Source organism: Durio zibethinus, chromosome 7 (genome assembly GCF_047325235.1).
Source record: "Durio zibethinus cultivar Kanyao isolate XHJ-2024 chromosome 7, ASM4732523v1, whole genome shotgun sequence".
NCBI lineage: Eukaryota > Viridiplantae > Streptophyta > Magnoliopsida > Malvales > Malvaceae > Durio > Durio zibethinus.
The window spans coordinates 2,457,059-2,601,237 of record NC_143168.1 but is presented as its reverse complement, the minus strand read 5'-3'; positions in this window follow the sequence as shown (position 1 = coordinate 2,601,237).

Sequence of the window (144,179 nt, the reverse complement as noted above, 5' to 3'; positions counted from 1 at the left end):
AGCCTAACTGGCGGCATTGGGGGTTCCGACGATTGGGGGGGCCGGGGGGGGTGTGTGCACATGACGTGCGATGGGTGCTGGTACTTGGCCCTTATATTGGCCCCCTATCCCTCATCAAACCTCGAGAACTCACACCCCCTTAAAGAGCATTTGAGATTTTATAGGTTTGCTGCCAGTAGCCATTAAAGTGTCTGAAATTGGGACACTTTTTTCAAACGGTCACAAAATCTTCTCCACTTCGAGTTTTTAGCTGAATTTTTTTGTGCATACCAAAAAAAAATAAAAGGATCACCTCTACCAAATTTGGGGACAAAACTATTTCTAAAAAAATTTTAAAAATCTCGAACCGTAAAAAGTTTTAAAAATCATGAAAAATAGAAAACGGGTCGTCTTGCCACGAAACTTCACATGAAGGCTTAGGGGACCATTGTATGAATTTAATAGCCATAAAAATGGCATTGGCATATAAAAAATATGAAGATGTGCTTGAACCAACCTACCACCCGTTCGATCCCCGGCTTGCGCATCTTGCCTCTCTGGTCGGTTGAGCGCCCGTACACTCGTTTCATGGGTTGACTTAGGCATATGGAGTTCATCCCCAGTCTAAGCATACGGAGTTCATTCCTAGTCACAGATCTGACCGGACCAAGGGTTGCGGCAGTAGGATCGACAGCACACAGGGGGGACCGGGTCGATCCCCGGCTTGAGCATTCTGCCTCTCCAGTCGGTTGACCGCCCGCATGCCCATTTCATGGGTTGGCTTAGGCATAGGGAGTTCATTCCATGTCTAAGCCCTAGTTGGACTGAGGGTTGTGGCAGTGAGACTGAAAGCACGTAGTGGGGGATCGGGTCGATCCTCGGCTTGCGCATTATGCCTCTCTGGTTAGCTCAGTGCCCGCACGCTAATTTTGTGGGTTGACTTTGGCATACGAAGTTCATTCCCAATCTAAGATCAGATTGAACCGAGGGTTACAACAGCAGGATCGACAGCACGCAGCCCGCACGTTCCTTTCGTGGGTTGGCTTAGGCATATGGAGTTCATTCCATTTCTAAGCCCCAGTCGAATCGAGGGTTGTGGCAGCAGGACCGACAGTGGGATCGGTAGCACGCAAAGGGGGATCTGGCCGATCCCCGGCTTGTGCATTATGTCTTTCCGACCGGCCTCTTCAACCTGCTGAGTGCCCGCACGCTCGTTTCATGGGTTGACTTAGGCATACGGAGGTCATCCCCAGTCTAAGCATACGAAGTTCATTCCCTGTCTAAGATCAGATCAGATCGAGGGTTGCGGCAGCAGGATCGATAGATGCAGGGGGACCGGACCGATCCCTAGCTTGCACATTCTGCTTCTCTGGCCGGCTGAGTGCCCGTACACCCGTTTCATCGGTTGGCTTAGGCATAGGGAGTTCATTCCATGTCTAAGCCCCAGTGGAACTAAGGGTTGTGGCAGTGGGATCGACAGCACGCAGAGGGGGACCGGGTCGATCCCCAGCTTGCGCATTATGCCTCTCCGACCGACTCAGTGCCCGCACGCTCATTTTGTGGGTTGGCTTAGGCATACGGAGTTCATTCCATGTCTAAGCATATGGAGTTCATTCCCAGTCTAAGATCGAACCGAACCAAGGGTTGCGGTAGCAGGACCAGCAGCAGGATCGACAGCACGTAGGGGGGACCAGGTCGATCCCCGGCTTGCACATTCTGCCTCTCCAACCGGCTGAGCGCTCGCACGCTCATTTCGTGGGTTGGCTCAAGCATACGGAGCTCATTCAATGTCTAAGCCCCAGTACGACCGAGGGTTGTGGTAGCAGGACCGGCAGTGGGATCGGCAACACGCAGAGGGGGACCGAGCTAATCCCCAGCTTGGGCATTATGCCTCTCCGGCCGGCTCAACGCCCAAACGCTCGTTTCGTGGGTTGACTTAGGCATACGAACTTCATTCCCAGTCTAAGATCGGATCGGACCGAGGGTTGTGACAGCAGTATCGATAGCATGTAGGGGGGACTGGGTCGATCCCTGACTTACGCATTCTACCTCTCCAGTCGGCTGAGCGCTCACACGTTCATTTTGTGGGTTGGCTTAGGCATACAGAGTTCATTCCATGTCTAAGCATACGGAGTTCATTCCCAGTCAAAGATCAGACCAGACCGAGGGTTGCGACAATAGGACCAACAGCAGGATCGACAGCACATAGGGGGGACTGAGTGGATCCCCGGCTTGTGCATTCTACCTGTCTGGCCGACCTAGCGCCCACACACTCATTTTGTGGGTTGACTTAGGCATACGGAGTTCATCCCTAGTCTAAGCATACGGAGTTCATTCCCAGTCTAAGATCGAATCGGATCGAGGGTTGCGGCAGCAGGATCGACAGTATGTAGTAGGGATCGGGCCGATCTTCGACTTGCATATTCTGCCTCTCTGACCGACTGAGTGCTTGCACGCACGTTTCATGGGTTGGCTTAGGCATACGGCGTTCATTCCATGTCTAAGCCCCAATCGAACCGAGGGTTACGGTAGCAAGACCGACAGCGAGATCGACAGCACGCAGAGGGGGATCAGGCTGATCCCCGGCTTGTGCATTATGTCTCTCTAACCGGCCTCTCCGATCGACTGAGTGCCCGTACGCTGGCTTCATGGGTTGACTTAGGCATACGGAGGTCATCCCCAGTCTAAGCATACGAAGTTCATTCCCAGTCTAAGATCAGATCGAATCGAGGGTTACGGTAGCAGGATCGACAGCATACAGGGGGGATCGAACCGATCCCTGGCTTACGCATTCTGCCACTCCGACCGACTGAGCGACTGTACGCCCATTTCGTGGGTTGGCTTAGGCATAGGGAGTTCATTCCATGTCTAAGCCCCACCGGAACTAAGGGTTGTGGCAGCAGGACCGGCAGCATGCAGAGAGGGACTGGGTCGATCCCCAGCTTGCGCATTATGCTTCTCCGGTCAGCTTAACGCCTGAACGCTCATTTCATGGTTTGACTTAGGTATACGGAGTTCATTTTCAGCCTAAGATTGGATCGGATCAAGGGTTGCGGTAGCAGGATCGATAGCATGTAGGAGGGACCGGGCCGATCCCCAGCTTGCGCATTCTGCCTCTTCGGCCGACTGAGCACCCGTACACTCGTTTCGTGGGTTGGCTTACACATACGAAGTTCATTCCTAGACTAAGATCGGACCAGACCGAGGCTGGCGGTAGTAGGACCAGTAGCAAGATCGACAGTACGTAGGGGGGACCGGGTCGATCCCCGACTTACGCATTTTACCTCTCCAGTCGGCTGAGCGCCCGCACACTCGTATCATGGGTTGACTTAGGCATACGAAGTCCATACCCAGTCTAAGCATAAAGAGTTCATTCCCAGTCTAAGATCAAACCGGATCGAGGGTTGCGACAGCAGGATCGACAGCACGTAGGGGGGATCGGGCCAATCCCCGGCTTGCGCATTCTGCCTCTCTGGTTGGTTGAGTGCCCACACGCCCGTTTCGTGATTTAGCTTACGCATAGGGAGTTCATTCCATGTCTAAGCCCCAATCAGACCGAGGGTTGTGGCAGTAGGATCGACAGCATGCGGAGGGGGACCGGGCCGATCCTCGGCTTACGCATTCTGCCTTTCCGACCGGCTGAGCCCCCGCACGCTCGTTTCGTTGGTTGGCTTAGGCATACGAAGTTCATTCCATCTCTAAGCATACGGAGTTCATTCCCTGTCTAAGAGTTTGAGCCACGGTGCACATGCTGGGCTCGGGCATGTGTTGGAGCCGTATTTTTTTCGCCTGGGGCACCATCTTCGGAGCATCGGTGGAGAGCCTAACTGACAGTATTAGGTGTTTCGGCGATTAGGGGGCCGGGGGGTATGCGCACATGATGTACAATGGGTGCTGGTACTTGGCCATTATATTGTCCCCTATCCCTCATCAAACCTCGAGAACTCACACCCCCTTAAAGAGCATTTGAGATTTTATAGGTTTGCTGCCAGTAGCCATTAAAGTGTCTGAAATGGGGACACTTTTTTCAAACGGTCACAAAATCATCTCCACATCGAGTTTTTAGCTGAATTTTTTTTCACATACCAAAAAAAATACAAGGATCACCTCTACCAAATTTGGGGACAAAACACTTTCTCAAAAAATTTTAAAAAATCTTGAACCATAAAAAGTTTCAAAAATCGTGAAAAATAGAAAACGGGTCATCTTGCCACGAAACTTCACATGAAGGCTTAGGGGACCATTGTATGAATTTACAAGCCATAAAAATGGCATTGGCATGGCAGAAATGTGAAGATGTGCTTGAACCCAACTACCACCCGTTCGATCCCCGGCTTGCGCATCCTGACTCTCTCGTTGGCTGAGCGTCCGCACGCTCGTTCAATGGGTTGACTTAGGCATGCAGAGTTTATCCCCAGTCTAAGCATACGGAGTTCATTCCCAGTCTAAGATCAGACCAGACCGAGGGTTGTGGCAGCAGGATCGGCAGCACGCAGGGTGGACCGAACCGATCCCCGGCTTGCGCATTCTGCCTCTCCGGTCGGCTGAGCGCCCGCACGCCTGTTTCTTGGGTTGGCTTAGGCATAGGGAGTTCAGTCCATGTCTAAGCCCCAGTCGGATCGAGGGTTGTGGTAGTGGGACTGACAGTACGCAAAGAGTGACCGGACTGATCCCCGGCTTGTGCATTCTGCCTCTCCGATCGACTCAGTGCCCGCACGATCGTTTCATGGGTTGACTTAGGCATACGGAGTTCATTACCAGTCTAAGATCGGATCGGATCGAGGGTTGCGACCGCAGGATCGATAGCATGCAGGGGGGATCGGGCCGGTCCCTGACTTGCGCATTCTACCTCTCCGGTCGGCTGAGCACCCGGACTCTTGCTCGTTTCGTGGGTTGGCTTAGGCATACATAGTTCATTCCATATTGAAGCATACAGAGTTCATTTCTAATCTAAGATCAGACCGGATCGAGGGTTGCGGCAGCAGGATCGGCAACATGCAGGAGGGGACCGAGCTGATCCTTGGCTTGCACATTCTGCCTCTCCGATCGATTGAGCACCTGTACGCTCGATTCTTGGGTTGGCTTAGGCATACGGAGTTCATTCGATGTTTAAGCCCCAGTCTGACCGAGGGTTGTGGTAGTAGGATCGGTAGCGGGATTGGTAGCACTTAGAGGGGGACCAGGCTGATCCCTAGCTTGCGTATTATGCCTCTCCGGCCGGTTGAGCACCCGCACACTCGTTTCATGGGTTGACTTAGGCATACAGAGTTCATCCCCAGTCTAAGCATACGGGTTCATTGCCAGTCTAAGATCAGACCGAACTGAGGGTTGCGATAGCAGGATTGACAGCACGTATTCTGCCTTTTCGACCGGTCGAGCACCCGTACGCCCGTTTCGTGGGTTGGCTTAGGCATAGCGAGTTAATTCCATGTCTAAGCCCCAATCGGATCGAGGGTTGTGGCAGCGGGATCGGTAGCACACAGAGAGGGACCAGGCCGATCCACGGCTTGCGCATTATGCCTCTCCAACCGGTTCAGCACCCGCACGATCATTTTGTGGGTTGACTTATGCATACGAAGTTCATTCCTAGTCTAAGATCAGATCGGACCAAGGGTTGTGGCAGCAAGATCGACAGCACGCAGGGGGGGACCAGGCCGATCCCCAGCTTGTGCATTATGCCTCTCCAGCCGGCTGAGCACCCGCACACTCATTTCGTAGGTTGGCTTGGGCATACTGAGTTCATTCCCAATCTAAGATTTTGAGTGACAGTGCACATGCTGGGCTCGAGCATGTGCTGGTGCCGCATTTTTTTTGCTCGGGGCAGCATCGTCGGAGAGCCTAACTGACGGCATTGGGGGTTCCAGTGATTGGGGGGGTCGGGGGGGTTTGCGCACATGATGTGCAATGCGTGCTGGTACTTGACCCTTATATTGTCCCCCTATCCCTCATCAAACCTTGAGAACTCACACCCCCTTAAAGAGCATTGAAATTTTATAGGTTTGCGGCTAGTAGCCATTAAAGTGTCTGAAATGGGGACACTTTTTTCAAATGGTCACAAAATCTTCTCCACTTTGAGTTTTTAGCTGAATTTTTTTATGCATGCCAAAAAAAATACAAGGATCACCTCTACCAAATTTGGGGGCAAAACTTTTTCTAAAAACATTTTAAAAAATCCCGAACCGTAAAAAGTTTTGAAAATCATGAAAAATAGAAAACGGGTCGTCTTGCCATGAAACTTCACATGAAGGCTTAGGGGAACATTGTATGAATTTACAAGCCATAAAAATGGCATTGGCATGGCAGAAATATGAAGATGTGCTTGAACCCACCTACCACCCGTTCGATCCCCGGCTTGCGCATCCTGCCTCTCTGGTCGGCTGAGAGCCCGCACGCTCGTTTCATGAGTTGATTTAGGCATATGGAGTTCATCCCTAGTCTAAGCATATGGTGTTCATTCCCAGTCTAAGATCGGACCGAACTGAAGGTTGCGAAAGCAGGATCGACAGCACGCAGGGGGGACCAGACCAATCCCTAACTTGCGCATTCTGCCTTTACGACCGGCTGAGCGCCCGCATGCCTGTTTCATGGGTTGGCTTAGGCATAGGGAGTTCATTCCATGTCTATGCGCCAGTCGGACCGAGGGTTGTGGTAGCGGGACCGGCAGCACGTAGAGGGGGATCGGGTCGATCCCCGGCTTGCACATTATGCCTCTCCAGCTGGCTCAATGCCTGAACGCTCATTTCATGGGTTGACTTAGGCATACAGAGTTCATTCCCAATCTAAGATCGGATCAGACCGAGGGTTGTAGCAGTAGGATCGACAGCATGCAAGGGGGATCGGGCCGATCCCCGACTTGCACATTCTGCCTCTCCAATCGACTGAGCACCCGCACGCTCGTTTCGTGGGTTGGCTTAGGCATACAGAGTTCATTCCATGTCTAAGCCCCAGCCGTACCAAGGGTTATGGCAATAGGACCGGCAGCGGGATCGGCAGCATGCAGAGGGCGATCAGGTTGATCCCCAGCTTGTGCATTATGCCTCTCCAACCGACCTCTCCGGCCTGTTGAGCGCCTGCACGCTCGTTTCGTGGGTTGACTTAGGCATACAAAGTTCATCTCCAGTCTAAGCATATGTAGTTCATCCCCAGTCTAAACATACGAAGTTCATTCTCAGTCTAAGATTAGATCAGACCGAGGGTTGCGGTAGTAGGATCGACAGCACGCAGGGGGGACCGGGCTAATCCCTGGCTTACGTATTCTGTCTCTTCGATTGGCTGAATGCCTGCACGCCCGTTTCGTCGGTTGGCTTAGGCATAGGCAATTGATTTCATGTCAAGCCCTAGCCAGACTGAGGGTTGTGGCAGTGGGGCCAACAGCATGCAGAGGGGGATCGAGTCGATCCTCGGCTTGTGCATTATGCCTCATCGATCGGCTCAACGCCCGTACGCTCGTTCCGTGGGTTCACTTATGCATACGGAGTTCATTCCCAGTCTAAGATCAAATTGGATCGAGGGTTGTGGCAGCAGGATCGGTAGCACGCAGGGGGGACCGGGCTGATCCACGGTTTACGTATTCTGCCTCTTCGACCAGCTGAGCACCCGCACGTTCATTTCGTGAGTTGGCTTAGGCATACGTAGTTCATTCCATTAGTAAGCATATGGAGATCATTCCCAGTCTAAGATCAGACTGGATCGAGGGTTACGACAAGAGCACCAGCAACAAGATCGACAGCACGCAGGGGGGATCGAGTTAATCCCCGGCTTGTGCATTCTGCCTCTTCGGTCGGCCTCTCCGATAGGTTGAGTGCCCGCATGCTCATTTCGTGGGTTGACTTAGGCATACGGAGTTCATCCCCAGTCTAAGCATATGGAGTTCATTCCCAGTCTAAGATCAGATCGGACCGAGGGTTGCGGTAGCAGGATTGGTAGCATGCAGAAGGGACCAGGCCGATCCCCGGCTTGCACATTCTGCCTCTCTAGCCGGCTGAGTGCCCGCATGCCCATTTCATGGGTTGGTTTAGGAATAGGGAGTTCGTTCCATGCCCCAGTCAGACTGAGGGTTGTGGCAGTGGGACTGGTAGCACGCAGAAGGGGACTGGGCTGATCCTCGATTTGTGCATTACACCTCTCCGGTCGACTCAGTGCCCATACACTCGTTTTGTGGGTTGACTTAGGCATACGGAGTTCGTTCCCAATCTAAGATCAGACTGGACCGAGGGTTATGGCAGCAGGATCGACAGCACGCAGGGGGGTCCGAGTCGGTCCCTGGCTTACGCATTCTGCCTCTCCGATCGGTTGAGCACCCACACGCTCGTTTCGTGGGTTGGCTTAGGCATATGGAGTTCATTCCATGTCTAAGGGTACGGAGTTCATTCCCATTCTAAGATCGGACAAGACCAAGGGTTGCGGTAGCAGGACCAGCAGCAGGATGGACAGCACGCAGAGGGGGATCGAGCCGATCCACGGCTTGCGTATTTTGCCTCTCCAACCGACTGAGCGCACGCGCGCTCATTTCGTGGGTTAACTTAGGCATACGGAGTTCATTCCATGTCTAAACCCCAGTCGGACCGAGTGTTGTGGCAGCAGGACTGACAGCAGGATCGACAGCATGTAAAGGGGGATCGGGCCGATCCCCGGCTTGCGCATTATGCCTCTCCGGCTGGCTGAGCTCCCGCATGCTTGTTTCTTGGGTTGACTTAGGCATACGGACTTCATCCCTTGTCTAAGCATACAGAGTTCATTCCCAGTCTAAGATCGAACTGGACCGAGCGTTACGGTAGCGAGACCGACAACACACAGAAGAGGACTGGGCCGATCCTCGGCTTGCGCATTATGCCTCTCCGGCCGGCTCAACGCCCGAACGCTCATTTCGTGGGTTGAATTAGGCATACGGAGTTCATTCCCAGTCTAAGATCGAATCGAACTGAGGGTTGTGGTAGCAAGATCGATAGCACATAGGGGGGACCAAGTCGGTCCTCGGCTTGCGCATTCTGCCTCTCCGGTCGGCTAAGCGCTCGCATGCTCATTTCATGGGTTGGCTTAGGCATACGGAGTTCATTCCATGTCTAAGCATATGGAGTTCATTCTATGTCTAAGCATATTTGGATCGAACTGAGGGTTGTGGTAGCAAGATCGACAGCACACAGGGGGGACCGGGCCGATCCCTGACTTGCGCATTCTACCTCTCCGACCGGCTAAGCGCTCGTACGCTCATTTCGTGGGTTGGCTTAGGCATATAGAGTTTATTCCATGTCTAAGCATATGGAGTTCATTCCTAGTCTAAGATCAGACTGGATTGAGGGTTGCGGCAGCAGGACCAGCAACAGGATCAACAGCACGTAGGGGGGACCAAGTCGATCCCAGGCTTGTGCATTTTGCCTCTCTGACCGACCTCTCACCCGGACGCTCGTTTCACGGGTTGGCTTAGGCATACGAAGTTCATTCCATGTCTAAGCCTTAGCCGGACCAAGGGTTGTGGCAACAGGACTGGTAACAGGATTGACAACACACAGAGGGGGACCGACTGATCCCCGTCTTGCACATTATGCCTCTTCAGTCGGCCTCTCTGGCCGACTGAGCGCCCGCATGCTCGTTTCGTGGGTTGACTTAGGCATACGGAGTTCATCCCCAGTCTAAGCATATAGAGTTCATTCCCAGTCTAAGATCAGACCAGATCGAAGGTTACGACAGTAGGATCGACAGCATGTAGGGGGGATCGGGTGGATCCCCGGCTTGCGCATTATCCTTCTCCAACTGGCTGAGCGCTCGCATGTCCGTTTCATGGGTTGGCTTAGTTTTAGGGAGTTCATTCCATGTCTAATTCCCAGTCAGACCGAGGGTTGTGGCAGCGGGACCGGTAGCACGCAGAGAGGGATCGAGTCGATCCCCGGCTTGTGCATTATGCCTCTCCGACCCGCTCAACTCCCAAACACTCGTTTCGTGGGTTGACTTAGGCATACGAAGTTCATTCCCAGTCTAAGATCAGACCGGACCGAGGGTTTTGGTAGTAGGATCGATGGCACGTAGGGGGGATCGGGCCGTTCCCCGACTTACGCATTCTGCCTCTCCGGTCGGTTGAGCGCCCGCACGCTCGTTTCGTGGGTTGGCTGAGGCATACGAAGTTCATTGCATGTCTAAGCATATGGAGTTCATTTCCAGTCTAAGATCGGATCGGGATCGAGGGTTGCGGTAGCAGGACCAGTAGCAAGATCGACAGCACGTAGGGGGGACCGAGCTGATCCCCAGCTTGCGCATTTTACGTCTCCGACCGGCTGAGTGCTTGCCCGATCATTTCATCAGTTGGCTTAGGCATATGGAGTTCATTCAATGTCTAAGCCCCAGCAGGATCGAGGGTTGTGGCAGCAGGATCGGTAGCACATGGAAAGGGACCGAGCTGATCCTCGGCTTACGTATTATGCCTCTCCGATCGACCTCTCCGACCGGTTGAGCGCCCGCATGCTCGTTTCATGGGTTGACTTAGGCAAATAGAGTTCATCCCCAATCTAAGCATACAGAGTTCATTTCCAGTCTAAGATCAGACTAGATCGAGGGTTGCAGCCGCAGGATCGACAGCATGCAGGGGGGACCAGGCCCATCCCCAGCTTGGACATTCTGCCTCTTCAACCGGTTGAGCACCCGCACACCCATTTCGTGGGTTGGCTTAGGCATAGGGAGTTCATTCCATGTCTAAACCCCAGCCGAACAGAGGGTTATGGCAGCGGGACCGGTAACACGCAGAGGGGGATTGGGCCAATCCTCGGCTTGCGCATTATGCCTCTTTGGCTGGCTCAACGCCCGCACGCTCGTTTCGTGGGTTAACTTATGCATACGGAGTTCGTTCCCAGTCTAAGATTAGATCAGATCAGATCGAGGGTTGCGACAGCAGGATCGACAGCACATAGGGGGGACTGAGCCAATCCCCAACTTGCGTATTCTGCCTCTCCGACCGGCTAAGCACCCGCATGCTCGTTTCGTGGGTTGGCTTAGGCATACGGAGTTCATTCGATTACTAAGCATACGGAGTTCATTCCCAGTCTAAGATTTTGAGCCACGGTGCACATACTAGGCTCAGGCATGTGCTGGTGCTATATTTTTTTTACCCGGGGCACCATCGCCGGAGCATCGTCGGAGAGCCTAACCGGTGGCATTGGGGGTTTCGGCGATTGGGGGGCTAGGGTGGTGTGCACACATGATGTGCGATGGGTGCTGGTATTTGTGTCACGGGCTCTAACCTTAGACTCAGAAACTGTGCGACCTTAGGCTTGGAATCTCTTCCTTTATGCCTAAGTCAGCCTAAAACACAAGCGTACGGGCACTAGAACAACGGGAAGGGCTGATTATGCAAGTTAAAGAGAAACAGGATAAGAAGGTAGAATTCTGGAAATGCTATTGTATTCACTGAAACAAAAGTGTTTGATGGTGTACAAATGAGGGAAAAGCAGCCCTCTATTTATAGTTGAGGCTCCAGCTTACACTTAATGGCAATATCCCTAGAATAAAGGCTAAAATCATGGGATTATATAGATTACAATCAATCAGGATGCTAACTCCTGATTTTCAGGGTCAACCCAATATGCCAGGATACTGCTGCTAATCCTGCCTGCTTCCAGAAGCTTCCCTTGCGTGTCCAGCACCTTAGGCCCTTCTGGATGTGGTGCGGGCAGCTTGTATGCCAGGCCTTGGTCTGACGGGCTAGCCTGCAAGTTGGGCGGGCATTCTGAACTCGTTTACTAAGCTTTACATGTAGATACCCGCCAGCACACCTGGTCTGCAGTCCTCAACCTCTGGCTCGCCTGCTGGTGCACCTGATGTGCCTGGCGTACCCACCCAGGGCGTGACATTCTCCCCCACTTGATTGTGCAACACCCTTGTTGTGTCTTCTGCATGGTACTACCTGATCTGGTCCCCGAACTGCCATAAGTCATCTGTTGGTTCCCAGCTCGCCTCACTGTCTGGAAGTCCCTTCCAGCGCGCCAAGTACTCTTGTCTTGGCTGATAGTTCTTCTGTCTCACCTCTCAGTCAGCTATGATGCTGTGGACCTCCTTCTCATATGAGGCCCTTGCTCCCAATGGCGCACGCTTTGACTCTGCCCGCCTTGGATCTCCGTCATCCTCATGGAACGGCTTGAGCAAGCTCACATGGAACACCGGGTGCACCTCGGCTTGGGTGGCATATCCAGCTTGTAGGCAACCTTGCCTACCCTCTTCACTACTCGAAAAGGTCCTTCATAGCTCCGGACTAGGCCTTTGTACAGCCCCCTATGGTGCACAATTGGATGCAGCTTCACTAACACCAAGTCTCCAACCTGGAACAGCACATCCCGCTTATTCTGGTCTGCCCACTTCTTCGACCTCTTGGCCGCCTTGTGTAGACAAACTCTGGCCAAGTCAGTTTGCTTCTGCCATGCCTTGGCAAACTTTTATGCTGCTGGATTTGACCCTGTATAACCTGTAGCAATCGAACCGGGTGTTAGTGGTTGTTGCCCTGTCACAACCTCAAATGGGCTCTGGTTCATTGCCTTGCTCCTTTGCAAGTTGTAGGAAAACTGTGCAATATCTAGCAGCTTTGGCCAGTCCCTTTGTGTGGCACTCACATAGTTCCTGACGTAGACCTCCAATAGTCTATTCACTCGTTCTATCTACCCATCGGTCTGCAGATGCATGCTGGTGGAAAAGTTCAAGTCTGACCCCAATAGCTTGAACAACTCAGTCCAGAACCTGCCCGTGAAACGCCCATCCCGATCACTAACAATGGTCCTCGGCAATCCCCAGTACTTAACCATGTTCTTCAGGAACAATCGAGCTGCCTCATCGGCTGGGCACTCCTTGGTTGTTGGAATGAAGATTCCATACTTGGAAAACCTGTCCATCACTACCATGATGCTTCCAAACCCTTCTGCTTTGGGTAGACCAACTATAAAGTCCAGAGAAACACTCTCCCATGGTCGCTCTGGCACTGGCAATGGCTCCAAGAGATCGCCTGGTTTCTTGAGCTCCACCTTGTCCTATTGGCACACAAGACAAGTCTTTACATAGGCCTCCACATCATCCCTCATGTGCGGCCAGTAGTATCAATCCTCGATTAGCGCCAAGGTACGACTCACTCTGGGGTGTCCAGCCCACCTTGAATCATGGCATTCTTGTAAAACTTCCTTGCGAAGCTTCCCGTGCTATGACACAAACAATCTACTGCCCCTAGTGTACAGCAAGCCATCCTGTAACCAAAACCGCCTAGTCTTACCTTGCTGGGCGTACTCCATCAAAGCCTTGGCTGTAGGATCATGTGTAAGTCCCTCCTTGATGCACAGCACCAGTGACCCCTCTGGTTGGCTAATGGCAGCAAGGTTAGCCTTCTTGCTCAGTGTGTCTGCCACTAGGTTCGCCCACCCCGGCTTGTACTCCATCTGGAAATCAAATTCCGTAAGAAAATCTTGCCATCTCGCCTACTTGGGGGACAGCTTCTTCTGCGTCTGGAAGTAGCTGGTCACCACATTGTCTGTCCTAACCATCAACCTTGACCCCAATAGGTAATGGTGCCAAGTGCGCAAGCGGTGCACCACTATAGTCATCTCCTTCTCTTGGACCATGTATTTACGCTCAGTCTCGTTCGGTTTCCTGCTCTCGAACGCGATTGGACGTCCCTTCTGCATCAACATTCCCCCATGGCAAAGTCTGATGCATCCATATGCACCTCATACGGCTTGGCATGGTCTGGCAAGGCCAAGACTGGCTCCTCGGTCACAGCCCGCTTCAACCTGTCAAAGGCTTCCCGGCACCCTGCGCTCCACTCCCATGCTTTCTCTTTCTTGAGCAAGTCAGTCAATGGCGTGGCTATTGCTAAGTGACCTTTGATGAAGCGCCTGTAGCAGTTGACTAGCCCAAGGAATGATCTCAACTCAGTGACCTTGGCTGGCGGTTGCCACTCCAGGATGACGTGTATCTTGCCTTCATCCATGCGTATCCTGCCACCTCCTACTCTGTGGCCAAGGAACGAGATCTCCTGCTAGGCAAATGAGCACTTCTCCCTCTTGACAAACAGCTTGTACACCCGCAACACCTCGAACACCTGTCTCAAATGGTCTACATGCTCTCCCAAAGTTTGGCTGTAGATCACAATGTCATCCAAATAAACCACAACAAACCGATCAAGGAATGACTGAAGTACCTTGTTCATAAGGGTGCAGAATGTTGCTGAGGCATTCGTGAGTCCAAAAGGCATAACCAAGAACTCATACAAACCATACCGAGTGACACATGCTGTCTTTGGCTCATCTCCCTCCGTGATCCTGACTTGATAGTAGCCTAACCTCAAATCCAGCTTGGTGAACCACCTTGCACTCCCAAGTTGATCGAACAAGTCCGCAATGAGTGGGATGGGGTACTTGTTCTTGATGGTTAGCTTGTTCAAAGCTCGGTAGTCAATGCACAGCCGTAACGACCCGTCATGCTTGCCCTGAAATAGAACCGATGCACCATAGGGTGCCTTCGAAGGCTTGATGAAGCTAGCATCAACTAACTCTTTGAGCTACTTCCTCAACTCCTTCAACTCTGGTGGAGGCATTTGGTAAGGGGCTCTAACTGGTGGCTTGGCCTCGGACACCAGCTCGATCTTGTGGTCCACCTCCCTCTTAGGTGGTAGCTTTGCGGGCATCACATCACTAAAGGTCTTCAACACCTTTAGCACCTCCAAGGGTGACTCGATCTCCTTCTCCCTTGGCTCATCATATTTCAGGGTCTTCTTGTCTGCTTACCACCTTGGCAAATTGGATGGCTGACACCACCCGCGACCCAACTCCAGACCCTCTCCTCAATGGCACTAGGCATTGGCACCGTGCATCCAAGATGCAAACACAATCGGCAAAAGGCATAAGGAGGGCGTTAATCCGAACAAGGAAATCCAACCCAATCACAAACTCATAGTCGTCAAGGGGTATTACCTCAATGGTCTCCTTGCCTTTCTAGTCTCCAAGCTGTAACTCCACTCCCCGCGCTACTCCAATGGCTGGAACTTCATTAGAGTTCACCATTTTGATGGTTTCAGTCCCTTTCTGCACCTTTAGTCCAAGTGTTCGGGCTCTATCACCTGAAATAAAAAGATGTGAGGCACCTGTGTCCACCAGTGCACTCATTTTCTGACCTGCAACCATCAGATCCGTAAACATCAAGCCCTTTGGCTTGCGGCTCCTCTTACTCTGAATAGCGTTGAGCACCAACGACCCAAGCTTTGCTACCCCTGACTCTAGCTCCTCGTCAGACTCCTTGTCTACAGCAGCCAGCTTGCCCTTCTGTGGGCAATTGCATGCTATGTGGCTCCCTTCACATAGGTAGCATGCTAGTGGCTCTCGATCCCCCTTTGCTTTCCACTTGCCTGCTGGTGGCTTCCTCTCGCCATCCTTGGTTGAACGGTCTCGGTCTCCATCCTTGGACTCCCGATCACGGTCTTTCCCCTTGGACTACTTCTTTCAGTCCCTATTGTCCTTGCCCTTACCCTTGGGCTTGGTAGACTCGAACTTGTTCAGAGGCTTGAACTCTATCAAGGCCTCGATAGTAGTTATGGCTTTAGCCAAGTCATGAACTCCTCTCCTTTGTAGCTCATGCTTCACCCACGGCTTCAGCCCATCCATGAAAGTAAATAAGGTGTCCTTTTCACCTAGATCCAAGATCTATAGCATCAGTTTAAAGAATTTTTAGACATATTCCCTTATGTCCCCTTGCTGGCTCAGCCTGTGCAACTTTGCCCACGCCTCATCATTAGCATACTTCGGGTAAAATTGTTCTCTGAACTCCTTTTCGAACTCTATTCAGGTTTCAATCTTGGTGCTCCTACACCTGACATCATCACACTTGTGCCTCTACCATAACAAGGCTACATCAGTGAGATACATAGTAGCGGTGCTTACCTTTATCACATCGTCTTGCTTGCCCATGGCCTGGAAGTACTGCTCCATACCCCAAAGGTAGTTATCTAGTTCCTTGGCTGCCCTAGTCCCCTTGAACTCCTTAGGCTTAGGGATATCCAATCTGGACTTGGACACTCTAGCAAACATGCCATTCCCAATGGCAGTCTTGCAAGCAACGAGCTCACTGGTAAGCTCTTCCATCCACTGGCACATGGCCTCCATGCTATCGCGCAAGGTTAGCATGCCCGTTTCATGGGTTGGCTTAGGCATAGGGAGTTCATTCCATGTCTAAGCCCCAGCTGGATAAAGGGTTGTGGCAGCGGGATCGGCAGCACGTAGAGGGGGACCGGGCCAATCCCTGGCTTGCGCATTATGCCTCTCCAGTCGGCTCAGCGCCCACACGCTCATTTCGTGGGTTGACTTAGGCATACAAAGTTCATTCCTAGTCTAAGATCAGACCGGACCGAGGGTTGCCACAGCACGCAAGGGGGGATTGGGCTAATCCCTGGGTTGTGCATTCTGCCTCTTCGGTCGACTGAGCGCCCGCACGCTCATTTCGTGTGTTGGCTTAGGCTTACGAAGTTCATTCCATGTCTAAGAATAGCAGTTCATTCCCAGTCTAAGATCGAACTGGACTGAGGGTTATGATAGCAGGACCAGCAGCAGGATCGATAGCACGCAGGAGGGACCGAGCCGATCCTTGGCTTGCACATTCTGCCTCTTCGATCGACTGAGCGCCCGCATGCGCATTTCATGGGTTGGCTTAGGCATACGGAGTTCATTCCATGTATAAGCCCCGGCCGGATCAAGGGTTGTAGCAGTAGGACCGACAGCGAGATCGATAGCACACAGAAGGGGATCGGGCTGATCCCCAGCGTGCGTATTATGCCTCTCCAGTCGACCTCTCTAGCCAGCTGAGCGCCCGCATGCTCGTTTCGTAGGTTGACTTAGGCATTCGAACTTCATCTCCAATCTAAGCATACGGAGTTCATTCCCAATCTAAGATCGGATCAAATCGAGGGTTGTGGCAGCAGGATTGGTAGCATGCTAGGCTTTGCGTGCAGATACCCGCCAGCATGCCTGGTCTGCGAGCCTCAACCTCTGGCTTGCCTGCTGGTGTGCCTGATGTGCCTGGTGCACCCACCTAGGGCTTGACACTTGGCCCTTATATTGGCCCCCTATCCCTCATCAAACCTCAAGAACTCACACCCCTTAAAGAGCATTTGAGAGTTTATAGGTTTGCTGCAAGTAGCCATTAAAGTGTCTGAAATGAGGACACTTTTTTCAAACGGTCACAAAATCTTCTCCACTTTGAGTTTTTAGCTGAATTTTTTTGTGCATGCCAAAAAAAATACAAGGATCACCTATACCAAATTTGGGGACAAAACTCTTTCTAAAAAATTATGAAAAATCCCGAACCGTAAAAAGTTTCAAAAATCATGAAAAATAGAAAATGGGTCGTCTTCCACAAAACTTCACATGAAGGCTTAGGGGACCATTATTTGAATTCACAAGCCATAAAAATGGCATTGGCATAGTAGAAATATGAAGATGTGCTTGAACCCGCCTACCACCCGTTCGATCCTCGGCTTGCGTATCCTGCCTCTCTGGTCGGCTAAGCGCCCGCATGCTCGTTTTCGTGGGTTGACTTAGACATACAGAGTTCATCCCCAGTCTAAGATCGGATCAGACCGAGGGTTGCTGAGCAGGATCGATAGCAGACAAGGGGGATCGGGTCGATACCCGACTTACGCATTCTGCCTCTTCGACTGGCTGAGCGCCCGTACGCTTGTTTTATAGGTTGGCTTAGGCATACGGAGTTCATTCCATGTCTAAGCATATAGAGTTCATTCCCAATCTAAGATTAGACCAGACCGAGGGTTGCGGTAGTAGGACCAGCAGCAAGATCGACAGCACGTAGGGGGACTAGGCTGATCCTCGGCTTGCACTTTCTGCCTCTCCGATCGACCTCTCCGACCGGCTGAGTGCCCGTATGCTCATTTAATGGGTTGACTTAGGCATACGGAGTTCATCCCCAGTCTAAGCATACGGATTCATTCCCAGTCTAAGATCGGATCGGATCGAAGGTTGCGACAGTAGGATCGACAGCACGCAGGGGGGACTGGGCCGATCCCCGGCTTGCACATTCTACCTCTCCGGTCGGCTGAGTGCCCGCATGCCCATTTCATGGGTTGGCTTAGGCATAGGGAGTTCATTCCATGACTAAACCCCAGTCGGACTGAGGGCTGTGGTAACGGGACCGGTAGCACGCAGAGGGTGACCGAGCCAATCCTCGACTTGTGCATTATGCCTCTCTAGCCGACTCAGCGCGTGCACGCTCATTTCATGGGTTGACTTAGGCATACGGTGTTCATTCCCAGTCTAAGATCGGACCAGACTGAGGGTTGCGGCAGCAGGATCGACAGCACGCAGGGGGGATCGGGCCGGTCCCCGGCTTATGCATTCTACCTCTCCGACCGACTGAGCACCCACACGCTCGTTTCATGGGTTGCCTTAGGCATACGGAGTTCATTCCGTGTCTAAGCATACGGAGTTCATTCCCAGTCTAAGATTGGACCGGATCAAGGGTTGCGACAGCAGGACCAGTAGCAGGATCGATAGCACGCAGGGGGGACCGAACCGATCCCCGACTTGCGCATTCTGCCTTTTCGGTCGGTTGAGTGCTCGCACGCTCGTTTCATGGGTTGGCTTAGGCATACAGAGTTCATTCCATGTCTAAGCATACGGAGTTCATTCCCAATCTAAGATCAGACTGGACTGAAGGTTGCGACAGTAGGACGAGCAGCAGGAGCGACAGCACGCAGGGGGGACTGGGCCAATCCCCGACTTGTGCATTCTGCCTCTCCGGCCGACTGAGTGCCCGCACGCCCGTTCCATGGGTTGGCTTAGGCATAAGGTGTTCATTCCATGTCTAAGCTCCAGCCGGACCGAGGGTTGTGGCAGCGGGACCGGTAGCATGCAGAGGGGGACTGGGCCGATCCCCGACTTGCACATTATGCCTTTTCGGTCGACTCAGTGTCCACACACGCGTTTCATGGGTTGACTTATGCATACAGAGTTCATTCCCAGTCTAACATCACACCGGACCGAGGGTTGTGAAAGTAGGATCGGTAGGACGTAGGGGGGATCGGGCTGATCCCCGGTTTGCGCATTCTGCCTCTCCGGCCGACTTAGCGCCCGCACGCTCGTTTCGTGGGTTGTCTTAGGCATACGAAATTCATTCCATGTTTACGCATACTGAGTTCATTTCCAGTCTAAAATTTTGAGCCACGGTGCACATGCTGGGCTCGAGCATTTGCTGTTGTAGCATTTTTTTCGCCCGAGGCACCATCGTCGGAGCATCATCGGAGAGCCTGACCGACGGCATTGGGGGTTTCGACGATTGGGGGGGCCGGGGGGTGTGCGCACATGATGTGCGATAGGTGCTGGTACATGGCCCTTATATTGGGCCCCTATCCCTTATCAAACCTCGAGAACTCACACCCCCTTAAAGAGCAGTTTAGATTTTATAGGTTTGCTGCCAGTAGCCATTAAAGTGTCTGTAATGGGGTCACTTTTTCCAAATGGTCACAAAATCTTCTCCACTTCAAGTTTTTAGCTGAAGTTTTTTGGGCATGCCAACAAAAATACAAGGTTGACCTCAAACAAATTTGGGGACAAAACTCTTTCTAAAAAAGTTTTAAAAAATCCCGAACCATAAAAAGTTTCAAAAATCATGAAAAATAGAAACGGGTCGTCTTGCCACGAAACTTCACATGAAGGCTTAGGGGACCAATGTATGAATTTACACGCCATAAAAATGGCATTGGCATTGCAAAAATATGAAGGTGTGCTTGAACCCACCAACCATCTGTTCGATCCCCAGCTTGCGCATCCTGCCTCTTTGGTCAGCTGAGCGCCCGCACGCTCGTTTTGTTGGTTGACTTTGGCATACGGAGTTCATCCCCAGTCTAAGCATACGAAGTTCATTCCCAGTCTAAGATCAGACCAGACCGAGGGTTGCGACAGCAGGATCGGCAGCACGCAGGGGGGACCGAGACAATCCTTGGCTTGCGCATTCTGCCTCTCCGAGCGGCTGAGCGCCTGTACGCTCGTTTCGTGGGTTGGTTTAGGCATAGGGAGTTCATTCCATGTCTAAACCCCAGTCAGTCTGAGGGTTGTGGCAGCGAGACCGACAGCACGCAGAGGGGGATCGGGCCGATCCCCGGCTTGCGCATTCTGCCGCTCTGGTTGGCTCAGCGCCCGCACGCTTGTTTTATGGGTTGAATTAGGCATATGGAGTTCATTCCCAGTCTACAATCAAACCAGACAGAGGGTTGCTGCAGCAGGATCAACAGCACGCAGGGGGGGCCGAGTCAATCCCCGACTTATGCATTCTACCTCTCTGATCGGCTGAGCGCCCGCACGCTTGTTTCGTTGGTTGGCTTAGGCATACGGAGTTCATTCCATGTCTAAGCATACGGAGTTCATTCCCAATCTAAGATCGGACCGGATCGAGGGTTACGGTAGTAGGATCAACAGCACGCAGGGGGGATCAGGTCGATCTCGGCTTACGCATTCTGCCTTTCCAATCAGTTGAGCGCCCGCACGCTTGTTTCGTGGGTTGGCTTAGGCATACGGTGTTCATTCCATGTCTAAGCCCCAGCCGAACCGAGGGTTCTGGTAGTAGGACCGACAGCGAGATCAGCAGCATGTAGAGGGGGATCGGGCTGATCCCCAGCTTGCTCATTATGCCTCTCCGGCCAGCCTCTCCGACCAGTTGAGCGCCCGCACGCTCATTTCGTGGGTTGGCTTAGGCATGCGGAGTTCATTCCATGTCTAAGCATACGGAGTTCATTCCTAGTATAAGATCAGACCAGACTGAGGGTTGCGGCAGCAGGATTAACAGCACGTAAGGTAGACTGGGTCAATCCCCGACTTATGCATTATGCCTCTCCGACCGGTTGAGCGCCCACACGCTCGTTTCATGGGTTGGCTTAGGCATACGGAGTTTATTCCATGTCTAAGCATTCAGAGTTTGTTCCCAGTCTAAGATTGAACAGGACTGAGGGTTACGATAGCAGGACCAGCAGCAGGATCGACAGCATGCAGGGGGGACCGGGCCGATCCTCGGCTTGCACATTCTACCTCTCCGACCGGCTGAGCGCCTGCACGTCTGTTTCGTGGGTTGGCTTAGGCATAGGGAGTTCATTCCATGTCTAAGCCCCAGTCGGACTGAGGTTGTGGCAGTGGGACCGGTAGCACGCATAGGGGGACCGGGCCGATCCTTGGCTTGCACATTATGCCTCTTTGGCCAGCTCAGTGCCCGCACGCTCATTTCATGGGTTGACTTAAGCATACGGAGTTCATTCCCAGTCTAAGATCGGACCGGACCAAGGGTTGCGATAGCAGGACCAGCAGCAAGATCATCGGCACGTAAGGGGGACCGGGTCGATCCTCGGCTTACGCATTTAGGCTCTTCGGTTGACTGAGCCCCCGCTGCTCATTTCGTGGGTTGGCTTAGCTATACGGAGTTCATTCCATGTCTAAGCCCCAGTCGGACCGAGGGTTGTGGCAGGAAGACCAACAACGGGATCGGCATCACGTAGAGGGGGACCGAGCTAATCCTCGACTTACGTATTATGCTACTCCAGTCGGCCTCTTGGACCGGCTGATTGCCCGTACGCTCATTTCGTGGGTTGACTTAGGCATACGGAGTTCATCCCTAGTCTAAGCATACGGAGTTCATTCCCAGTCTAAGATCGGACCGGATAGAGGGCTCCGACAGCAGGATCGATAGCATGTAGGGGGGATTAAGTCAATCCCCAACTTATGCATTCTGCCTCTCCGATCGGCTAAGCACCCGCACGCCTGTTTCGTGGGTTGGCTTAGGCATAGGGAGTTCATTTCATGTCTAAGCCCCAGTTGGACCGAGGGTTGTGGCAGCGGGATCGACAGCACGCAGAGGGGGATCGGGCCGATCCTCGACTTGCGTGTTATGCGTCTTCGACTGGCTCAGTGCCCGCACACTCATTTTATGGGTTAACTTAAGCATACGAAGTTCATTCACAGTCTAAGATCAGACCGGACCAAGGGTTGCGACAGCAGGATCCACAGCACGTAGGGAGGACCGAGCCGATCCCTGGCTTGCACTTTCTGCCTCTCCGGTTGGCTGAGCGCCCGCATGCTCATTTCATGGGTTGGCTTAGGCATATGGAGTTCATTCCCAGTCTAATATTTTGAGCCACGATGCACATGTTGGGCTCGGGCATGTGTTGGGGCCGTATCTTTTTCGCCCGAGGCACTATTGTCGGAGCATCGTCGGAAAGCCTAATCGGCGGCATTGAGGGTTTCGATGATTAGGGGGGTTAGGGGGTGTGCGCACATGATGTGTGATGTGTGTTGGTACTTAGCCCTTATATTGGCCCCCTATCCCTCATCAAACCTCGAGAACTCACACCCCCTTAAAGAGCATTTGAGATTTTATAGGTTTGTTGCCAGTAGCCATTAAAGTGTCTGAAATGCGGACACTTTTTTCAAACGGTCACAAATTCTTCTCCACTTCGAGTCTTTAGCTGAATGTTTTTGTGCATGCCAACAAAAAATCAAGGATCACCTCTACCAAATTTGGTTACAAAACTCTTTCTAAAAAAATTTTAAAAAATCTTGAATCGTAAAAAGTTTCCAAAATCATGAAAGATAGAAAATGGGTCGTCTTGCCATGAAACTTCACATGAAGGCTTAGGGGACCATTGTTTGAATTTACAAGCCATAAAAATGGCATTGGCATGGTAGAAATATGAAGATGTGCATGAACCCACCTACCACCCGTTCGATCCCCGACTTGCGCATCCTGCCTCTCTGTTCGGTTGAGCGCCCGCACGCTCGTTTCATGGGTTGGCTTAGGCATACGGAGTTCATTCCATGTCTAAGCCCTAGCCGGACCGAGGGTTGTGGTAGTGGGACCGACAGCACACTGACGGGGATCGGGTTGCTCCCCGACTTGTGCATTATGCCTCTCAGGTCGACTCAGCGCCCGCACGCTCATTTTGTGAGTTGATTTAGGCATACGAAGTTCATTCCTAGTCTAAGATCGGACCAAACCGAGGGTTACGATAGCAAGATCGACAGCACGTAGGGGGGGATCGAGTCAGTCCTCGACTTGCGCATTCTGCCTCTCCGATCGGTTGAGCACCTGCGCCCTCGTTTCATGGGTTGGCTTAGGTATACGGAGTTCATTCCCAGTCTAAGATCGGATCGGACTGAGGGTTACGGCAGCAGGACCAGCAGTAGGACCGACAGCACGCAGGGGGGAGCGGGCTGGTCCTTGGCTTGCGCATTTTGCCTCTTCGGTCGGCTGAGCGCCCGTATGCTCATTTCATGGATTGGCTTAGGCATACGGAGTTCATTCCATCTCTAAGCCCCAGCTGGACCGAGGGTTGTGGCAGCAGGACTAGCAGTAGGATCGACAGCACGCAGAGGGGGATCGATCTAATCCCCGGCTTATGCATTATGCCTTTCCGACCGGCTAAGCCCCTGTACACTCGTTTCATGGGTTGACTTAGGCATACGGAGTTCATCCCCAGTCTAGGCATACGAAGTTCATTCCCAGTCTAAGATTACACCAGACCGGGGGTTGCGACAGTAAGATCAGAGGCACGCAGAGGGGACCAGGCCGATCCCCGGCTTGCGCAGTCTACCTCTCCAGTCGGCTGAGTGCCCGCACACCCGTTTCATGGGTTGGCTTAGGCATAGGGAGTTCATTCCATGTCTAAGCCCCAATCGGACCGAGGATTGTGGTAGCAGGACCAGCAGCACGTAGAGGAGGACTGGGTTGATCCCTGTCTTGCGCATTATACCTCTCCGGCCGGCTCAATGCCCGCACGCTCATTTCGTGGGTTGACTTATGTATACCGAGTTCTTTCCTAGTCTAAGATTGGACCGGATCGAGGGTTGTGGCAGCAGGATCGATAACACATACGGGGGACCGGGTTGATCCCCGGCTTGTGCATTCTGCCTCTCTGACCGACTGAGTGCCCGCACACTCGTTTCGTTTGTTAGCTTAGGCATACGGAGTTCATTCCATGTCTAAGCATATGAAGTTAATTCCCAGTCTAAGATTTTGAGTCACGATGCACATGCTAGGCTCCGGCATGTGCTCGTGCACATTTTTTTCACCCGGGGCACCATCGTCGGAGCATCACCGGAGAGCCTAACCGGCGGCAATGGGGTTCCGATGATTGGGGGCCAGGGGGTGTGCGTACATGATGTGTGATGGGTGCTAGTACATGGCCCTTATATTGGCCCCCTATCCCTAATCAAACCTCGAGAACTCACACCCCCTTAAAGAGCATTTGAGATTTTATAGGTTTGCTGCCAGTAGCCATTAAAGTGTCTGAAATTGGGACACTCTTTTCAAATGGTCACAAAATCTTCTCCACTTCGAGTTTTTAGCTGAATTTTTTTGTACATGCCAAAAAAAATACAAGGATCACCTCTACCAAATTTGGGGACAAAATTCTTTCTAAAAAAATTTTAAAAAATCTTAAGCCGTAAAAAGTTTCGAAAATTATGAAAAATAGAAAACGGGTCGTCTTGCCAAGAAACTTCACATGAAGGCTTATGGGGCCATTGTACGAATTTACAAGCCATAAAAATGGTGTTGGCATGGCAGAAATATGAAGATGTGCTTGAACCCACCTATCACCCATTGGATCCTCGGCTTGCGCATCCTGCCTCTCTGGTCGACTGAGCGCCCGATGCTCGTTTTGTGGGTTGACTTAGGCATACGGAGTTCATCCCCGGTCTAAGCATACAGAGCTCATTCCCAGTCCAAGATCGGATCAGACCGAGGGTTGCGGTAGTAGGATCGACAGCACGTAAGAGGGATCGGGCCGATCCCCGGCTTGCGCATTATGCCTCTCCGACCGTGCTCAGCGCCCGCACGCTCATTTTGTGGGTTGACTTAGGCATACGAAGTTCATTCCCAGTCTAAGATCGGATCAGACCGAGGGTTGTGACACTAGGACCGACAGCACGCAGGGGGACCAGGCCGATCCCCTAATTTCTCATTCTGCCTCTCCGATCGGCTGAGCACCTGCACGCTCGTTTCGTGGGTTGGCTTAGGCATACGAAGTTCATTCCATGTCTAAGCATATGGAGTTCATTCCCAGTCTAAGATCGAACCGGACCGAGGGTTACGGCAGTAGGACCAGCAGCAGGATCGGTAGCATGTAGGGGGGATCGGGCCAGTCCTCGGCTTACGCATTCTGCTTCTCCCACCGGTTGAGCGCCCACATGCTTGTTTCGTGGGTTGGCTTAGGAATACGGAGTTCATTCCATGTCTAAGCCCCAGTCGGACCAAGGGTTATGGCAGTAGGACTGGTAGCGGGATTGGCAGCACGTAGAGGGGGATCGGGCTGATCCCCGGCTTGCGCATTATGCCTCTACGGCTGGCCTCTCTGACCGGCTGTGCCCCCGCACGCTCATTTCATGGGTTGACTTAGGCATACGAAGTTCATCCCTAGTCTAAGTATATAGAGTTCATTCCCAGTCTAAGATCAAACCAAACCGAGGGCTGCGACAGCTGGATCGGTAGCACACAGGGGCGACCGAGCCGATCCCCAGCTTGCGCATTCTGCCTTTCCGATCGGTTGAGTGCCCGCACGCCTGTTTCATGGGTTTGCTTAGGTATAGGGAGTTCATTCCATGTCTAAGCCCCAGTTGGACCAAAGGTTGTGGCAGCGGGACTGACAGCATGCAGAGGGGGACCGGGCCGTCCTTGGCTTGCGCATTCTGCCTCTCCGGTAGGCTGAGCGCCCGCACGCTCGTTTCGTGGGTTGGCTTAGGCATACGGAGTTCATTCCATGCCTAAGCATACAGAGTTCATTCCCAATCTAAGATTTTGAGCCACGGTGCACATGCTGGTCTCGGGCAGGTGCTGGTACCACATTTTTTTCACCCGGGCACCATCGCCAGAGAGCCTAACCGGCGACATTGGGGGTTCCAACGATTGGAGGGGCCGGGGGTGTGCACACATGATGTGCGATTGGTGCTGGTACTTGGCCTTTATATTGGCCCCCTATCCCTCATCAAACCTCGAGAACTCACACCCCCTTAAAGAGCATTTTAGATTTTATAGGTTTGCTGCCAGTAGCTATTAAAGTGTCTGAAATGGGGACACTTTTTTTAAATGGTCACAAAATCTTCTCCACTTCGAGTTTTTAGCTGAATTTTTTTGTACATGCCAAAAAAAATACAAGGATCACCTCTACCAAATTTGGGGACAAAATTCTTTCTAAAAAAATTTTAAAAAATCTTGAGCCGTAAAAAGTTTCGAAAATTATGAAAAATAGAAAACGGGTCGTCTTGCCAAGAAACTTCACATGAAGGCTTATGGGGCCATTGTACGAATTTACAAGCCATAAAAATGGTGTTGGCATGGCAGAAATATGAAGATGTGCTTGAACCCACCTATCACCCATTGGATCCTCGGCTTGCGCATCCTGCCTCTCTGGTCGACTGAGCGCCCGATGCTCGTTTTGTGGGTTGACTTAGGCATACGGAGTTCATCCCCGGTCTAAGCATACAGAGCTCATTCCCAGTCCAAGATCGGATCAGACCGAGGGTTGCGGTAGTAGGATCGACAGCACGTAAGAGGGATCGGGCCGATCCCCGGCTTGCGCATTATGCCTCTCCGACCGTGCTCAGCGCCCGCACGCTCATTTTGTGGGTTGACTTAGGCATACGAAGTTCATTCCCAGTCTAAGATCGGATCAGACCGAGGGTTGTGACACTAGGACCGACAGCACGCAGGGGGACCAGGCCGATCCCCTAATTTCTCATTCTGCCTTTCCGATCGGCTGAGCACCTGCACGCTCGTTTCGTGGGTTGGCTTAGGCATACGAAGTTCATTCCATGTCTAAGCATATGGAGTTCATTCCCAGTCTAAGATCGAACCGGACCGAGGGTTACGGCAGTAGGACCAGCAGCAGGATCGGTAGCATGTAGGGGGGATCGGGCCAGTCCTCGGCTTACGCATTCTGCTTCTCCCACCGGTTGAGCGCCCACATGCTTGTTTCGTGGGTTGGCTTAGGAATACGGAGTTCATTCCATGTCTAAGCCCCAGTCGGACCAAGGGTTATGGCAGTAGGACTGGTAGCGGGATTGGCAGCACGTAGAGGGGGATCGGGCTGATCCCCGGCTTGCGCATTATGCCTCTACGGCTGGCCTCTTCGACCGGCTGTGCGCCCGCACGCTCATTTCGTGGGTTGACTTAGGCATACGGAGTTCATCCCTAGTCTAAGTATACAGAGTTCATTCCCAGTCTAAGATCAAACCAAACTGAGGGTTGCGACAGCTGGATCGGTAGCACGCACAGGTGACCGAGCCGATCCCCAGCTTGCGTATTCTGCCTTTCCAATCGGTTGAGTGCCCGCACGCCTATTTCATGGGTTTGCTTAGGTATAGGGAGTTCATTCCATGCTAAGCCCTAGCTGGACCGAAGGTTGTGGCAGCGGGACTGACAGCATGCAGAGGGGGATCGGGCCGATCCTCAGCTTGCGCATTCTGCCTCTCCGGTAGGCTGAGCGCCCGCACGCTCGTTTCGTGGGTTGGCTTAGGCATACGGAGTTCATTCCATGCCTAAGCATACAGAGTTCATTCCCAATCTAAGATTTTTAGCCACGGTGCACATGCTGGTCTCGGGCAGGTGCTGGTGCCGCATTTTTTTCACCCGGGGCACCATCGCCAGAGCATCACCAGAAAGCCTAACCGACGGCATTGGGGGTTCCAACGATTGGAGGGGCCGGGGGTGTGCACACATGATGTGCGATTGGTGCTGGTACTTGGCCCTTATATTGGCCCCCTATCCCTCACCAAACCTTGAGAACTCACACCCCCTTAAAGAGCATTTTAGATTTTATAGGTTTGCTGCCAGTAGCTATTAAAGTGTCTGAAATGGGGACACTTTTTTGAAATGGTCACAAAATCTTCTCCACTTCGAGTTTTTAGCTGAATTTTTTTGGGCATGGCAACAAAAATACAAGGATCACCTCTACCAAATTTGGGGACAAAACGCTTTCTAAAAAATTTTTAAAAAATCCCAAATTGCAAAAAGTTTCAAAAATCATGAAAAACAGAAAATGGGTCGTCTTGCCACGAAACTTCACATGAAGGCTTAGGGGTCTATTGTATGAATTTACAAGCCATAAAAATTCCATTGGCATGGCAGAAATATGAAGATGTGCTTGAACCCACCTGCCACCTGTTCGATCCCCGACTTGCGCATCCTGCCTCTTTGGTCGGCTTGAGCGCCCGCACGCTCGTTTAATGGGTTGACTTAGGCATATGGAGTTCATCCCCAGTCTAAGCATACAAAGTTCATTCCCAATCTAAGATTGGATCGGACCGAGGGTTACGGTAGCAAGATTGGTAGCATGCAGGTGGGACTGAGTCGATCCTCGGCTTGCGCATTCTGCCTCTCCGATCGGCTGAGCACCTGCACGCCCATTTTGTGGGTTGCCTTAGGCATAGGGAGTTCATTCCATGTCGAAGCCCCAGCCAGACCGAGGGTTGTGGCAGTGGGATCAGCAGAACGCAGAGGGGGATCGGGCCAATCCTTGACTTGCGCATTATGCCTCTCCGGTCGGCTCAGTGCCCGTACGCTTGTTTCGTGGGTTGGGTTAAGCATACGGAGTTCATTCCCAGTCTAAGATCAGATCAAATCGAGGGTTGCGGTAGCAGGATTGACAACACGCAGGGGGGACTGGGCCGATCCCCGGCTTGCGCAATCTACCTCTCCGGCCTGCTGAGCGCCTGCACGCTCGTTTCGTGGGTTGGCTTAGGCATACGGAGTGCTTTCCTTGTCTAAGCATACCGAGTTCATTCCCAGTCTAAGATCATACTGGACCGAGGGTTGCGACAGCAGGACCAGCAGTAGGATCGACAGCATGCAGGGGGGGACCGAGTCGATCCGTAGCTTGTGCATTCTGCCTCTCCGGTCGGCTGAGCACCCACACATTCGTTTCGTGGGTTGGCTTAGGCATACGGAGTTCATTCCATGTCTAAGCCCCAGTCGAACAAAGGGTTGTGGCAGCAGGACCGGCAGCAAGATCAGCAGCACGCAGAGGGGGATCGGGCTGATCCTCAGCTTGCGCATTATGCCTTTCTGACTGGTCTCTGCAGCCGACTGAGTGCTCGTGTGCTCATTTCATGGGTTGACTTAGGCATACAGAGTTCATCCCCAGTCTAAGCATACGGAGTTCATTCCCAATCTAAGATTGGATGAGACCAAGGGTTGCAACAGCAGGATTGATAGCACACTAGGGGGATCGAGCCGATCCCCGGCTTGCACATTCTGCCTCTTCGGTCGGCTGAGCACCTGCACGCCCGTTTCATGGGCTGGCTTAGGCATAGCGAGTTCATTCCATGTCTAAGCATACGGAGTTCATTTCCAGTCTAAGATTTTGAGCCATGGTGCATATGCTGAGCTTGGGCATGTGCTGGTGCCACATTTTTTTTGCCCGGGTTACCATCGTCGGAGCATCACCGGAGCATCATCGGAGAGCCTAACTGGCGGTATTAGGGGTTTCGACTGTTGGGGGGGCCGGTGGGTGTACGCACATGATGTGCGATGGGTGCTAGTACTTGGCCCTTATATTGGCCCCCTATCCCTCATCAAACCTTGAGAACTCACACCCCCTTAAAGAGCATTTGAGATGTTATAGGTTTGCTGCCAGTAGCCATTAAAGTGTTTGAAATGGGGACACTTTGTTCAAACGATCACAAAATCTTCTCCACTTCGAGTTTTTAGATGAATGCTTTTGTGCATGCCAACAAAAATACAAGGATCACCTCTACTAAATTTGGGGACAAAACTCTTTCTAAAAAAATTTTAAAAAATCTCAAACCGTAAAAAGTTTAAAAAATATGAAAAATAAAAAACGGGACCTCTTGCCAAGAAACTTCACATGAAGGCTTAGGGGACCATTTATGAATTTACAAGCCATAAAAATGGCATTGGCATGGCAGAAATATGAAGATGTGCTTGAACCCACCTACCACCCGTTCCATCCCCGGCTTGCGCATCCTGCCTCTCAGGTCATTTCGTGGGTTGGCTTAGGCATAGGGTGTTCATTCCATGTCTAAGCCCCAGCCGGATCGAGGGTAGTGGCAGCGGGACCGACAGCACACAGAGGGGACCTGGCCAATCCCTGGCTTATGCATTATGCCTCTTCGGCCGACTCAGCGCCCGTACGCTCGTTTCGAGGGTTGACTTATCCATACGGAGTTCATTCCCAGTCTAACATCAGACCGGACCGAGGGTTGCGACAGCAGGATCGACAGCACGCAGGGGGGATCGAGCCGATCCCTAGCTTGCGTATTCTATCTCTCCGGTCGGCTGAGCACCCGCATGCTCGTTTCGTGGGTTAGCTTAGGCATACAGAGTTCATTCCATGTCTAAGCATACGGAGTTCATTCCCAGTCTAAGATTTTGAGCCACGGTGCACATGCTGGGCTCGGGTATGTGCTGGTGCCGCATTTTTTTTGCCTGAGGCACCATTGCCGGAGCATCGCCAGAGAGCCTAACCGGTGGCATTGGGGGTTCCGGTGATTGGGGGGGCCAAGGGGTGTGCGCACATGATGTGCAATGGGTGCTGGTACTTGTGTAACGGGCTCCGACATTAAACTCAGAAACCGTGCGGCCTTAGGCTTGGAATCTCCTCCTTTATGCCTAAGTTAGCCTAAAACACAAGTGTACGGGCACTAGAACAACGGAAAGGGCTGATTACGCAAGTTAAAGAGAAATAGGATAAGAAGACAGAATTCTGGAAATGCTCTTGTATTCACTGAAACGGAAGTGTTTGATGGTGTGCAAATGAGGGAGGAGTAGCCCTTTATTTATAGTTGAGGCTCCAGCTTACACTTAATGGCAATATCCCTAGAATAAAGGCTAAAATCATGGGATTATATAGATTACAATCAATCAGGATGCTAACTCATGATTTTTAGGGTCAACCAAACTGCCAGGATGCTACTGCTGATCTGGCCTACTTCCAGAAGCTTTCCTTGTGAGTCCAGCACCTTGGGCCCTTCTGGATGTGGTGTGGGCTGCTTGTATGCCAGGCCTTGGTCTCACGGGCTGGCCTGCAAGTTGGGAGGGTGTTCTAAACTCGTTTGCTAGGCTTTGCGCACAGATACCTACCAGCACGCCTGGTCTGCAGGCCTCAACCTCTAGCTTACCTGTTGGTGCGCCTGATGTGCCTGGCGTGCCCACCCAGGGTGTGACATTCTCCCTCACCTAATTGTGCAATGCCCTGTTGTGTCTTCTGCATGGTACTACCTGATCTGGTCCCCAAACTACCATAAGTCATCTGCTGGTTCCCAGCTCACCTCACTGTTGGAAGTCCCTTCTAGCGTACCAAGTACTCTTGTCTTGGCTGATAGTTCTTCCGTCTCACCTTTCAATCAGCTATGATGCTATGGACCTCCTTCTCATATGAGGCCCTTGCTCCCAATGGCGCACACTTTGACTCTGCCCGTCCTGGATCTCCCTCACCCTCATGGAACGGCTTGAGCATGCTCACTTGAAACACCGGGTTTACCCTCGGCTTGGGTGGCATATCCAGCTTGTAGGCAACCTTACCTACCCTCTTGACTACTCGAAAAAGTCCCTAATACCTTCAGACTAGGCCTTTGTCCAGCCCCCTATGGTGCGCAATGGGATGCAGCTTCACCAACACCAAGTCTCCAACCTGGAACTGCACGTCCCACCTATTCTTGTCTGCCCACTTCTTTGACCTCTTGGCCGCCTTGTGTAGACAAACTCTGGCCAAGTCAGTTTGCTCTTGCCATGCCTTGGCAAACTTGTATGCTGCTGGATTCGGCCCTGTATAACCTGCAGCAATCGAACTAGGTGTTAGTGGTTGTTGCCCTGTCACAACCTCAAATGGGCTCTGGTTCGTTGCCTCGCTCCTTTACAAGTTGTAGGAAAACTATGCAATATCTAGCAGCTTTGGCCAATCCCTTTGTGTGGTACTCACATAGTGCCTGAGGTAGACCTCTAATAGTCCATTCACTCGATCTGTCTGCCCATCGGTCTGCGGATGCATGCTGGTGGAAAAGTTCAAGTCTGACCCCAACAACTTGAACAACTCAGTCCAGAACCTGCCCATGAAATGCCCGTCCCAATCACTAACAATGGTCCTCAACACTCCCCAGTACTTAACCATGTTCTTCAGGAACAATTGAGCTACCTCTTCGGCTAGGCACTCCTTGGTTGCTGGAATGAAGATTCCATACTTGGAAAACCTGTCCACCACTACCATGATGTTTCCAAACCCTTCTACTTTGGGTAGACCGACTATAAAGTCCAGAGAAACACTCTTCCATGGTCACTCTGGCACTGGCAATGGCTCCAATAGACCGCCTGGTTTCTTGAGCTCCACCTTGTCCTGTTGGCACACAAGACAAGTCTTCACATAGGCCTCCACATCGTCCCTCATGTGCAGCCAATAGTACCAATCCTTGATCAGCTCTAAGGTACGGCTCACTCCGGGGTGTCCAGCCCACCTTGAATCATGGCATTCTTGCAAAACTTCCTTGCGGAGCTTCCCGTGCTGTGGCATAAATAGTCTACTACCCCTGGTGTACAGCAAGCCATCTTGCAACCAGAATCTCCTAGTCTTACCTTACTGGGCGTACTCCATCAAAGCCTTGGCTGTAGGATCATGCGTAAGTCCTTCCTTGATGCGTGGCACCAATGACCCGTCTAGCTGGCTAATGGCAGCAAGGTTAGCCTTTCGCTCAGGGTGTCTGCCACTAGGTTCGCCCGCCCCGACTTGTACTCCATTTGGAAATCAAATTTCGTAAGAAAATCTTGCCATCTCACCTTCTTGAGGGATAGCTTCTTCTGCGTCTGGAAGTAGCTGGTTGCCACATTGTCCGTCCTAACCATGAACCTCGACCCCAACAGGTAATGGTGCCAAGTGCGCAAGTAGTGCACCACTGTAGTCATCTCTTTCTCTTGGACCGTGTACTTGCGCTCAGTCTCGTTCAGCTTTCTGCTCTCGAACGTGACTGGATGTCCCTCCTACATCAACATGCCCCTTATGGCAAAGTCTGATGCATCTGTATGCACCTCATATGGCTTGGCATGGTCTGGCAAGGCCAAGACTGGCTCTTCGATCACAGCCCACTTCAACCTGTCAAAGGCTTCCTGGCACCCTGTGCTCCACTCCCATGCTTTCCCTTTCTTGAGCAAGTCAGTCAATGGCGTGGCTATTGCTGAATGACCTTTGATGAAATGCCTGTAGTAGTTGACCAGCCCAAGGAACGATCTCAACTCAGTGACCTTGGCTGGCGGTTGCCACTCCAAGATGGCATGTATCTTGCCTTCATCCATGCATATCTTGCCACCTCCCACTATGTGGCCAAGGAACGGGATCTCCTGCTAGGCGAATGAGCACTTCTCCCTCTTGACAAATAGCTTGTGCGCCCACAACACCTCGAACACCTATCTCAAGTGGTCTACATGCTCTCCCAAAGTCTGGTTGTAGATCACAATGTCATCCAAATAAACCATAACAAATCGATCAAGGAATGACTGAAGTACCTTGTTCATAAGGGTGCAGAATGTTGCTGGGGCATTTGTGAGTCTGAAAGGCATCACCAAGAACTCATACGAACCACAATGAGTGACACATGCTGTCTTTGGCTCATCTCCCTCTACGATCCTGACTTGATAGTAGCTTGACTTCAAATCCAGCTTGGTGAACCACCTTGCGCACCCAAGTTGATCGAACAAGTCCATAATGAGTGGGATGGGGTACTTGTTCTTGATGGTCAGCTTGTTCAAAGCCCGGTAGTCTATGCACAGCTGCAACGACCCATCATGCTTGCGCTGAAATAGAACTGGCGCACTATAGGCTGCCTTCGATGGCCTGCTGAAGCCAGCATCAACTAACTCTTTGAGCTACTTCCTCAACTCCTCCAACTCTGGTGGAGACATTCGGTAAGGGGCTCTAGCTGGTGGCTTGGCCTCAGACACTTGCTCAATCTTGTGGTCCACCTCCCTCTTAGGTGGTAGCTTGCTAGATAGCTTTGCGGGCATCACATCACTAAAGGTCTTCAGCACCTTTAGCACCTCCAAGGGTGACTCGATCTCTTTCTCCCTTGGCTTATCATATTTCAGGGTTGCCAAGAAGGTGTTTTCTTGTCTGCTTACCACCTTGGCAAATTGGATGGCTGACACCACCCGCGACCCAACTCCAGACCCTCTCCTCAATGGCACTAGGCATTGGCACTGTGCATCCAAGATGCAAACACAATCGACAAAACGCACAAGGAGGGCGTTAATTCGAACAAGGAAATCCAACCCAATCACAAACTCATAGTCGTCAAGGGGTATTACCTCAATGGTCTCCTTACCTTTCTAGTCTCCAAGCTATAACTCCACTCCCCGCGCTACTCCAATGGCTGGAACTTCATTGGAGTTCATCATTTTGATGGTACCAGTCCCTTTCTGCCCCTTTAGTCCGAGCTTCTGGGCTCTATCACCTGAAATAAAAAGATGTGAGGCACCTGTGTCCACCAGTGCGCTCACCTTCTGACCCGCAACCATCAGATCCGTAAACATCAAGCCCTTTAGCTTACGACTCCCCTTACTCTAGACAGCATTGAGCACTAACGACCCAAGCTTTGCTGCTCCAGACCCAAGCTCCTCATCAGAATCTTTGTCTACAGCAACCAACTTGCCCTTCTATGGGCAATTACACGTTATGTGGCTCCCTCCACATAGGTAGCAAGCTAGTGGCTCTTGGTCCCCCTTTGCTTTCCACTTGCCTGCTGGTGGCTTTCTCTCACCATCCTTGGTTGAACGGTCTTGATCTCTATCCTTGGACTTCTGATCACGGTCTTTCCCTTTGGACTGCTTCTTTCGGTCTCTATCATCCTTGCCCTTACCCTTGGGCTTGGTAGACTCAAACTTGTTTAGAGGCTTGAACTCTATCAAGGCCTTGACAGTAGTCATGGCTTTAGCCAAGTCATGAACTCTCTCCTTTGTAGCTCATGCTTCACCCACGGCTTCAGCCCATCCATGAAAGCAAAAAAGGCATCCTTCTCACCTAGATTCGAGATCTGTAGCATCAGTTCAAAGAATTTTTTGACATACTCCCTTATGTCCCCTTGTTGGTTCAGCTTGTGTAACTTTGCCCGCGCCTCATTATCAGCATACTCCAGGTAAAATTATTCTCTGAACTCTTTTTAGAACTCTGCCCAGGTTCCAATCTTGGCGCTCCCACGCCTGACATCATCACACTGCGCCTCTACCACAATAAGGCTACATCAGTGAGATACATAGCAGCGGTGCTTACCTTTATCGCCTCGTCTTGCATGCCCATGGCCTGGAAGTACTGCTCCATACCCCAAAGGTAGTTATCAACTTCCTTGGTCGCCCTAGTCCCCTTGAACTCTTTAGGCTTGGGGACATCCAATCTGCACTTGGACACTCCAGCAAACATGCCATTCCCAATGGCAGTCTTACAAGCAACGAGCTCACTGGTAAGCTCTTCCATCCGCTGGCGCATGGCCTCCATGCCATCGTGCAAGGTCAGCACTTCAACCTCCAAGGTCTGATTCTTTGGGTGAACACGTCCAAGCCTTTGTTGAGAGCAGCTTGTAGCTCACTTTGGATCTCCTCCCTCATGGAGTCTAGCGATGCAATGTGAGTCTCTACCCCCTCAAGCTTCTCCCCCATGTCACCCATGGTCACCTCCACCTTGGCCAGCCTTCCGTCCATGGCAGACTAGATATCTCTAGAACTGGCTTTCCTCCCTCTTCCACGCCCATGCTTCTGGGCCTTTGGTTGTTGGTTAGCAACGTCACTTTGGGATGCCATCTCCTCTAACTTGCACACACAAACACGCAGAATCAAACTTGCTCTGATACCAACTGTCACGGGCTCTGACCTTAGACTCAGAAACCATGCGGCCTTAGGCTTGGAATCTCCTCCTTTATGCCTAAGTTAGCCTAAAACACAAGCGTACAGGCACTAGAACAACAAGAAGGGCTGATTACGCAAGTTAAAGAGAAAAAGGATAAGAAGGCCGAATTCTAGAAATGCTCTCATATTCACTAAAACAAAAGTGTTTGATGGTGTACAAATGAGGAAGGAGCAACCCTCTATTTATAGTTGAGGCTCCAGCTTACACTTAATGGCAATATCCCTAGAATAAAGCCTAAAATCATGGGATTATACAGATTACAATCAATTAGGATGCTAACTCCAGATTTTCAAGGTCAACCAAATCTGCCAGGATGCTGCTACTGATCCTGCCTGCTTCCAGAAGCTTCCCTTGCATGTCCAGCACCTTGGGCCCTTCTGGATGTGGTGCGGGTAGCTTGTATGCCAGGACTTGGTCTCACGGGCTAGCCTGCAAGTTGGGCGGGTGTTCTGAACACGTTTGCTAGGCTTTGCATGCAGATACCAGCTAGCACGCCTGGTCTGTGGGCCTCAACCTCTGGCTCACCTGTTGGTGTGCCTGATGTGCCTGGCGTGCCCCTCCTAGGGCGTGACACTGGCCGAAGCATTGTCGGAGAGCCTAACCGATGACATTGGGGGTTCTGACAATCGGGTGGGCCGGGGGCGTGTGCGCACATGATGTGCGATGGGTGCTGGTACTTGGCCCTCATATTGGCCCCCTATCCCTCATCAAACCTCAAGAACTCACACCCCCTTAAAGAGCATTTGAGATTTTATAGGTTTGCTGCCAGTAGCCATTAAAGTGTCTAAAATGGGGACACTTTTTTCAAACAGTCACAAAATCTTCTCCACTTCGAGTTTTTAGCTGAATTTTTTTGTGCAAGCCAAAAAAAATACAAGGATCACCTCTACCAAATTTGGGGACAAAACGCTTTCTAAAAAAATTTTAAAAAATCCCGAACCGCAAAAAGTTTCAAAAATCTTGAAAAATAGAAAACGGGTCATCTTGCCACAAAACTTCACATGAAGGCTTAGGGGATGAATGTATGAATTTACAAGCCATAAAAATGGCATTGGCATGATCGAAATATGAAGATGTGCTTGAACCCAGCTACCACCTGTTTGATCCCCAGCTTGCGCATCCTGCCTGTCTGGTCGGCTGAGCGCCCGCATGCTTGTTTCATGGGTTGACTTAGGTAGACAGAGTTCATCCCCAGTCTAAGCATACAGAGTTCATTCCCAGTCTAAGATCGAATCAGACCGAGGGTTGCGGTAGTAGGATCAACAGCACACAAGGGGGATTGGGCCAATCCCCGGCTTGTGCATTCTACCTCTTCAACCGGCTAAGCGCCTGTATGCCCATTTCATGGGTTGGCTTAGGCATAGGGAGTTCATTCCATGTGTAAGCCCCAACTGGACCGAGGGCTGTGGCAGCGGGATCGGCAGCACGCAGAGGGGGACCAGGCCGATCCCCGGCTTGTGCATTACGCCTCTCCGGTTGGCTCAGCGCCCGCACACTCATTTCATGGGTTGACTTAGGCATATGGAGTTCATTCCCAGTCTAAGATCAGATCAAACCAAGGATTGTAGTAGCAGGATCGACAGCACGCAGGGGGGACCGAACTGATCCCTGGCTTACGCATTCTGCCTCTCCGGTTGGCTGAGCGCCCGCATGCCCATTTCATGGGTTGTCTTAGGCATAGGGAGTTCATTCCATGTCTAAGCCCCAGCTGGACTGAGAGTTGTGGTAGTGGGACTGGTAGCACGCAGAGGGGGATCGGGCCAATCCTCGACTTGCGCATTCTGCCTCTCGGGTCGGTTGAGTGCCCGCACGCTCGTTTCAATGGTTGGCTTAGGCATACGGAGTTCATTCCATGTCTAAGCATGTAGAGTTCATTCCTAGTCTAAGATCAGATCAGACTGAGAGTTGCAACAGCAAGAACAACAGTAGGATCGATAGCACGTAGGGGGGATCGGACCGATCACCGACTTGCACATTCTACATCTTCGGCTGACTGAGCACCTGCACGCTCCTTTCGTGGGTTCACTTAGGCATACGAAGTTCATCCTCAGTCTAAGCATACGGAGTTCATTCCCAGTCTAAGCGTACAGAGTTCATTCCCAGTCTAAGATTAGACCAGATCGAGGGTTGCGGCAGTAGGACCAACAGCACGCAGGGGGGACTGGGCCGATCCCCAGCTTGTGCATTTTGCCTCTCCGGCCGTCATTTCTGACCGACTGAGGACCCGCAGGCTCGTTTCATGGGTTAACTTAGGCATACAGAGTTCATCCCCAGTCTAAGCATACGAAGTTCATTCCCAGTCTAATATCAGACCGAACCGAAGGTTACGGCAGCAAGATCGGTAGCACACAAGGGGGACCAGGTCGTTCCCTGGCTTGCACATTTTGCCTCTTCGAACGGTTGAGCGCCCGCACGTCCATTTTGCGGGTTAGCTTTGGCATAGGGAGTTCATTCCATGTCTAAGCCTAGCTGGACCAAGGGTTGTGGTAGCAGGACCGGCAGCACGCGAAGGGGGATCGAGCTGATCCTTGGCTTGTGCATTATGCCTCTCCGGTCGGCTCAACGCCCGCACGCTCATTTCATGGGTTGACTTAGGCATACGGAGTTAATTCTCAGTCTAAGATCGAATTGGATCGAGGGTTGCGGCAGTAGGATCAATAGCACGTAAGGGGGACCGGGTCGATCCCCGGCTTGCGCATTCTGCCTCTCCGGCCGGCTGAGCGCTTGCACGCTCATTTCATGGGTTGGCTTAGGCATACGGAGTTCATTCCATGTCTAAGCATTCAGAGTTCATTCCCAGTCTAAGATTGGATCGGACCGAGGGTTGCGACAGCAGGACCAGTAGTAGGATTGGTAGCACGCAGGGGTGGACCGGTCCGATCCCCGGCTTGCGCATTCTGCCTCTCGAAATGGCTGAGCGCCCGCATGCTCGTTTTGTGGGTTGACTTAGGCATATGGAGTTCATTACCATTCTAAGCATACGGAGTTCATTCCCAGTCTAAGATCAGACCGGACCGAGGGTTACGACAGTAGGATCGGCAGCACGCTGGGGGGATCGGGCCGATCCTCGGCTTACGCATTCTGCCTCTCCGACCGACTGACCGCCCGCACGCCCATTTCTTGGGTTGGCTTAGGCATAGGGACTTCATTCCATGTCTAAGCCCTAGCCAAACCGAGGGTTATGGTAGCGGGACTGGCCTCACGTAGAGGGGGATCGGGCTGATCCCCGACTTGAGCATTCTGCCTCTCCGACTGGCTGAGCGCCCGCACGCTCGTTTCGTGGGTTGGCTTAGGCATACGGAGTTCATTCAATGTCTAAGCATACAGAGTTCATTCCCAATCTAAGAGTTTGAGCCAAGGTGCACATGCTGGGCTCGGGCATGTGCTGGTGCCACACTTTTTTTGCCTGGGGCACCATTGCCGGAGCATCACCAGAGAGCCTAACCGATGGCATTGGGGGTTCCGACGATTGGGGGGCCGGGGGGTGTGCGCACATGATGTGCGATGTGTGCTGGTACTTGGCCATTATATTGGCCCCCTATCCCTCAATAAATCTTGAGAACTCACACCCCCTTAAAGAGCATTTGAGACTTTATAGGTTTGCTGCCAGTAGCCATTAAAGTGTCTGAAATGGGGACACTTTTTTCAAACGATCAAAAAATCTTCTCCACTTCGAATTTTTAGCTGAATATTTTTGTGCATGCCAACAAAAATACAAGGATCACCTCTACCAAATTTGGGGACAAAATGCTTTCTAAAAAAATTTTGAAAAATCTCGAACCGTAAAAAGTTTCAAAATTTGTGAAAAATAGAAAACGGGTCATCTTGCCACGAAACTTCACATGGAGGCTTAGGGGACCATTGTATGAATTTAAAAGCCATAAAAATGGCATTGGCATGGCAGAAATATGAAGATGTACTCGAACCCACCTACCACCCGTTCGATCCCCGGCTTACGCATCCTGCCTCTCTCATCGGCTGAACGCCCGTACGCTCGTTTCGTGGGTTGACTTAGGCATACGGAGTTCATCCCCAGTCTAAGTATACGAAGTTCATTCCCAGTCTAAGATCGAACCGGACCAAGGGTTGCGATAGCACGCAGGGAAGACCGGGCCTATCCCCAGCTTACGCATTTTGCCTCTCTGGTCGGCTGAGTGCCCGCACGCCCGTTTTGTGGGTTGGCTTAGGCATAGGGAGTTCATTCCATGTCTAAGCCCCAGCCAGACCAAGGGTTGTGGCAGTAGGACCGACAGCACACAGAAGGGGACCGAGCCGATCCCTGCCTTGCACATTATGCTTCTCCGGCCAGCTCAGCGCCTGCACACTCGTTTCGTGGGTTGACTTAGGCATACGGAGTTCATTCCCAATCTAAGATCGGATCAGACCGAGGCTCATTTCGTGAGTTGAGGCTCCAGCTTACACTTAATGGCAATATCCCTAGAATAAAGGCTAAAATCATGGGATTATATAGATTACAATCAATTAGGATGCTAACTCCTGATTTTTAGGGTCAACCAAATCTGCCAAGATGCTACTGCTGATCCTGCCTGCTTCCAAAAGCTTTCCTTGCGTGTCCAGCACCTTGGGCCCTTCTGGATATGGTGCGGGTAGCTTGTATGCCAGGCCTTGGTCTTAGGGGCTGGCCTGCAAGTTGGGCGGGCATTCTGAACTCATTTGCTAGGCTTTACACGCAGATACCTGCCAGCACGCCTAGTCTACGGGCCTTAACCTCTGGCCCGCCTGCTGGTGCACCTGATGTGCCTAGCGCACCCATCCAAGGCATGACATTCTCCCCCACCTGATTGTGCAATGCCCTCTTTGTGTCTTCTGTATGGTACTACCTGATCTGGTCCCCAAACTGCCATAAGTCATCTGCTGGTTCCCAGCTCGCCTCACTGTCTGGAAGTCCCTTCCAGTTCACCAAGTACTCTTGTCTTGGCTGATAGTTCTTCTATCTCACCTCTCGGTCAGCTATGATGCTGTGGACCTCCTTCTTATATGAGGCCCTTACTCTCAATGGAGCACGCTTTGACTCTGTCTGTCCTGGATCTCCTTTATCCTCATGGAACGGCTTGAACATGCTCACATGGAACACCAGATGTACCCTCAGCTTGGGTGGCATATCTAGCTTGTAGGCAACCTTGCCTACCCTCTTGACTACTCAAAAAGGTCCCTCATACCTCCAGACTAGGCCTTTGTGTAGCCCCTTATGGCGCACAACGGGATGTAGCTTCACTAACACCAAGTCTCCAACCTGGAACTGCATGTCCCGCCTATTCTGGTTTGCCCATTTTTTCGACCTCTTGGCCGCCTTGTGTAGACAAACTCTGGCCAAGTTAGTTTGCTCCTGCCATGCCTTGGCAAACTTGTATGCTGCTAGATTTGACCCTGTATAACCTACAGCAATTGAACTGGGTGTTAGTGGTTGTTGCCCTGTCACAACCTCAAATGGGCTCTCGTTCGTTACCTCGCTCCTTTGCAAGTTATAGGAAAACTGTGCAATATCTAACAGCTTTGTTCAGTCCCTTTTTGTGGCACTCACATAGTGCCTGAGGTAGACCTCCAATAGTCCATTCACTCATTCTGTCTACCCATCAGTCTGCGGATGCATGCTGGTGGAAAAGTTCAAGTCTGACCCTAATAGCTTGAACAACTCAGTCCAGAACCTGCCCATGAAATGCTTGTCCTGATCACTAACAATGGTCTTCGATACTCCCCAATACTTAACCGTGTTCTTCAGGAACAATCGAGCTACCTCCTTGACTGGGCACTCCTTGGTTGCTGGAATGAAGATTCCATACCTGGAAAACCTGTCCACCACTACCATGATGTTTCCAAACCCTTCTGCTTTGGGTAGACCAACTATAAAGTCTAGAGAAACACTCTCCCATGGTCGCTCTGGCACTGGCAATGGCTCCAAGAAACCGTCTGGTTTCTTGACCTCACCTTGTCATAATGGCACACAAGACAAGTCTTCATATAGGCCACCACATCATCCCTCGTGTGCGGCCAGTAGTACCGATCCTCGATCAGTGCTAAAGTACGGCTCACTCCGGGGTGTCCAGCCCACCTTGAATCATGGCATTCTTGCAAAACTTCCTTGCAGAGTTTCTTGTGCTATGGCACAAATAGTCTACTACCCCTAGTGTACAGCAAGCCATCCTGTAACCAAAACTGCCTAGTCTTACCTTGCTCGGTGTACTCCATCAAAGCCTTGGCTGTAGGATCATGCGTAAGTCCCTCCTTGATGCGTGACACTAGTGACCCCTCTGGTTGGCTAATGGTAGCAAGGTTAGCCTTCCACTCAGGGCATCTGCCACTAGGTTCGCCCACCCCGGCTTGTACTCCATTTGGAAATCAAATTTCGTAAGAAAATCTTGCCATCTCACCTGTTTGGGGGATAGCTTCTTCTGCATCTGGAAGTAGCTGGTCGCCACATTGTCTGTCCTAACCATGAACCTCGACCCCAATAGGTAATGGCACCAAGTGCGCAAGCAGTGCACCACTACAGTCATCTCTTTCTATTGGACTGTGTACTGCGCTCAGTCTCATTCAGCTTCCTGCTCTCGAATGCGACTGGACGTCCCTCCTACATCAACACGCCCCCTATGGCAAAGTCTGATGCATCTATATGCACCTCATACAACTTGGCAAGGTCTGGCAAGGCCAAGACTGGCTCCTCGGTCACAGCCCATTTCAACCTGTCAAAGGCTTCCTGGCACCCTGCGCTCTACTCCTATGCTTTCCCTTTCTTGAGCAAGTCAGTCAATGGCGTGGCTATTGCTGAGTGACCTTTGATGAAGTGCCTGTAGTAGTTGACCAGCCCAAGGAACGATCTCAACTCAGTGACCTTGGCTGGCGGTTGCCACTCCAGGATGGTGTGTATCTTGCCTTCATCCATGCGTATCCTGCCACTTCCCATTATGTGGCCAAGGAATGGGATCTCCGGCTGGGCGAATGAGCACTTCTCCCTCTTGACAAACAACTTGTGCGCCCGTAACACCTCGAACACCTGTCTCAAGTGGTCTACATGCTCTCTCAAAGTCTGGCTATAGATCACAATGTCATCTAAATAAACCACAACAAACCGATCAAGGAATGACTAAAGTACCTTGTTCATAAGGGTGCAAAAATGTTGCTAGGGCATTCGTGAGTCCAAAAGGCATCACCAAGAACTCACACAAACTATATCGAGTGACATATGCTGTCTTTGGCTCATCTCGCTCTGTGATCCTGACTTGATAGTAGCCTGACCTCAAATCCAGCTTGGTGAACCACCTTGCGCTCCCAAGTTGATTGAACAAGTCTGCAATGAGTGGGATGGGGCACTTTTTCTTGATGGTCAGCTTGTTCAAAGCTCGGTAGTCTATGCACAACCGTAACGACCCATCATGCTTGCACTGAAATAGAATCGATGCACCATAGGGTGCCTTCGATGGCCTGATGAAGCCAGCATCAACTAACTCTTTGAGCTGCTTCCTCAACTCCTCCAACTCTGGTGAAAACATTCGGTAAGGGGCTCTAGCTGGTGGCTTGGCCTCAGACACCAACTCGATCTTATGGTCCACCTCCCTCTTAGGTGGTAGCTTGCTAGGTAGCTTTACGGGCATCACATCACTAAAGGTCTTCAGCACCTTTAACACCTTCAAGGGTGACTCGATCTCCTTCTCCCTTGGCTCATCATATTTCAGGGCTGCCAAGAAGGTGTCTTCTTGTCTGCTTACCGCCTTGGCAAATTGGATGGCTGACACCATCTGCGACCCAACTCTAGACCCTCTCCTTAATGGCACTAGGCATTGGCATCGTGCATCTAAGATGCAAACACAATCGGTAAAAGGCACAAGGAGGGCATTAATCCGAACAAGGAAATCCAACCCAATCACAAACTCATAGTCATCAAGGGGTATTACCTCAATGGTCTCCTTGCCTTTCTAATCTCCAAGCTATAACTACACTCCTCGTGCTACTCCAATGGCTAGAACTTCATTGGAGTTCACCATTTTGATGGTACCAGTCCCTTTTTGCACCTTTAGTCTGAGCTTTAGAGCTCTATCACCTGAAATAAAAAGATGTGAGGCACCTGTGTCCACCAGTACGCTCACCTTCTGACCCGTAACCATCAAATCCGTAAATATCAAGCCCTTTGGCTTACGGCTTCCCTTACTTTGGACAGTATTGAGCACCAACAACCCAAGCTTTGCTGCCCCTGACTCTGGCTCCTCGTCAGACTCCTTGTCTATAGCAGCCAGCTTGCCCTTTTGTGGGCAATTGCGCTCTATGTGGCTCCCTCCACATTGGTAGCATGCTAGTGGCTCTCGGTCCCCCTTCGCTTTCCACTTGCCTACTGGTGGCTTTCTCTCGTCATCCTTGGTTGAACGGTCTCGATCTCCATCCTTGGACTCCCGATCATGGTCCTTCCCCTTGGACTGCTTCTTCTAGTCCCTATTGTCCCTGTCCTTACCCTTGGGCTTGGTAGACTCGAACTTGTTCAGAGGCTTGAACTCTATCAAGGCCTCGGCAGTAGTCATGGCTTTAGCCAAGTCATGAACTCCTCTCCTTTGTAGCTCATGCTTCACCCACAGCTTCAGCCCATCCATGAAAGCAAATAAGGTGTCCTTTTCACCTAGATTCAAGATTTGTAGCATCAGTTCAGAGAATTTTTGGACATACTCCCTATGTCCCCTTGCTGGGTCAGCCTGCGCAACTTTGCCCGCGCCTCATCATTGGCATACTCCGTGTAAAATTGTTCTCTGAACTCCTTTTGGAACTCTGCCCAGGTTCCAATCTTGGCGCTCCCATGCCTGACATCATCACACTTGTGCCTCTACCACAATAAGGTTACATCAGTGAGATACATAACAGCGGTGCCTACCTTTATCGCCTCATCTTGCATGCCCATGGCCTGGAAGTACTGCTCCATACCCCAAAGGTAGTTATCTACTTCCTTGGTCGCCCTAGTCCCCTTGAACTCCTTAGGCTTGGGGACATCCAATCCAAACTTGGACACTCCAGCAAACATGCCATTCCCAATGGCAGTCTTGCAAGCAACGAGCTCACTAGTAAGCTCCTCCATCCGCTGGCGCATGGCCTCCATGCCATCGTGCAAGGTCAGCACTTCAGCCTCCAAGGTCTAATTCTTTTGGGTGAACACATCCAAGCCTTTGTTGAGAGCAGCTTGCAGCTCACTTTGAATCTCCTCCCCTATAGAGTCTAGCGATGCAATGTGAGTCTCTACCCCTTCAAGCTTCTCCCCCATGTCGCCCATGGTCACCTCTACCTTAGTTAGCCTACCGTCCATGGTAGACCAGATATCTCTAGGACTGGCTTTCCTCCCTCTTCCATGCCCATGCTCTTGGGCCTCTAGTTGTTGGTTAGCAATGTCACTTTGGGATGCCATCTCCTCTAACCTGCACAACACAAACACGCAGAATCAAACTTGCTCTAATACCAACTGTCACAGGCTCTGACCTTAGACTCAGAAACCGTGCGGCCTTAGGCTTGGAATCTCCTCCTTTATGCCTAAGTCAGCCTAAAACACAAGTGTACGGGCACTAGAACAACAGGAAGGGCTGATTACTCAAGTTAAAGAGAAACAGGATAAGAAGGTAGAATTCTAGAAATGCTCTTGTATTCACTGAAACAGAAGTGTTTGATGGTGTACAAAAGAGGGAGGAGCAGCCCTCTATTTGTAGTTGAGGCTCCAGCTTACACTTAATGGCAATATCCCTAGAGTAAAGACTAAAATCATGGGATTATATAGATTACAATCAATCAGGATGCTAACTCCTGATTTCAGGGTCAACCAAATCTATCAGGATGTTGCTGCTGATCCTGCCTGCTTCCAAAAGCTTCCCTTGCGTGTCCAGCACCTTGGGCCCTTCTGGATGTGGTGAGGGCAGCTTCTATGCCAGGCCTTGGTCTCACGGGCTGGCCTGCAAGTTAGGTGGGCATTCTGAACTCATATGCTAGGCTTTATGCGCAGATACCCGCCAGCACGCCTGGTCTGCGAGCCTCAACCTCTGGCTCGCCAGCTGGTGCACCTGATTTGCTTGGCGTGCCCACCCAGGGTGTGACACTTGGCCCTTATATTGGCCTCCTATCCCTCATCAAACCTCAAGAACTCACACCCCCTTAAAGAGCATTTGAGATTTTATAGGTCTGCCGCCAGTAGCCATTAAAGTATCTGAAATGGAGACACTTTTTTCAAACGGTCACAAAATCTTCTCCACTTCGAGTTTTTTGCTGAATTTTTTTGTGCATGCCAAAAAAAGACAAGGATCACCTCTACCAAATTTTGGGACAAAACTCTTTCTAGAAAAAGTTTAAAAAATCCCGAACCGCAAAAAGTTTCAAAAATCATGAAAAATAGAAAACGTGTCGTCTTGCCACGAAACTTCACATGATGGCTTAGGGGACCATTGTTTGAATTTACAAGCCATAAAAATGGCATTGGCATGGCAGAAATATGATGATGTGCTTGAACCCACCTACAACTCGTTCGATCCCCGGTTTGCACATCCTGCCTCTCTGGTCGGATGAGTGCCCGCACGCTCGTTTCGTGGGTTGACTTAGGCATACAGAGTTCATCCTCAGTCTAAGCAAACAGAGTTCATTCCCAATCTAAGATCAAACTAGACCGAGGGTTGCGACAGCAGGATCGACAGCATGCAGGGGGGACCGGGCCAATCCCCGGCTTATGCATTCTGCCTCTTCGATCGACTGATCATCCGCACACCGTTTCATGGGTTGGCTTAGGCATAGGGAGTTCATTCCATGTCTAAGCCCCAGTCAGACCGAGGGTTGTGGCAGCGGGACCGATAGCATGTAGAGGGGACCAGACCGATCCTCGGCTTACGCATTATGCCTCTTCGATCGGCTCAACGCCCGCACGCTCGTTTCATGGGTTGACTTAGGCATACGGAGTTCATTCCCAGTCTAAGATCAGACTGGACCGAGGGTTGCGGCAACAAGATCGATAGCACGCAGGAGGGATCGAGCTGGTCCCCGGCTTGTGCATTCTACCTCTCCGATTGGTTGAGTGCCCGTATGCTTGTTTCGTGGGCTGGCTTAGGCATACGGAGTTCATTCCATGTCTAAGCATACGAAGTTCATTCCCAGTGTAAGATCAAACTGGACTGAGGGTTACAACAGTAGGACCAGTAACAGGATTGACAGCACACAAAGGGGACCGGGTCGATCCTCGATTTACGCATTCTGCCTCTCCGACTGGCTGAGCGCCTGAACAATTGTTTCGTAGGTTGGCTTAGGCATACGGAGTTCATCTCATGTCTAAGCCCTAGCCGGGCTGAGGGTTGTGGCAGCAAGATCGGTAGCGGGATCGGCAGCATGCAAAGGGGGATCGAACTGATCCCCAGCTTACGAATTATACCTCTCTGACCAGCTGAGTGCCCGCATGCTCATTTCGTGGGATGACTTAGGCATACGGAGTTCATCCCCAGTCTAAGGATACAGAGTTCATTCCCAGTCTAAGATCAGACCGAATCGAGGGTTGCGACAGTAGGATCGGCAGCACGCTGGGGGGACCAGGTCGATCCCCGTCTTACGCATTCTATCTCTCTGGTCGGCCGAGTGCCCGCACACCCATTTCGTGGGTTGGCTTAGGCATAGGGAGTTCATTCCATGTCTAAGCCCCAGCCAGACTGAGGGTTGTGGAAGCGAGATCGATAGCACGCAGAGGGGGACCAGGCCGATCCCCGACTTGCGCATTATGCCTATCCGACTGGCTCAGCGCCCGAACGCTCATTTCGTTGGTTGACTTACGCATACGGAGTTCATTCCCAGTCTAAGATCGGATCAGACCGAGGGTTGCGACGGTAGGATCGATAGCACGTAGGGGGTATCGAGTCGGTCCTCGACTTATGCATTCTGCCTCTCCGGCCGGTTGAGCGCCAGCACGTTCGTTTCATGGGTTGGCTTAGGCATACGGAGTTCATTCCATGTCAAGCCCTAGCCAGACCGAGGGTTGTCGTAGTAGGACCAGTAGCAGGATCGGTAGCATGCTGGGGGGATCAGGCTGATCCTCGGCTTGCTCATTCTGCCTCTCCGGCCGACTGAGCGCCCACACGCTCGTTTTGTGGGTTGACTTAGGCATACGGAGTTGATCCCCAGTCTAAGCATACGGAGTTCATTCCCAGTCTGAGATCGAATCAGACTGAGGGTTGCGACAGCAGGATCGATAGCATGCAGTGGGGATTGAGTCGATCCCCGGCTTGCGCATTCTACCTCTCTAGCCGGTTGAGCGCCCGTACGCCTGTTTCGTGGGTTGGCTTAGGCATAGGGAGTTCATTCCATGTCTAAGCCCCAACCGGACCGAGGGTTGTGGCAGCGGGACCGATAGCATGCAGAGGGGGATCAGGCCGTTTCCCGGCTTGCGGATCTACCTCTCCGACCAGCTGAGCGCCCGCATGCTCGTTTCGTGGGTTGGCTTAGGCATACGGAGTTCATTCCCTGTCTAAGCATACGGAGTTCATTCCCAGTCTAAGAGTTTGAGCCACGGTGCACATGCTGGGATCGGGCATGTGCTGGTGCTACATTTTTTTCACCCAGGGCACCATCGTCGAATCATCACCGGAGAGCCTAACCGGCGGCATTGGGGGTTCCGACGATTGGGGGGGCCAGGGGGTGTGTGCACATAATGTGCGATGGGTGCTGGTACTTGGCCCTTATATTGGCCTCCTATCCCTTATCAAACCTCGAGAACTCACACCCCCTTAAAGAGAATTTGAGATTTTATAGGTTTGCTGCTAGTAGCCATTAAAGTGTCTAAAATGGGGACACTTTTTTCAAACAGTCATAAAAATGGCATTGGCATGGCAGAAATATGAAGATGTGCTTGAACCCACCTACCACCCGTTCGATCCCCGGCTTATGCATCCTACCTCTCTGGTCGACTGAGCACCCGCACGCTCGTTTCGTGGGTTAACTTTGGCATACGAATTTCATCCCCAGTCTAAGCATACGGAGGTCATTCCCAGTCTAAGATTGGATCGGACCAAGGGTTCTGGCAGTAGGATCGATAGCACGTAAGGGGGACCGGGCCAATCCCTGGCTTGCGTATTCTGCCTCTCTGATTGGTTGAGCACCCGCACGCCCGTTTTGTGGGTTGGCTTAGGCATAAGGAGTTCATTCCATGTCTAAGCCCCAGTCAGACCGAGGGTTGTGGCAGTGGGACCAGCAGCACGCAGAGGGGGATCGAGCCGATCCCCGGCTTGCGCATTATGCCCCTTCGACCAGCTCAGCGCCCATACGCTCGTTTCATGGGTTGACTTAGGCATACGAAGTTCATTCCTAGTCTAAGATCAGATCGGACTGAGGGTTGTGGCAGCATGACCGACAGCACGCAGGGGGGGACCGGGCCGATCCCCGACTTGCGCATTCTGCCTCTCCGACCGGTTGAGCGCCCGCACGCTCATTTCGTGGGTTGGCTTAGGCATACGGAGTTCATTCCATGTCTAAGCATACAGAGTTCATTCCCGGTCTAAGATTGGACTGGACTGAGGGTTGCAGTAGCTGGATCAACAGCACGCAGGGGGGACCAGGCCGATCCTCGACTTGCGCATTCTGCCTCTCCGATCGGCTGAACGCCTGTATGCTCGTTTTGTGGGTTGGCTTAGGCATACGAAGTTCATTCCATGTCTAAGCCCTAGCCAAACTGAGGGTTGTGGCAGCAAGATCGACAGTGAGATTAGTAGCATGCATAGGGGGACCGGGCTGATCCTTGGTTTGTGCATTATGCCTCTCTGACTGGCCTCTCCGGCCGGCAGAGCGCCCGCATGCTCATTTCATGGGTTGACTTAGGCATACGAAGTTCATCCCCAATCTAAGCATACGAAGTTCATTCCCAGTCTAAGATTGGATCAGACCGAGGGTTACGGTAGCAGGATCGGTAGCACGCTAGGCTTTGTGCGCAGATACCCGTCAGCACGCCTGGTCTGCGAGCCTCAGCCTCTGGCTCGCTTGCTGGGGTGCCTGATGTGCCTGGCACGCCCGCCCAGGACATGAAACTTGGCCCTTATATTGGCCCCCTATCCCTTATCAAACCTCGAGAACTCACACCCCCTTAAAGAGCATTTGAGATTTTATAGGTTTGCTACAAGTAGCCATTAAAGTGCCTGAAATGGGGACACTTTTTTGAAACGATCACAAAATCTTCTCCACTTCAAGTTTTTAGCTGAATTTTTTTGTGCATGCCAAAAAAAATAAAAGGATCACCTAAACCAAATTTAGGGACAAAACTCTTTCCAAAAAAATTTTAAAAAATCCCGAACCATAAAAAGTTTCAAAAATCATGAAAAATAGAATACGGGTCGTCTTGCCATGAAACTTCACATGAAGGCTTAGGGGACCATTGTATGAATTTACAAGCCATAAAAATGGCATTGGCATCACAGAAATATGAAGATGTGCTTGAACCAACCTGTCACTCGTTCGATCCCCGACTTACGCATCCTGCCTCTCTGGTCGGTTGAGTGCCCGCACGCTCATTTCGTGGCTTGACTTAGGCATACGGAGTTCATCCCCAGTCTAAGTATACGGAGTTCATTCCATGTTTAAGCATACAGAGTTCATTTCTTGTCTAAGATTGGATCGGATCGAGGGTTACAACAGTAGGATCGGCAACACGTAGGGGGGATCGGATCGATCCTCGGCTTGCGCATTCTGCCTTTCCGGTCGGCTGAGTGCCCGCACGCCCATTTCATGGGTTAGCTTAGGCATAGGGAGTTCATTCTATGTCTAAGCCCCAGCTGGACCAAGGGTTATGGCAGCGGGACCGGTAGCACGCATAGATGGATCGGGCCGATCCCCGGCTTGCGCATTATGCCTCTCTGGTCAGCTCAGCAACCGCACGCTCATTTCATGGGTTGACTTAGGCATACGAAGTTCATTCCTAGTCTAAGATCAGACCGGATCGAGGGTTGTAGAAGTAGGATCGACAGCACGCAGGGGGGACCGAGCCAATCCCTGGCTTGCACATTCTACCTCTCCGGCCAGCTGAGCACCCGCACGCTTGTTTCGTGGGTTGGCTTAGGCATACGGAGTTCATTGCATGTCTAAGCATACGAAGTTCATTCCGAGTCTAAGATTGGATCAAACCGAGGGTTGCGCTAGTAGGACCAGCAGTATGATTGACAGCATGCAGGGGGGACCGAGTCGATCCCCGGTTTGCACATTCTGCCTCTTTGGCCGGTTGAGTGGCCGCACGCTCGTTTTGTGGGTTGGCTTAGGCATATGGAGTTCATTCCATGTCTAAGCATACGGAGTTCATTCCTTCTTTAAGCATGCGGAGTTCATTCCCAGTGTAAGATTTTGAGCCACGGGGCACATGCTGGGCTCGAGCATGTGCTGCTACCATATTTTTTTCGCCCGAGGCACCATCATCAGAGCATCGCCGGAGAGCCTAACTGGCGGCATTTGGGGTTTCGATGATTGGGGGGGCTGGAGGCTGTGCACACATGATGTGCGATGGGTGCTGGTGCTTGGTCCTTATATTGGCCCCCTATCCCTCATCAAACCTCAAGAACTCACACCCCCTTAAAGAGCACGCAGAGGGGGATCGGGCTGATCCCCGGCTTGCATATTATGCCTCTCTAGCCGACTGAGCACCCACACCTTCGTTTCATGGGTTGACTTAGGCATACGGAGTTCATCCCCAGTCTAAGATCAGACCGGACCGAGGGTTGTGGTAACATGATCGACAGTACGCAGGGGGGCTCGGGTCGGTCCCTAGCTTGTGCATTCTGCCTCTCTGGCCAGCTGAGCGCCCACACGGTCATTTCGTGGGTTGGCATAGGCATACGGAGTTCATTCCATGTCTAAGCATACGGAGTTCATTCCCAGTCTAAGATCAGATCGAACTGAGGGTTACGACAACAAGACCAGTAGTATGATCGACAACATGTAGGGGGGACCGAGTCAATCCCCGGCTTGCACATTCTGCCTCTCTCGCCAGTTCAGTGACCGCACGCTCATTTCGTGGGTTGGCTTAGGCATACGGAGTTCATTCCATGTCTAAGCATACGGAGTTCATTCCTTGTCTAAGCATACAGAGTTCATTCCCAGTCTAAGATTTTGAGCCACGGGGCACATGCCGGGCTCGGGCATGTGCTGCTACCGTATTTTTTTTGCTAGGGGCACTATCACCGGAGCATCATCGAAGAGCCTAACCGGCAGCATTTGGGGTTCCGATGATTGGGGGGCCGGGGGGTGTGCGCACATGATGTGCGATGGCTGCTGGTACTTGGCCCTTATATTTACCCCCTATCAATCATCAAACCTCAAGAACTCACACCCCCTTAAAGAGCATTTGATATTTTATAGTTTTGCTGCCAGTAGCCATTAAAGTGTCTGAAATGGGGACACTTTTTTCAAATGATCACAAAATCTTCTCCACTTCGAGTTTTTTGCTGAATTTTTTTTATGGATACCAACAAAAATACAAGGATCACCTCTACCAAATTTGGGGACAAAACTATTTCTAAAAAAATTTTAAAAAATCTCGAACCGTACAAAGTTTCAAAAATCATGAAAAATAGAAAACGGGTCGTCTTGCCACGAAACTTCACATGAAGGCTTAGGGGACCATTGTATGAATTTACAAGCCATAAAAATGGCATTGGCATGGCAGAAATATGAAGATGTGCTTCAACCCACCTACCACCCGTTTAATCCTCGGCTTGCGCATCCTGCCTCTCTGGTCGGCTAAGCGCCCACATGCTCATTTCGTGGGTTGACTTAGGCATACGAAGTTCATCCCCAGTCTAAGTATGCAGAGTTCATTCCCAGTCTAAGATCAGACCAGACCGAGGGTTGCGATAGTAGGATCGGCAGCATGTAGGGGGGATCGAGCTGATCCCCGGCTTGCGCATTCTGCCTCTCCGACAGGCTGAGCGCCCGCACGCCCGTTTCATGGGTTGGCTTAGGCATTGGGAGTTCATTCCATGTCTAAGCCCCAACCGGACCGAGGGTTGTGGCAGCGAGATCAGCAGCACACAGAGGGGGACCAGGTCGATCCCCGGCTTGCGCATTATGCCTCTCTGTTCGACTCAGCGCCTGCACGCTCATTTCATGGGTTGACTTAGGCATACAAAGTTCATTCCCAGTCTAAGATCAGACCAGACTGAGAGTTGCGATAGCAGGATCAACAACAGGTAGGGGGGATCGGGTCGATCCCTGGCTTGTGCATTCTACCTTTTTGACCAGCTGAGCGCCCACACACACGCTCGTTTCATGGGTTGGCTTAGGCATATGAAGTTCATTCCATGTTTAAGCATACGGAGTTCATTTCCAGTCTAAGATCGAATCAGACCGAGGGTTGCGGTAGTAGGACCAGCAGCAGGATTGACAGCATGCAAGGAGGGACCGGGTCGATCCCCGGCTTGTGCATTCTACCTCTCCAATCCGCTGAGCGCCCGTACCCTCATTTTGTGGGTTGGCTTTGGCATACGGAGTTCATTCCATTTCTAAGCCCCAGTCGGACTGAGGGTTGTGGTAGCAGGACCGACAGCGGGATTGACAGCACGTAAAGGGGGACCAAACTGATCCTCGGCTTGCGTATTATGCCTCTCCGACTGATTAAGCGACTGCTCGCTCATTTTATGAGTTGACTTAGGCATACGGAGTTCATCCCCGGTCTAAGCATATGCAGTTCATTCCCAGTCTAAGATCAGACCAGACCGAGGGTTGCGATAGCAGGATCAGCAGCACGCAAGAGGGACCGGGCCGATCCCCGACTGTCGCATTCTGCCTCTTTGGCTGGTTGAGCACCCGCACACCCGTTTCGTAGGTTGGCTTAGGCATAGGGAGTTCATTCCATGTCTATGCCCCAGTAGAACCGAGGGTTATGGCAACGGGACCAATAGCACGCAGAGGGGGATGGGGCTGATCCTCGGCTTGCGCATTATGCCTCTTCGGCCGGCTCAGCACCCATACGCTTGTTTCATGGGTTGAATTATGCATATAGTGTTCATTCCTAGCCTAAGATTGGACCAGACGGAGGGTTGCGACAGCAGGATTGACAGCACGTAGGGGGGATCGGGCGATCCCCGGCTTGCGCATTCTGCCTCTCCGGTCGGCTGAGCGCCCGCACGCTCGTTTCGTAGGTTGGCTTAGGCATACGGAGTTCATTCCCAGTCTAAGATTTTGAGCCATGATGCACTTGTTGGGCTCAGGCATGTGCTGCTGTCGCATTTTTTTCACCTGGGGCACCATCGCCGGAGCATCGTCGGAAAGCATAATCGGCGGCATTGGGGGTTCCGACGATTGCGGGGGCCGGGGGCTGTTCGCACATGATGTGCGATGGGTGCTAGTACTTGGCCCTTATATTGGCCCCCTATCCCTCATCAAACCTCGAGAACTCACACCCCCTTAAAGAGCATTTGAGATTTTATAGGTTTGCTGCCAGTAGCCATTAAAGTGTCTGAATGGGGACACTTTTTTCAAACGGTCACAAAATCTTCTCCACTTCAAGTTTTTAGCTGAATTTGTTTGTGCATGCCAACAAAAATACAAGGATCACCTCTACCAAATTTGGGGACAAAACTCTTTCTAAAAAAATTTAAAAAAATCTCGAATCGTAAAAAGTTTGGAAAATCGTGAAAAATAGAAAACGGGTTGTCCTGCTACGAAACTTCACATGAAGGCTTAGGGGACCATTGTATGAATTTAAAAGACATAAAAATGCCATCGGCATGGCAGAAATATGAAGATGTGCTTGAACCCACCTACCATCCATTCGATCCTCAGCTTGCGCATCCTGCCTCTCTAATCGGCTGAGTGCCCGCATGCTCGTTTCATGGGTTGACTTAGGCATACGGAGTTCATCCCCAGTCTAAGCATACGAAGTTCATTCCTAGTCTAAGATCGAACCGAATTGAGGGTTGCAACAACAGGATCGGTAGCATGCAGGGGGGATCGAGCTGATCCCCGGCTTACGCATTCTGCCTCTCCGGCCGACTGAGCACCTGCACACCCATTTCGTGGGTTGGCTTAGGCATAGGGAGTTCATTCCATGTCTAAACCCCAGCCAGACCAAGGGTTGTGGCAACGGGACCGGCAGCACATAGAAGGGGACCGGGCCAATCCCTTGCTTTAGCATTATGCCTCTTCGGTCGGCTCAGTGCCCGCATGCTCGTTTCATGGGTTGACTTAGGCATACAGAGTTCATTCCCAGTCTAAGATCAGACTGGACTGAAGGTTGCGACAGCAGGATCGACAGCACGTAGGGGGAACCGGGTCGATCCCCGTCTTGCGCATTCTACCTTTTCGTCCAGTTGAGCACCCGCATGCATGCTCGTTTCATGGGTTGGCTTAGGCATACAGATTTCATTCCTTGTCTAAGCATATGAAGTTCATTCCCAGTTTGAGATAAGACCAGACCGAGGGTTGCGGTAGCAAGACCAGCAGCAAGATCAGCATCATACATGAGGGATCGGGCAGATCCCTGATTTATGCATTCTGCCTCTCCGGTTGGTTGAGTGCCCACATGCTCATTTCGTGGGTTGGCTTAGGCATACAGAGTTCATTCCATGTCTAAGCCCCAGCCGGACTAAGGGTTGTGGCAGCAGGACTGACAGTAGGATCGACAACACGTAAAGGGGATCGAGTGCCCGCATGCTCGTTTCGTGGGTTGACTTAGGCATACAGAGTTCATCCTCCGCCTAAGCATACGGAGTTCATTCCTAGTCTAAGATCAGATTGGATCGAGGGTTATAGTAGTAGGATCGACAGCACGCAGGAGGACCGGGCCGATCCCTGGCTTGCACATTCTGCCTCTCCGGCCGACTGAGCGCCCGCACGCCTATTTCGTGGGTTGGCTTTGGCATAGGGAGTTCATTCCTTGTCTAAGCCCCAGCCAGACCGAGGGTTGTGGCAGCGGGACCGGCAGTTGGTAGAGGGGGACTGGGCCGATCCTTGGCTTGTGCATTATGCCTCTTTGGCAGGCTCAACGTTCGCACACTCATTGCGTGGGCTGACTTAGGCATACGAAGTTCATTCCCAGTCTAAGATCAGACTAGACCAAGGGTTGCGACAGCAGGATCGACAGCACCCAGACGGGGATCGGGTCGATCCCCGGCTTATGCATTCTGCCTCTTCGGACGCCCATTTCATGGGTTGGCTTAGGCATAGGGAGTTCATTCCATGTCTAAGCCCTAGCCGGATCGAGGGTTGTGGTAGCGAGACCGACAGCATGCAGAGGGGGACCGAGTTGATCCCTAGCTTGCGCATTATGCCTTTTTGGTCGGCTCAACACCCGCACGCTCGTTTCATGGGTTGAGTTACGCATACGGAGTTCATTCCTAGTCTAAGATCAGACCGGACTGAGGGTTGCGATAGCAGGATCGATAGCACCCAAGAGAGGACCGGGCCGATCCCCAGCTTGCGTATTCTGCCTCTCCAGCCGACTGAGTGCCTGCACGCTCATTTCTTGGGTTGGCTTAGGCATACGGAGTTCATTCCATGTCTAACCATACAGAGTTCATTCCGAGTCTAAGATCGGTCTGGACCGAGGGTTGCGACAGGACAAGCAGTAGGATCTACAGCACGCAGGGGGGACTGGGCCGATCCTCAGCTTGCGCATTCTGCCTCTTTGGCGGGCTGAGCACCCACATGCTCGTTTCGTGGGTTGGCTTAGTCATAGGGAGTTCATTACATGTCTAAGCCCCAGCTGGACCGAGGGTTGTGGTAGCGGGACTGGCAGCATGCAGTGGGGGACCAGGCTGATCCCCCGCTTGCGCATTATACCTCTCAGGCCGACTGAGTGCCCGCATGCTCATTTTGTGGGTTGACTTAGGCATACGAAGTTCATCCCCAGTCTAAGCATACGGAGTTCATTCCTAGTCTAGGATTGGATCGGACTGAGGGTTGTGATAGCAGGATCGATAGCATGCAAGGGGGACCGGGTCGATCCCCGGCTTGCGCATTCTGCCTCTCCGATCGGTTGAGTGCCCGTACGCCCGTTTCATGGGTTGGCTTACGCATAGGGAGTTCATTCCATGTCTAAGCCCCAGCCAGACCAAAGGTTGTGGCAATGGGACCGGCAGTATACAGAGGGGGACCGGGCCGATCCCCGCTTGCGTATTATGCCTCTTTGGTCGGCTCAGCGCCCGCACGCTCATTTCATGGGTTGACTTATGCATACGGAGTTCATTCCCAGTCTAAGATCGGATCGGACCGAGGGTTGCGGTAGTAGGATCGACACCACGCAGGGGGGGATCAAGTTGATACCCGGCTTGCGCATTCTGCCTCTCCGGTCGGCTAGGCACCCGCAAGCTCATTTCGTGGGTTGGCTTAGGCGTAGGGAGTTCATTCCATGTCTAGGCCCTAGCCATACTGAGGGTTGTGGCAGCGGGACTGGCAGCAGGTAGAGGGAGACCGGGCTCATCCCCGGCTTGCACGTTATGCCTTTCTGGCCAGCTCAACGCCCACACACTTGTTTCGTGGGTTGACTTAGGCATACAGAGTTCATTCCCAGTCTAACATTAGACCGGATCGAGGGTTGCGACAGCAGGATCGGTAGCACGCAGGGGGGACCAAGCTGATCCCCGACTTACGCATTCTGCCTCTTCGACCGACTGAGCGCCCGCACGCCCATTTCGTGGGTTGGCTTAGGCATAAGGAGTTCATTCATGTCTAAGCCCCAGCTGGACTGAGGGTTGTGGTAGCAGGACCGACAGCAGGTAGAGGGGGATCGGGTCGATCCCCGGCTTGCGCATTATGCCTCTCTGGCAGGCTCAACGCCCACACACTCGTTTCATGGGTTGACTTAGGCATACGGAGTTCATTCCCAGTCTAAGATCAGACCAGACCGAGGGTTGTGGCAATAGGATCGACAGCACGCAGGGAGGATCGGGTCGATCCTTGGCTTACGCATTCTGCCTCTCCGGTCGGCTGAGCGCCCGTACACTCGTTTCGTGGGTTGGCTTAGGCATACAGAGTTCATTCGATGTCTAAGAATATGGAGTTCATTCCCAATCTAAGATCAGACCGAACCGAGGGTTACGGTAGCAGGACCAGCAGCAGGACCAGCAGCAAGATCGACAGCATGCAGGGGTGGACCGGGCCAATCCTCGGCTTGTGCATTTTGCCTCTTCGACTGACTGAGCATCTGCACGCTCGTTTCGTGGGTTGGCTTAGGCATACGGAGTTCATTCCATGTCTAAGCCCCAGCCGAATCGAGGGTTGTGGTAGCAAGACCGACAGTGGGATCGACAGCACGCAGAGGGGGACCGGGCCAATCCTCGGGTGGCACATTATGTTTCATGGGTTGGCTTAGGCATACAGAGTTCATTCCATGTCTAAGCATACGAAGTTCATTCCCAATCTAAGATCGGATCAGACCGAGAGGTGCGACAGCAGAACCAGTAGCAGCATCAATAGCACGAAGGGGAGGATCGGGTCGATCCCTAGCTTGCGTATTGTGCCTCTCCGGTCGGCCTCTCCGGTTGGCTGAGCACCCATACGCTCATTTCATGGGTTGACTTAGGCATACAGAGTCCATCCCCAGTCTAAGCATACGGAGTTCATTCCCAGTCTAAGATCAAACCAGATCGATGGTTGCGACAGCAGGATCGGCAGCACGCAGGGGGGACCAGGCTGATCCTTGGCTTACGCATTCTGCCTCTCCGATCGACTGAACACCCACACGTCCGTTTTGTGGGTTGGCTTAGGCATAGGGAGTTCATTCCAAGTCTATGCCCCAGCCGGACCAAGGGTTGTGGCAGCAAGATCGGCAGTGGGATCGACAGCACGCAGAGAGGGACCAGGCTGATCCCTGACTTACACATTATGCCTCACCGGCTGGCTTCTCTGATCGGTTGAGCCCTCGCATGCTCATTTCATCAGTTGACATAGGCATACAGAGTTCATCCCCAGTCTAAGCATTCGGAGTTCATTCTCAGTCTAAGCACCCGCACGCCCGTTTGATGGGTTGGCTTAGGTATAGGGAGTTCATTCCATGTCTAAGCCCCAGTCGGGCCGAGGGTTGAGACAGCGGGACAAGCAGCACGCAGAGGGGGATCGAGCCGATCCTCAATTTGTGTATTATGCCTCTTCGACTTGCTCAGCACCCGCACGCTCATTTCGTTGGTTGACTTATGCATACGGAGTTCATTCCTAGACTAAGATCAGACCGAATCAAGGGTTACAGTAACAAGATCGATAGCACATAGGGGGGACCGAGCCAATCCCCGACTTGCGCATTCTGCCTCTCCGATCGGCTAAGCGCCCGCATGCTCGTTTTGTGGGTTAGCTTAGGCATACGTTGTTCATTCCATGTCTAAGCATACAGAGTTCATTCCCAGTCTAAGAGTTTGAGCCACGGTGCACATGCTGGGCTCGGGCATGTGCTGGTGCCGCATTTTTTTTGCCCGGGGCACCATCGTCGAGCATCGCCAAAGAACCTAACCGACGATATTGGGGGTTTCGATGATTGGGGGGCCGGGGGGTGTGCGCACAAGATGTGCGATGGGTGCTGGTACTTGGCCCTTATATTGGTCCCCTATCCCTCATCAAACCTCGAGAACTCACACCCCCTTAAAGAGCATTTGAGATTTTATAGGTTTGCTGCCAGTAGGCATTAAAGTGTCTGAAATAGGGATACTTTTTTCAAATGGTCACAAAATCTTCTCCACTTCACGTTTTTAGCTGAATTTGTTTGTGCATGCCAATAAAAATACAAGGATCACCTCTACCAAATTTAGGGACAAAACTCTTTCTAAAAAAATTTTAAAAATTCTTGAACCACAAAAAGTTTCAAAAATCGTGAAAAATAGAAAACGGGTCATCTTGCCACGAAACTTCAAATGAAGGCTTAGGGGACCATTGTATGAATTTACAAGCCACAAAAATGGCATTGGCATGGCAGAAATATGAAGATGTGCTTGAACCCACCTACCACCCGTTCGATCCCCGGCTTACGCACCCTACCTCTCTGGTCGACTGAGCGTCCGTGCACTCGTTTCGTGGGTTGACTTAGGCATACAGAGTTCATCCCCAGTCTAAGCATACGAAGTTCATTGCCAGTCTAAGATCAGACCGAATCGAAGGTTGCGGTAGCAGGATCGACAGCACGTAGGGTGGATCGGGTCGATCCTCGGCTTGTGCATTCTACCTCTCTGGCCGATTGAGCGCCTGCATGCTCATTTCATGGGTTGGCTTAGGCACAGGGAGTTCATTCCATGTCTAAGCCCCAGTTGGACCGAGGGTTGTGGCAACAGGACCGATAGCACACAGAGGGGGACTGAACCGATCCTCGACTTGCGCATTATGCCTCTACGATCGGCTTAGCACCCGAACACTCGTTTCGTGGGTTCACTTAGGCATACGGAGTTCATTTTCAGTCTAAGATCGGATCAGACCAAGGGTTGCAGTAGCAAGATTGACAGCACGTAGGGGGGACCGAGCCGATCCTCAGCTTGCGCATTCTGCCTCTCCGGTCGGCTGAGTGTCCGTACGTGCCTTTCGTGGGTTGGCTTAGGTATAGGGAGTTCATTCCATGTCTAAGCCCCAGTAGGATTGAGGGTTGAGGCAGTGGGACTGGCAGCACGTAGAGGGGGACTAGGCCGATCCTCGGCTTGCGTATTATGCCTCTTTGGCTGGCTCAGCGCCCGCACGCTCGTTTCGTGGGCTAACTTATGCATACATAGTTCATTCCAGGTCTAAGATCGGATCGGACCAAGGGTTGTGGCAGCAGGATCGACAGCACGCAGGGGGGACCGGGTCGATCCCTGGCTTGTGCATTCTGTCTCTCCGGTCGACTGAGCGCCCGCACGCTCGTTTCGTGGGTTGACTTAGACATACAGAGTTCATCCCTAGGCTAAGCATACAGAGTTCATTCCCAGTCTAAGATCAGACCGGACTGAGGGTTGCGGCAGCAGGATCAGCAGCACGCAGGGGGGATCGAGCCGATCCCTGGCTTGAGCATTCTATCTCTCTGGCCAACTGAGCGCCCGCACGCCTTTTCGTAGGTTGGCTTAGGCATAGGGAGTTCATTCCATGTCTAAGCCCCAATTGGACCGAGGGTTGTGGCAGTGGGACCGACAGCACGCAGAGAGGGACCGGGCTGATCCCCGGCTTACGCATTATGCCTCTTCGATCGGCTCAACGCCCGCACGCTCATTTTGTGGGTTGACTTATGCATACGGAGTTCATTCCTAGTCGAAGATCAGACTGGACTGAGGGTTACAGTAGGAAGGTCGACAGCACGCAGGGGGGATAAGGTCGATCCTCGGCTTGTGCATTCTGCCTCTTCGGCCGGCTGAGCGCCCACACACTCGTTTCGTGGGTTAACTTAGGCATACAGAGTTCATCCTCAGTCTAAGCATACGGAGTTCATTCCCAATCTAAGATCGACAGCCGATCCCCAGCTTGCGCATTATGACTCTCCGGCAGGCTCAGTGCCCGTACGCTCATTTTGTGGGTTGACTTTGGCATACGGAGTTCATTCTCAGTCTAAGACCAGACTGGACCGAGGGTTACGGTAGCAGGATCAACAGCACGCAGGGGGGATCGGGTCGATCCTTGACTTATGCATTCTACCTCTTCGGCCGGTTGAGCGCCCGCACGCTCGTTTCGTAGGTTGGCTTAGGCATACGGAGTTCATTCCATGTCTAAGCATACAGAGTTCATTCCCATTCTAAGATCAAATTAGACCGAAGGTTGTGGTAGCAGGACCAGCAGTAGGATCGACAGCACGTAGGGGGGACCGGGTCGATCCCCGACTTGCGTATTCTGCCTCTCCGACCGGCTGAGCGCTAGCACGCTCGTTTTGTGGGTTGGCTCAGGCATACGGAGTTCATTCCATGTCTAAGCCCCAGTCGAACCGAGGGTTGTGGCAGCAGGACCGGTAACAGGATCGACAGCACGCAGAGGGGGACCGGGTTGATCCCCGACTTGCGCATTATGCCTCTTTGGCCGGCCTCTCCGACTGGCTGAACGCCCGCACGCTCGTTTCGTGGGTTGACTTAGGCGTACGGAGTTCATCCCCAATCTAAGCATATAGAGTTGATTCCCAGTCTAAGATCAGACCAGATCGAGGGTTCCGGTAGTAGGATCGGCAGCACGTGGGGGGGACCGGGCCGATCCCCGGCTTGCACATTCTGCCTTTCCGACCGGCTGAGCGCTTGTACACCCGTTCCATGGTTTGGCTTAGTCATAAGGAGTACATTCCATGTCTCAACCCCAGTCGAACTGAAGGTTGTGGTAGCGGGATCGTCAGCACGTAGAGGGGGACCGAGCCGATCTTCGACTTGTGCATTATGCTTTTTCGACCGGCTCAGCACCCGCACGCTTGTTTTGTGGGTTGACTTATGCATACGGAGTTCATTCCCAGTCTAAGATCAGATCGAACTGAGGGTTGCAGCATCAGGGTCGACAGCACGAGGGCAGATCAGGTCGATCCTTGGCTTGCGCATTCTGCCTATCCAGTCGACTGAGCACCCGTACGCTCGTTTCGTAGGTTGGCTTAGGCATACGGAGTTCATTCCATGTCTAAGCATACAGAGTTCATTCCCAGACTAAGATTTTGAGCCACGGTGCACATGCTGGGCTTGGGAATGTGCTGGTGCCGTATTTTTTTTGCCTGAGGCACCATCACCCGAGCGTTGATGGAGCATCGTCGGAGAGCCTAACCGGTGGCATTGGGGGTTTCGGTGATTAGGAGGGCCGGGGGGTGTGCGCACATGATGTGCGATGGGTGCTGGTACTTGTGTCATGGGCTCCAACCTTAGACTCAGAAACCATGCAGCCTTGGGCTTGAAATCTCCTCCTTTATGCCAAAGTCAGCCTAAAACACAAGTGTGGGCACTAGAACAACAGGAAGGGCTGATTATGCAAGTTAAAGAGAAACAGGATAAGAAGGCAGAATTCTAGAAATGCTCTTGTATTCACTGAAACAGAAGTGTTTGATGGTGTACAAATGAGGGAGGAGCAGCCCTCTATTTATAGTTGAGGCTCCAGCTTACACTTAATGGCAATATCCCTAGAATAAAGGCTAAAATCATGGGATTATACATATTACAATCAATCAAGATGCTAACTCCTAATTTTCAGGGTGAACCAAATCTGCCAGGATGCTGCTGCTGATCCTGCCTGCTTCTAGAAGCTTCCCTTGCGTGTCCAGCACCTTGGGCCCTTCTGGATATGGTGCGGGCAGCTTGTATGCCAGGCCTTGGTCTCACGGGTTGCCTGCAAGTTGGGCGGGTGTTTTGAACTCGTTTGCTAGGCTTTGTGCGCAGATACCCGCCAGCACGCCTGGTCTACGGGCCTCAGCCTCTGGCTCACCTGTTGGTGCACCTGATATGCCTGGCGTGCCCACCCAGGGCATGACATTCTCCCCCACCTGATTGTACAATGCCCTCATTACGTCTTCTGCATGGTACTTCCTGATCTGGTCCCCGAACTGCCCTAAGTCATCTGCTGGTCCCCAGTTCACCTCACTATCTGGAAGTCCCTTCCAGCGCACCAAGTACTCTTGTCTTGGCTGATAGTTCTTCCATCTCACCTCTCGATTAGCTATGATGCTGTGGACCTCCTTCTCATATAAGGCCCTTGCTCTCAATGGTGCACGCTTTGACTTTGCCCGTCTTGGATCTCCTTTATCCTCATGGAACGGCTTGAGCATGCTCACATGGAACACCGGGTGTACCCTCGACTTGGGTGGCATATCCAGCTTGTAGGCAACCTTGCCTACCCTCTTGACTACTCGAAAAGGTCCCTTGTACCTTCAAACTAGGCCTTTGTGCAACCCCCTATGGCGCACAATGGGATGCAGCTTCACCAACACCAAGTCTCCAACCTAGAACTGCACGTCCCACCTATTCTGGTTTGCCCACTTTTTCAACCTCTTGGCCGCCTTGTGTAGACAAACTCTGGCCAAGTCAGTTTGCTCCTGCCTTGCCTTGGCAAACTTGTATGCTGCTGGATTCGGCCCTGTATAACCTGCAGCAATCGAACCGGGTGTTAGTGGTTGTTAACCTGTCATAACCTTAAATGGGCTCTGGTTCGTTGCCTCGCTCCTTTGCAAGTTGTAGGAAAACTACGCAATATCTAGTAGCTTTGGCCAGTCCCTTTATATGGCACTCACATAGTGCCTGAGGTAGACCTCCAATAGTCCATTCACTCATTCTGTCTGCCCATCGATCACGGATGCATGCTGGTGGAAAAGTTCAAGTTTGACCCCAACAGCTTGAACAACTCAGTCCAGAACCTGGCCGTGAAACGTCCGTCCCGATCACTAACAATGGTCCTCGGCACTCCTCAGTACTTAACCATGTTCTTCAAGAACAATCGAGCTGCCTCCTCGACTGGGCACTCCTTGGTTGCTGGAATGAAGATTCCATACTTGGAAAACCTGTCCACCACTACCATGATGCTTCCAAAGCCTTCTGCTTTGGGTAGACCGACTATAAAGTCTAGAGAAACACTTTCCCATGGTCACTCTGGCACTGGCAATTGCTCCAAGACACCGCCTAGTTTCTTGAGCTCCACCTTGTCCTATTGGCACACAAGACAAGTCTTCATATAGGCCTCCACATCGTCCCTCATGTGCAGCTAGTAGTACCGATCCTCAATCAGCATGAAGGTACGGCTCACTACGGGGTGTCCAGCCCACCTTAAATCATGGCATTCTTGCAAAACTTCCTTGCGAAGCTTCCCGTATTGTGGCACAAACAGTCTACTGCCCTTAGTGTACAGCAAGCCATCCTGCAACCAAAACTGCCTAGTCTTACCTTGCTGGGCGTACTCCATCAAAGCCTTGGCTGTAGGATCAAGCGCAAGTCCCTCCTTGATGTGCGGCACCAGTGACCCCTCTAGTTGGCTAATGGCAGCAAGGTTAGCCTTTCTGCTTAGGGCATCTGCCTCTAGGTTCACCTGCCTCGGCTTGTACTCCATCTAGAAATCAAATTCTGTAAGAAAATCTTGCCATCTCGCCTGCTTGGGGGATAACTTCTTCTGCATCTGGAAGTAGCTGGTACCACATTGTCCGTCCTAACCATGAACCTCGACCTCAATAGGTAATGGCGCCAAGTGCACAAGCAGTGCACCACTGCAGTCATCTCCTTCTCTTAGATCGCATACTTACGCTCAATCTCGTTCAACTTCCTATTCTCGAACGTGACTAGACGTCCTTCCTGCATCAACACACCCCCTATGGCAAAGTTTGATGCATCCATATGCACCTCATACGGCTTGGCATGGTCTGGCAAGGCCAAGACTGGCTCCTCGGTCACAGCCCGCTTCAACCTGTGAAAGGCTTCCTGGCACCCTGCTCTCCACTCCCATGCTTTCCCTTTCTTGAGTAAGTCAGTCAATGGCGTGGCTATTGCTGAGTGACCTTTGATGAAGCGCCTATAGTAGTTGACCAGCCCAAGGAATGATCTCAACTCAGTGACCTTGGCTGGTGGTTGCCACTTCAGGATGGCATGTATCTTGCCTTCATCCATGCGTATCCTGCCACCTCCCACTATGTGGCCAAGGAACGGGATCTATTGTTAGGTGAATGAGCACTTCTCCCTCTTGACAAACAGCTTGTGCACCCGCAACACCTTGAACACCTGTCTCAAGTGGTCTACATGCTCTCCCAAAGTCTAGCTATAGATCACAATGTCATCCAAATAAACCACAATAAACCGATTAAGGAATGACTGAAGTACCTTGTTCATAAAGGTACAGAATGTTGCTGGGGCATTCGTGAGTCCGAAAGGCATCACCAAGAACTCATACGAACCATACTGAGTGACACATGCTATCTTTGGCTCATCTCCCTCCACGATCCTGACTTGATAGTAGCCTGACCTCAAATCCAGCTTGGTGAACCACCTTGCACTCCCAAGTTGATCGAGCAAGTCCGCAATGAGTGGGATGGGGTACTTGTTCTTGATGGTTAGCTTGTTCAAAGCTCGGTAGTCTATGCACAGCCGCAACAACCCATCATGCTTGCGCTGAAATAGAATCGATGCACCATAGGGTGCCTTCGATGATCGGATGAAGCCAGCATCTACTAAATCTTTGAGCTGCTTCCTCAACTCTTCCAACTCTAGTGGAGACATTCGGTAAGGGGCTCTAGCTGGTGCCTTGGCCTCAGACACCAGCTCGATCTTACGGTCTACCTCCCTCTTAGTTGGTAGCTTGCTAGGTAGCTTTTCGGGCATCACAACACTAAAGGTCTTCAACACCTTTAGCACCTCCAAGGGTGACTCGATCTCCTTCTCTCTTGGCTCATCATATTTCAGGGCTGCCAAGAAGGTGTCTTCTTGTCTGCTTACCGCCTTGGCAAATTGGATGGTTGACACCCCCCGTGACCCAACTCCAGACCCTCTCCTCAATGGCTTTAGGCATTGGCACCGTGCATCCAAGATGCAAACACAATCGATAAAAGGCACAAGGAGGGTGTTAATCCGAACAAGGAAATCCAACCCAATCACAAACTCATAGTCATCAAGGGGTATTACCTCAATGGTCTCCTTGCCTTTCCAGTCTCCAAGCTGCAACTCCACTCCCGCACTACTCCAATGGCTGGAACTTTCTTGGAGTTCACCATTTTGATGGTACCAATCCCTTTCTACACCTTTAGTCCAAGCTTCCAGGCTCTATCACCTAAAATAAAAAGATGTGAGGCACCTGTGTCCACCAGTACGCTCACCATCTTACCCACAACCATCAGATCCATAAACATCAAACCCTTTGGCTTGCGGCTCCCCCTACTCTGGATAGCATTGAGCACCAACGACCCAAGCTTTGCTACCTCTGACTCTAGCTCCTTGTTAGACTCTTTGTCTACAGCAGCCAGCTTGCCCTTCTGCGGGTAATTGCGTGCTATGTGGCTCCCTCCACATAGGTAGAATGCTAGTGGCTCTCAGTCCCCCTTTGCTTTCCACTTGCCTGCTGGTGGCTTCCTCTCGCCATCCTTGGTTGAATGATCTCGATCTCCATCCTTGGACTCCCGATCACAGTCCTTCCCCTTGGACTACTTTTTTCGGTCCCTATCGTCCCTACCCTTACCCTTGGGCTTGGTAGACTTGAACTTGTTCAGAGGCTTGAACTCTATCAAGGCCTCGATAGTAGTCATGGCTTTAGCCCAGTCATGAACTCCTCTTCTTTGTAGCTCATGCTTCACCCACGGCTTCAGCCCATCCATGAAAGCAAATAAGATGTCCTTCTCGCCTAGATTCAAGATCTGTAGCATCAGTTCAAAAAATTTCTGGACATACTCCTTTATGTCCCCTTGTTGGCTCAACCTGCGTAACTTTGCCCGTGCCTCATCATCGGTATACTCTAGGTAAAATTGTTCTTTGAACTCCTTTTGGAACTCTACCTAGGTTCTAATCTTGGTGCTCCCACACCTAACATCATCACACCTGCGCCTCTACCACAATAAGGCTACATCAGTGAGATACATACTTTCATGCCCATGGCCTGGAAGTACTGCTCCATACCCCAAAGGTAGTTATCTACTTCCTTGGCTGCCCTAGTCCCCTTGAACTCCTTAGGCTTGGGGACATCCAATCTGGACTTGGACACTCTAGCAAACATGCCATTCCTAATGGCAGTCTTGCAAGCAATGAGCTCACTGGTAAGCTCCTCCATCCGTTGGCGCATGGCCTCCATGCCATCACGCAAGGTTAGCACTTCAGCCTCCAAGGTCTGATTCTTTTAGGTGAACACGTCCAAGCCTTTGTTGAGAGCAGCTTGTAGCTCACTTTGGATCTCCTCCCCCATGGAGTATAGTGATGCAATGTTAGTCTCTACCCCCTCAAGCTTCTCCTTCATGTCACCCATGGTCATCTCCACCTTGGCCAGCCTATCGTCCATGGTAGACCAGATATATCTAGAACTGGCTTTCCTCCCTCTTCAACGCCCATGCTCCTGGGCCTTTGGTTTTTGGTTAGCAGTGTCACTTTGGGATGCTTTCTCCTCTAACCTGCACAACACAAACATGCAGAAGCAAAATTGCTCTGATACCAACTGTCACGGGCTCCAACCTTAGACTTAGAAACCATGCTGCCTTAGGCTTGGAATCTCCTCCTTTATGCCTAAGTCAGCCTCAAACACAAGCATACGGGCACTAGAACAACAGGAAGGGCTGATTACGCAAGTTAAAAAGAAACAGGATAAGAAGGTAGAATTCTAGAAATGCTATTGTATTCATTGAAATAGAAGTGTTTGATGGTGTACAAATGAGGGAGGAGCAGCCCTTTATTTATAGTTGAGGCTCCAGCTTACACTTAATGGCAATATCCCTAGAATAAAGGCTAAAATCATGGGATTATACAGATTACAATCAATCAGGATGCTAACTCCTGATTTTCAGGGTCCACCAAATCTGCCATGATGTTGCTGCTGATCCTACCTGCTTCCAGAAGCTTCCCTTGCATGTCCAGCACCTTGGGCCCTTCTGGATGTGGTGCAGGTAGCTTGTATGCCAGGCCTAGGTCTCACGGGCTGGCCTGCAACTTGGGTGGGCGTTCTGAACTCGTTTGCTAGGCTTTACACGCAGATACCCGCCAGCACGTCTAGTCTGCGGGCCTCAACCTCTAGCTTGCCTGCTGGTGCGTCTGATGTACTTGGCGCGCCCGCCCAAGGTGTGACACTTGGCCCTTATATTGGCCCCCTATCCCTCATCAAACCTCGAGAACTCACACCCCCTTAAAGAGCATTTGAGATTTTATAGGTTTGCTACCAGTAGCTATTAAAGTGTCTGAAATGGGGACACTTTTTTCAAACGGTCACAAAATCTTCTCGACTTCGAGTTTTTAACTGAATTTTTTTGTGCACACCAACAAAAATACAAGGATCATCTCTACCAAATTTGGGGACAAAAATCTTTCTAAAAAAATTTTAAAAAATCTCAAACCGCAAAATGTTTCAAAATTTGTGAAAAATAGAAAACAGGTCGTCTTGCCATGAAACTTCACAAGAAGTCTTAGGGGACCATTGTATGTATTTAGAAGCCATAAAATGGCATTGGCATGGCAGAAATATGAAGATGTGCTTGAACCCACCTACCACCGTTCGATCCTCGGCTTGCGCATCCTGCCTCTCTGGTCGACTAAGCGCCCGCACGCTCATTTCGTGTGTTGACTTAGGCATACAAAGTTCATCCCCAGTCTAAGCATACGGAGTTCATTCCCAATCTAAGATTAGACCAGACCTAGGGTTGCGACAACAGGATCGGCAGCACGCAGGGGGGACCGGGCCAACCCCCAGCTTGCACATTCTGCCTCTCCGGTCAGCTGAGCGCCCGCACGCCCATTTCGTGGGTTGGCTTAGGCATAGGGAGTTCATTCCTTGTCTAAGCCTCAGCCGGATCGAGGGTTGTGGTAGTGGGATCGACAACACGCAGAGGGGGATCGGGTCATTCCTCGGCTTGTGCATTATGCCTCTTCGGCCAGCTCAGTGCCCGTACGCTCGTTTCGTGGGTTAACTTAAGCATACAAAGTTCATTCTCAGTCTAAGATCAGACCGGACTGAGGGTTGCATTAGTAGGATCGACAGCACGCAGGGGGGGACTGGGTCGACCCCCAGCTTACGCATTCTACCTCTTCGGTCGGCTGAGCGCCCACACGCTCGTTTCGTGTGTTGGCTTTGGCATACGAAGTTCATTCCATGTCTAAGCATACGGAGTTCATTCCCAGTCTAAGATCAGACCGGAGCAAGGGTTGTCGCAACAGGACCAGCAGCAGGATCGGCAGCATGCAGGGGGGACCGAGCCGATCCCCGACTTGCGCATTCTGCCTCTCCGGTTGGCTGAGCACCCGCACGCTCATTTCGTTGGTTGGCTTAGGCATACAGAGTTCATTCCATGTCTAAGCCCCAGCCGGACCGAGGATTGAGACAGCAGGACTGGTAGCATGATCGATAGCATGCAGAGGGGGACTGGGCTGATCCTCGGCTTCTGCATTATGCCTCTCTGATCAACCTCTGCGGCCGGTTGAACGCCCGTACGCTCGTTTCATGGGTTGACTTAGGCATACGAAGTTCATCCCCAATCTAAGCATACAGAGTTCATTCCCAGTCTAAGATCGGATCGGACCGAGGGTTGCGAAAGCAGGATCGACAGCACACAGTGGGGACCAGGCCGATTCCCAACTTGCGCATTCTGCCTCTTCGGCCAGCTGAGCGCCTGCACGCCTATTTCGTGGGTTGGCTTAGGCATAGGGAGTTCATTCCATGTCTAAGCCCCAATCAGACCGAGGGTTGTGACAGCGGGACTGGCAGCATGCATGGGGGACCGAGCCAATCCTTGGCTTGCGCATTCTACCTCTTCGATCGGATGAGCACCCACACACTCATTTCATGGGTTGGCTTAGGCATAGGGAGTTCATTGCATGTGTAATCTCCAGTCGGACCGAGGGTTGTGACAGCGGGATCGACAGCATGTACAGGGGGATCGGGCTGATCCCTGGCTTGGGTATTATGCCTCTCTGGCTAGCTCAACACTCGCACAATCATTTCGTGGGTTGACTTAGGCATACGGAGTTCATTCCCAATGTAAGATCGGATCAGACCGAGGGTTGTGATAGTAGGATCGGACCACACGTAGTGGGGACCAGGCTGATCCCCAGCTTGTGCATTCTGCCTTTTCGGTCGGCTGACTGCCCGCATGCTCGTTTCGTGGGTTGGTTTAGGCATAGGGAGTTCATTCCATGTCTAAGCCCCAGCCAGACCGAGGGTTGTGTCTGTGGGATGATAGCACGCAGAGGGGGATCGGGCCGATCCCCGACTTGCGCATTATGCCTCTTCGGCTGGCTCAACGCCCGTACGTTCATTTCATGGGTTGACTTATGCATACGGAGTTCATTCACAGCCTAAGATCAGATCAGACCGAGGGTTGTGGCAACAGGATCAACAGCACGCAGTGAGGGACTGAGCTGATCCTCGGCTTGCGCATTCTGCCTCTCCAGTCGGCTGAGCACCCGTACGCTCGTTTTGTTGGTTAACTTAGGCATACAGAGTTCATCTGCAGTCTAAGCATACGGAGTTCATTCCTAGTCTAAGATCAGACCGGACCGAGGGTTGTGGCAGTAGGATCGGTAGCACGGAGGGGGGATCGAGCCGATCCTCGGCTTACGCATTCTACCACTCCGACCAGCTGAGCGCCCGTACGGCCATTTCGTGGAATGGCTTAGGCATAGGGAGTTCATTCCATGTCTAAGCCCCAGTCGGACCGAGGGTTGTGGCAGCGGGGCTGACAGCATGCAGAGGGGGACCGAGTCGATCCCCGGCTTGCGCATTATGCCTCTCCGACCGACTCAACACCCACACACTCATCTCGTGGGTTGACTTAGGCATACGGAGTTCATTCCCTGTCTAAGATCGGACCAGACCAAGGGTTACGGTAGCAGGATCGATAGGACGTAGAGGGGGACCAGGCTGATCCCCAGCTCGTGCATCTGCCTCTCCAATCGGCCGAGCACCTGTACGCTCATTCCGTGGGTTGGCTTAGGTATACGGAGTTCATTCCATGTCTAAGCATACGGAGTTCACTCCCAGTCTAAGATCGGACTGGACCGATGGTTGTGGCAGTAGGATCAGTAGCATGCAGGGGGGATCAGACCGATCCCTAGCTTGCGCATTCTGCCTCTCCGATGGGCTGAGCACCCGCACGCTCGTTTCGTGGGTTCGCTTAGGCATACGAAGTTCATTCCATGTCTAAGCCCTCACCGGACCGAGGGTTGTGGCAGCAGGACAAGCAGCAGGACCAGCAGTAGGATCGGCAGCATGCAGAGGGGGATCAGGCTGATCCCTGAATTGTGCATTCTGAGTCTCCAGCCGTCTGAGCGACCGCACGCTCATTTCATGGGTTGACTCAGGCATACGGAGTTCATCCCCAGTCTAAGCATACGGAGTTCATTCCCAGTCTAAGATCAGACCAGATCGAGGGTTGCGACAGTAGGATCGACAGTACGGAGTGAGACCGAGCCGATCCCCGGCTTGCGCATTCTGCCTCTCTGACCGGCTGAGCGCCCGTACACCCGTTTCGTGGGTTAGCTTAGGCATAGGGAGTTCATTCCATGTCTAAGCCCCAGTCGGACCGAGGGTTGTGGCCGTGGGATCGGCAGCATGCAGAGGGGGATCAGGTCAATCCCCGGCTTGCGCATTATGCCTCTCCGGTTGGCTCAGCGCCCGCACGCTCATTTCGTGGGTTGACTTAGGTATACGGAGTTCGTTCCCAGTCTAAGATCGGATCGGACTGAGGGTTGTGGCAGCAAGATCGATAGCACGTAAGGGGATCGGGTCGATCCTCGGCTTGTGCATTCTGCCTCTCCGGCCGACTGAGTGCCCGCACGCCTATTTCATGGGTTGGCTTAGGCATAAGGAGTTCATTCCATGTCTAACCCCCAGTCAGACCGAGGGTTGTGGCTGTGGGACCGGTAGTGGGATTGGCAGCATGCGGAGGGGGATCGGGCTGATCCCCGGCTTACGCATTATGCCTCTCTGGCTGGCCTCTCTGGCCGGTTGAGCACCCGCACGCTCGTTTCGTGGGTTGACTTAGGCATACGGAGTTCATCACCAGTCAAGCATACGGAGTTCATTCCCATTCTAAGATCGAAAGGAATCGAGGGTTGCGGCAGTAGGGTCGGCAGTACGCAGGGGGGATCGGGCCGATCCCAGGCTTACGCATTCTGCCTCTCCGATCGGCTAAGCACCCACACTCCCATTTTGTGGGTTGGCTTAGGCATAGGGAGTTCATTCCATGTCTAAGCCCCAGCCAGACCGATGGTTGTGGCAGTGGGACCGACAGCACGCAGAGGGAGACCGGGCCGATCCCCGGCTTGCGCATTATGCCTCTTCGACCGACTCAGCGCCTGCTCGCTCATTTCGTGGGTTGACTTATGCGTACAGAGTTCATTCCTAGTCTAAGATCGGACCGGACCCAGGGTTACCGTAGCACGATCGATAGAACACAGGGGGGACCAGGCCGATCCAAGGCTTGTGCATTCTGCCTCTCGGGTCGGTTGAGCACCCGTACGCTTGTTTCGTGGGTTGGCTTAGGCATACGTAGTTCATTCCATGTCTAAGCATACGGAGTTCATTCCCAATCTAAGATTTTGAGCCACGATACACATGCTGGGCTCTGGCATGTGCTGGTGCCGCATTTTTTTTGTCGAGGGCACCATCGTCGGAGCATCACCGGAGAGCCTAACCGACGGCATTGGGGGTTTCGACGATTGAGGGGGCCGGGGGGTATGTGCACATGATGTGCAATGGGTGCTGGTACTTGGCCCTTATATTGGCCCCCTATCCCTCATCAAACCTCAAGAAATCACACCCCTTAAAGAGCATTTGAGATTTTATAGGTTTGCTGCCAGTAGCCATTAAAGTGTCTGAAATGGGGACACTTTTTTCTAGCGGTCACAAAATCTTCTCCACTTCGAGTTTTTAGCTGAATGTTTTTGTGCATGCCAACAAAAGTACAAGGATCACCGTTACCAAATTTGGGGACAAAACTCTTGCTAAAAAATTTTTAAAAAATCTAGAACCTAAAAAAGTTTCGAAAATCAAGAAAAATAGAAAATGGGTCATCTTGCCACGAAACTTCACATGAAAGGTTAGGGGACCCTTGTATGAATTTACAAGCCATAAAAATGGCATTGGCATGGCAGAAATATGAAGATGTGCTTGAACCCACCTACCTCTGGTTCGATCCCCGGCTTACGCATCCTGACTCTCTGGTCGGCTGAGCGCCCGCACGCTCGTTTTGTGGGTTGACTTAGGCATACGGAGTTCATCCCCAGTCTAAGCATACGGAGTTCATTCCCAGTCTCAGATCGAACCGGACCGAGGGTTGCGGCAGCAGGATCGACAGCACGTAGGGGGGACCGGGTCGAGCCTTGAATTCTGCATTCTGCCTCTCCAGTCGGTTGAGCACCCGCACGCCCGTTTCGTGGGTTGGCTTAGGCATAGGGAGTTCATTCCATGTCTATGCCCCAACTAGACCGAGGGTTGTAGCAGCGGGACCGACAGCATGCAGAGGGGGACCGGGCAGATCTTCGGCTTACGCATTATGCGTCTCCAGCCGGCTCAGTGCCTGCATGCTCATTTTGTGGGTTGACTTAGGCATACATAGTTCATTCCCAGTCTAAGATTGGATCAGACCGAGGGTTGCGGTAGTAGGATCGATGCGCACAGGGGGGATCACGCTGATCCTCGGCTTGCACACTCTGCCTCTTCGGTCGACTAAGCACCCGCACACTCGTTTCATGGGTTGGCTTAGGCATACGGAGTTCATTCCATGTCTAAGCATATGTTCATTCCCAGTCTAAGATAGGATCGGATCGAGGGTTTCACAGCAGGACCGGCAGCAGGATCGACATCATGCAGGGGGGACTGGGCCGATCCCCGGCTGGTGCATTCTGCCTTTCCGGCTAGCTGAGCGCCCACACGCTCATTTCGTGGGTTGGCTTAGGCATACGAAATTCATTCCATGTCTAAGCCCCAGCCAGACTGAGGGTTGTGGTAGCAGGACCAACAACACGATCGACAGCACGCAGAGGGGGACCGGGCTAATCCTCGACTTGTGCATTATACCTCTTCGATCGGCCTCTCCGGCTGGCTGAGCGCTCGTACGCTCATTTCATGGGTAGACTTAGGCATACAGAGTTCATCCCCAATCTAAACATACGGAGTTCATACCCAGTCTAAGATCAGGCCGGACTGAGGATCAATAGCACGCAGGGGGACCGGGCCGATCCCCGGCTTATGTATTATGCCTCTCCGGTCGGCTGAGCGCCCGGACGTCTGCTTCATGGGTTGGCTTAGGCATAGGGAGTTCATTCCATGTCTAAGCCCCTGTCAGACAGAGGGTTGTGGCAGCGAGACTGGCAGCACGCAGAGGGAGACCGAGCCGATCCCCGGCTTGTGCATTATGCCTCTTCAGCCGTCTCGGTGCCCGCATGCTCATTTTGTGGGTTGACTTATGCATACGGAGTTCATTCCCAGTCTAAGATTGGACCAGATCGAGGGTTGTGGTGGCAGGATTGACAGCACGCAGGGGGGACTAGGTCGATCCCTGACTTGCGCATTCTACCTCTCTGGCCTGCTGAGCACCTGCACGCTCATTTCATGGGTTGCTTTAGGCATACAGAGTTCATTCCATGTCTAAGCATACGGAGTTCATTCCCAGTCTAAGATTTTGAGCCACGGTGCACATGCTGGGCTCGGGCATGTGTTGGTGCTGCATTTGTTTCCCCCGGGGCACCATCGTTGGAGAATCGCTAAAGAGCCTAACTGGTGGCATTGGGGGTTCCGACGATTGGGGGGCCGGGGGTATGTGCACATGATGTGCGATGGATGCTGGTACTTGGCCCTTATATTGGCCCCCTATCCCTCATCAAGCCTCTCTAGTTGGCTGAGCGCCCGCACACTCATTTCATGGGTTGGCTTAGGCATACGAAGTTCACTCCATGTCTAAGCCCCGACCGGACCGAGGGTTGTGGTAGCAGGATCGACAGCGGGATCGACAGCATGTAGAGGGGGATCAGGCTGAACCCCGACTTGTGCATTATGCCTCTCCGATCGGCTCAGCGTCCGCACGCTCATTTCGTGGGTTGACTTAAGCATACGAAGTTCATTCCCAGTCTAAGATTGGATCGGACCGAGGATTGCGATAGTAGGATCGACAGCACACACGGGGAATCGAGCCGTTCCCCAGCTTGCGCATTCTACCTCTCTGACAGACTGAGCACCCGCACACTCATTTCATGGGTTGGCTTAGGCATACGGAGTTCATTCCATTTCTAAGCATAAGGAGTTCATTTGCAGTCTAAGATTGGAGCGGACCAAGGGTTGCGGCAGCAAGACCAGAAGCAAGATCGACAACATGCAGGGGGGACCGGGCCGATCCCCGGCTTGCGTATTCTGCCTCTCCGGCCGGTTGAGCGCCCGCACGCTCGTTTCATGGGTTGACTTAGGCATATGGAGTTCATCCCCAGTCTAAGCATACGGAGTTCATTCCCAGTCTAAGATCAGACCAGACCAAGGGTTACGGCAGTAGGATCGGCAGCACGTAGGGGGGACCGGGCTGATCCCCGACTTGCGCATTTTGCCTCTCCCACTGGCTGAGTGCCCGCACTCCCGTTTCTTGGATTGGCTTAGGCATAGGGAGTTCATTCCATGTCTAAACCCCAGCCAAACCGAGGGTTGTGGCAGCGGGACCGGTAGCACGTAGAGGGGGACCGGGCCAATCCTCGGCTTGCGCATTCTGCCTCTCCGGTCGGCTCAGCACCGTACGTTCGTTTCGTGGGTTGACTTCTGCATACGAAGTTCATTCCCAGTCGAAGATCAGACTGGACCGAGGGTTGTGGCAGCAAGATCGACAGCACGCAGGGGGGACCGAGCCGATCCCCGGCTTGCGCATTCTACCTCTCCAACCGGCTGAGCGCCCTCATGTTCATTTCATGGGTTGGCTTAGGCATACGGAGTTCATTCCATGTCTAAGCATACGGAGTTCATTCCAAGTGTAAGATTTTGAGCTACGGTGCACATGCTAGGCTCGGGCATGTGCTGGTGCCGTATTTTTTTCACTAGGGGCACCATCGTCGGAGCATCGCCAGAGAGTCTAACTGACGGCATTGGGGGTTCCGACGATTGGGGGGCCAGGGGGTGTGCGCACATGATTTGCAATGGGTGCTGGTACTTGGCCCTTATGTTGGCCCCCTATCCCTCATCAAACCTAGAGAACTCACACCCCTTTAAAGAGCGTTTGAGATTTTATTGGTTTGCTGCCAGTACCCATTAAAGTGTATGAAATAGGGACACTTTTTTCAAATGGTCACAAAATCTTCTCCACTTCAAGTTTTTAGCTGAAAGTTTTTTTTCCTACCAATAAAAATACAAGGATCAGCTCTGCCAAATTTGGGGACAAAACACTTTCTAAAAAAATTTTAAAAAATCTCGAACCGTAAAAAGTTTTAAAATTTGTGAAAAATAGAAAATGGGTCATCTTGCCACGAAACTTCTTATGAAGGCTTAGGGGACCATTGTATGAATTTACAAGCCATAAAAATGGCATTGGCATGGCAGAAATATGAAGATGTGCTTGAACCCACCTACCACCCGTTCGATCCCCGACTTGCGCATCCTGCCTCTCTGGTCGGCTGAGCATTCACACGCTCATTTCATGGGTTGACTTAGGCATACAGAGTTCATTCCCAGTCTAAGATCAGACTGGACTGAGGGTTGCGACAGCAAGATCGGCAGCACGTAAGGGGGGCCGAGCCGATCCCAGGCTTGCGTATTCTGCCTCTCCGATCGACTGAGCACCTGCACGCCCGTTTCATGGGTTGGCTTAGGCATAGGGAGTTCATTCCATGTCTAAGCCCCAGTCGAACCGAGGGTTGTGGCAGCGGGATCGGCAGCATGCAGAAGAGGACCGAGCCGATCCCTGACTTGCGCATTATGCCTCTCTGATCGACTCAGCACCTGCACGCTCGTTTTGTGGGTTGACTTAGGCATGAGGAGTTCATTCCCAGTCTAAGATCAGGCCAGACTGAGGGTTGCAGCAACAGGATCGACAGCACGTAGGGGGGATCGGGTCGATCCTTGGCTTGTGCATTCTGCCTCTCCGGTCGATTGAGCGCCCGCACACTCGTTTCATGGGTTGGCTTACTCATACGGAGTTCATTCCATATCTAATCATACGGAGTTCATTCCCAATCTAAGATCAGACTGGATCAAGAGTTGCGGTAGCAAGATCGGCAGCACGCAGGGGGGACTGAGCCGATCCCCGGCTTATGCATTCTGCCTCTCCGGTCGACTGAGCGCCCGCACGCTCGTTTTGTGGGTTGACTTAGGCATACAGAGTTCATCCCCAGTCTAAGCATGCGAAGTTCATTCCCAGTCTAACATCAGACCAGATCGAGGGTTGCAGTAGCAGGATTAGCAGCATACAGTGAGGACCGGGCCGATCCCTGGCTTGCGCATTATGCCTCTCCAGTTGGCTCAGTGCCCGAACACTGATTTCATGGCTTGACTTAGGCATACGGAGTTCATTCCCAGTCTAAGATCAGACCAGATCAAGGGTTGCTATAGCAGGATCGACAGCATGTAGGGGGGACATGCCGGTCCGCGACTTGCGCATTCTGCCTCTCCGACCAGTTGAGCGCCCGCATGCTCATTTTGTGGGTTGGCTTAGGCATATGGAGTTCATTCCATGTCTAAGCATATGGAGTTCATTCCCTGTCTAAGATCGGATCGGATCGAGGGTTGTGCAGCAAGACCAGCAGTAGGATTGGCAGCATGTAGGGGGGACCGTCCTGATCCTCGGCTTGCGCATTATGCCTGTCTGACCGGTTGAGCGCTCGCACGCTCATTTCGTGGGTTGACCTAGGCATACGGAGTTCATCCCCAGTCTAAGCATACAGAGTTCATTCCCAATCTAAGCAGCACGCAGAGGGGGCCTGGGCCGATCCCTGGCTTGCACATTATGCCTCTCCGGTCAGGTCAGCGCCCGAACGCTCGTTTCGTGGGTTGACTTAGGCATACAGAGTTCATTCCCAATCTAAGATTGGACTGGACCGAGGGTTGTGGCAGCAGGATCGGGTCGATCCTCGGCTTACGCATTTTGCCTCTTCGATCCACTGAGCGTCGACATGCTCGTTTCGTGGTTTGGCTTAGGCATACGGAGTTCATTCCATGTCTAAGCATACGGAGTTCATTCCCAATCTAAGATTTTTTGCATGCCAACAAAAATACAAGGATCACCTCTACCAAATTTGGAGACAAAACTCTTTCTAAAAAAATTTTGAAAAATCTCGAATCGTAAAAAGTTTCAAAAATCATGAGAAATAGAAAATGGGTCGTCTTGCCATGAAACTTCAAATGAAGGCCTAGGGGACCATTGTATGAATTTACAAGCCATAAAAATGGCATTGGCATGGCATAAATATGAAGATGTGCTTGAACCCACCTACTACCCGTTCGATCCACGGCTTGCGCATCCTGCCTCTCTGGTCGACTGAGCGTCCGCACACTCATTTCATGGGTTGACTTAGGCATACGGAGTTCATCCCCAGTCTAAGCAAACAAAGTTCATTCCCAGTCTAAGATCAGACTAGATCGAGAGTTGTGGCAGCAGGATCGGCACACGAAGGGGGGACCGGGCCGATCTCCTGCTTGCCCATTCTACCTTTCCAGCTGCCTGAGCGCCCGCACACTCATTTCGTGGGTTGGCTTAGGCATAGGGAGTTCATTCCATGTCCAAGCCCCAATCGGACCGAGGGTTGTGGTAGCGGGACCGACAGCACGCAGAGGGGAATCGGGCCGATCCCCGGCTGGCGCATTATGCCTCTCCGACCGGCTTAGTGCCCGCACCCTCGTTTCGTGGGTTGACTTAGGCATACGGAGTTCATTCCCAGTGTAAGATCAAACCAGACCGTGGGTTTCGATAGCAGGATCGATAGCACATAGGGGGGGACTGGGTCAGTCCCCGGCTTACGCATTCTGCCTCTCCGACCGGCTGAGTGCCCGCACGCTCATTTCATGGGTTGGCTTAGGTATATAGAGTTCATTCCATGTCTAAGCATGTGGAGTTCATTCCCAATCTAAGATCAAATCGGACCGAGGTTACGGTAGTAGTACCAGCAGCAGGATCGACAGCATGGCTGGGGGGACCGGGCTGATCCTCGGCTTACGCATTCTGCCTATCCGATCGGTTAAGTGCCCGCACGCTCATTTCGTGGGTTGGTTTAGGCATACGGAGTTGATTCCATGTTTAAGCCCCAGTCGGACCGAGGGTTATGGCAGCAGGATCGACAGCGGGATCGACAGCACGCAGAGGGGGATCGGGCTGATCCCCGACTTACGCATTATGCCTCTTCGATCAGCCTCTCTGGTCGGTTGAACGCCTACATGCTCGTTTTGTGCATTGACTTAGGCATACGGAGTTCATCCCCAGTCTAAGCATACGAAGTTCATTCCAGCCTAAGTAACACGCAGAGGGGGACCGGGCTTGGCATTATGCCTCTTCGGTCGGCTCAGTGCCCGAACGCTCATTTCGTGGGTTAACTTAGGCATACGAAGTTCATTCCCAATCTAAGATTGGACCAGACTGAGGGTTGCGGCAATAGGATTGACAGCACGCAGGGGGGACCGGGTCAGTCCCCAGCCTACTCATTCTACCTCTCCGACCGGCTGAGCGCCCGTACGCTCGTTTTATGGGTTGGCTTAGGCATACGGAGTTCATTCCATGTCTAAGCATACGGAGTTCATTCCCAGTTTAAGATTGGATTGGATCGAGTGTTGTAGTAGCAAGACCTGCAGCAGGATCGATAGCACGTATGAGGGGACCGCGTTGATCCCCAGCTTGCGCATTCTGCCCCTTCAACCGGCCTCTCCGGTCGACTGAGCGCCCGCACGCTCGTTTTATGGGTTAACTTAGACATACGGAGTTCATCCCCAGTCTAAGCATACGAAGTTCATTCCCAGTCTAAGCATACGAAGTTCATTCCCAGTCTAAGATCTTACTGGATTGAGGATTGCGGCATTCTGCCTCTCTGGTCGACTAAGCGCCCACACGCTCGTTTCCTGGGTTGGCTTATGGATACGAACTTCATTCCATGTCTAAGCATACGGAGTTCATTCCCAGTCTAAGAGTTTAAGCCATGGTGCACATGCTGGGCTCGAGCATGTGTTGGTGCCACATTTTTTTCGCCCGAGACACCATCACCGAAGCATCGCCGGAGAGCCTAACCAATGGCATTGGGGGTTCGAACGATTGGGGGGTTGGGGGGTGTGCACACATGAGGTGCGATGGGTGCTGGTACTTGGCCCTTATATTGGCCCCCTATCCCTCATCAAACCTCGAGAAGTTACACCCCCTTAAACAGCATTTGAGATTTTATAGTTTGCTGCCAGTAGCCATTAAAGTGTCTGAAATGGGGACACCTTTTTCAAACGATCACAAAATCTTCTCCACTTCGAGTTTTTAGCTGAATTTTTTTGTGCATGCCAAAAAAAATACAAGGATCACCTCTATGAAATTTGGCGACAAAACTTTTTCTAAAAAAATTTTAAAAAATCCCGAACCATAAAATGTTTTGAAAATTGTGAAAAATAGAAAACGAGTCATCTTGCCACGAAACTTCACATGAAGGCTTAGGGGACCAATGCATGAATTTACAACCCATAAAAATGGCATTGGCAGGGCAGAAATATGAAGATGTGCTTGAACCAACCTACCACCCATTGCGGCAGTAGGATCGGTAGCACGGAGGGGGGACCGGGCCGATCCCCTGCTTGCGCATTCTACCTCTCCGGCCGGCTGAGCTCCCGCACGCCCGTTTCATGGGTTGGCTTAGGCATAGGGAGTTCATTCCATGTCTAAGCCCCAGCCAGATCGAGAGATGTGGTAGCGGGATCGACAGCACGCAGAAGGGGACCAGGTCGATCCCCGGTTTGTGCATTATGCCTCTTCGACTGGCTCAGCGCCCTCACGCTCATTTTGTGGGTTGACTTAGGCATATGGAGTTCATTCATAGTCTAAGATTGGACCAGACCAAAGGTTGTGGCAGCAGGATCTACAACACGTAGGGGGGACCGGGCCGATCCCCAGCTTGGCAATTCTGCCTCTCCGGCCAGCTGAGCGCCCGCACGCTCATTTCATGGGTTGGCTTAGGCAAACGGAGTTCAATCCACGTCTAAGCATACGGAGTTCATTCCCAGTCTAAGATCGGGCCAGACCGACGGTTGTGGCAACAGGATCGACAGTACGTAGGGGGGATCGGGTCGGTCCTCGACTTGTGTATTCTACCTCTCCGGCTGGCTGAGTGCCTGCACTGTTGTTTCATGGGTTGGTTTAGGCATACGGAGTTCATTCCATGTCTAAGCATACGGAGTTCATTCCCAGTCTAAGATCGGATCGGACCGAGGGTTACGGTAGCTAGACCAGTAGCGGGATCGACAACACGTAGGGGGGATCGAGTCGATCCTCGGCTTACGCATTCTGCCTCTCCAATCGGCTTAGCACCCATACCCTTGTTTCGTGGGTTAGCTTAGGCATACGGAGTTCATTCCATGTCTAAGCCCCAGTCAGACTGAGGGTTGTGGCAGCAAGACCGGCAGCGGGATCGGCTGTACGCAGAGGGGGACTGAGCTGATCCTCGGTTTGCACATTATGCCTCTTCGATCGACCTCTCCGATCGGTTGAGCACCCGTACACTCATTTTATGGGTTGACTTAGGCATACGGAGTTCATCCCCAGTCTAAGCATACGGAGTTCATTCCCAGTCTAAGATCAGACTAGACCGAGGGTTACGGCAGTAGGATCGATAGCACGCGGGGGGGATGGGCCGATCCCTGGCTTACGCATTCTACCTCTCCGACCGGCTGAGTGCCCGCACATCCGTTTCGTGGGTTGGTTTAGGTATAGGGAGTTCATTCCATGTCTAAGCCCCAGTCGGACCGAGGTTTGTGGCAGCGGGACCGACAGCATGCAGAGGGGGACCGGGCTGATCTCCGGTATGCGTATTATGCCTCTTCGATCAGCTTAGCACCCGCACGCTCGTTTTGTGGGTTGACTTATGCATACGGAGTTCATTCGTAGTCTAAGATCAGACCGAACCAAGGGTTGTGGCAGCAGGATCGACAGCCCGCAGGGGGGACTGACCGATCCCCGACTTGCGCATTCAGCCTCTCCGGCCGGCTGAGCGCCCGCGCTCTCGTTTCATGGGTTGGCTTAGGCATACGGAGTTAATTCCATGCCTAAGCATATGGAGTTCATTCCCAATCTAAGATTTTGAGCCATGGTGCACATGCTGGGCTCGGGCATGTGCTGGTGCCACATTTTTTTCACCCGAGGCACCATCGTCGGAGCATTGTCGGAGCATTACCGGAGAGCCTAACCGGTGGCATTGGGGGTTCCGGCGATTGGGGGGTCGGGGGGTGTGCGCACATGATCTGTGATGGGCACTGGTACTTGGCCCTTATATTGGCCCCTATCCCTCATCAAACCTCAAGAACTCACACCCCCTTATAGAGCATTTGAGATTTTATAGGTTTGCTGCCAGTAGCCATTAAAGTGTCTGAAATGGGGACAATTTTTTCAAACGGTCACAAAATCTTCTCCACTTCGAGTTTTTAGCTGAATTTTTTTGGGCATGCCAACAGAAACACAGGGATCACATCTACCAAATTTGGGGGCAAAACTATTTCTAAAAAATTTTAAAAAAATCCCGAACCGTGAAAGCTTTCAAAAATTGAAAAAAATAGAAAACGGGTCGTCTTGCCACGAAACTTCACATGAAGGCTTAGGGGATCATTGTCTGAATTTACAAGCCATAAAAATGGCATTGGCATGGCAGAAATATGAAGATGTGCTTGAACCCACCTACCACCCATTTGATCCTCGGCTTGCGCATCCTGCCTCTCTGGTCGGCTGAGCGCTCGCATGCTCGTTTCGTGGGTTGACTTAGGCATACAAAGTTCATCCCCAGTCTAAGCATACGGAGTTCATTCCCAGTCTAAGATCTGACCGGACCGAGGGTTGCGACAGCAGGATCGGCAGCACGCAGGGGGGACCAAGTCGATCCCCGGCTTGCGTATTCTGCCTCTCCGGCTGACTGAGCACCCGCGTGCCCGTTTTGTGGGTTGGCTTAGGCATAAGGAGTTCATTCCAGGTCTAAGCCCCAGCCGGACAGAGGGTTGTGGCAGAGGGGGACGTGGCCGATCCCTAGCTTACGAATTATGCCTCTCCGGTCCGCTCAACGTCCGCACGCTCGTTTTGTGGGTTGACTTAGGCATATGGAGTTCATTCCCAGTCTAAGATCAGACCGGATTGAGGGTTGCAGTAGCAGGATCGATAGCACGTAAGGGGGGGTCGGGCCGGTCCCCGACTTGCGCATTTTGCCTCTTCGGTCGGTTGAGCACCCGCTCTCTCGTTTCGTGGGTTGGCTTAGGTATACGGAGTTTATTCCATATCTAAGCTTACGAAGTTCATTCCCAGTCTAAGATCGGACCGAACTGAGGGTTGCGACAGCAGGACCAGCAGTAGGATCGACAGCAGGACCAACAGGGGGGACCGGGCCAGTCCCCAGCTTACGTATTCTACCTCTCTGGCCGGTTGAGCACCCGTACACTCGTTTCATGGGTTGGCTTAGGCATACGGAGTTCATTCCATGTCTAAGCCCCAACCGGATCGAGGGTTGTGGTAGTAGGACCAACAGTGGGATCGACAGCACGTAGAGAGGGATCGGGCTGATCCTCGGCTTATGCATTATGACTTTCCAGTCGGCTGAGCACCCACACGCTCGTTTCGAGGGTTGACTTAGGCACACGGAGTTCATCCCCACTCTAAGATCGGACCGGACTGAGGGTTGCGAAAGTAGGATCGACAGCACGCAGGGGGACCAACCCAATACCCGGCTTGCGTATTCTGCCTCTCCGGCCGGCTAAGCACCTACATGCCCATTTTGTGTGTTGGCTTAGGCATAGGGAGTTCATTCCATGTCTAAGCCCCAGCTGGACCAGGGGTTGTGGCAGCGAGACCGGCAACACGTAGAGAGGGATCGAGTCGATCCTCGACTTACGCATTATGCCTCTTCGACCGGTTCAGTGCGCGCACGCTCATTTTGTGGGTTGACTTATGCATACGGAATTCATTCCCAGTCTAAGATTGGATCGGACCGAGGGTTGCAGTAGCAGGATCGACAGCACGCAGGGGGGACTGGGCCGATCCCCAACCTGCGCATTCTGCCTCTCCGACCGACTGAACGCCCGCACGCTCGTTTCGTGGGTTGGCTTAGGCATACGGAGTTCATTCCATGTCTAAGCATACAGAGTTCATTCCATGTCTAAGCATACAGAGTTCATTGCATGTCTAAGATCAGACTGAATCGAGGGTTGCGACAGCAGGACCAACAGCAGGATCAGCAGCACGCAAGGGGGGACAGGGCCGATCCCCGGCTTGCGTATTCTGCCTCTTCGGTCGGCTGAGCGCTCACACGCTCGTTTCATGGGTTGGCTTAGGTATACGGAGTTCATTCCATGTTTAAACCCCAGTCGGACCGAGGGTTGTGGCAGCAGGACCGGTAGCGGGATCGGAGCATCGTCGAAGAGCCTAACCGACAGCATTAGGGGTTCCAGCGATTGGGGGGCCGGGGGGTGTGCGCACATGATGTGCGATGGGTGCCAGTACTTGGCCCTTACTTTGGCCCCCTATCCCTCATGAAACCTCGAGAACTCACACCCCCTTAAAGAGCATTTGAGATTTTATAGGTTTGCTGCTAGTAGCCATTAAAGTGTCTGGAATGGGGACACTTTTTTCAAACGGTCACAGAATCTTCTCCACTTCGAGTTTTTAGCTGAATTTTTTTGTGCATGCCAACAAAAATACAAGGATCACCTCTACCAAATTTGGGGCAAAACTCTTTCTAAAAAAATTTTAAAAAATCTCGAATCGTAAAAAGTTTCAAAAATCGTGAAAAATAGAAAATGGGTCGTCTTGCCACGAAACTTCACATGAAGGCTTAGGGGACCATTGTATGAATTTACAAGCCATAAAAATGGCATTGGCACGGTAGAAATATGAAGATGTGCTTGAACCCACTTACCACCTGTTCGATCCCCGACTTGCGCATCCTGGCTCTCTGGTCAGTTGAGCGCCCGCACGCTCATTTCATGGGTTGACTTAGGCATACGGAGTTCATCCCCAGTCTAAGCATACAAGGTTCATTGCCAGTCTAAGATCATACCGAACCGAGGGTTGCAACAGCAGGATCGGTAGCACACAGCAGGGACCAGGTCGATCCCCGGCTTACACACTCTACCTCTCCGTCCCGCTGAGCGACTGCACGCCCGTTTCGTTGGTTGGCTTAGGCATAGGGAGTTCATTCCACATCTAATCGCTAGCCAGACCGATGGTTCTGGCAGTGGGATCGACAGCACGCAGAGGGGGACTGGGTCGATCCTCGGCTTGCGCATTATGCCTCTCCGGTCTGCTGAGCGATCGTACGTTTATTTTGTGGGTTGGCTTAGGCATACGGAGTTCATTCCATGTCTAAGCCCCAGTCAGACCGAGGGTTGTGGTAGCAGGACTGGCAGTGGGATCAACTGTACGCAGAGGGGGACCGGATTGATCCTCGGCTTGCACATTATGCCTCTCCGATCGGCTGAGAGCCCACTCGCTCATTTCGTGGGTTGACTTAGGCATACGGAGTTCATCCCCAGTCTAAGCATATGGAGGTCATTCCCAGTCTAAGATTAGATTGGACCGAGGGTTGCGACAACAGGATCGGCAGCACGCAAGGGGGACCGAGCCAATCCCCGGCTTGCATATTCTGCCTCTTCGGTTGGCTGAGCGCCCGTACGCCCGTTTCGTGGGCTGGCTTAGGCATAGGGAGTTCATTCCATGTCTAAGCCCCAACCGGACCGAGGGTTGTGGCAGCGGGACCAGTAGCACACAGAGGGGGACCGGGCCGATCCTCGACTTGGGCATTATGCCTCTTCGACCAGCTCAACGCCCGGACGCTCGTTTCGTGGGTTAACTTATGCATACAGAGTTCATTCCTAGTCTAAGATCAGACCATACTAAGGGTTACGATAGCAGGATCGATAGCACGTAGTGCGGGACTGGGTCGGTCCCCAGCTTGCGTATTTTGCCTCTCCGGTAGGCTGAGCGCCCGCATACTTGGTTCATGGGTTGGCCTAGGCATACGAAGTTCATTCCATGTCTAAGCATACGGAGTTCATTCCCAGTCTAAGATTTTGAGCCACGGTGAACATGCTGGGCTCGGGCATGTGCTGGTACCGTGTTTTTTTCACACAGGGCACCATCGTCGGAGCATCGTCGGAGAGCCTAACCAACGACATTGGGCGTTTCAACGATTGGGGGGCCGGGGGGTGTGTGCACATGATGTGCAATGGGTGCTGGTACTTGTTACTTATATTAGCCCCCTATCCCTCATCAAACCTCATGAACTCACACCCCCTTAAAGAGCATTTGAGATTCTATAGGTTTGCTGCCAGTAGCCATTAGAGTGTCTAAAATGGGGACACTTTTTTCAAACGGTCACAAAATTTTCTCCACTTCGAATTTTTAGCTGAATGTTTTTGTACATGCCAACAAAAATACAAGGATCACCTCTTCCAAATTTAGGGACAAAACTCTTACTAAAAAAATTTTAAAAAAATCCCGAACCGTAAAAAGTTTTAAAAATCGTGAAAAATAGAAAACGGGTCGTCTTGCCACGAAACTTCACATGAAGGCTTAGGGGACCATTGTATGAATTTACAAGCCATAAAAATGGCATTGGCATGGCAGAATATATGAAGATGTGCTTGAACCCATCTTCCACCCGTTCGATCCCTGGCTTGCGCATCTTGCTTCTCTGGTCGACCGAGCGCTCGCACGCTCGTTTCATGGGTTGACTTAGGCATACGGAGTTCATCCCCAGTCTAAGCATATGAAGTTCATTCCTAGTCTAAGATCAGACCAGATCGAGGGTTGCGGTAGCAGGATCGCAGCACGCAAGAGGGACCGAGCTGATCCCCGGCTTACGCATTCTGCCTCTCCGACCGGTTGAGTGCCCGCACGCCCGTTTCGTGGGTTGGCTTAGGCATAGGGAGTTCATTCCATGTCTAAGCCCCAGCTGGACTGAGGGTTGTGGCAGCAGGACCAGCAGCACGCAGAAGGGGATCGGGCTGATCCTCGGCTTGCGCATTATGCCTCTTCAACTGGCTCAGCGCCCACACGCTCATTTCGTGGGTTGACTTATGCATACAGAGTTCATTCCCAGTCTAAGATTGGATCAGACCGAGGGTTGCGGCAACAAGATCGACAGCACGTAGGGGGACCGGGCCAATCCTCGGCTTGCGCATTCTGTTTCTATGACCTGCTGGTACTTGGTACTTAGCCCCCTATTCCTCATCAAACCTCAAGAACTCACACCCGCTTAAAGAGCATTTGAGATTTTATAGGTTTGCTGCTAGTAGCCATTAAAGTGTCTGAAATGGGGACACTTTTTTCACCTAATTGAAAAGGCTAGTCATTATCTGACCAATACTCTTCGATGCTATTTAGGTTTCAAACGATCGCAAAATCTTCTCCACTTTGAATTTTTAGCTGAAGTTTTTTGTACATGCCAAAAAAAATACAAGGATCTCCTATACCAAATTTGGGGATAAAACTCTTTCTAAAAAATTTTTAAAAAATCCTAAACCACAAAAAGTTTTGAAAATCGTGAAAAATAGAAAACGGGTCGTCTTGCCATGAAACTTCACATGAAGGCTTAGGGGACCATTGTATGAATTTACAAGCCATAAAAATGGCATTGGCATGGCAAAAATATGAAGATGTGCTTGAACCCACCTACCACCCGTTCGATCCCCGACTTGCGCATCCTGCCTCTCTGGTCGGCTGAGCGCTCGCATGCTCATTTCGTGGGTTGACATAGGCATATGGAGTTCATCCCAAGTCTAAGCATAAGGAGTTCATTCCCAGTCTAAGATCAGGCCGGACTGAGGGTTACGACAGCATGCAGGGAGGGACCAGGCTGATCCCTGGCTGGCGTATTCTGCCTCTCCGATTGGCTGAGTGCCCGCACGTTCATTTCATGGGTTGACCTAGGCATACGGAGTTCATTCCATGTGCAAGCCCCAGTCGGACCGAGGGTTGTGGCAGCAGGACCAACAGCGGTATCGACAGCACGCAGAGGGGGATCGGGCTGATCCCCGGCTTGCGCATTATGCCTCTCTGGCCAGCCTCTCTTGCCGGCTGAGTGCCGACACGCTCATTTCATGGGTTGACTTGGGCATACAGAGTTTATCCCCAGTCTAATCATACGGAGTTAATTCCCAGTCTATGATTAGACCAGACCAAGGGTTGCAGCAGCAGGATCGATTGCACATAGGGTAGACCGAGCCGATCCTCGGCTTGTGCATTCTGCCTCTCCGATCGGCTGAGAGCCCGCATTCTCGTTTCATGGGTTGGCTTAGGCATAGGGAGTTCATTCCATGTCTAAGCCCCAATCGGATCGAGGGTTCTGGCAGCGAGACTGATAATCGTAGAGGGGGATCGAGCCGATCCCCGGCTTGCGCATTATCCCTCTTCTGTCGGCTCAGCATCTGAACGCTTATTTCATGAGTTGACTTAGGCATACGGAGTTCATTCCCAATCTATGATTGGACCGAATCGAAGGTTATGGTAGTAGGATCGACAGCATGCAGGGGGGATCGGGTCGGTCCCTGGCTTGTGCATTTTGCCTTTCTGGTCAGCTGAGCGCCCGTAGCTCGTTTCATGGGTTGGCTTAGGCATACGGAGTTCATTCCATGTCTAAGCATACGGAGTTCATTCCCAGTCTAAGATCGGACTGGATCGAGGGTTGCGGCAGCAAGTCCAGTAGCAGGATCGACAGCACGCAGGGGGGACTAAACCGATCCCCGACTTGTGCATTCTGCCTCTCCAGTCGGCTGAACGCCCGCACGCTCGTTTCGTGGGTTGACTTAGGCACACGGAGTTCATCCCAGTCTAAGCATACGAAGTTCAATCCCAGCCTAAGATTGAACTGGACCGAGGGTTGCGGCAGCAAGATCGACAACACGCAGTGGGGACCGGACGGATCCCCGGCAAGCCCATTCTACCTCTTCGGCTGGCTCAGCGCCCACATGCTCATTTTATGGGTTGACTTAGGCATACGCAGTTCATTCCCAATCTAAGATCGGATCGAATTGAGGGTTGCGGCAGCAAGATCGATAACAAGCAAAGGGGGACTGGGTTGGTCCCTGGCTTACGCATTTTGCCTCTCCGACCGGCTGAGCGCCGTACGCTCGTTTCGTGGGTTGGCTTAGGCATATGAAGTTCATTCCCTGTCTAAGCCCCAGCTGGATCGGAGGTTGTGGCAGCAGGACCGGCAGCGGGATCAACAGCACAGAGAAGGGGATCGAGCTGATCCTTGGCTTACGCATTATGCCTCTCCTGCCGGTTGAGCACCCTCACGCTCGTTTCGTGAGTTGACATAGGCATATGGAGTTCATCCCCAGTCTAAGCATACGGAGTTCATTCCCAGTCTAAGATCAGATAGGATCGAGGGTTACAGTAGCAGGACCAGTAGCAGGATCGGTAGCAAGTAGGAAGGGATCAGGCTGATCCCCGACTTACGCATTCTGCCTCTCTGACTGGTTGAGTGCCCGCACGCTCATTTCGTGGGTTGACCTAGGCGTACGGAGTTCATTCCATGTCCAAGCCCCAGTCGGACCAAGGGTTGTGGTAGCAAGACTGACAGCAGGATCGACAGCACGCCGAGGGGGATCGGGCTAATCCTCGGCTTACGCATTATGCTTCTTCGGCCGGCCTCTCTTGTCGACTGAATGCCCACACGCTTATTTTGTGGGTTGACTTGGGCATACAAAGTTCATCCCCAGTCTAAGCATACGGAGTTCATTCTCGATCTAAGATTGGACTGGACTGAGGGTTGCGACAGCAGGATCGGTAGCACGCAGGGGGGACCGGGTCGATCCTCGGCTTACGCATTCTGCCTCTCCGATCGGCTGAGCGCTCGCCCGCCCGTTTCATGGGTTGGCTTAGACATAGGGAGTTCATTCCATGTCTAAGCCCCAGCCGGATCGGGGGTTGTGGCAGCGATACCGACAGCACGTAGAGGGGGACCGAGCTGATCCCCGGCTTGCGCATTATCCCTCTTCGATCAGCTCAACGTCTGAACGCTCATTTCGTGGGTTGACTTAGGCATACGGAGTTCATTCCCAGTCTAAGATCGGATCGGACTGAAGGTTGCGACAGTAGGATTGACAGCACGCAAGGGGGGCCGGGCCAATCCCCACTTGCTTATTCTGTCTCTCCGGTCGGCTGAGTGCCCGCATGCTCATTTTATGGGTTGGCTTAGGCATACGAAGTTCATTCCATGTCTAAGCATATGGAGTTCATTCCCAGTCTAAGATCAGACTGGATCGAGGGTTGTGACAGTAGGACCAGCATCAAGATCTACAACGTGCAGGAGGGACCAGGCCGATCCCCGGCTTGTGCATTCTGCCTCTTCGACCAACCTTTTTTGCCCGCACGCCCATTTCGTGGGTCGGCTTAGGCATACGGAGTTTATTCCATGTCTAAGCCCCAGCCAGACCGAGGGTTGTGGCAGTGGGACCGACAGCACGCATAGGGGGACCGAGCTGATCCCCGACTTGCGCATTATGCCTCTTCAACTGGATCAGTGCCCGTACACCTGTTTCGTGGGTTGGCTTAGGCATAGGGAGTTCATCCATGTCTAAGCCCCAGTCGGACAGAGGGTTGTGGCAGCGGGACTGACAGCACGCAGAGGGGGACTGGGCCGATCCTCGGCTTATGCATTATGCCTCTTCGGCTGGCTCAGTGCCCGCACGCTCATTTCGTGGGTTGACTTATGCATACGAAATTCATTCCCAGTCTAAGATCAAACCGGATCGAGGGTTATGACAGCAGGATCGACAGCACATAGGGGGGACTGAGTCGATCCCCGACTTGCGCATTCTACCTCTCCGATCGGCTTAGCGCTCGAACGCTCGTTTCATTGGTGGACTTAGGCATACGAAGTTCATTCCCAGTCTAAGATCAGACCGGACTGAGGGTTGCGGCAATAGGATCGATAGCACGCAGGGCAGACCGGGCTGGTCCTCGGCTTGTGCTTTCTACCTCTCTGATCGGTTGAGCGCCCGCACGCTCGTTTCATGGATTGGTTTAGGCATACGGAGTTCATTCACAATCTATGCATATGGAGTTCATTCCCAGTCTAAGATCAGACTGGACCGAGGGTTGCGATAGCAAGAGCAGCAGCAGGATTGACAGTATGCAGGGAGGAACCGAGCCGATCCCCGGCTTGCGCATTCTACCTCTCCGACCAGCCTCTCTCCCGCACGCTCGTTTCGTGGGTTGGCTTAGGCATACGGAGTTCATTCCATGTCTATGCCCCAGCTGGACCGAGGGTTGTCTTGCCACGAAACTTCACATGAAGGCTTAGGGGACCATTGTATGAATTTACACGCCATAAAAATGGCATTGGCATTATAGAAATATGAAGATGTGCTTGAACCCACCTACCACCCGTTCGATCCTCGGCTTACACATCCTGCCTCTCTGGTCGACTGAGCGCCTGCATGCTTGTTTCATGGGTTGACTTAGGCATACGGAGTTCATCCCTAATCTAACCATACGGAGTTCATTCCCGGTCTAAGATCGGATCAGACCAAGAGTTGTGGTAGTAGGATCGGTAGCACGCAAGGGGGGACCAGGCCGATCCCTAGCTTGCGCATTCTGCCTCTCCAGTCTACTGAGTGCTCATACGCTCATTTCGTGGGTTGGCTTAGGCATACGGAGGTCATTCCATGTCTAAGCCCTAGCCAGACCGAAGGTTGTGGCAGCACCCAGAGGGGGACCAGGCTGATGCCCAGCTTGCGCATTATGCCTCTCCGACCGACTGAGTGCCCGCACGCATATTTCATGGGTTGACTTAGGTATATGGAGTTCATCCCCAGTCTAAGCGTATGGAGTTCATTCCCAGTCTAAAATCGGACTGGACCGAGGGTTGCGGTAGTAGGATCGATAGCACACAGGAAGGGATCGGGCCGGTCCCCGGCTTGCGCATTCTGCCTCTCCGATCGACTGAGCGCCCGCATGCACGCTCATTTTATGGGTTCATGTCAAAGCATACGGAGCTCATTCCCAGTCTAAGATCGGACTGGACCGAGGGTTACGATAGTAGGACCAGCAGCAGGATAGGTAGCACGCAAGGGGGACTGGGTCGATCCCCAGCTTGCGCATTCTGCCTCTCCGGTCGGTTGAGCGCCCACACGCTCATTTCGTGGGTTGGCTTAGGCATACGGAGTTCATTCCATGTCTAAGCCCCAGCTGGACCGAGGATTGTGGCGGCATGCAGAAGGGATCGGGTTGATCCCCGGCTTGCTCATTATGCCTCTCCGATCGACCTCTCTGGCTGGCTGAGTGCTTGCACGCTCGTTGCGTGGGTTGACTTAGGCATACGGAGTTCATCCCCTGTCTAAGCATACATAGCTCATTCTCAGTCTAAGATCGGATTGGACAGAGGGTTATGGCAGCAGAATCAATAGCACGTAGGGGGGACCGGGCCGATCCCTAATTTGTGCATTCTGCCTCTCCGGCCGGCTGAGCGCCCCCACGCCCGTTTCGTGGGCTAGCTTAGGCATAGGGAGTTCATTCCATGTCTAAGCCCCAGCTGGATCGAGGGTTGTGGCAACGGGACTGATAGCACAGAGAGGGGGACCGAGCCGATCCTCTGCTTGTGCATTTTGCCTCTCCGACCGGCTCAACGCCAGCAGGCTTGTTTCATGGGTCGACTTAGGCCTACGGAGTTCATTCCCAGTCTAAGATTGGACCGGACCAAGGGTTGCAGCAGCAGGATTGACAGCATGCAGGGGGCACTGGGCTGATCCCCGACTTGCGTATTCTGCCTCTCTGGTCGACTGAGCGCCCGCACGCTCGTTTCGTGGGTTGGCTTAGGCATACGGAGTTCATTCCATGTCTAAGCATACGGAGTTCATTCCCAGTCTAAGATTTTGAGCCATGGTGCACATGCTGGGCTCGGGCATGTGCTATTGCCGCATTTTTTTCGCCCGGGGCACCATCGTCGGATCATCGTCGGAGAGCTTAAACACTGGCATTGGGGATTCCGGTGGTTGGGGGGGCCGAGGGGTGTCCGCACATGATGTGCGATGGGTGCTGGTACTTGGCCCTTACATTGGCCCCCTATCCATCATCAAACCTCGAGAAGTCACACCCCCTTAAAAAGCATTTGAGATTTTATAGGTTTGCTGCCAGTAGCCATTAAAGTGTCTAAAATGTGGACACTTTTTTCAAACGATCACAAAATCTTCTCCACTTTGAGTTTTTAGCTGAATTTTTTTATGCTTGCCAATAAAAATAAAAGGATCATCTCTGCCAAATTTGGGGACAAAAATCTTTCTAAAAATATTTTGAAAAATCCAAAACCCCAAAAAGTTTCAAAAATCGTGAAAAATAGAAAACGGTTCGTCTTGCCACGAAACATCACATGAAGGCTTAGGGGACCATTGTATGAATTTACAAGCCATAGAAATGGCATTGGCATGGCAAAAATATGAAGATGTTCTTGAACCCACCTACCACCCATTCGATCCTTGGCTTGCGCATCCTGCGTCTCTGGTCGGTTGAGCGCCCGCACACTCGTTTCATGGGTTGACTTAGGCAGTAGGATTGATAGCACATCGGGGGGGACCGGGCCGATCCCCGGCTTGCACATTCTGCCTCTCCGATCGACTGAGCGCTTGCACGCTCATTTCGTGGGTTGGCTTAGGCATACGGAGTTCATTCCATGTCTAAGAATACAGATTCATTCCCAGTCTAAGATCGGACCAGATCGAGGGTTGTGGTAGCAAGACTAGCAGCAAGACTAGCAGCAGGATTGGCAGCACGTAGGGGGGGATCGGGTCGGTCCCCGACTTGTGCATTCTGTCACTCTGGCTGGTTGGGCCCCTGCACACTCATTTCGTGGGTTGGCTTAGGCATACAGAGTTTATTCTATGTCTAAGCCCCAACCGGACCAAGGGTTGTGGCAGCAGGTAACAGGATCGGCAGCATGCAGAGAGGGACTGAGCCGATCCTCGGCTTGCACATAATGCCTCTCCGGCTGACCTCTCCGACCGGTTGAGCACCCGCATGCTCATTTTTTAGGTTGACTTAGGCATACAGAGTTCATCCCCAGTCTAAGCATACAGAGTTCATTCCCAGTCAAAGATCGGATTGGATCAAGGGTTACGGTGGTACGATCAGCAGCATGCAGGAGGGATCGGGCCAATCCCCAACTTTCGTATTCTGCCTCTCCGGTCAGCTGAGTGCCTGTACATCCATTTAGTGGGTTGCCTTAGGCATAGGGAGTTCATTCCATGTCTAAGCCCCAGCCGGACTGAGGGTTGTGGCAGCGGGACCGATAGCATGTAGAGGGGGATCGGGTTGATCCCCAGTTTGGGCATTATGCCTCTTTGGTCGACTCAATGCTCGCACGCTCATTTCGTGCATTGGCATAGGCATACGGAGTTCATCCTCAGTCTAAGCATATAGAGTTCATTCCCAGTCTATGATCGACTGGACCGAGAGTTACGACAGCAGGATCGACAGCACACAGGGGGGGATTGGGCCGATCCTCGGCTTGCGCATTCTACCACTTCGGCCGATTGAGCGCCAGCACGCTCATTTCGTGGGTTGGCTTAGGCATACAAAGTTCATTCCACGTCCAAGCATACGGAGTTCATTCCCAGTCTAAGATTTTGAGCCGTAGTGCACATGCTGGGCTCGGGCATGTGCTGATGCCGCATTCTTTTCGCCCAGGGGGTGTGCACACATGATGTGCGATGGGTGCTGGTACTTGGCCCTTATATTGGCCCCCTATCCCTCATCAAACCTTGAGAACTCACACCCCTTTAAAGAGCATTTGAGATTTTATAGGTTTGCTGCCAGTAGCAATTAAAGTGTCTGAAATGGGGACACTTTTTTCAAACGATCACAAAATCTTCTCCACTTCGTGTTTTTAGCTGAATTTTATTATGCATGCCAACAAAAATACAAGGATCACCTCTACCAAATTTGGGGACAATACTCTTTCTAAAAAAAGTTTAAAAAATCTCGAACTGTAAAAAGTTTCAAAAATCGTGAAAAATAGAAAACGGGTCGTCTTGCCACGAAACTTCGCATGAAGGCTTAGGGGACCATTGTATGAATTTACAAGCCATAAAAATGGCATTGGCATGGCAGAAATATGAAGATGTGCTTGAACCCACCTACCACCCGTTCAATCCCTGGCTTGTACATCCTACTCTCTGGTCGACTGACTTAGGCAAAGGGAGTTCATCCCCAGTCTAAGCATATGGAGTTCATTCCCAGTCTAAGATCAAACTGTATTGAGAGTTGCGACAGTAGGATCGGTAGCACGTAGGGAGGACTGGTCGATACACGGCTTGAGCATTCTGCCTCTCCTGTAGGTTGAGCGTCCGCACGTCCGTTTCGTGGGTTGGCTTAGGCATAGGGAGTTCATTCCATGTATAAGCCCCAGTTCGACCGACGGTTGTGGTAGCGGGACCGACAGCATGCAGAGGGGGACCAGGTTGATCCCCGGCTTGCACATTATGCCTCTCTGATCGATTCAGCACCCGCAAGCTCGTTTCATGGGTTGACTTAGGCATACAGAGTTCAATCCCAGTCTAAGATCGGACCGGACCGAGGGTTGTGGCAGCAAGATCGATAGCACGTAAGGGGAATCGACCTAATCCCTGGCTTGCGCATTCTATCTCTCTGATCGGTTGAGCGCCCGCACACTCATTTCATGGGTTGGCTTAGGCATATGGAGTTCATTCCATGTGTAAGCATACGGAGTTCATTCCCAGTCTAATATTTTGAGCCACGGTGCACATGCTGGGCTCGGGCATGTGTTGGTGCCGCATTTTTTTCACCCAGGGCATCATCGCCGGAGCATCGTCGAGGCATCGCCAGAGAGCCTAACCGGCAGCATTGGGGGTTTCAACGATTGGGGGGCCGGGGGGTGTGCGCACATGATGTGCGATGGGTGCTGGTACTTGGCCCTTATATTGGCCCCCTATCCCTCATCAAACCTCAAGAACTCACACCCCCTTAAAGAGCATTTGAGATTTTATAGGTTTGCTGCTAGTAGCCATTAAGTGTCTGAAATAGGGACACTTTTTTCAAACGGTCACAAAATCTTCTCCACTACGGGTTTTTAGCTGAATTGTTTTGTCCATGCCAACAAAAATACAAGGATCACATCTACCAAATTTGTGGACAAAACTCTTACTAAAAAAATTTTAAAAAATCTCGAATCGTAAAAAGTTTCAAAAATCATGAAAAATAGAAAACGGGTCATCTTGCCACGAAACTTCACATGAAAGGCTTAGGGTACCGTTGTATGAATTTACAAGCCATAAAAATGGCATTCGCACGACAGAAATATGAAGATGTTCTTGAACCCACCTACCACCCGTTCGATCCCTGGCTTACGCATCCTGCCTCTTTGGTCGGCTGAGCGCCAGAACGCTCGTTTCGTGAGTTGACTTAGGCATATGGAGTTCATCCCCAGTCTAAGCATACAGAGTTCATTCCCAATCTAAGATCGGATCGGATCGAGGGTTGCGACAGTAGGATCGATAGCACGTAGGGAGGACCGAGTCGATCCCCGACTTGCGTATTCTGCCTCTCTGGTTGGCTGAGTGCCCGCACGCCCATTTCGTGGGTTGGCTTAGGCATAGGGAGTTCATTCCATGTCTAAGCCCCAGCCAGACCGAGGGTTGTGGCAGCGGGACCGGCAGCACGCAGATGAGGATCAGGCCAAACCCTGACTTGCTTATTATGCCTTTCCGACTAGTTCAGTGCCCGCACACTTGTTTCGTGGGCTGAATTAAGCATCCAGAGTTCATTCCCAGTCTAAGATCGGACTAGCTCGAGGGTTGTAGTAGCAGGATCGACAGCACGGAGTGGGGATTGAGCTGATCCCCAGCTTGCGCATTCTGCCTCTCTAGCCAGCTGAGCGTCAGCACGTTGGGTTGGCTTAGGCATAGGGAGTTCATTCCATGTCTAAGCATATGGACTTCATTCCCAGTCTAAGATTAGACCGGACCGAGGATTACGATAGCAGGATCGACAGCACGCAGGGGGGATCGAGCCGATCCTCAGCTTGCGCATTCTGCCTCTCTGGCCGGCTGAGCGCCCGCACGCTCGTTTGATGGGTTGGCTTAGGCATATGGAGTTCATTCCATGTCTAAGCCCCAGCTGGACAAAGGGATGTGGTAGCAGGGCTGGCAGCGGGATCGGCAGCACGCATAGGGGGATCGAGCTGATCCTTGACTTGCGCATTATGCCTCTCCAGCTGGCCTCTCCGACCGGCTGAGCGCCCGCACGCTCGTTTCATGGGTTGACTTAGGCATACGGAGTTCATCCCCATTCTAAGCGTATGAAGTTCATTCCCAGTCTAAGATCGGACCAGACCGAGGGTTACGGCAGCAGGATCGGTAGCACAGAGGGGGGACTGGGCCGATCCTCGGCTTGCACATTCTACCTCTCCGGTCGGCTGAGCGCCCGCACGTTCATTTCGTGGGTTGGCTTAGGTATAGGGAGATCATTCCATGTCTAAGCCCCAGTCGGACTGAGGGTTGTTACAGCGGGACCGGTAGCACGCAAAAGAGGATCGGGTCAATCCCTGGCTTGCGCATTATGCCTCTTCGATCGACTCAGTGCCTACACGCTCATTTCGTGGGTTGACTTATGCGTACAGAGTTCATTCCTAGTCTAAGATCGGACTGGTCCGAGGGTTGCGACAGCAGGATCGATAGCACGCAAGAGGGACTGGACCAATCCGCGGCTTACGTATTCTGCGTCTCTGTCCGGCTGAGCACCTGCACCCTCGTTTCGTGGGTTGGCTGAGGTAAACGGAGTTCATTCCATGTCTAAGCATACGAAGTTCATTCTCAGTCTAAGATCAGACTGGACCGAGGGTTCCGGTAGCAGAAACGACAGCATGCAGGGAGGATCGGGCCAATTCCCAGCTTGCGTATTCTACCTCTCTGGTCGGCTGAGCGCCCGCACGCCCGTTTCATGGGTTGGCTTAGGCATAAGGAGTTCATTCCATGTCTAAGCCCCAACCGAACTGAGGGTTGTGGTAGTGGGACCGACAGCACACAGAGGGGGACCGGGCTGATCCCCGGCTTGCGATTATGCCTCTCCGGTCGGCTCAGCGCCTGCACACTCGTTTCATGGGTTGACTTAGGCATACAGAGTTCATTCCAGTCTAAGATCAGACCAGACCGAGGGTTGCGGTAGCAGGATCGACAGTACATAGGGGGGACCCGGCCGATCCCCGACTTGCGCATTCTACCTCTTCGGTCGGCTGAGCACATGCACGCTCGATTCGTGGGTTGGCTTAGGCATACGGAGTTCATTCCATGTCTAAGCATACAGAGTTCATTTCCAGTCTAAGATTAGACCGAATCAAGGGTTGCAATAGCAAGACCAGTAGTAAGATTGGTAGCATGCAGGGGGGATCGAGCCGATCCCCAGCTTGCGTATTCTGCCTCTTCGATCGGTTGAGCACCGCACGATCGTTTTGTGGGTTGGCTTAGGCATACGGAGTTCATTCCATGTCTAGGCCCCAGCCGGACCGAGGGTTGTGGCAGCAAGACTGACAGCAGGATTGGCAGCACGTAGAGGGCGATCGGGCTGATCCCCGGCTTACACATTATGGCTCTTCGGCTGGCCTCTCCGATCGGCTGAGCGCCCGCACGCTCGTTTCATGGGTTGACTTAGGCATACGAAGTTCATCCCCAGTCTAAGCATACGAAGTTCATTCTCAGTCTAAGATCAGACCAGACCGAGGGTTACGGAGCAAGATCAACAGCACGTAGGGGGACTGGGCTGATCCCCGGCTTGTGCATTCTGCCTCTCCGACCGGCTTAGCGCCCGCACGCCCATTTCATGGGTTGGCTTAGGCATAGGGAGTTCGTTCCATGTCTAAGCCCCAGCCAGACCAAGTGTTGTGGTAGCGAGACCGACAGCATGCAGAGGGGACCGGGCTGATCCCTAGCTTGCGCATTATGCATCTTCGACCGGCTCAGTGCCCGTACGATTGTTTCGTGGATTGACTTATGCATACAGAGTTCATTCCTAGTCTAAGATCAGATCGGACCGAGGGTTGCAGCAGTAGGATCGACAGCATGCAGGGGGCACCAGGCTGATCCTCGGCATGTGCATTCTGCCTCTTCGGCCGACTGAGGGTTGTGGCAGTGGGACCGGTAGCACATAGATGGGGATCGGGCCGAACCCCGACTTGCACATTATGCCTTTTCGGCTGGTTCAGTGCCTGCACGCTCGTTTCGTGGGCTGAATTAGGCATCCAGAGTTCATTCCCAGTCTAAGATCGGATCGACCCAAGGGTTGCGGTAACAGGATCGACAACACGCAGTGGGGACCGGGCTGATCCCCAGCTTGCACATTCTGCCTCGCTGGCCGGCTGAGCGCCAGCACGTTCGTTTCGTGGGTTTGCTTAAGCATAGGGAGTTCATTCCATGTCTAAGCATACGGAGTTCATTCCCAGTCTAAGATCAGACTGGACCGAGGATTGTGACAGTAGGATCGACAGCACGCAGAGGGGATCGGGTTGATCCTCGGCTTGCCCATTCTACCTCTCTGGCCGGCTGAGCACCCGCATACTCGTTTCATGGGTTGGCTTAGGCGTACGGAGTTCATTCCATGTCTAAGCCCCAGCTGGACCAAGGGTTATGGCAGTAGGGCTGGCAGTGGGATCGGTAGCACGCATAGGGGGACCGAGCTAATCCTCGACTTGTGCATTATGCCTCTTCAGCCTGCCTCTCCGACCGACTGAGCGTCCGCACGCTCGTTTCGTGGGTTGACTTAGGCATACGGAGTTTATCCCCAGTCTAAGCGTATGGAGTTCATTCCCAGTCTAAGATCAGACCGGACCGAGGGTTGCGATAGCAGGATCGACAGCACGCAGGAAGGACTGGGTCGATCCTCGGCTTGCACATTCTACCTCTCCGGTCAGCTGAGCACCCGCACGCTCATTTCGTGGGTTGGCTTAGGCATAGGGAGTTCATTCCATGTCTAAGCCCCAGCCGGATTAAGGGTTGTTGCAGTGGGACCGATAGCATGCAAAAGAGGAGCGGGGCAATCCCTGGCTTGCGCATTATGCCTCTTCGACCGACTCAGCGCCTGCACGCTCGTTTCGTGGGTTGACTTATGCGTACAGAGTTCATTCCTAGTCTAAGATCAGACCGGTCTGAGGGTTGCGACAACAGGATCGATAGCACGCAAGAGGGACCGGGCCAATCCGCGGCTTGCGTATTCTGCCTCTCTGTCCGGCTGAGCACCTGCACGCTCGTTTCGTGGGTTGGCTTAGGTATACGGAGTTCATTCCATGTCTAAGCATACGGAGTTCATTCTCAGTCTAAGATCGGACCGGATTGAGGGTTCCGGCAGTAGGAACGATAGCACACAGGGAGGACCGGGCCAATTCCCAGCTTGCGTATTCTACCTCTCTAGCCGGCTGAGCGCCCGCACGCCCATTTCGTGGGTTGGCTTAGGCATAAGGAGTTCATTCCATGTCTAAGCCCCAGCTGGACCGAAGGTTATGGTAGTGGGACCGACAGCACGCAGAGGGGGACCGGGCTGATCCCCGGCTTGCGATATGCCTCTCCGGTCGGCTCAACGCCTGCACGCTCGTTTCATGGGTTGACTTAGGCATACAGAGTTCATTCTAGTCTAAGATCGGATCGGACCCAGGGTTGCGGCAGCAGGATCGATAGTACGTAGGAGGGACCCGGCCGATCCCCGACTTGCGTATTCTGCCTCTCTTGCCGGCTAAGCACATGCACGCTCGATTCATGGGTTGGCTTAGGCATACGGAGTTCATTCCATGTCTAAGCATACGGAGTTCATTTCCAGTCTAAGATTCGACCGAACCGAGGGTTACGGCAGTAAGACCAGTAGTAGGATTGGCAGCATGCAGTGCGGATCGAGCCGATCCCCAGCTTGCGCATTCTGCCTCTTCGATCGGTTGAGCACCGCACGCTCGTTTTGTGGGTTGGCTTAGGCATACGGAGTTCATTCCATGTCTAGGTCCCAGCCGAACCGAGGGTTGTGGCAGCAGGACCGACAACGGGATTGGTAGCATGTAGAGGGCGATCGGGCTGATCCCCGGCTTACGCATTATGGCTCTTCGGTTGGCCTCTCCGACCAGCTGAGTGCCCGCACACTCGTTTCGTGGGTTGACTTAGGCATACAGAGTTCATCCCCAGTCTAAGCATACGGAGTTCATTCCCAGTCTAAGATCGGACCAGATCGAGGGTTACGAAGTAAGATCAACAGCACGTAGGGGGGACTGGGCTGACCCCCGGCTTGCGCATTCTGCCTCTCCGGTCAGCTTGCGCATTCTGCCTCTCCAGCTGGCTCAGCGCCCGCAAGCTTGTTTTGTGGGTTGACTTATGCATATAGAGTTCATTCCCAGTCTAAGATCAGATCAGACCGAGGGTTGTAGCAGCAGGATCGATAGCATGCAGGGTGGACCGGGTTGATCCCCGGCTTGTGCATTCTGCCTTTCCGATCGACTGAGCGCCTGTACGCTCATTTCGTGGCTTGGCTTAGGCATACGGAGTTCATTCCATGTCTAAGCATACGGAGTTGACTCCCAGTCTAACATTTTGAGCCACGATGCACATGCTGGGCTCGGGCATGTGCTGGTGTCGTATTTTTTTTAACCAGGGCACCATCGTCGGGGCATCACCGAAGCATCGTCGGATAGCCTAACCGACGGCATTGGGGGTTCCAGCGATTGGGGGGGCCGCCAGGTGTGCGCACATGATGTGCGATGGGTGCTGGTACTTAGCCCTTATATTGCACCCCTATCCCTCATCAAACCTCGAGAACTTACACCCCCTTAAAGAGCATTTGAGATTTTATAGGTTTGCTGCCAGTAGCCATTAAAGTGTCTGAAATGGGGACACTTTTTTCAAACAGTCACAAAATCTTCTCCACTTCGAGTTTTTAGCTGAATGTTTTTGTGCATGCCAACAAAAATACAGGAATCAACTCTACCAAGTTTAGGGATGAAACTCTTTCTAACAAAATTCTCAAAAATCTCGAACCGTAAAAAGTTTCCAAAATCATGAAAAATAGAAAACGGGTCGTCTCTGGTCGGCTGAGCGCCCGCACGCTCGTTTTATGGGTTGACTTAGGCATACAGAGTTCATCCCCAGTCTAAGCATACAGAGTTCATTCCCAGTCTAAGATCGGACTGGATCGAGGGTTAAGGCAACAGGATCGGCAGCATGCAGGGGGGACCGGGCCGATCCCTGGCTTACGTATTTTGCCTCTTCGATCGACTGAGCGCCTGCACGCCCATTTCGTGGGTTGGCTTTGGAATAGGGAGTTCATTCCATGCCTAAGCCCCAGTCGGACTGAGGGTTGTGGTAGCGGGACCGACAGCACGCAGGGGGGATTGGGCCGATCTCCGACTTGCGCATTATGCCTTTTCGGTCGGCCTCTCTGGCCGGTTGAGCACCCATACGCTCATTTCGTGGGTTGACTTAGGCATACAGAGTTCATCCATAATCTAAGGATGCAAAGTTCATTCCCTGTCTAAGATCGGACCAAATCGAGGGTTGCGGCAGTAGGATCGGCAGCATGCAGGGGGGGCCAAACCGGTCCCCGGCTTGCATATTCTGCCTCTTCGATCGGCTCAGCACCCGCACGCTCGTTTCGTGGGTTGACTTATGCATACAGAGTTCATTCCCAGTCTAAGATCGGATCGGACCGAGGGTTACGACAGTAGGATCGACAGCACGCGGGGGAGACCGGGCTAATCCCCGATTTACGCATTCTGCCTCTCCGGCCGACTGAGCGCCAGCATGCTCGTTTCATGGGTTAGCTTAGGCATACGGAGCTCATTCCATGTCTAAGCATACAGAGTTCATTCCCAGTCTAAGATTTTGAGTCACGGTGCACATGCTGGGCTCGAGCATTTGCTGGTGTCGCATTTTTTTCACCCGGGGCACCATCGTCGGAGCATCACCAGAAAGTCTAACCGATGGCATTGGGGGTTCCGACGATTGGAGGGGCCAGCTGAGCACCCGTACGCTTGTTTTGTGGGTTGACTTAGGGATACAGAGTTCATCCTCAGTCTAAGCATACGGAGTTCATTCCCAGTCTAAGATCGGACAGGACCGAAGGTTGCGGCAGCAGGATTGACAGCACACAAGGGGGACCGGGCCGATCCCCGGCTTGCGCATTCTGCCTCTCTGATCGGTTGAGCACTCACACGCCCGTTTCATGGGTTGGCTTAGGCATAGGGAGTTCATTCCATGTCTAAGACCCAGCCGAACCGAGGGTTGTGGCTGAGGGACCGATAGCATGCAGAAGGGGACCGGGTCGATCCCCGGCTTGCGCATTATTCCTCTCCAACCAGCTCAGCACCCGCATGCTCTTTTCATGGGTTGAGTTAGGCTTACGGAGTTCATTCCCAGCCTAAGATCAGACTGGACTGAGGGTTACGGTAGCAGGATCGACAGCATACAGGTGGGGACCGGGCTGATCACCGACTTGTGCATTCTGCCTCTCCGGTTGGCTGAGCGCCCGCATGCTCGTTTTATGGGTTGGCTTAGGCATACGGAGTTCATTCCATGTCTTAGCATACGAAGTTCATTCCCAGTCTAGGATCGAACTGAAACGAGGGTTGTGACAGCAGGACCAACAGCAGGATCAGCCGCACATAGGGGGGATCAGGTTGATCCTTAGCTTGTGTATTCTACCTCTCCGGTCGGCTGAGCACCCGCGCACCCGTTTCGTGGGTTGGCTTAGGCATAGGGAGTTCATTCCATGTCTAAGCCCCAGTCAGACCAAGGGTTGTGGTAGCGGGACCGGCAGCACGCAGAAGGGGACCGGGTTGATCCTCGGCCTACGTATTATGCCTCTTCGGCCGGCTTAGTGCCCATACACTCGTTTCGTGGGTTGACTTAGGCACACGGAGTTCATTCCCAATCTAAGATTGGACCGGACCGAGGGTTACGGCAGCAGGATCGATAGCATGTAGGGGGGATCGACCGGCTGAGCGCCCGCACACTCTTTTCATGGGTTGACTTAGACATATGGAGTTCATCCCCAGTCTAAGCATATAGAGTTCATTCCCAGTCTAAGATCGAACCAGACCGAGGGTTACAGAGCAAGATCGACAGCACGTAGGGGGGACTGGGCTAATCCCCGGCTTAAGCATTCTGCCTCTCCGACCAGCTAAGCACCCGCATGCCCGTTTCGTGGGTTGGCTTAGACATAGGGAGTTCATTCCATGTCTAAGCCCCAACCGAACCAAGGGTTGTGGTAGCAGGACCGGCAGCGGGATCGACAGCACATAGAAAGGGATCGGGTTAATCCCCAGCTTGCGTATTATGCCTCTCCGACCGGCTGAGCGCTCGTACACTCGTTTCATGGGTTGACTTAGGCATACGGAGTTCATTCCTAGTCTAAGATTGTGTCGGACCGAGGGTTGCAGTAGCAAGATCGACAGCACACAGGGAGGCACCGGGCCTATCCCCGGCTTGCGCATTCTGCCTCGTCGACCGGTTGAGCGCCCGCACACCCGTTTCGTGGGTTAGCTTAGGCATAGGGAGTTCATTCCATGTCTAAGCCCCAGCCGAACCGAGGGTTGTTGCAGCGGGACCAGTAACACGCTGAGGGGGATCGAGTCGATCCTCGACTTGCACATTATGCCTCTCCGGTCTGCTCAGTGCTCGCACGCTCATTTCATGGATTGACTTAGGCATACGGAGTTCATTCCCAGTCTAAGATCAGACCGGACTGATGGTTGCAATAGCAGGATCGATAGCACGCAGAGGGGATCGGGCTGATCCCCGGCTTGCACATTCTGCCTCTCCGACCGGGTGAGCGCCCGTACGCTCGTTTCGTGGTTTGGCTTAGGCATACGGAGGTCATTCCATGTCTAAGCATACGAAGTTCATTCCCAATCTAAGATCGAACCAGACTGAGGGTTGCGACAGCAGGACTAGCAGTAGGATCGGCACCACGCAAGGGTAACCGGGCTGATCCCTGACTTGCGTATTCTTCCTCTCAGGTCGGCTGAGTGCTCACACGCTTGTTTCATAGGACCAGGCTGATCCCCGACTTGCACATTAGGCATACGGAGTTCATCTGTCCAAGCATAAGGAGTTAATTTCCAGTCTAAGATCGGATCGGACCGAGGGTTTTGGCAGCAGGATCGGCAACACGCAGGGGGGATCGGGTCGATCCCCATCTTTCGCATTCTGCCTCTCCGGCCGACTGAGCACCCGCATGCCCGTTTCTTGGGTTGGCTTAGGCATAGGCAGTTAATTCCATGTCTAAGCCCCAGCCGGATAGAGGGTTGTGCAACGGTATCGGCAACACGAAGAGAGGGACCGGGCCGATCCCCGGCTTGTGCGTTATGCCCCTCCAACGGGCACAGCGCCCGTACGCTCATTTCATAGGTTGACTTAGGCATACGGAGTTCATCCCCAGTCTAAGCATATGGAGTTCATCCCCAGTCTACGATTGAACTGGACTGAGGGTGGCGGTAGCAGGATCGATAGCACGTAGAGGGCTCGACACCCGCACGCCCGTTTCGTGGGTTGGCTTAGGCATAGGGAGTTCATCCATGTCTAAGCCCCAGTCAGACCAAGGGTTGGGGCAGTGGGACCGGCAGCACGCAGAGGGGGACTGGGCCGGTCCCCGACTTTCGCATTATGCCTCTTCGATCGGCTCAGCGCCCGCACGCTTGTTTCGTGGCTTAACTTAGGCATACGGAGTTCATTCCCAGTCTAAGATCAGACCAGACCGAGGGTTGTGGCAGCAGGATCGACAGCACGCAGGGGGGACTGGGCTAACCCTTGGCTTGTGCATTCTGCCTCTCCAACCGGCTGAGCGCCCGCACGTTCGTTTCGTGGGTTGGCTTCGGTATATGGAGTTCATTACATGTCTAAGCATACGAAGTTCATTCCCAATCTTAGATCAGATCAGATCGAGGGTTGCGACAGCAGGACCAGCACAGGATCGATAGCATACAGGGGGGATCGGGTGGATCCCTGACTTACGCATTCTGCCTCTCCGACCGGTTGAGTGCCTGCACGCTCATTTCGTTGGTTGGCTTAGGCATACGAAGTTCATTCCATGTCTAAGCCCCAGCCGAACCGAGGGTTGTGGCAGCAGAACCGACAGCAGGATCGGTAACATGCAGAGGGGGATCGGGCTGATCCTCGACTTGCGCATTATGCCTCTCTGACTGGCCTCTCCGACCGGTTGAGCGCCCGCACGCTCGTTTCGTGGGTTGACTTAGGCATACGAAGTTCATCATAGTCTAAGCATACGGAGTTCATTCCCAGTCTAAGATCAAATCGGACTGAGGGTTGCGGTAGCAGGATCGACAGCACGCAGGGGGGATTGGGCCGATCCCCATCTTACATATTCTGCCTCTTCGACCGGATGAGTGCCCGCACGCCCGTTTTATGGGTTGGCTTAGGCGTAGGGAGTTCATTCCATGCCTAAGGCCCAATCGGACAGAGGGTTATGGTAGCGAGACCAACAGCACGTAGAGGGGGACCGGGTCGATCCCCGGCTTGTGCATTATAACTCTCCGATCGACTTAGCTCTCGGACGCTCGTTTCGTGGGTTGACTTAGGCATACGAAGTTCATTCCAAGTCTAAGATCGGACTGGATCGAGGGTTACGGTAGCAGGATCGACAGCACGTAGGGGGGACAAGGTCAATTCTCGACTTGCACATTCTGCCTCTTCGGCTGGCTGAGCACCCGCACACTCTTTTTATGGGTTGGCTTAGGCATACGGAGTTCATTCAATGTCTAAGCATACGAAGTTCATTCCCAGTATAAGATTGGACCGGGCTGAAGGTTACGGTAGCAGGACCAGCAGTAGGATTGACAGCACGCAGGGGGGTCCGAGTTGATCCCTGGCTTACGCATTCTGCTTCTCTGGCCAGCTGAGTGCCCGCACACTCGTTTCATGGGTTGGCTTAAGCATACGGAGTTCACTCATGTCTAAGCCCCAGTCGGATCCGTAGGAGGACCGACAGCGGGATCAATAGTACGTAGAGGGGATCAAGCTGATATCAAGCCTACGCATTATGCCTCTTCAACTGGCCTCTCCGGTCGGCTCAACACCCGCAAGCTCGTTTTATGGGTTGACTTAGGCATACGGAGTTCGTCCTCGATCTAAGCATACAGAGTGCATTCCCAATTTAAGATCGGACCGAAATGAGGGTGGTGGCAGTAGGATCGGTAGCACACAGGGGGGATCGGGCCAATCCCCGGCTTACGTATTTTGGCTCTCCGGCCGGTTGAGTGCCAGCACGCCCGTTTCGTGGGTTGGCTTAGGCATGGGGAGTTCATTCCATGTCTAAGCCCCAGTCGGACCGAGGGTTGTGGCAGCGGGACCGGTAGCACGTAGAGGGGGACTAGGCCGATCCCCGGCTTGCGCATTATGCCTCTTCAACCGGTTCAGTGCCCGTATGCTCGTTTCGTGGGTTGACTTATGCATTCAAAGTTCATTCCCAGTCTAAGATCGAATCGGACCGAGGGTTAAGGTAGCAAGATCGACAGCACGTAGGGGGTGATCGAGCCGTTCCCTGGCTTGCGCACGCTCGTTTCATGGCTTGGCTTAGGCATACGGAGTTCATTCCATGTCTAAGCATACGGAGTTCATTCCCAGTCTAAGATCGGATCGGACTGAGGGTTGCGGTAGCATGACTAGCAGCAGGATCAGCAGCACGCAGGGGGGGCCGGGTCGATCCTCGACTTGCGCATTCTGCCTCTCCGGCCGGTTGAGTGCCCGCGCGCTCATTTCATGGGTTGACTTAGGCATACGAAGTTCATTCCATGTCTAAGCCCCAGCCGAACCGAGGGCTGTGGAGGCAGGACAAGTAGCGGGATTGACAGCATGCAGAGGGGGACCGGGCTGATCCCTGGCTTGCGCATCATGCCTCTCCGGTTGGCTGAGCACCCGTACTCTCGTTTCGTGGGTTGACTTAGGCATACGAAGTTCATCCCCAGTCTAAGAATACGGACTTCTTTCCCAGTCTAAGATCAGACCGGACCGAGGGTTGCGACAGCAGGATCGGCAGCACGTAGGGGGGATCGAGCCAATCCCCGACTTGTGCATTTTACCTATCTGACCTACTGAGCGCTCGCACACCTGTTTCGTTGGTTGGCTTAGGCATAGGGGGTTCATTCCATGTCTAAGCCCCAGTCAGACCGAGGTTGTGGCACTGGGACCGACAGCACGCAAAGGGGGACCGGGTCGATCCTCAGCTTGCGCATTATGCCTTTTCGGCCAGCTTAGCACCCGCACGCTCGTTTTGTGGGTTGACTTAGGCATACGGAGTTCAATCCTAGTCTAAGATCAGACCGGACAAAGGGTTGCGGCAGTAGGATTGACAGCAGGCAGGGGGGACCGGGCTGATCCCCGGTTTACGCATTCTACCTCTCCGGCCGACGGGGGCTTGTACGCTCGTTTCATGGGTTGGCTTAGGCATACGGAGTTCATTCCATGTCTAAGCCCCAGTCGGACCTAGGGTTGTGCCACCAGGACCGACAACAGGATTGACAGCACGTTTAGAGGGACTGGGTTGATCCTCAGCTTACGGATTATGCCTCTCCGATCGGCCTCTTCGATCGGCTGAACATCCGTACGCTCGTTTTGTGTGTTGACTTAGGCTTACAGAGTTCATTCCCAGTCTAAGCATATGGAGTTCATTCCTAGTCTATGATCGGATCGGACTGAGGGTTACGGTAGTAGGATCGGTAGCACGTAGGGAGGATCAGGCTGATCCCTGGTGTCACGGTCCACGCGTTCCTCCTACTGAAACCACGCGACCGTACGGCACCAAGACTAATCCTAGTCAAGGTCAGCCTTCTATTGAGTCCATTTTTGCACGGACGGATCAATTCCAGTCCTACAAGCCGCATGCCCACGAGCCTTTTCTGGCCCTGACCCCGTAGGGTCGTTCATTCCGAACTCTATAGGGAGGAACCCACTCCCATCATACAACAGTCCACGATCCTCAACTTAGCCCCCGAGCACCCAGCTCGACTCACGAGGCTTTAGATCTCGAGGTCCGATCATCGATTGCCCTTAGGGACACATAGTCCCGTTTCTCATGATATTATAGCTTCTTGACATGGGGAGTACCCAACACCATGCCCGCACGTATGATGCGCAAGCTTTCGTATCAAGTTTACGCAAACACCCCAATTAAGCTGGTCAGTAGCCAGCTCGGAGCCTTTAGGCTCATCTCATCCCATGGGACTCGGTTCCTAGGGCTTACACCCTTTAGCATCATTATCGGCCACCCGCACGCATGACTGACATTCAACATCATGCTAGTCCCGCAAGGGGACTCAGGTGGACTGCCCCAACTGTAGCACACCAGTCGCCCGCACGCAAGGTTGACACCAACCTTTATGCTAGTCCCGCAAGGGGACCAGTCACCCGCAAGCATGGTTGACACCAACCATCATGCTAGTCCCGCAAGGGACTTGGGTGGACTGCCCCCAGCTGTAGTCCACCAGCCGACCAGCCACAAGGGTCTAGCAGCGTGCCTGCCTACTAGCCCGCGCATCCCTCAGGCTCGAGGGCATCCCTCCCACATAAACGCCATCGCATGATCCTTCCGACTCGAGGACGGGAAACCGAGGGGCCTAATGATCTCTACCATCAAACCCCATGGTTCAACGCAAATGTGCGATATGAGGCCCGTCGGCCCTAACAGCCCCCGGGTTTACCGTGACTCGAGGAAACATCGTGCCACGCTCGTGACCCTACGATGTCCGCCCACCTAGCCACCAGCAGTGACTAGGAGTAGTTCACTTCAGACTAGCCAGGCCCCCGCCTGCCCGCTAGCCAAGGGGGTGGTGGAGAGCTGACACCAGACGTCCCCCTATAAAGAGCGTTAGAGATTTTTCCAATCTGCTACCAGTGACCGTAAGAATGTCTGAAACAGGGACACTTTTTTGCCCACCTCAGGGCCTTTCTCTGGCTAACTCAAGGCCCCGTAACCTTCCTCTAGGTCACCATTACTCCTTGACTCTGCTCGTTGCTCCACCAACCCACTCGAAGGTGCCCGCACATGGCTTCAACCGATAGCACCTGTCTGGCTAGCTGGTCCTAGGGCACCGACGTAATGCCTTATACTTACCTGCATATCTCGGGGTTTAGGACATGGACCATCCACACACGATGTCCCCAACCTATTCTCATGCTCGAAATGCCGACACACTGCTTCCACAGATGGCACCCGCCAGGCTACTTAGCTTGAGGGTGTCCGACGACTATCCCGAACTTTCCCGCGTATCTTGCGGCCCAGGGCTCCCATTACCCCCACAACATGCATGTTAGCATCATGTTCCCAAGCTCTGAATGCACACCTGCAATCCTTAGAATTGCTTTCCCGCCAGCTCAGTCTTGACCGCTGCTTGGTCCAGGGTCAGTCATGGCAGGACCAAGGCCTGACCATCACACTCTCCCCCACTTACTATGTCGATGCCCTCATTGACGTCTAGACCAAACCCAACGATCTTGTTGCACACAGCTGACATTTACTCATATGTCTCTCACTTGTGCCCTCAAGAATTGGGTCGAGGTCCCGTCACATGAGGCATCGCGCACAGTACTCATCCATTATTGATGTAGATGGGTCACATTGTCGCACCCCTGCCGCTCAGCTTAGTTCCTGCTCGAACCGTTTAACCTTGTCGTGGTTGTTCCATATGGGCCATACCATGGCTTCATCTCTTGAACATGTCATGTTGCGACCTTGAGGCACCCTCATCGATCAATGACCCTCAGTAAAATGAATGACCACCCGCTTTGCCACTCATTGGTGCGTCCCACCGGACGTGACCCCTCACACCAACTGCACGCTTGCAGCATCAGCCCACTGATGCGCCCTTCTGGGCATGGTGCTTAGGTCAACCACACTCATACGGCACCCTACATGATAGACCCTAGCACAGTGGAATTCAGGCACTTTGGTCATCTCTCAACTTGGGTCCTCTCGGCCCCTCCAAGGTCACCTCTCTAAGTGTGGCCCTCTGGCCAACCACCCCCAAGATGACACCTTAAAGCGCGCTACTTGGTTTTGCCCCTAGCTTAAACACCGTGCTCCATTGCCCAAGTTCCTCTATCTCGGCTCAGTCTCATGGGGAATTGATAGGTCTCCCCCATTTTTACTTGAAACTCAGCACAATATTACGCGTAACCATATCTCCTTGATGGTTCTCTTGCTCGATAGTTTTGACTCCAGCCCAGTTCCTAGGGCATCCCAAAATCCGCTTATTCTCGGAGAGCCACTGATCTAACAGCACTTCTAGCCCTCTGATTTGCTTGACTCGAGGATTCACCCGCTCGATCCTCAAAGTCCACTGACCTGCACGTCTGAGGCCTTGTCAACTAGCCGTTTCCCTTTTCTTGTTCCACTGGATAAAATCCTGTCGTGGCCCACTGACCACCACTACTCGTGAAGCCTTCCCTTTCGACCAATACAAGTTTGATATCCTGGTTCACACACACACTCTCGTGATCTTCTGACCACAAGAACTCACGGTCCACTGACCAACGCAGCTCATGGTCCACTGACCATCTCGCTTGTGGCTTCAATCTTTAGCCACTTCATGCTCTTCTGTGTAGTAGTCTCAGGCTTGGACCCGAATACTTCGGCTTGCACCCCCGCTGGGGCACCTGCACCATACAGCAAGTGCACACATTAGTAATTAATCTTGCAACTTGATACCTCTTGCCCCTCAAAACAAGGTTCACTCGGCCCACGTGGCCTTACGCAACACCATTTCATGGTGTAAGCCCCTTTTCGCATCTCGATCTCACTACGGTTCCTTCCACCATAAAGGCATCACATGCTGCAACATATGCCAACACCTTTTTCTAGGTGAAGCTAGACTCTGGTGCCCTTTTGCTTGGCATCCAAGAGTCTACTCGACAGCCATTTTACATAGGCCCAATATTTCCCATAGCACGCATCATTGGCTCTTTCCTGAGCCCCCATAGGCACAAAACCTGCATTTGCGTCTCGATAGCTCCATTTGAGCTTAGCACCACCTCGGTTTCGTATCACAAGACCTACACATGGGTCGTGTATATCTCGCCACTGAGCCAACCTAGGCTCTGATACCAAATTGTCACGGTCCACGCGTTCCTCCTACTGAAACCACGCGATCGTGTGGCACCAAGACTAATCCTAGTCAAGGTCAGCCTTCTATCGAGTCCATTTTTCCACGGACAGATCAATTCCAGTCCTACAAGCCGCATGCCCATGAGCCTTTTTTGGCCCTGACCCCGTAGGGTCGCTCATTTCGAACTCTATAGGGAGGAACCCACTCCCATCATACAACAGTCCACGATCCTCAACCTAGCCCCCGAGCACCTAGCTCGCCTCGCGAGGCTTTAGATCTCGAGGTCCGATCATCGATTGCCCTTAGGGACACACAGTCCCATTTCTCACGATATTATAGCTTCTTGACATGGGGAGTACCCAACACCATGCCCGCACATATGATGCGCAAGCTCTCTTATCAAGTTTACGCAAGCACCTCAATTAAGTTGGTCAGCAGCCAGCTCAGAGCCTTTAGGCTCATCTCATCCCACGGGACTCGGTTCTTAGGGCTTACACCCTTTAGCATCATTATCGGCCGCCCGCACACATGACTGACACCCAACATCATGCTAGTCCCGAAGGGGACTCAGGTGGACTGCCCCAGCTGCAGCACACCAGTCGCCTGCACACAAGGTTAACACCAACCTTTATGCTAGTCTCCCAAGGGGACCAGCCGCCCGCATGCATGGTTGACACCAAACATCATGCTAGTCTCGCAAGGGACTTGGGTGGACTGCCCCCAGCTGCAGTCCACCAGCCGACTAGCCACAGGGGTCTAACAGCGTGCTTGCCTGCTAGCCTGCGCATCCCTCAGGCTTGAGGCCATCCCTCCCACATAAACGCCATCGTATGATCCTTCCAGCTTGAAAAGGGGAAATCGAAGGGCCTAATGATCTCTACCATCAAACCCCATGGTTCAACACAAAGGTGCGATACGAGGCCCGTCGGCCCCAACCGCCCCCGGGTTTACCATGACCCGAGGAAACATCGTGCCACGCTCGTGACCCTACGATGTCCACCCACCTAGCCACCAGCAGTGACTAGGAGTAGCTCACTTCAGACTAGCCAGACCCCTGCCTGCCCGCTAGCCAAGGGGGCGATGGAGAGCTGACACCAGACGTCCCCCTATAAAGAGCGTTAGAGATTTTCCCAATCTGCTACCAGTGACCGTAAGAATGTCTGAAACAGGGACACTTTTCCGCCCAACCACCTCAGGGCCTTTCTCCGGCTAACTCAGGGCCCCGTAACCTTCCTCTAGGTCACCATTACTCCTTGACTCTACTCATTGCTCCACCAACCCACTCGAAGCTACCCGCACATGGCTTCGACTGACAGCACCTGTTTGGCTAGCTGGTCCTAGGGCACCGGCGTAATGCCTTATACTTACCTGCATATCTTGGGGTTTAAGACATGGACCATCCACACACGATGTCCCCAACCTATTCTCATGCTCGGAATGCCCGCACATTGCTTCCATAGATGGCACCCACCAGCCTACTTAGCTTGAGGGTGTCCGACCACTGTCCCGAACTTCCCCGCGTATCTTGCGGCCCAGGGCTCCCATTGCCCCCACAACATGTTAGCATCATGTTCCCAAGCTCCGAATGCATGCCCGCAATCCTTAGAACCACTTTCCTGCCCGCTCGATCTCGATCGCTGCTTGGTCCAGGGTCAGTCATGGTAGGACCAAGGCCTGACCATCACACCCGGCTTGCGCATTCTGCCTCTCCGGCCGACTGAGTGTCGGCACACCCGTTTCGTGGGTTGGCTTAGGCATACGAAGTTCATTCCCAATCTAAGATCAGACCAGATTGAGGGTTGCGATAGTGGGATCGATAGCATGCAGAGGCAGATCGGGTCGATCCCCGGTTTATGCATTCTGCCTCTCCGGCCGGTTGAGCACCCGCACGCTCATTTTATGGGTTGGCTTAGGCATACAGAGTTGATTCATGTCCAAGCCCTAGTCAGACTGAGGGTTATGGCAGTAGGACCGGTAGCGGGATCGGCAGCATGCAGAGGAGGATCGGAATAATCCCCAGCTTGCACGTTATGCCTCTCCGGTTGGCCTCTCCGATCGACTGAGTGCCCGCACGCTCATTTCATGGGTTGACTTAGGCATATGGAGTTCATCCCCAGTCTAAGCATACAGAGTTCATTCTCAGTCTAAGCGTATGGAGTTTATCCCCAGTCTAAGCATACGGAGTTCATTCCCAGTCTAAGATCAGACCGGACCGAGGCTTATGATAGCAGGATCAAAAGCACGTAAGGGGGACCAAGCCGATCCCCGGCTTGCGCATTCTACCTCTTCGGCTGACTGAGCACCCGTACGCCTGTTTCATGGGTTGGCTTAGGCATAGGGAGTTCATTCCATGTCTAAGCCCCAGCCAGACCGAGGGTTGTGGCAGCGAGATCGGTAGCATACAGAGGGGGACCAGACCGATCCTCGGCTTACGCATTATGCCTCTTCAACTCGTTTCGTGGGTTGACTTATAAATACGAAGTTCATTCCAAGTCTAAGATCGAACCAGACCGAGGGTTACGGTAGTAGGATCGACAGCACGTAAGGGGGATCGAACTGATCCCTGACTTGCGCAATCTGCCTCTCCGACCGGTTGAGCACCCGTACGCTCGTTTCCTGTGTTGGCTTAGGCATACGGAGTTCATTCCATGTCTAAGCATACAGAGTTCATTCCCAGTCTAAGCATACGAAGTTCATTCCCAGTCTAAGATCAGACTGGATTGAGGGTAGCAGCAGACCAGCAGCAAGATCGGCAACACGCAGGAGGGACCGAGCCGATCCCTGGCTTGCGTATTTTGCCTCTCCGGACGGCCTCTCCGGTCGGTTGAGCATCCGTACACTCGTTTCATAGGTTGACTTAGGCATATGGAGTTCATCCCCAGTCTAAGCATATGGAGTTCTTTCCCAGTCTAAGATCAGACCGGACCGAGGGTTGCGATAGCAGGATCGACAGCACGCAGGGGGGATCGAGCCGATCCCCGTCTTGCACATTTTGCCTCTCCAACTGGCTGAGCGCCTGCACGCCTGTTTTATGGGTTGGCTTACGCATAGGAGTTCATTCCCTGCCTAAACCCCAGCCGGACCGAGGGTTGTGGTAGCGGGACCAGTAGCACACAAAGGGGGGCCAGGCCGATCCTCGGCTTGTGCATTATGCCTCTCCGGCCGGTTGGGAGCCTGTACGCTTGTTTCGTGGGCTGGCTTAGGCATACGGAGTTCATTCCATGTCTAAGCCCCAGTCGGACAGATTGGCAGTAGGGCTGGCAGCAGGATTGGCAACAGGATCCCCAGTCTAAGCATACAGAGTTCATTCTCAGTCTAAACGTACAGAGTTTATCCCCAGTCTAAGCATACGGAGTTCATTCCCAGTCTAAGATCGGACCAGACCAAGGCTTATGGTAACAGGATCAAAAGCACGTAAAGGGGACCAAGCTGATCCCCGGCTTGCACATTCTGCCTCTTCGGCTGACTGAGCACCCGTACGCCTGTTTCATGGGTTGGCTTAGGCATAGGGAGTTCATTCCATGTCTAAACCCCAGCCGGACCGAGGGTTGTGGCAGCGGGATCGGTAGCATGCAGAGGGGGACCAGACCGGTCCTCGGCTTATGTATTATGCCTCTTCAGCTCGTTTCATGGGTTGAATTATGCATACAAAGTTCATTCCCAGTGTAAGATCGAACTAGATCGAGGGTTACGGTAGCAGGATCGACAGCACGTAGGGGGGATCGGGTCGGTCCCTGGCTTGCGCATTCTGCCTCTCCGACCTGCTGAGTGCCCGCACGCTCATTTCGTGGGTTGACTTAGGCATACGAAGTTCATCCCCAGTCTAAGCTTACGGAGTTCATTCCCAGTCTAAGATCGAACCAGACCGAGGGTTGCAATAGCAGGATCGGTACGTATTCTACCTCTTCGGCCGACTGAGCACCTGCACGCCCGTTTCTTGGGTTGGCTTAGGCATAGGGAGTTCATTCCATGTCTAAGCCCCAACCGGACTGAAGGCTGTGGCAGCTAGATTGGCAGCACGTAGAGGGGGACCGAGTCGATCCCCAGCTTGCGCATTATGCCTCTCCGGCCAGCTCAGTGCCTGCACGCTCGTTTTGTGGGTTGACTTAGGCATACAGAGTTTATTCCCAGTCTAAGATCAGACTGGACCGAGGGTTACAACAGCAGTATCAATAGCATGTAGAGGGGATCGGGCCGGTCCACAGCTCGTGCATTCTACCTTTTCGGTCGACTGAGCGTTCGCACGCTCGTTTCATGGGTTGGCTTAGGCATACGGAGTTCATTCCATGTCTAAGCATACGGAGTTCATTCCAGTCTAAGAATGGACCAGATCACGGGTTGCGGTAGCAAGACTAGCAGTAGGATCGATAGCACATAGGGGGGATCGAGCCGATCCCTGGCTTGTGCATTCTGCCTCTCCGACCGGTTGAGCGCCTGCATGCTTGTTTCGTGGGTTGGCTTAGGCATACAAGTTCATTCCATGTCTAAGCCCCAGCCGGACTGAGGGTTGTGGTAGCAGGACTGGCATCGGGATCGGTAGCACGCAGAGGGGGACTGGACTAATCCTCGGCTTGCATATTATGCCTCTCCGTCTGGCCTCTCCGGCCAGTTGAGCGTCCGCACGCTCGTTTCGTGGGTTGACTTAGGCATATGAAGTTCATCCCTAGTCTAAGCATACGGAGTTCATTCCCAGTCTAAGATTGGATCGGACCGAGGGTTACGACAACAGGATCGGTAGCACATAGGGGGACCGGGTCGATCCCCGGCTTGCGCATTCTGCCTCTCCAACCGACTGAGCGCCCACACGCCCATTTCATCGGTTGGCTTAGGCATAGGGAGTTCATTCCATGTCTAAGCCCCAACCGGATCGAGGGTTGTGGCAGCGGGAGTGACAGCACGCAGTAAGGGACCGGGCCGATCCCCGACTTGCGCATTATGCCTCTCCGGTCGGCTCAGCGCCCGCATGCTCATTTCATGGGTTAACTTAGGCATACAAAGTTCATTCCCAGTCTAAGATCGGATCGGACTGAGGGTTGCAGCAGCAAGATCGATAGAACGCAGAGGGGACCGGGTCGATCCCCAGTTTGTACATTTTACCTCTCCGACCGACTGAGCACTCGGACGCTCATTTCGTGGGTTGGCTTAGGCATACGGAGTTCATTCCGTGTCTAAGCCTCAGCCGGACCGAGAGTTGTGACAGCAGGACCGACAGTGGGATCGGCAGCACGCAAAGGGGGACCAAGCTGATCCCCAGCTTACGTATTATGCCTCTCCATCCGACCTCTTCGACCGACTAAGCTCCCGTACACTCGTTTCATGGGTTGACTTAGGCATACGGAGTTCATCCCCAGTCTAAGCATACGGTGTTCATTCCCAGTCTAAGATCGGATTGGATTGAGGGTTACGACAGTAGGATCGATAGCACGCAGGGGGGACCGAGCTGATCCCTGGCTTGCGCATTCTGCCTCTCCAACCGACTTAGCACCCGAACGCTCGTTTCGTGGGTTGGCTTAGCCATACGGAGTTCATTCCATCTCTAAGCCCCAGTCAGACCGAGGGTTGTGGAGTAGGACCGATAGCATGCAGAGGGGGACCGGGCTGATCCCCGGTTTGCACATTATGCCTCTCCGATCGACCTTTCCAATCGACTGAACGCCCACACGCTCATTTCGTGGGTTGACTTAGGCACACGGAGTTCATCCCCAGTCTAAGCATACAGAGTTCATTCCCAGTCTAAGATCAGACCGGTTCGAGGGTTGCGGCAGCAGGATCGGTTGTACGCAGGGGGGACGGGGTCGATCCTCGGCTTACGCATTCTACCTCTCGGGCCGGCTAAGCGCCCGCACGCCCGTTTCATGGGTTGGCTTAGGCATAGGGAGTTCATTCCATGTCTAAGCCCCAGCCAGACCAAGGGTTGTGGCAGCGGGATCGACAGCACGCAGCAGGGGATCGGGCCGAACCCCGAATTGCGAATTATGCCTTTTCGTGGGTTGACTTATGCATACGAAGTTCATTCCCATTCTAAGATCAGACCGAACCAAGGGTTGCGACAGCAGGATCGACAGCAAGCAGGGGGGACCGGACCGGTCCCCGGCTTGCACATTCTGCCTCTCCGGTTGGCTGAACACCCGTACACTCATTTCTTGGGTTGGCTTAGGCATATGAAGTTCATTCCATTTCTAAGCATACGGAGTTCATTCCCAGTGTAAGATTTTGAGCGATGGTGCACATGCTGGGCTCGGGCATGTGCTGGTGCCGCATTTTTTTTGCCCAGGGCATCATCATCGGAGCATCGTCGGAGAGCCTAACCGATAGCTTTGGGGGTTCGACGATTGGGGGGCCGGGGGGGTGTGCGCACATGATGTGCGATGGGTGCTGGTACTTGACCCTTATATTGGCCCCCTATCCGTCATCAAACCTCAAGAACTCACACCCCCTTAAAGAGCATTTGAGATTTTATAGGTTTGTTGCCAGTAGCCATTAAAGTGTCTAAAATGGGGACACTTTTTTCAAAGTGTCACAAAATCTTCTCCATTTCGATTTTTTAGCTGAATGTTTTTGTGCATGCTAACAAAAATACAAGGATCATCTCTACCAAATTTGGGGACAAAACTCTTTCTAAAAAAATTTAAAAAAATACCGAACCATAAAAAAGCTTTGAAAATCGTGATAAATAGAAAACGGGTCGTCTTGCCACGAAAATTCACATGAAGGCTTAGGGGACCATTGTATGAATTGACAAGACATAAAAATGGCATTGGCATGGTAGAAATATGAAGATGTGCTTGAACCCACCTACCGCCCATTCGATCCCCGACTTGCGCATTCTGCCTCTCCGGTCGACTGAGCACCCGCACTCTCGTTTCGTGGGTTGGCTTAGGCATACAGAGTTCATTCCATGTCTAAACCCCAGCCGGACCAAGGGTTGTGGCAACAGGATCGGCAGCGAGATTGGTAGCACGTAGAGGGGGACCGGGCTGATCCTCGACTTACGCATTATGCCTCTTCGACCGGTTGAGCGCCCGTACGCTCATTTCGTCGGTTGACTTAGGCATACAGAGTTCATCCCTAGTTTATGCATATGGAGTTCATTCCTAGTCTAAGATTAGATCGGACCGAGGGTTACGACAGTCGGATGACAGCACGCAGGGGGGAACGAGCCGATCCCCGGCTTGCGCATTCTACCTTTTCGACAGGTTGAACGCACGCACGCCTGTTTCATGGGTTGGCTTAGGCATAGGGACTTCATTCCATGTCTAAGCCCCAGCCGGACCGAGGGTTGTGGCAGCGGGATCGATAGCACGCAGAGGGGGACCGGTCCGATCCCAGGCTTGCGCATTATGCCTTTTCGATCAGCCCAACGCCCGTACGCTCGTTTTGTGGGTTGACTTATGCACACAGAGTTCATTCCCAATCTAAGATCAGACCAGATTGAGGGTTACGACAGCAGGATCGGCAGCACGCAAGGGGGGACCGGGCCGATCCTCGGCTTGTGCATTCTGCCTCTCCGGTCGACTGAGCGCCCGCACTCTCGTTTTGTGGGTTTGGCTTAGGCATACGGAGTTCATTTCCAGTCTAAGATTTTGAGCCACGATGCACATGCTGGGCTAGGACATGTGCTGGTGCCGTATTTTTTTCGCCCGAGGCACCATCGTCAGAGCATCGTCGGAGAGCCTAACCGGTGGCATTGGGGGTTTCGACGATTGGGGGGGCCGAGGGGTGTGCGCACATGATATGCGATGGGTGCTGGTACTTGGCCCTTATATTGGCCCCCTATCCCTCATCAAACCTCGAGAACTCACACACCCTTAAAGAGCATTTGAGATTTTATAGGTTTGCTGCCAGTAGCTATTAAAGTGTCTGAAATGGGGATACTTTTTTCAAAGGGTCACAAAATCTTCTCCACTTCGATTTTTTAGCTGAATTTTTTTTTGCATGCCAAAAAAAATACAAGGATCACCTCTACCAAATTTGGGGACAAAACTCTTTCTAAAAAATTTTTGAAAAATCCCGAACCGCAAAAAGTTTCAAAAATCGTGAAAAATAAAAAACGGGTTGTCTTGCCACGAAACTTCATATGAAGGCTTAGGGGACCATTGTATGAATTTACAAGCCATAAAAATGGCATTGGCACAGTAGAAAAATGAAGATGTGCTTGAACCAACCGACCACCCGTTCGATCCCCGACTTACGCATCCTGCCTCTTCGGTCGACTGAGCGCCAGCATGCCCGTTTCATGGGTTGGCTTACGCATAGGGGGTTCATTCCATGTCTAAGCCCCAGCCAGATCGAGGGCTGTGGTAACGGGACCGGCAGCACGCAAAGGGGGACCGGGCCGATCCCCGGCTTATGTATTATGCATATCCGGTCGTCTCAGCGCTCGCACACTCGTTTCGTGGGTTGACTTAGGCATACGGAGTTCATTCCCAATCTAAGATTAAATCGGACTGAGGGTTGCGGCAGCAAGATCGACAGCACGCAGGGGGGTATCAGGCCGATCCCTGACTTGCGCATTCTGCATCTCTGACCGGTTGAACGTCTGCACGCTCATTTCGTGGGTTGGCTTAGGCATACGGAGTTCATTCCTAATTTAAGATTGGATCGGATCAAGGGTTGCGGTAGCACCCAACAGCAGGATCGACAACACGCATGGGGGATCGGGCTAATCCTCGGCTTGCGCATTCTGCCTCTCTGGCCGGCTGAGCACCCATACGCTCGTTTCGTGGGTTAGCTTAGGCATACGGAGTTCATTCCATGTCTAAGCCCCAACCGGACTGAAGGTTGTGGCAACAGGACCGGCAGCGGGATTGGTAGCATACGGAGGAGGACCGGGCTGATCCCCGGCTTGCGCATTATGCCTCTCCGGCTGGTTAAGTGCCCACACACTCATTTCATGGGTTGACTTAGGCATACAGAGTTCATCCCAAGTCTAAGCATACGGAGTTCATTCCCAGTCTAAGATTGGATCGAACCGAAGGTTGCGACAGCAGGATCGACAGCACTTAGGGGGGACCGGGCCGATCTTCGGCTTGCGTATTCTGCCTCTCCGATCGGCTGAGTGCCCGCACGTCCATTCTGTGGGTTGGCTTAGTCATAGGGAGTTCATTCCATGTCTAAGCCCCAGCCAGACCGAGGGTTGTGGCAGCAGGACCGACAGCACGCAGAGGGGGACCGGGTCGATCCTCGGCTTGTGCATTATGCCTCTTCAGCCGACTCAATGCCCGCACACTCGTTTCATGGGTTGACTTATGCATACAGAGTTCAGTCCCAGTCTAAGATCAGACCAGACCGAGGGCTGTGGCAGCAGGATCGATAGCACGATGGCGGGACTAGGCTGATCCCCAGCTTACGCATTATGCCTCTCCGACCGGTTGAGCGCTTGCACACTCGTTTTGTGGGTTGGCTTAGGCATACGAAGTTCATTCCATGTCTAAGCATACGGAGTTCATTCCATGTCTAAGATTTTGAGCCACGGTGCACATGCTGGGCTCGGGCATGTACTAGTGCTACATTTTTTTCACTCGGGGTAGCACGCAGGGGGGATTGGGTCGATCCTCAGCTTGCGCATTCTGCCTTTCAAGTCAACTGAGCACCTGTACGCTCGTTTCGTGGGTTGGCTTAGGCATACGGAGTTCGTTCCATGTCTAAGCCCTAGCCAGACCGAGGGTTGTGGTAGCAGGACTGGCAGCGGGATCAGTAGCACGCAGTGGGGGATCGAGCTGATCTCTGGCTTGCGCATTATGCCTCTTCGATCTACCTCTTCGACCGGTTGAGTGCCCGCACGCTCGTTTCGTGGGTTGAATTAGGCATATGGAGTTCATCCCCAGTCTAAGCATACGAAGTTCATTCCCAGTCTAAGATCAGACCGGACTGAGGGTTGCGATAGCAGGATCGGCAACATGCAGGGGGGATCGATCCAATCTCCAGCTTGCGCATTCTGTCTCTCCGGCCGGTTGAGCGCCCGCACGCCTGTTTCGTGGGTTGGCTTGGGCAAAGGGAGTTCATTCCATGTCTAAGCCCCAACCGGACTGAGGGTTGTGGCAGCGGGATCGGTAGCTCGCAGAGGGGGATCGGGTCGGTCCCCGGTGTCACGGACTAAGCTTTCTCTCAGCAAGCAATAGACTGTGTGGCACTTGAATGGGTGCTCCCAACCAAGTTAGCCTTCAATAGATCGATATCTGAACAAATAACCATAAGCCATGGTTAGTCCCAAGCATTCATAATAAGACATAATATATCGAGATCAATCTCAAGCACACACACAAGAAGGCATATTCGCATCGAGAAAAAGAAAAACACATCGAGGCAACAATCGGGACATTCAATCGGGGTGAGTTTTATTATAGTCGAGAATCATACATCGGGACCTCACACCATCACCAGGGCCAGGGGGCAGCCCTTAGTGGGTGGCCTAGGCTCGCATAACAACTGGTGAGACAACCCAACACTACGCTACCGGCTCACCCCCCTAAAGAGTCTTAGAGATTTTAGAGCTATGCTACCGGTAACCATTACAATGTTTGAAATGGGGACACTTTTCCTAGCACAAGGGATCTACCGGCCATGGCCCTATACATGGGTGGCTTATGGCAACCTAAGTCCTGGTCATGGCCCTATACAAGGTTGGCTCATGACACCCGGCTTACGCATTATGCCTCTCCGGTTGGCTCAGCACCCGCATGCTCATTTCGTGGGTTGACTTAGGCATACGGAGTTCATTCCCAGTCTAAGATTGGATCGGATCGAGGGTTACGACAGTAGGATCAATAGCACGTAGGGGGGACTGTACCGATCCCCAGCTTGCGCATTCTGCCTCTTCGATCGACTGCGCGTCCGCATGCTCGTTTTGTGGGTTGGCTTAGGCATATAGAGTTCATTCCATGTCTAAGCCCCAGTCGGACTAAGGGTTGTGGTAGCAGGACCGATAGCGGGATCGATAGCACGTAGAGGGGGATCGGGCTGATCCTTGGCTTGCGCATTATGCCTCTTCGGCCAGCCTCTCTGGCCGGCTGAGCGCCCGCACTCTCGTTTCGTGGGTTGACTTAGGCATACGGAGTTCATCCCTAGTCTAAGCATACGAAGTTCATTCCCAGTCTAAGATCATACCAGACCGAAGGTTGCGGTAGCAGGATCGGCAGCACGCAGAGGGATTGGGCCGATCCCCGGCTTGCGCATTCTGCCTCTCCGATTGGCTGAGTGCCAGCAAGCCCGTTTCGTGGGTTGGCTTAGGCATAGGGAGTTCATTCCATGTCTAAGCCCCAGCCGGACTGAGGGTTGTGGCAGCGGGATCGGCAGCACACAGAGGGGGACCGAGCTGATCCCCGGCTTGCGCATTATGCCTATTCGGTCGGCTCAGCGCCCGCACGCTCATTTCGTGGGTTTACTTTTGCATACAGAGTTCATGCCCAGTCTAAGATCAGATCGAATTGAGAGTTGTGGCAGTAGGATCGATAGTACGTAGGGGGGACCGGGCCGATCCCCAGCTTGCGCATTCTACCTCTACGACCGGCTAAGCGCCCGCACGCTCGTTTCGTGGGTTGGCTTAGGCATACGGAGTTCATTCCATGTCTAAGCATATGGAGTTCATTCCCAGTCTAAGAGTTTGAGCCACGGTGCACATGCTGGGCTCAGGCATGTGCTGGTGTTGCATTTTTTTTGCCCGGGGCACCATCGTCGGAGCATCGTCAGAGAGCCTAACCGGCGGCATTAGGGGTTCCAGCGATTGGGGGGGCTGGGGGGGTGTGCGCACATTATGTGCGATGGGTGCTGGTACTTGGCCCTTATATTGGCCCCCTATCCCTCATCAAACCTCGAAAACTCACACCCCCTTAAAGAGCATTTGAGATTTTATAGGTTTGTTGCCAGTAGCCATGAAAGTGTCTGAAATGGGGACACTTTTTTCAAGCGGTCACAAAATCTTCTCCACTTCGAGTTTTTAGCTGAATTTTTTTGTGCATGTCGAAAACAATACAAGGATAACTTTGACTAAATTTGGGGAGAAAACTCTTTCTAAAAAAATTTTAAAAAATCCCAAACCGTAAAAAGTTTCAAAAATCGTGAAAAATAGAAAACGGGTCGTCTTGCCACGAAACTTCACATGAAGGCTTAGGGGACCATTGTATGAATTTACAAGCCATAAAAATGAAATTGTCATGGCAGAAATATGAAGATGTCCTTGAACCCACCTACCACCCATTTGATCCCCGGCTTGCGCATCCTCCTCTCTAGTCGGCTGAGCACCCGTATGCTCGTTTTGTGGGTTGACTTAGGCATACGAAGTTCATCCCCAGTCTAAGCATACAGAGTTCATTCCCAGTCTAAGATCGGACCGGATCGAGGGTTACGGTAGCAAGATCGACAGCACGCATGGGGGACCGGGCCGATCCTCGACTTAGGCATTCTGCCTCTCCGATCGGCTGAGTGCCCGCACGCCCGTTTTGTGGGTTGGCTTAGGCATAGGGAGTTCATTCCATGTCTAAGCCCCAACCGGATTAAGGGTTATGGCAGCGGGACCGGCAGCACATAGAGGTGGACTGGGCCGATCCTCGACTTACACATTATGCCTCTTCGGTCGGCTCAGCACCCGCACGGTCATTTCTTGGGTTGACTTATGCATATGGAGTTCATTCCCAGACCGAGGGTTGTAGCAGCAGGATCAACAGCATGTATGGGGGGACTGGGCCGATCCCCGTCTTGTACATTCTGCCTCTCTGGCTAACTGAGCATCCATACGCTCGTTTCGTGGGTTGGCTTAGGCATACGGAGTTTATTCCATGTCTAAGATCATTGACTTAGGCAGCAGGATCGACAGCACGCAGGGGGGATCGGGTCGATCCCCGGCTTGTGCATTCTGCCTCTCCGACCGGTTGAGCGTCCGTAAGCCCGTTCCGTGGGTTGGCTTAAGCATAGGGAGTTCATTCCATATCTAAGCCCCAGTCAGACCGAGGGTTGTTGCAGCGGGACCGGCAGCACGCAGAGAGGGACCGGGCCGATCCCCGTTTTGCGCATTATGCCTCTTTGACTGGCTTAGCGCCTGCACGCTCATTTCATGGGTTGACTTATGCATACGGAGTTCATTCCTAGTCTAAGATCAGACCGGACCGAGGGTTGTGGCAGCAGGATCGACAACACATAGGGGAGGATCGGGCCGATCCCCGGCTTGGGCATTCTACCTCTTCGGCCGGCTGAGCGCCCGCACGCTCGTTTTGTTGGTTGGCTTAGGCATACGGAGTTCATTCCATGTCTAAGCATACGGAGTTCATTCCCAGTCTAAGATTTTGAGCCACGGTGCACATGCTGGGCTCGGGCATGTGCTGGTGCCACATTTTTTTCGCCCGGGGCACCATTGCCGGAGCATCACCGGAGCATTGCCAAAGCATCGCCAAAGAGCCTAACCGACGGCATTGGGGGTTTCGATGATTGGGGGGGCCGGGGGGTGTGCACACATGATGTGCGATGGGTGCTAGTACTTGGCCCTTATATTGGCCCCCTATCGCTCATCAAACCTCGAGAACTCACACCCCCTTAAAGAGCGTTTGAGATTTTATAGGTTTGCTACCAGTAGCCATTAAAGTGTCTAAAATGGGGACACTTTTTTCAAACGGTCACAAAATCTTCTCCACTTCGAGTTTTAGCTAAATTTTTTTGTGCATGCCAAAAAAAAAAATACAAGGATCACCTCTACCAAATTTGGGGACAAAACTCTTTCTAAAAAAATTTTAAAAACTCCCGAATCGTAAAAAGTTTCAAAAATTGTGAAAAATAGAAAACGGGTAGTCTTGCCACGAAACTTCACATGAAGGCTTAGGGGACCATTGTATGAATTTAAAAGCCATAAAAATGGCATTGGCATGGAAAAAATATTAAGATGTGCTTAAACCCACCTACCACCCGTTCGATCCCTAGCTTGCGCATCCTGCCTCTCTGGTCGGCTGAACGCTCGCACACTCGTTTTGTGGGTTGACTTAGGCATATGGAGTTCATCCCTAGTCTAAGCATACGGAGTTCATTCCTAGTCTAAGATCGGACCAAAACGAGCGTTGCGATAGTAGGATCAGCAGCACGCAGGGGGGACCGGGCTGATCCCTGGCTTGCGCATTCTGCCTTTTCGGTAAGCTGAGCGCCCGCACGCCCGTTTCGTGGGTTGGCTTAGGCATAGGGAGTTCATTCCATGTCTAATCCCCAGCCAGACCGAGGGTTGTGGCAACAGGACCGACAGCACGTAGAGGGGGACCCGACCAATCCCCAGCTTGTGCATTGTGCTCTTCGGTCAGCTCAGCGCCCGCACTCTCATTTTGTGGGTTGACTTAGGCTTACAGAGTTTATTCCCAGTTTAAGATCAGATCGGACCGGACCGAGGGTTACGCCAGCCGGATCGACAGCTCGCAGGGGGGGATGGGGCCGATCCCTGGCTTGCGTATTCTACCTCTTCGGTCGGCTAAGCATTTGTACGCTCGTTTCATGGGTTGGCTTAGGCATATGGAGTTCATTCCATGTCTAAGCCCTAGTCGGACCGAGGGTTGTGGCAGCAGGACCGGTAGCGGGATCTACAGCACGCAGAGGGGGACCAGGCTGATCCTCGGCTTACGCATTTTGCCTTTCTGGCCGGCCTTTTCGGTCGGTTGAGCGCCCATACACTCGTTTCTTGGGTTGAGTTAGGCATACGAAGTTTATCCCCAGTCTAAGCATACAGAGTTCATTCTGAGTCTACGATCGGATCGGATCAAGGGTTGCAGCAGCAGGATCGGCAGCATGCAGGGGGGACCAGGCCGATCCCTAGCTTACGGATTTTGCCTCTGCGATCGACTGAGCGCCCGCATGCCCGTTTCATGGGTTGGCTTAAGCATAGGGAGTTCATTCCATGTCTAAGCCCCAACCGGACTGAGGGTTGTGGCGGGGGGACCGACAGCACGTAGAGGGGGATCGGGCCGATCCTGGGCTTGCGCATTATGCCTCTTCGTTCGGCTCAGCGCCCGTATGATCATTTCATGGGTTGATTATGCAAATGGAGTTCATTCCCAGTCTAAGATCGAACTGGACTGAGGGTTGCGCCAGTAGGATCGACAACACGCAGGGGGGATCGGGCCAATCCTCGACGTGCATTTTCTGCCTCTCCGGCCGGCTGAGCACCCGTACGCTCATTTCGTGGCTTGGCTTAGGCAGACGAAGTTCATTCCATGTCTAAGCATACGGAGATCATTCCCAGTCTAAGATTTTGAGCCACGGTGCACATGTTGGGCTCAAGCATGTGCTGGTGCCACATTTTTTTTGCCGGAGCATCACTGGAGAGCCTAACCGGCAGTATTAGGGGTTTCGGCGATTGGGGGGGCCGGGGGGTGTGCGCACATGATGTGCGATGGGTGCTGGTACTTGGCCCTTATATTGGCCCCCTATCCCTCATCAAACCTCGAGAACTCATACCCTCTTAAAGAGCATTTGAGATTTTATAGGTTTGCTGCTAGTAGCCTCTTAAAGAGCATTTGAGCATTATGCCTCTCCGGCCGATTCAACGCCCGCACGCTCATTTCGTGGGTTGACGTAGGCATACAGAGTTCACTCCCAGTCTAAGATTGGACTAGACCGAGGGTTGCAACAGCAGGATCGACAACACGTAGTAGGGACCAGGCCGATCCCTGGCTTGTACATTCTGCCTGCCCGACCGGCTGAGCACCTGCACTCTCGTTTTGTGGGTTGGCTTAGCCATACGGAGTTCATTCCATGTCTAAGCATACAGAGTTCATTCCCAGTCTAAGATTTTAAGCCACGGTGCACATACTGGGCTTGGACATGTGCTGGTGCCGCATTTTTTTCGCCCGGGGCACCATCGCTGGAGCATTGCTAGAGAGCCTAATTGGCGACATTGGGGGTTCCGACGATTGGGGGGGCCGGTGGGGGTGTGCGCACATGATGTGCGATGGGTGCTAGTACCTGGCCCTTATATTGGCCCCCTATCCCTCATCAAACCTCGAGAACTCACACCCCCTTAAACAACATTTGAGATTTTATACATTTGCTGCCAGTAGCCATTAAAGCATCTGAAATGGGGACACTTTCTTCAAACGATCACAAAATCTTCTCCACTTCGAGTTTTTAGCTGAATTTTTTTGTGCATGCCAACAAAAATACAAGGATCACCTCTACCAAATTAGTTGAGTGCCCGCACGCTCGTTTCATGGGTTGACTTAGGCATACGGAGTTCATCCCTAGTCTAAGCATACGGAGTTCATTCCCAGTCTAAGATCGAACCAGACCGAGGGTTGTGGCAGCAGGATCGATAGCATGCAGATCGGGATCGGGTCGGTCCCCGACTTACGCATTCTGCCTCACCGATCGACTGAGCACCCCCACGCCCGTTTCGTGGGTTAGCTTAGGCATAGGGAGTTCATTCCATGTCTAAGCCCCAGTTGCACCGAGGGCTGTGGCAGCGGGACTGACAGCACGCAAAGGGGGACCGGGCCAATCCCTGGCTTGCACATTACGCCTCTCTGGTCAGCTCAGCGCCCGCACGCCCGTTTCATAGGTTGGCTTAGGCATAGGGAGTTCATTCCATGTCTAAGCCCCAGTCGGACCGAGGGTTGTCGCAGTGGGACCAGTAGCAGGCAGAGGGGGACCGACCAGTCCCCGACTTGCGTATTCTGCCTCTCCGGTCGACTGAGTGCCCGCATGCTCATTTCGTGGGTTGGCTTAGGCATATGGAGTTTATTCCCAGTCTAAGAGTTTGAGCCACGGTGCACATGCTGGGCTCGAGCATGTGCTGGTGCTGTATTTTTTTTGCCCAGGGTACCATCGTCGGAGCATCATCGGAGAGCCTAACCGGCGGCATTGGGGCTTCCGGCGATTGGGGGGGTCAGGGGGTGTGCGCACATGATGTGCGATGGGTGCTGGTACTTGGCCCATATATTGGCCCCCTATCCCTCATCAAACCTCGAGAACTCACACCCCCTTAAAGAGCATTTGAGATTTTATAGGTTTGCTGCCAGTAGCCATTAAAGTGTCTGAAATAGGGACACTTTTTTCAAACGGTCACAAAATCTTCTCCACTTCGAGTTTTTAGCTGAATTTTTTTGTGCATGCCAACAAAAAGAAAAAGAATCACCTCTACCAAATTTGGGGACAAAACTCTTTCTAAAAAAATTTTAGAAAATCCAGAACCGTAAAAAGTTTCAAAAATCATGAAAAATAGAAAACTTGTCGTCTTGCCATGAAACTTCACATGAAGGCGTAGGGGACCATTGTATGAATTTACAAGCCATAAAAATGGCATTGGCATGGCAGAAATATGAAGATGTGCTTGAACCCACCTACCACCCGTTCGATCCCCGGCTTGCGCATCCTGCGTCTCTGGCCGGCTGAGCGTCTGCACGCTCATTTCGTGGGTTGACTTAGGCATACGGAGTTCATCCCTACTATAAGCATACGGAGTTCATTCCCAGTCTAAGATCGGATTGGACCGAGGGTTGTGACAGTAGGATCGACAGCACGCAGGGGGGACCGGGCCGATCCCTGGCTTGCGCATTCTGCCTCTCTGACCGGTTGAGCACCCGCACGCCTGTTTTGTGGGTTGGCTTAGGCATAGGGAGTTCATTCCATGTCTAAGCCCCAGCTGGACCAAGGGTTGTGGCAGCAAGACTGACAGCACGCAGAGGGGGACCGAGCCAATCCCCAGTTTGCACATTATGCCTCTCTGACTGCTCAAAGCCCGCACGCTCATTTCGTGGGTTGACTTAGGCACACGGAGTTCATTCCCAGTCTAAGATCGGATCAGATCGAGGGTTATGACAGTAGGATCGACAGCATACAGAGGACACCGAGTCAGTCCTCGACTTATGCATTCTGCCTCTCCGACAAGCTGAGCGCCCGCACACTCGTTTCGTGGGTTGCTTAGGCATACGGAGTTCATTTCATGTCTAAGCATACGGAGTTCATTCCCAGTCTAAGATCAGACCGGATTGAGGGTTGCAATAGCAGGACCAGCAACAGGATCGACAGCACATAGGGGGGACTGGGTCGATCCCCGGCTTGCGCATTCTGCGTTTCTGACCGACTGAGTGCCCGTACGCTTGTTTCATGGGTTGGCTTAGGCATATGGAGTTCATTCCATGTCTAAGCCTCAGTCGGACCAAGGGTTGTGGCAGCAAGACCGGTAGCAGGATCGACAGCACACAGAGAGAGATCGGGTTGATCCTCGACTTGTGCATTATGCCTTTCCGGCCGACCGAGCGCCCGTACGCTCGTTTCGTGTGTTGACTTAGGCATACGGAGCTCATCCCTAGTCTAAGCATACGGAGTTTATTTCTAGTCTAAGATCATACTAGACCGAGGGTTGCAGTACCAGGATCGGTAGCACACGGGGGGGATTGGGCCGATCTTCGGGTTACACATTCTGCCTCTCCAGCCGGTTGAGTGCCCGCTCGCTCGTTTCATGGGTTGACTTAGGCATGCGGAGTTCATCCCCAGTCTAAGCATATGGAGTTCATTCCCAGTCTAAGATCGAACTGGATCTAAGGTTGCGGCAACAAGATCAGCAGCACGCAGGGGGGACTGGGCCGATCCCTGGCTTGTGCATTCTGCCTCTCCGACCTGCTAAGTGCCCGTACACCCATTTCGTGGGTTGGCTTAGGCATAAGGAGTTCATTCCATGTCTAAGCCCTAGTCGGACCTAGGGTTGTGGCAGCAGGATCGACAGCACGCAGTGGGGGACTGGGTCGATCCCCAGCTTGCGCATTCTACCTCTTCGATAGGCTGAGCACCCGCACGCTCGATTCATGGGTTGGCTTAGGCATACGGAGTTCATTCCCAGTCTAAGAGTTTGAGCCACAGTGCACATGCTGGGCTTGGGCATGCCAACAAAAGCACATGCTGGGTTCTGGTTTGCTGAGCGTCCGCATGCTCGTTTCATGGGTTGGCGTAGGCATACGAAGTTCATCCCCAGTCTAAGCATATGGAGTTTATTCTCAGTCTAAGATCAAACCGGACTGAGGGTTGCTACAGTAGGATCAGTAACACTAGGGGGGATCGGGTCGATCCTCGACTTACGCATTCTGCCTCTCCGATTGGATGAGCACCCACATGCCCGTTTCGTGGGTTGGCTTAGGCATAGGGAGTTCATTCCATGTCTAATCATATGGATTTCATTCCCAGTCTAAGATCAGACTGGATAGAGGGTTACGGTAGCAGGACCAGTAGTAGGATCGGCAGCATGCAGGGGGGACTGGGCCGATCCCCAACTTGTGAATTCTACCTCTTCGGTTGGCTGAGTGCCCGCACACTCGTTTCGTGGGTTGGCTTCGGCATACAGAGTTCATTTCATGTCTAAGCCCCAATCATACCGAGGGTTTTGGTAACAGGACTAAAAGCGGGATCAGCAGCACGTAGAGAGGGACTGGGCTGATCTCTGACTTGTGCATTATGTCTCTCTGGCCAGCCTCTCTGGCCGACTTAGCGCCCGCACGCTCGTTTCATGGGTTGACTTAGGCATACGGAGTTCATCCCCAGTCTAAGCATATAGAGTTCATTCCCAGTCTAAGATCGGATTGGACTGAGGTTGGCGACAGCAGGATGGACAGCATGCAAGGGGGACCAGGCCGATCCACGACTTGCACATTCTGCCTCTCCTGCTGGCTGAGCGCCCGTACGCCCATTTCATGGGTTGGCTTAGGCATAGGGAGTTCATTGCATGTCTAAGCCCCAACCGGATCGAGGGTTGTGGCAGCGGGATCGACAGCACGCAGAGAGGGACCGGGCCAATCCCCGGCTTGCGTATTATGCCTCTCTGGCCGGCTCAACGCCCGAACACTCGTTTCGTGGGTTGACTCAGGCATACGGAGTTCATTCCAAGTCTAAGATTGGCTCAGACTGAGGGTTGCAACAGCAGGATCGACAGCCCGTAGGGGGGACTAGGTCGGTCCCTGGCTTGCCCAATCTGCCTCTTTGGCTGGTTGAACGCCCGCACGCTCGCTTCGTGGGTTGGCTTAGGCATATGGAGTTCATTCCATGTCTAAGCATACGGAGTTCATTCCCAGTCTAAGATCGGACCGGATCGAGGGTTGCGATAGCAGGACCAGCAGCAGGATTGACAGCACATAGAGGGGGACCAGGCCGATCCCCGACTTGCGCATTATGCCTCTTCGGCCGGCCTCTTCGACTCAGTTGAGCGTCCGCATGCTCGTTTCGTGGATTGACTTAGGCATACAGAGTTCATCCCTAGTCTAAGCATACGGAGTTCATTCCCAGTCTAAGACCGAACTGGATCGAGGGTTGTGACAGTAGGATCAGCAGCATGTAGGGGGGATCGGGTCGATCCCTGACTTGTGCATTCTGCCCCTCTGGTCGGCTGAGCGCTCGCACGCCCGTTTCGTGGGTTGGCTTAGGCATAGGGAGTTCATTCCATGTCTAAGCCCCAGTTGGACCAAGGGTTGTAGCAGCGGGATCGGCAGCACGTAGAGGGGGATCGGGCCGATCCCCGGCTTGTGCATTCTGCCTCTCCGGTCGGCTGAGCGCCCGCACGATCGATTCATGGGTTGGCTTAGGCATACGGAGTTCATTCCATGTCTAAGCATATGGAGTTCATTCCCAGTCTAAGAGTTTGAGCCACGGTGCGCATGCTGGGCTCGAGCATGTGCTGGTGCCATATTGTTTTCGCCCGGAGCACCATCGTGGAGCATCATCGAGAGCCTAACCGACGGCATTAGGGGTTCTGAAGATTAGGGGGGCTGGGGGGTCTGCGCACATGATGTGCGATTGGTGCTGGTACTTGGCCCTTATATTGGCCCCCTATCCCTCATCAAACCTCGAGAACTCACACCCCTTTAAAGAGCATTTGAGATTTTATAGGTTTGCCGCCAGTAGCCATTAAAGTGTTTGAAATGGGGACACTTTTTTCAAACAGACACAAAATCTTCTCCACTTGGAGTTTTTAGCTGAATTTGTTTTTGCATGCCAACAAAAATACAAGGATCACCTCTACCAAATTTTGTAACAAAACTCTTTCTAAAAAAATTTTAAAAAATCCCGAACCGCAAAAAGTTTCAAAAATCATGAAAAATAAAAAATGGGTTGTCTTGCCACGAAACTTCACATGAAGGCATAGGGGGCCATTGTATGAATTTACAAGCCATAAAAATGGCATTGGCATGGCAAAAATATAAAGATGTGCTTGAACCCACCTACCACCCGTTCGATCCCCGGCTTGCGCATCCTGCCTCTCTGGTCGACTGAGCGTCCGCACGCTAGTTTCTTGGGTTGACTTAGGGATACAGAGTTCATCCTCAGTCTAAGCATACGGAGTGCATTCCCAGTTTAAGATCAGACCAGACTGAGGGTTACGGTAGCATGCAGGGGGGACCGGGTCGATCCCCGGCTTGCGCATTCTGCCTCTCCGGTCGGCTGAGTGCCCGCACGCCCGTTTCGTGCATTGGCTTAGGCATAGGGAGTTCATTCCAAGTCTAAACCCTAGCCGAACCGAGGGTTGTGGCAGCGGGACTGGCAGCACGCAGAGGGGGATCGGGCAGATCCCCGACTTGCGCATTATGCCTCTCCGGCCAACTCAGCGCCCGTACGCTCGTTTCATGGGTTGACTTAGGCATACGGAGTTCATTGCCAGCCTAAGATCGGGCCAGACTAAGGGTTGCAGCCGTAGGATTGATAGCATGTAGGGGGGATCGGGTCGGTCCCTGGCTTGTGCATTCTGCCTCTCCGGTTGGCTGAGCACCTGCACGCTCGTTTCGTAGGTTGGCTTAGGCATACGAAGTTCATTCCATGTCTAAGCATATGGAGTTCATTCCTGATCTAAGAGTTTGAGCCACGGTGCACATGCTGGGCTCAGGCCTGTGCTGGTGCCATTTTTTTTTTGCCTGGGGCACCATCGCCGGAGCATCGTTGGAGAGCCTAACCGGCGACATTGGGGGTTTCGACGATTGGGGGGGCCGGGGGGTGTGCGCACATGATGTGCGATGGGTGCTAGTACTTGTCCCTTATATTGGCCCCCTATCCCTCATCAAACCTCGAGAACTCACACCCCCTTAGAGAGCATTTGAGATTTTATAGGTTTGCTGCCAGTAGCCATTAAAGTGTCCGAAATGGGGACACTTTCTTCAAACGATCACAAAATCTTCTCCACTTTGGTTTTTTAGCTGAATTTTTTTGTGCATGCGAACAAAAATACAAGGCTCAGCTCTACCAAATTTGGGGACAAAACGCTTTCTAAAAAAATTTTAAAAATTCCCGAACCATAAAAACTTTTGAAAATCATGAAAAATAGAAAACGGGTCATCTTGCCACAAAACTTCACATGAAGGCGTAGGGGACCATTTGTTTGAATTTACAAGCCATAAAAATGGCATTGGTATGGCAAAAATATGAAGATGTGATTGAACCCACCTACCATCTGTTTGATCCCTAGCTTACGCATCCTGCCTCTCTAGTCGGCTGAGCATCCGCACGCTCGTTTCATGGGTTAACTTAGGCATACGGAGTTCATCCCCAGTCTAAACATACGGAGTTCATTCCCAGTCTAAGATCAGACCGGACCGAAGGTTGCGGCAACAGGATCGATAGCACGCAGGAGGGATCGGGCCGATCCCCGACTTACGCATTCTGCCTCTCCGGTCAGCTGAGCGCCCGCGCGCCTGTTTAGAGGGTTGGCTTAGGCATAGGGAGTTCATTCCATGTCTAAGCCCCAACCGAACCGAGGGTTGTGGTAGCAGGACCGACAGCACGCAGAGGGGGACCGGGTCGATCCTAGACTTGCGTATTATGCCTCTCCGATCGGGCCGATCCCAGACTTGTGCATTATGTCTAAGTATACGAAGCTCATTCCCAGTCTAAGATCAGATCGGATTGAGGGTTGCGGCAGCAGGATCGATAGCATGCAGGGGGGACTGGGCCGATCCCCAGCTTACGCATTCTGCCTCTCCGATCGGCTGAGCACCCACATGCTCGTTTCGTGGGTTGACTTAGGCATACAAAGTTCATCTTCAGTCTAAACGTACGGAGTTCATTCTCAATCTAAGATCTAATTGGATCGAGGGTTGCAGTAGCAGGATCGGCAGCATGCAAAGGGGATCAGGTCGATCCCCAGCTTACGCATTCTACCTTTTCGATCGGCTGAGCACCCGCAAGCCTGTTTCGTGGGTTGACTTAGGCATAAAGAGTTCATTCCATGTCTAAGCCCCAGTCGGATTGAGGGTTGTGGTAGCGGGACCGATGGCACGTAGAGGGGGATCGGGTCGATCTTCGGCTTGCACATTATGCCTCTACGGTCGGTTTGGCACCTGCACGCTTGTTTTGTGGGTTAACATAGGCATACGAAGTTCATTTCTAGTCTAAGATCACACTGGAGTGAGGGTTGCAGTAGTAGGATCGACAGCATGCGGGGTGGGACCAGGTCGATCCCCGGCTTGTGCATTTTGCCTCTCGGTCGACTGAGCGCCCGCACACTCATTTCATGGGTTGGCTTAGGCATATAGAGTTTATTCCATGTCTAAGCATACAGAGTTCATTTCCAGTCTAAGATTCGACCGGATCGAGGGTTACGGCAGCAGGACCAGCAGCAGGATCGATAGCACGCAGGGGAGGATCGGGCCGATCCCCGACTTACGTATTCTGCCTCTTCGACCGACTGAGCGCCCGCACACTCATTTTGTGGGTTGGCTTAGGCATACGGTGTTCATTCCATGTCTAATCCCCAGTCGGACCGAGGGTTGTGGCAGCAGGACCGATAGCAGGATCGGTAGCATACAGGGGGGACCGAGCTGATCCCCGACTTGCGCATTATGCCTCTTTGACCGGCCTATCTGGCTGGATGAGCACCCATATGCTCATTTCATGGGTTGACTTAGGCATACGGAGTTCATTCCCAGTCTAAGATCAGATCGGATCAAGGGTTGCGATAGCAAGATCGACAGCACGTAAGGGGGACCAGGCGGTCCCCGGCTTGCGCATTCTGTCTCTCCGGACGGTTGAGTGCTCGCACACCCATTTTGTGGGTTGGCTTAGGCATAGGGAGTTCATTCCATGTCTAAGCCCCAACCGGACCGAGGGTTGTGGCAGCGGGACTGATAGCACGCAGAAGAGGACCGGTCCGATCCTCGGCTTGCACATTATGCCTCTCCGATCGGCTCAGCACCCGAACGCACGTTTCGTGGGTTGACTTAGGCATACGAAGTTCATTCCCAGTCTAAGATTGGACTGAATTGAGGGTTTTGGTAGCAGGATCGACAGTACATAGGGGGGACGGGGCCGGTCCTCGGCTTATCCATTCTGCCTCTCTAGCCGGCTGAGCACCCGCACGCTTGTTTCGTGGGTTGGCTTAAGCATACGGAGTTCATTCCATGTCTAAGCATACAAAGTTCATTCCCAGTCTAAGATCGGACCGGACCGATCCTCAGCTTGTGCATTCGAGAACTCACACCCCTTAAAGAGCATTTGAGATTTTATAGGTTTGCTACCAGTAGCCATTAAAGTGTTTGAAATGGGGACACTTTTTTTAAATGGTCACAAAATCTTCTCCACTTCGTGTTTTTAGCTAAATTTTTTTGTGCATGCTAACAAAAATACAAGGATCAGCTCTACCAAATTTGGGGACAAAACGGTTTCTAAAAAAATTTTTAAAAATCCTGAACGGCAAAAAGTTTCAAAAATCGTGAAAAATAGAAAACGGGTTGTCTTGCCACGAAACTTCACATGAAGGCTTACGGGACCATTGTATGAATTTACAAGCCATAAAAATGGCATTGGCATGGTAGAAATATGAAGATGTGCTTGAACCCACCTACCACTCGTTCGATCCCTGGCTTGCGCATCCTGCCTCTCTGGTCGGCTGAGCGTCTGTACGCTCGTTTCGTGGGTCGACTTAGGCATACGGAGTTCATCCCTAGTCTAAGCATATGAAGTTCATTCCCAGTCTAAGATCGGATCGGACCGAGGGTTGCGACACCAGGATCGTCGACTTGCAGGGGGGACCGGGCCGATCCTCAACTTGCACATTCTGCCTTTTCGGTCGGCTGAGCGCCCGCACACCTGTTTCGTGGTTTGGCATAGGGAGTTCATTCCATGTCTAAGCCCCAACCAGATCGAGGGTTGTGGCAGCAGGACCGATAGCACGCAGAGTTGGACCGGGTCGATCCTCATCTTGCGCATTATGCCTCTACGGTCGGCTCAGCACCCGAACGCTCGACTTAGGCATATGGAGTTCATTCCCAGTCTATGATCAAATCGGACCGAGGGTTACGGCAGCAGGATCGAAAGCACGCAAGGGAGGACCGAGTTGATCCCCGACTTGGGCATTCTACCTCTTCGGTCTACTGAGTGCCCGCACGCCCGTTTCATGGGTTGGCTTAGGCATAAGGAGTTCATTCCAAGTCTAAGCCCCAGTCGGACCAAAGATTGTGGCAGTGGGACCGGCAGCACGAAGGGGGGGATTGGCCCGATCCCCGGCTTACGCATTCTGCCACCTTGGTCGACCTTTCCAGTCGGTTGAGCGCCCGCACGCTCATTTCGTGGGTTGACTTAGGCATACGGAGTTCATCCCCAATCTAACCATAGGGAGTTCATCCCCAATCTAAGTTTAGATCAGATCGAGGGTTGCAGTAGCAGGATCGACAGCACGCAGGGGGGTCCGAGCCGATCCTCAGCTTGCGTATTCTGCCTCTCCGACCGGTTGAGCGCCTGCACGCCTGTTTCATGGGTTGGCTTAGGCATAGGGAGTTCATTCCATGTCTAAGCCCCAGCTGGAATGAAGGTTGTGGCAGCAGGACCAGCGGCACACAGAGGGGGACCTGGCCATCCCCGGCTTGTGCATTCTACCTCTCCAGTCGACTGAGTCTCGCACGTTCATTTCGTGGGTTGGCTTAGGCATACGGCATTCATTCCATGTCTAAGCATACAGAGTTCATTCCCGGTCTAAGAGCTTGAGCCACGATGCACATACTAGGCTCGGGCATGTGCTGGTGCCACATTTTTTTCACTCGGGGCAGCATCATCGGAGCATCCCCGGAGAGCCTAACAGGAGGCATTGGAAGTTCCGATGATTGGGGGGGCCGAGGGGTGTGCGCACATGATGTGCGATGGGTGCTGGTACTTGGCCCTTATATTGGCCCCCTATCCCTCATCAAACCTTGAGAACTCACACCCCCTTAAAGAGCATTTGAGATTTTATAGGTTTGCTGCCAGTAGCCATTAAAGTGTCTGAAATGGGGACACTTTTTTCAAATGATCACAAAATCTTCTCCACTTCGAGTTTTTAGCTGAAGTTTTTTATGCATGCCAACAAAAATAAAAGGATCACCTCCACCAAATTTTGGCACAAAACACTTTCTAAAAAAATTTTAAAAAATCTCGAACCGTAAAAAGTTTCAAAAATCATGAAAAATAGATAACGGGTCGTCTTGCCACGAAACTTCACATGAAGGCTTATGGGACCATTGTATGAATTTACAACCCATAAAAATGGCATTGGCATGGCAGAAATATGGAGATATGCTTGAACCCACCTACCACCCGTTCGATCCCCGGCTTGCGCATCCTGCCTCTCTGGTCGGTTGAGCGTCTGCATGCTCATTTTGTGGGTTGACTTAGGCATACGGAGTTCATCCCTAGTCTAAGCATATGGAGTTCATTCCCAGTCTAAGATCGGATCGGACCGAGGGTTACGACAACACGCAGAGGGGATCGGACCGATCCCCGGCTTGCGCATTCTGCCTCTCTGGCCGGCTGGGTGCCCTCACGCCCATTTCGTGGGTTGGCTTAGGCATAGGGAGTTCATTCCATGTCTAACCCCCAGTCGGACCGAGGGTTGTGGCAGCAGGATCGGTAGCACATAGAGCGGGATTGGGCCGATCCCTGGCTTACGCATTAAGCCTCTCCGGTCGGCTCAGCCCCCGATCGCTCATTTCGTGGGTTGACTCAAGCATACAGAGTTCATTCCCATTCTAAGATCAGACCGAACTGAGGGTTAGGGTAGCAGGATCAACAGCATGCAGGGGGGACCAGGTCGATCTCCGACTTGCGCATTCTGCCTCTCCAATCGGTTGACCACCCGCACGCTCGTTTCGTGGGTTGGCTTAGGCATACAGAGTTCATTCCATGTCTAAGCATACGGAGTTCATTCCCAGTCTAAGATCAGACCGGATCGAGAGTTGTGGTAGTAGGACCAACAATAGGATCGGGCAGCACACAGAGGGGATCAGCTTGATTCCTGGCTTGTGCATTCTGCCTCCCCAATCGGCCTCTCTAGCCGGTTGAGCACTCGCACGATCGTTTCGTGGGTTAACTTAGGCATACAAAGTTCATCCCCAGTCTAAGCATACAGAGTTCATTCCCAGTCTAAGATCAGATCGGACCAAGGGTTGCAACAGTAGGATCGACAGCACGTAGGGGGGACCGGGCCGATCCTCAGCTTGTGCATTCTGCCTTTCCGATCGACTAAGCACCCGTACGTCCATTTCGTGGGTTGGCTTAGGCATAGGGAGTTCATTCGATGTCTAAGCCCCAGCCAGACAGAGGGTTGTGGTAGCAGGACTGGCAGCACACAGAGGGGGACCGAGCCAATCCCTAGCTTGCGCATTCTACCTCTCCAGCCGGCTAAGGGCCCGCACGCTCGTTTCATGGGTTAGCTTAGGCATACGAAGTTCATTCCTTGTCTATGCATACGAAGTTCATTCCCAGTCTTAGAGTTTGAGCCACGGTGCACATACTGGGCTCAGGCATGTGCTGGTGCCACATTTTTTTCACCCGGGGTACCATTGTCAGAGCATTGTCGGAGCATCGTCGGAGAGCCTAACCGGCGACATTGGGGGTTCCGATGATTGGGGGGGCCGGGGGGTGTGCGCACATGATGTATGATGGGTGCTGGTACTTGGCCCTTATATTGGCCCCCTATCCCTCATCAAACCTCAAGAACTCACACCCCCTTAAAGAGCATTTGAGATTTTATAGGTTGGCTGCCAGTAGCCATTAAAGTGTCTAAAATGGGGACACTTTTTTCAAATGGTCACAAAATCTTCTCCACTTCGAGTTTTTAGCTGAAGTTTTTTGTGCATACAAAAAAAAAATACAAGGATCACCTCTACCAAATTTGGTTACAAAAATCTTTCTAAAAAAAGTTTAAAAAATCCCGAACCGCAAAAAGTTTCAAAAATCATGAAAAATAGAAAACGGGTCCTCTTACCACGAAACTTCACATGAAGGCTTAGGGGACCATTGTATGAATTTACAAGCCATAAAAATGGCATTGGCATGGCAGAAATGTGAAGATGTGCTTGAACCCACCTACCACCCATTCGATCCCCGGCTTGCGCATTCTACCTCTCCGATCGGCTGAGCGCCCGCATGCTCGTTTCGTGGGTTGGCTTAGGCATACAGAGTTCATTCCATGTCTAAGCCCCAGTCAGACAGAGGGTTGTGGCGGCAAGACCGACAGTGGGATCGGCAGCACGCAGAGGGGGACTGGGCTAATCCCCAGCTTGCACATTATGCCTGACCGGCCGGCCTCTTCGGTCGGCTGGGCGCTTGTTTCATGGGTTGACTTAGGCATACGAAGTTCATCCCCAGTCTAAGCATACGGAGTTCATTCCCAGTCTAAGATCAGATCAGACCGAGGGTTGCGGCAGCAGGATCGACAGCACGTAGGGGGGACCGGGCCAATCCCCGACATGCACATTCTGCCTCTCCGACCGACTGAGTGCCTGCACACCAGTTTTGTGGGTTGGCTTAGGCATAGGGAGTTCATTGCATGTCTAAGCCCCAGCCAGATCGAGGGTTGTGGCAGCGAGATCGGCAGCACGCAGATGGGGATCGGGCCGATCCCCGGCTTGCGCATTATGCCTCTTCGACCAGCTCAACGCCCGCATGCTCGTTTCGTGGGTTGACTTATGCATACAGAGTTCATTCCCAGTCTAAGATTGGATCGGACCAAGGGTTACGATAGCAGGACCGACAGGATGCAGGGGGGACCAAGCCGATCCTCGACTTACGCATTCTGCCTCTCCGACCGACTGAGCACCCGCACTCTCCTTTTGTGGGTTGGCTTCGGTATACGGAGTTCATTCCATGTCTAAGCATACGGAGTTTATTCCCAGTCTAAGATTTTGAGCCACGGTGCACATGCTGGGCTAGGGCATGTACTGGTTCTGCATTTTTTTCACTCGAGGCACCATCGCCAGAGCATCGTCGGAGAGCCTAACCGGTGGCATTGGGGGTTCTGACGATTGGGGGGGTCGGGGGGTGTGCACACATGATGTGCAATGGGTGCTGGTACTTGGCCCTTATATTGGCCCCCTATCCCTCATCAAACCTCGAGAACTCACACCCCCTTAAAGAGCATTTGAGATTTTATAGGTTTGCTGCCAGTAGCTATTAAAGTGTCTAAAATGGGGACACTTTTTTCAAAGGGTTGTATCAGAACATCTAGATTCAGGGATCTATCGCTATACATTGACTTTTAGGAGTCGCCACCAATCTTTTTTTATCTAGGTGCAATTGGCCACCTATGGAATCTGTCCTTTTAGGGAACACCTAAGTTTAAGGGTCCCTAAAAAAATCGGTTCAGGTCTACTAACCAGAACAAGGTTCGGGAGTTCGATTACGTGTGAGGAAGGTTATAGGACCATCACAACGCCCATCAAAAGATGGTACCAGCTAAAATTTATGTTATCCAATGAGCCTTAAAATTTTACCAAGTAATTAATTATTAGAAATTATTCTCAATTGACTCTAATACTTTTAGCAGAAAATTGAGAAAATTCCCTCACCTCAAGAGTATGCAAGAAAGACTACTGTTTCACTTGCAGAGACTCCATCGTCGGATTATTTAAAGAAAAAATCAAAATCAAAATCAAAATAAAAAGGAAGGAAAGAATGATTGTTTTTATGCAGGAAAAATTGATACTTTCAACTTTTCCTCAAAAATTGATTTTTTTGAAAATTTATTTTTAAGGAAAATTGATACTTTCAACTTTTCCCCAAAAATTGATTTTTTTGAAAATTTATTTTTAAGGAAAATTGATACTTTCAACTTTTCCCCAAAAATATTTTTTGGAAACTTTTATTTTCAAGGAAAATTGATACTTTCAACTTTTCCTCAAAAACCTTTTTTTGAAAATTTATTTTTAAGGAAAATTGATACTTTCAACTTTTCCCTAAAAATATTTTTTTTGGAAAATTTTGATCTTCAAGGAAAATTGATACTTTCAACTTTTCCTAAAAAAAAACCCTTTTTTGAAAATTTATTTTTAAGGAAAATTGATACTTTCAACTTTTCCCCAAAAATATTCTTTTTTGATTTTTATTTAAAGAAAATAAAATAATAAAACAAAATAAAAGTGAAAATAAAAAAATAAAATAAAATAAAGAAAAGTAAAACCAAGATAAAAAATAAAATAAAGGTAAAAAGGATACTAAATAAACCTAATCTAATAAATAATAAATAAATAAAACAAATAATAAAAAAATTCAAAAAAAAAAACCTAGAACGGCTCGGAGTACGGCTCGACTCGGCTCGACTCAAGGAAGAAAAAACGGCTCGAAGAAATGGCTTTGGAGCTCGGCTCGGCTCGGCTCGGAGGGGGCAGACATGCGCCGGTCAAGAAGCGGGTCGACACTCGGGTCGGGTCGGATCTCGGCAAAATACGCCGATCTTTTGGGTCACTTAAGGCAAAAACGATGTCATTTTAAGAGGGCATATAAGGCTCTTCCCTCTGTTTTTTGGTAAAAAGCTCATTCCCTCTCTCTCTCTTCTTCCCCTTCTCTCATGTTTCTCTCTAAGCTGCTAAAGAACTCCGGTTGAATGTACGCTAGATTCTAGAAAATTTCATCGAAATCTAGATTTTTGGCCGGAAGTTGGCCGAAAGGTGGTCGGTTTCTGGGAAAGGTCGTCGGAAACTGGGCAGCTCACCGGAAACTTCAAAGTTGGCAGGAATTTTCGTCGAAAAATTCAACTTTCGTCAGAAAATTCAACCGAAATCTGGAATTTTCCAGAAATTCCCAAAAAAAAATTGCCCAAAATATTCCTACTAACTCCCAGAATACTTCTTAGCCTTCTATACTCTTCTATCTCTCAAATCAGTAGCTTTGCTCACATTTTTTCTCTCTTTGTGTTTCTGTTCCAAGAGGTCCTTTTTATAGGGATTGATCAGGAGTTTCTGATCAATCCCAATTCCTCTTTGGACGGGGATTCAATCTTTGAATCCAATATGGACTCTTCTGATTGAATCCCCATTCCCAGTAGGATTCTTCAGCCTTCAATCTCAACCTTCCAAAATAAAAATCAAATAAAAAAAATAGATAATTAGAAAAGATAAATCAAAAAAATATTATAGGATAAATAAAAAAATAATAATAATAACAGATATATAATTAGATAAATAAAAATACAAAAATAAATAAAATAAAAAATAAAAAATATATATTAATAAATAGTAATAATAAATAAATAATAAATACATAGGATATAAAGGAAAATATATACATAAAATATAGAATAAAATAATAAAAAAATAAAAAATAACAAAAATAAAATTGGACTTACCCATTTGGACCAGGCCCAATTGATCTGGGCCTGGACCAAA